Source organism: Lytechinus pictus, chromosome 2 (genome assembly GCF_037042905.1).
Source record: "Lytechinus pictus isolate F3 Inbred chromosome 2, Lp3.0, whole genome shotgun sequence".
Classification (NCBI taxonomy): Eukaryota; Metazoa; Echinodermata; class Echinoidea; order Temnopleuroida; family Toxopneustidae; genus Lytechinus; species Lytechinus pictus.
In genome coordinates this window covers 37,484,937-37,625,855 of record NC_087246.1, presented here as the reverse complement: position 1 = coordinate 37,625,855, position 140,919 = coordinate 37,484,937, and the positions used below count along the sequence as shown (strand labels likewise).

At 35.7% G+C, this 140,919-nt stretch overlaps 4 protein-coding genes across 7 annotated transcripts; 2 read left to right on the top strand and 2 right to left on the bottom strand.

Moving 5' to 3' along the window:
* Positions 1-15,516: 15,516 nt before the first annotated feature.
* On the top strand, positions 15,517-29,200 carry LOC129254274 (vesicle-associated membrane protein-associated protein A-like). The gene is made up of 6 exons (XM_054892726.2): positions 15,517-15,743; positions 20,029-20,181; positions 20,970-21,073; positions 23,205-23,303; positions 23,823-23,981; positions 24,643-29,200. Exons 1-6 carry the CDS (start codon positions 15,686-15,688, stop codon positions 24,793-24,795), a joined length of 726 nt encoding a protein of 241 aa, XP_054748701.1. The 5' UTR covers positions 15,517-15,685; the 3' UTR covers positions 24,796-29,200.
* Positions 29,201-44,243: 15,043 nt separating this feature from the next.
* On the bottom strand, positions 44,244-59,123 carry LOC129254275 (beta-catenin-like protein 1). The gene is made up of 12 exons (XM_064115704.1): positions 58,963-59,123; positions 53,307-53,501; positions 52,667-52,773; positions 51,851-52,088; positions 51,441-51,534; positions 50,795-50,959; positions 50,390-50,448; positions 49,890-50,038; positions 48,766-48,944; positions 47,821-47,999; positions 47,034-47,247; positions 44,244-46,558 (listed from the first exon to the last, which is right to left on the bottom strand). Exons 1-12 carry the CDS (start codon positions 58,990-58,992, stop codon positions 46,470-46,472), a joined length of 1,698 nt encoding a protein of 565 aa, XP_063971774.1. The 5' UTR covers positions 58,993-59,123; the 3' UTR covers positions 44,244-46,469.
* An 858-nt stretch (positions 59,124-59,981) lies between these two features.
* On the bottom strand, positions 59,982-104,736 carry LOC129280121 (protein fantom-like). Of its 3 annotated transcripts, XM_064115701.1 has the most exons (35): positions 104,622-104,736; positions 103,823-103,964; positions 103,033-103,213; positions 102,261-102,341; positions 100,643-100,707; positions 100,184-100,273; positions 99,258-99,330; positions 96,639-96,709; positions 95,352-95,363; positions 93,714-93,819; positions 92,926-93,072; positions 92,237-92,310; positions 91,450-91,589; positions 89,765-89,922; positions 89,270-89,336; positions 88,437-88,657; positions 86,341-86,409; positions 85,910-85,990; positions 85,307-85,422; positions 84,683-84,882; positions 83,231-83,325; positions 81,867-82,038; positions 80,633-80,787; positions 79,682-79,807; positions 78,706-78,792; positions 77,884-78,130; positions 75,909-75,997; positions 75,179-75,280; positions 71,695-71,985; positions 71,127-71,196; positions 69,987-70,159; positions 68,718-68,916; positions 68,215-68,293; positions 64,380-64,516; positions 59,982-63,479 (listed from the first exon to the last, which is right to left on the bottom strand). In XM_064115701.1, the coding sequence occupies exons 1-35, from the start codon at positions 104,683-104,685 to the stop codon at positions 63,325-63,327; spliced, it is 4,335 nt and encodes a 1,444-aa protein (XP_063971771.1). In that variant the 5' UTR covers positions 104,686-104,736; the 3' UTR covers positions 59,982-63,324. The 3 variants fall into 3 exon arrangements, with proteins under 3 accessions (XP_063971771.1, XP_063971772.1, XP_063971773.1); XM_064115702.1 differs by lacking the exon at positions 95,352-95,363; XM_064115703.1 differs by lacking the exons at positions 75,179-75,280; positions 95,352-95,363 and having other exon boundaries at positions 61,740-63,479; positions 96,621-96,709.
* Positions 104,737-118,171: 13,435 nt separating this feature from the next.
* Positions 118,172-134,480, top strand: LOC129254278 (lysosomal protective protein-like). 2 transcript variants are annotated; one of them, XM_064115700.1, is made up of 13 exons: positions 118,172-118,292; positions 118,641-118,890; positions 120,790-120,955; positions 121,643-121,805; positions 122,893-122,979; positions 124,006-124,164; positions 126,220-126,311; positions 126,793-126,877; positions 127,491-127,670; positions 129,372-129,514; positions 130,098-130,173; positions 130,523-130,711; positions 132,848-134,480. In XM_064115700.1, exons 2-13 carry the CDS (start codon positions 118,881-118,883, stop codon positions 132,929-132,931), a joined length of 1,434 nt encoding a protein of 477 aa, XP_063971770.1. In that variant the 5' UTR covers positions 118,172-118,292; positions 118,641-118,880; the 3' UTR covers positions 132,932-134,480. The 2 variants fall into 2 exon arrangements, with proteins under 2 accessions (XP_063971770.1, XP_063971769.1); XM_064115699.1 differs by having other exon boundaries at positions 118,173-118,288.
* Positions 134,481-140,919: the final 6,439 nt, after the last annotated feature.

Genomic DNA, 140,919 nt, shown 5'->3' with positions numbered 1-140,919 from the left:
AACGTTAATTGACAAACGAATGGTAGCACTTGCGTGGCTTTGTTCAAGGTACATAGAATTTTCTATATTTTTTGTTTAATTTGTCAACGTTTTTTAAGTTATTGCATTTATTGGGGTCTCTATTTTATCAAACAATTATTGGAATTGCGCATACAATGAATCATGAATCTAGTTTTAAAAAAACCACCAAGCTGAATTAAGGTTGTGAACTGTATTAGCGCCACCAACGACCTCCTTTTTATTTCCGTGGAAGTGTACAAAATTGTTCATGGATTTGAACGCATCCCAAGTGATGCCTTTTTTGAACTTTCAGCAGGCAATACAAGAGGTCACAGTCTGAAGCTTTCTAAACCCAGATGCTTGACCAAACTGAGGCAAGATTCATTCAGCCAGCGGGTTATAAATGACTGGAACTCACTCCCTGAAGAAGTAGTTACAGCTCAGACTGTGAATAGCTTTAAGATCAGACTGGACAAAGTGTGGGCAGACCAGCGGTTCTGCTCACCATATGAGTAGCAAACATCTTATAGAAGGTAGAGATCTGAGCCAAAACGACACTGAGCAGACACCACACCAATCATTGAGACGGATGAAAATGGCACAGAACTGGAAGCCTGACTGCTGGGATCCACAGCACTCTTCCAGAATCTCGGGTAAAGGTAAAGGTAAAGAGACATGCGAAGCCACTTTCCAGGCGGAGGTAAGCGATTTTGCTCTTTTTTGTGTCCTTTTAAATTAAAAAATATGTTAAAAATTGAAAATGGAACGCTTTATACCATAAAAAGCCCTGGTGAGTAGCGGAATGGGTTTCGGCTAACATCATTCACGTTATGAAGCGATGTTAACGACAACGGCCAAATTCGCTATTGTGCCCAAGCGCCATTAAAACTGCTCAGCCCAGTGAAAATTCTTATCGCTAGACGTGCGTAAGAGCATGTGCGACCGGTGTCACACATGACCGCACAATAACAAAGCTCAGTCAGCGGGATATCGGCGTTCAGTGAAGTGGCGTGTTAATGGGTATTTCAGCTGTGCGAGAGAGGGGCGGGGATTAGGGATTGGGGGGGGGTGAATGGGCACTAAAATATATGAAATCGGCGGGTTTTCAATAAAATACTATGTGCATCGTATTTTCGTTTTCTTTTTGTGTGATACATGGTGGGTGGATTTATTCCTCATTCATTCATTGCATCCAATTTATTCATCATACTGTACATTTCATTTCATATCATATTACATAACACTGTTTTACTAACCTTATTTTTTCTGTCCTTGATGGGAATCGAACTCGAACCTTTTGATCTGCAGTCCAGCATCGTAGTCAGCACGCCACATGAGATGAGCTGACAGCCGAAACTGGTTTAGCGCTCAAGTCGTACGGAGGTTTCCCCGGCGGCAGTTAGCAGGCCAGGGAATCAACGATCCGTGATTTAATTAATTAGAAAATATATATATTTAAGGATCCAGGGGCTATAGATAATGGTACCAATAATTCCAAACAGGATTTTGTTATTTTTTTCACTTCGTTTATATTATCGCTATGTATTTTAACACGATGTGCGTTTACTATTGAGTATATTGAGTCACCTGAAATAACACCCGGAACTTTTCTCTGTTTAGGCAACAGGGGGCCTAAACATGGAACAAAAAACTCACGCAACTAGTTTGCACTTGATGTTCGTAGTCGGCGTGTAGGCCTAAAACTTTATTTTAACATATATATAGCTTCCTTTTTTTCATTCTAAACTCCCAAGTTATCCCCTCTATAGCAAACATCATGTCGCTATCGGTCCGCCAATATACGATCTTCTCGGATATTTTCAAATAAATGTGGCATTTTGGTAGGCACGGCAAAATTGAAAAAAAAAGTATGCACAAGAAATTGTAAATAATTTCATATACTCACTTTTGCGTTATCCTTCTTGGTTATATATAAATGCCCCGTTATATTGAATTTTAACCTCCTTCACTCCTTCCGCCAAAATATTCCAAGTCAACAAATTTCCTCATTTTTTTTTCGCCCGGCAAGCTCATCAATCATCTCTCTCATTAAACCTTTCTTTCTTCACTCTAATCCTCTCAAACAATCCTCACTCTAATCCTCTGCGAAAAGTTGCGCCCTCCATGTCAATCGTGCCCCACTGACATCAAGATGTGTCTTGCCGCATCTCGCACATAATGCATAAACTTTTATGCATGATTTTATATATTCATGAACTTTCACTTTATGCTGTATTTTTATGTTGTTTCTCAATTTTCCTCCTTTGCGTTATTGCTTTATTCCGTAATTGTTAAATTCTATATAGGGCATTTTATTATGTCCAACATTTTTGCGTATCTTTTCTACTCTTCCATCGTCACCCTATCATAAATGGATTTTGTCAATGTTAGCTTATTTTTATTTTCCGCAAGAAAGAGCAAGACGGACTATTAATGATACAGATGTATATTCCAAAGGTGATTAGCTGCAAATACGGAATAAAGGAAAAACATATGTTAAAACGCAATTTGATTTTTTTGATGGGCAAATTGATTAAGGTGTTAGTATAGTGACAAACTTCACTAAATACGGGATAAAGCTTATAGAGAAAACTTGGTGAGCATAGCGACGAATCAACCGAGATTCTAATAATTACTATTGACCGGAGGGCGGGAAAAGTGGTGTTCTGGGTTTGAAATGTCTGTCTGGGCGGGGGGTAGAGCGAAGGAAAAGTATATAAGGCAACAAAAATGGGAGGCATATTCGGGTGAGAGTATAAAATCTTCAACAAAATACGTAAAAACCGATATAGTAAAGTTGAAACGCAATAATAGATTATTATTATTTTTTTTTTTTTTGGGGGGGCATAATTATTTAGGTGCTAATAAAGAGTGACAATTAAGCTTCACCAAAACACGGAATAAAGTAATAAAGAAAAGTTTGTGGGCATAAAGTACTAATGAATGATCGAGCCAAGATTCTTAATTCTCTATTGCTTTAGTCCGTATCAATTTGATGCAGTATAGAGTGACTGCATAACAAATATACAGAATAAAGCAATACAGAAATGTTGGCATATTAAGGTGCTGGTATAAAGTGACAAACTTATCAAAATACGGAATAAAGCGATATAGAAAATTTTGAACACAATTTAATTTTCTGTGGGTATATTAAGGTGCTAGTATAGAGTGACAAACTTCATAAATATACAGAATAAAGCAATATAGAAAAGTTGGTGGGCATATTAAGTTGCTAGTATACAGGCCCAAATCTCTTGAAATATGGAATAAAGCAAGAGAGAAATGTTCTCATTTAATTGATTCCTCAAAAATTGAATATGTTATTTTTATACAATTGTTTTACTAGTGATGATTCTGATTTTAATGTTATTGATATCGAATTTATTCACTATTTGTATATAGAACCTAAGTTACACTTTTATCTTTTTGTATATATTGTTATTTCATTTTAACAGGACCATGTTTAAAAACAGTGAATCTGAGCTTGTTATCCTGTATAAAGATATTTAAACAAATAAATAAATTTGTTATATTTGTTTATAGTCTTCATTCTTTATGGTGTATATTGCTTTATTACGTGTCTCTGTGTCTTTTTTTTTCTTTTTTTCATCTGTTCATGATTTTATTTATTCATGAACTTTCACTTTATGCTGTATTTTTATGTTGTTTCTCAATTTTCCTCCTTCGCAATATTGCTTTATTCCGTAATTGTTAAACTCTATATAGGGCACTTTATTATGTCCAACATTTTTGCGTATCTTTTCTACTCTTCCATCGTCACCCTATCATAAATGGATTTTGTCAATGTTAGCTTATTTTTATTTTCCTCAAGAAAGAGCAAGACGAACTTTTAATGGTACAGATGTATATTTCAAAGGTGATTAGCTGCAAATATACGGAATAAAGGAAAAACACATGTTAAAACGCAATTTGATTTTTTTGATGGGCAAATTGATTAAGGTGCTAGTATAGTGACAAACTTCACTAAATACGGGATAAAGCTTATAGAGAAAACTTGGTGAGCATAGCGACGAATCAACCGAGATTCTAATAATTACTATTGACCGGAGGGCGGGAAAAGTGGTGTTCTGGGTTTGAAATGTCTGGCTGGGCGGGGGGGGGGGGGGGGGGGGGGTAGAGCGAAGGAAAAGTATATAAGGCAACAAAAATGGGAGGCATATTCGGGTGTTAGTATAAAAACTTCAACAAAATACGTAAAAACCGATATAGTAAAGTTGAAACGCAATAATATATATATATATATTTTTTTTTTGGGGGGGGGCATAATTATTTAGGTGCTAATAAAGAGTGACAATTAAGCTTCACCAAAATACGGAATAAAGTAATAAAGAAAAGTTTGTGGGCATAAAGTACTAAGTGATGATCGAGCCAAGATTCTTAATTCTCTATTGCTTTAGTCCGTATCAATTTGATGCAGTATAGAGTGACTGCATAAAAAAAATAAAATAAAGCAATACAGAAATGTTGGCATATTAAGGTGCTGGTAAAAAGACAGTGACAAACTTATCAAAATACGGAATAAAGCGATATAGAAAATTTTGAAAACAATTTAATATTCTGTGGGTATATTAAGGTGCTAGTATAGAGTGACAAACTTCATAAATACACGGAATAAAGCAATATAGAAAAGTTGGGCATATTAAGTTGCTAGTATACATGCAGGCCCAAATTTCTTGAAATATGGAATAAAGCAAGAGAGAAATGTTCTCATTTCATTGATTCCTCAAAAATTGAATATGTTATTTTTATACAATTGTTTTACTAGTGATGATTCTGATTTTAATGTTATTGATATCGAATTCATTCACTATTTGTATAGAACCTAAGTTACACTTTTATCTTTTTGTATATATTGTTATTCCATTTTAACAGGACCATGTTTAAAAACAGTGAATCTGAGCTTGTTATCCTGTATAAAGATATTTAAATAAATAAATAAATTTGTTACGTTTGTTTATAGTCTTCATTCTTTATGGTGTATATTGCTTTATTACGTGTCTCTTTTTTTTTTTTTTCTTTTTTTCATCTGTTCATGATTTTATTTATTCATGAACTTTCACTTTATGCTGTATTTTTATGTTGTTTCTTAATTTTCCTCCTTCGCAATATTGCTTTATTCCGTAATTGTTAAACTCTATATAGGGCATCTTATTATGTCCAACATTTTTGCGTATCTTTTCTACTCTTCCATCGTCACCCTATCATAAATGGATTTTGTCAATGTTAGCTTATTTTTTTTTTTCCTCAAGAAAGAGCAAGACGAACTTTTAATGGTACAGATGTATATTCCAAAGGTGATTAGCTACAAATACGGAATAAAGGAAAAACATATGTTAAAACGCAATTTGAATTTTTTGATGGGCAAATTGATTAAGGTGCTAGTATAGTGACAAACTTCACTAAATACGGGATAAAGCTTATAGAGAAAACTTGGTGAGCATAAGGACGAATCAACCGAGATTCTAATAATTACTATTGACCGGAGGGCGGGAAAAGTCAGTGTTCTGGGTTTGAAATGTCTGGCTGGGCGGGGGGTAGAGCGAAGGAAAAGTAAGGCAACAAAAATGGGAGGCATATTAGGGTGTTAGTAAAAAAACTTCAACAAAATACGTAAAAACCGATATAGTAAAGTTGAAACGCAATAATATATATATATATTTTTTTTTGGGGGGGGGGGCATAATTATTAAGGTGCTAATAAAGAGTGACAAGCTTTACCAAAATACGGAATAAAGAAAAGTTTGTGGGCATAAAGTACTAAGTGATGATCGAGCCAAGATTCTTAATTCTCTATTGCTTTAGTCCGTATTAATTTGATGCAGTATAGAGTGACTGCATACAAAATATACAGAATAAAGCAATACAGAAATGTTGGCATATTAAGGTGCTGGTATAAAGTGACAAACTTATCAAAATACAGAATAAAGCGATATATAAAATTTTGAACACAATTTAATATTCTGTGGGTATATTAAGGTGCTAGTATAGAGTGACAAACTTCATAAATACACGGAATAAAGCAATATAGAAAAGTTGTTGGCCATATTAAGGTGATAGTATAGAGTGACAAGCTTCATGAAAATACGGAATAAAGCAATATTGAAGAGTTGTTGGGCATATTAAGGTGCTAGTATAGAGTGATGAACAAGCCAAGATTCTAATAATTCGTGTTGGCCCGGAGGGCGAGAAAAGGGTTTTTTTTGGGGGGGTATATAAGCAGCGGACAGGGGGATTGAAATGTCTGAGGGGGGATAGAGCGAAAATAGAAAAGTAGGAAAGCATATTTTAATCAAAATTCTTTTGGGCATATTAAGGTGCTAGTATAGAGTGACAAATTTCATGAAAATACGGAATAAAGCAATATATAAAAGTTGTTGGGCATATTAAGGTGCTAGTATAGAGTAACAAGCTTCATGAAAATACGGAATAAAGCAATATTGAAAAGTTGTTGGGCATATCAAGGTGCTAGTATAGAGTGATGAACAAGCCAAGATTCTAATAATTCGTGTTGGCCCAGAGGGCGAGAAAAGGGGTTTTCTTTTGGGGGTATATAAGCAGCGGACAGGGGGATTGAAATGTCTGAGGGGGGATAGAGCGAAAGAGAAAAGTAGGAAAAGCTAATTTTATTCAAAATTCTTTTGGGCATATTAAGGTGCTAGTATAGAGTGACAAGCTTCATGAAAATACGGAATAAAGCAATATTGAAAAGTTGTTGGGCATATTAAGGTGCTAGTATAGAGTGATGAACAAGCCAAGATTCTCATAATTCGTGTTGGCCCGGAGGGCGAGAAAAGGGTTTTCTTTTGGGGGTATATAAGCAGCGGACAGGGGGATTGAAATGTCTGAGGGGGGATAGAGCGAAAAGAGAAAAGTAGGAAAGGCATATTTTATTCAAAATTCTTTTGGGCATATTAAGGTGCTAGTATAGAGTGACAAATTTCATGAAAATACGGAATAAAGCAATATATAAAAGTTGTTTGGCATATTAAGGTGCTAGTATAGAGTGACAAGCTTCATAAAAATACGGAATAAAGCAATATTGAAAAATTGTTGGGCATATTAAGGTGCTAGTATAGAGTGATGAACAAGCCAAGATTCTAATAATTTGTGTTGGCCCGGAGGGCGAGAAAAGGGGTTTTCTTTTGGGGGTATATAAGCAGCGGACAGGGGGATTGAAATGTCTGAGGGGGGATAGAGCGAAAATAGAAAAGTAGGAAAAGCAAATTTTATTCAAAATTCTTTTGGGCATATTAAGGTGCTAGTATAGAGTGACAAGCTTCATGAAAATACGGAATAAAGCAATATTGAAGAGTTGTTGGGCATATTAAGGTGCTAGTATAGAGTGATGAACAAGCCAAGATTCTAATAATTCGTGTTGGCCCGGAGGGCGAGAAAAGGGGTTTTCTTTTGGGGGTATATAAGCAGCGGACAGGGGGATTGAAATGTCTGAGGGGGGATAGAGCGAAAGAGAAAAGTAGGAAAAGCAAATTTTATTCAAAATTCTTTTGGGCATATCAAGGTGCTAGTATAGAGTGACAAGCTTCATGAAAATACGGAATAAAGCAATATTGAAGAGTTGTTGGGCATATTAAGGTGCTAGTATAGAGTGATGAACAAGCCAAGATTCTAATAATTCGTGTTGGCCCGGAGGGCGAGAAAAGGGGTTTTCTTTGGGGGGTATATAAGCAGCGGACAGGGGGGTTGAAATGTCTGAGGGGGGATAGAGCGAAAAGAGAAAAGTAGGAAAAGCAAATTTTATTCAAAATTCTTTTGGGCATATTAAGGTGCTAGTGTAGAGTGACAAGCTTCATGAAAATACGGAATAAAGCAATATTGAAAAGTTGTTGGGCATATTAAGGTGCTAGTATAGAGTGATGAACAAGCCAAGATTCTCATAATTCGTGTTGGCCCGGAGGGCGAGAAAAGGGGTTTTCTTTTGGGGGTATATAAGCAGCGGACAGGGGGATTGAAATGTCTGAGGGGGGATAGAGCGAAAAGAGAAAAGTAGGAAAGGCATATTTTATTCAAAATTCTTTTGGGCATATTAAGGTGCTAGTATAGAGTGACAAATTTCATGAAAATACGGAATAAAGCAATATATAAAAGTTGTTTGGCATATTAAGGTGCTAGTATAGAGTGATGAACAAGTCAAGATTCTCATAATTCGTGTTGGCCCGGAGGGCGAGAAAAGGGGTTTTCTTTTGGGGGTATATAAGCAGCGGACAGGGGGATTGAAATGTCTGAGGGGGGATAGAGCGAAAAGAGAAAAGTAGGAAAGGCATATTTTATTCAAAATTCTTTTGGGCATATTAAGGTGCTAGTATAGAGTGACAAATTTCATGAAAATACGGAATAAAGCAATATATAAAAGTTGTTTGGCATATTAAGGTGCTAGTATAGAGTGATGAACAAGTCAAGATTCTCATAATTTGTGTTGGCCCGGAGGGCGAGAAAAGGGGTTTTCTTTTGGGGGTATATAAGCAGCGGACAGGGGGATTGAAATGTCTGAGGGGGGATAGAGCGAAAAGAGAAAAGTAGGAAAGGCATATTTTATTCAAAATTCTTTTGGGCATATTAAGGTGCTAGTATAGAGTGACAAATTTCCTGAAAATACGGATTTAAGCAATATAGAAAAGTTGTTGAAGTTCATGAAATACGCAATAAAAACGATCGAATGTCGACCTTTAGAAATAGCACCGAAATACTTCACATCCCCGATCCCCTAAAAAAAAAGAACCATGTTGAGGTTCGAACCACAAACGCGTAGATGCCTACGTATTATGCACTGCGCCACACTCACCTATTCACTAGTTATAGTGAAATTAAGATTCATATATACCGCGTAAAGCTTTACCAACAAAAAAAAATCCGGGACGGGCGCAAAACGCACACATATGAACACGCGGGTACAGTGCTTCGCGAAGCGAAGCACTGTACCCGCGTGTTCATATGTGTGCGTTTTGCGCCCGTCCCGGATTTTTTACTTAGATGAGCGGTATTAATGGCGGCTGGGCATATTAGCTAATATGGCCACGACAACTCTAAAATCCACTACAAAAACACGATGGTTGTGCGAGGTTCGTATAGAATAAACTAACCTCGCACTCGCAGTCGCAAATTTAGTGTGAGTGACCAGCACCAACCATTCAAATTAAATCATGATTTCATCATGTTCATCCACTTTAATCATTGCAAATTTGCTAGTACATGTAGTATAACAAGTCTTATGCATCCCAAACACTATATTAGTAAGAAATTGGCAAAAACAAGGCTCGCCACAGAGGCCAGGTAGAGCAGCGAACATTCAGACGACAGCTCGCCGCATCTCTCGGGCTAGATTCACTGAGCATTACCATTATCTGTGATGACAAAAACATCAGTCTTCTTGTCCATATTGAAGTCTCCAAATACTCCGATCAGTCCTTCTAGTGGTCCTCCAAAAATCTTCTGAGTAACACCAGTAAATGAAGCATCCACGTCCTGACATTGTCTTATTGATAGGATACAGCATACCCACAAAATATTGAAAATTTTGACTTCATCCCACCTGAACTCCATTATGTTTTCGCAACAGCCGGTCGAGCTGCGTTGGCGGCCGGTCTTTTATTCGGCCTCGGCCTCGGCAATTGGTTTAGGTAGTCTGCAGGCACAGACCCTGATTTGAATCTTTGATCAGCAAGAGTTTGTCTCCACACAAAGACTAGCACATACAAAACTTGCTGAGAGGGTTTTCAGTCATAGAGATATAACAAGTAATATATCTCTATGCTTTCAGTACACAAGGCATGATCCAGCCTTCGCCAATAGGGGGGGGGGGGCGGAATTTTTTTAGCCACATTTTCCCCGATCGGCCGCTCGAAGTTGATTTTGGTTTGTTTCTTTGAAGGGGGTAGTCCTATCAAAGCTTTATTCTTATAAATCAACATAAATCTCATTAGCCTTATTTAAATAGTGCGAGCGCGAGCTTTTTTTTATTTCATGTATTTTGTCCTTGTGATCCTAAACGAGATGTGTATCCAACTAAATACTGCGAGCGTGAAGCGCGAGCAGAAATTTTTATATATAAAAAAAGAAAAAGTCGAGATTTACACCTAAAAAATCGGACACTCTATTCATGTTTTGTAAATCATGAATCTTTCTACACAAATAATGCGAGCGCAAAGCGCGAGTAGAAATTTGTTTATTTTTAATATACGTTTTTATCTGATCAAGAAAGGATTTGTTAACGGCTGTTTGTTAGCCATGAAAACGTTTCATATTTTAACTATCAAATAATGCGAGCGCGAAACGAGAGCTGAAAATTTTGACATTTATACCTGAAGAATGGAAATTCTAAGCACGTTTTGTAATCATGAAAAGAATATATGTAAATAAACAATATTGATGCGAGCGTACGTGAAGCGCGAGCGGAAAAAATTGAGATTTTAACCTAAAAATGGGACACTCTATTCATGTTTTGTAAATCATGAAAATGATAAGTAATTGGAAATCTTCCTACATTAATAATGCGAGCGCAAAGCGCGAGCAGAAATTTTTTGATAGTTTGTGATCTGAAACTGGATAATGATTTAAATAGAGAACAAGCTGCGTATCTGATTTTGACCTAGAATTTGGGTATTCTAAATAGCTTTCTTATCATGAAAATCAATCAAGCGAGCGCGAAGCGCGAGCTTAAAACAGTTGATATTCTGATCTGAAAAAGAGTCGATTTAAGCTCTGTATTTCAAGTACTTTGTAGGAATATTGTGGGGTGGAGATGGATCACAGTTTAAAAAAGAGCTGATATATGTTTCATTATATATTACTTTGAGTTTTGACACAGGACCGGGACATTCGATAAGGACATTATGAAAAAGATGACTATCTTCTATTTCTCTTCTTAAGCGCGAGATTAAACTTGTCGATATTCCATTCTGAAAAAAGGGACAATTTGATTATTAAATTAATATCTTATTTATTAATCTAATAAGCCTAATGAGAGCGCGAAATTTGTTAATATTATGAACTGAAAACTGGACATTTAAAGCACTTTTTTTAATTACGAATAAGATATTCATTATATAGTTAACATTTCTTTTCAACAATCACTGATGCGAGCCGAAATTTTTGATAATCTGTCATGAAATGGGGATTTTTAGTAGTTAATTGTTTTAGTATTAATATTGAGATATACCATGCATAACTAACCAATCAAAATGCGAGCGTGTAGCGCTAGCTGATACGCTTTGACAATCTGACCTGAATAGGGATATTTTGAGAACTTTATGGAATACAGGAAAATAATAGGTATCTGACAAATCAAATTTTACGAGCGCGCAGTGCGAGCAGAAAATGTTAATATTCAGACCATAAAACTTAAATTTTTTTACAGAGCACTTTTTTAAAATCAATTTGTAAATCAAACAAAATAATGAAAGTTCGATTTCCGAGCTGAAATATGTTTAATACATGTATATAGACTTCAAAATTTGATATTTGAAGCTCCATATTGAGCAAGATATGTAAATCACCTAAAAGGCAATGCGAGTGCGAAAATTTTATATAGTGACATGAAAGATCTTTTATTATTATTTTCTTCCCCTCGTTTTATTTCATTCACTCGTCTTCCCCCTTTTATGTTTACCCTTCTTTTTTCTCCTCTCTTTTCCCTTCTCTTTCTTTTTTTTTCTTTCTTTCCTCCTTTTTTCTATTTTTGCTCCGCCAATAGGGGGGGGGGGGCGGGCCCATCGCCCCCCCTGGATCCGCCTATGCATGAGTAGGCTGCACACTCAGACCCTTAACTCGAGTGAAGGATTTGCACAGCAGGCTCGGGTCCCGTCTTACAAAGAGTTGCGATTGATCAAATCACTCTCAAGCAGGGGCCGCGGAAACGGGGGGGGGGGGGCTGGGGGGCTTTAGCCCCCCCCCCAACTTTTTTCAAAAACTGTGTACAAAATCGAAAAAATGACCAAAAGATTTTGATTTTTTGCATGGTCAGCCCCCCCCCCCCACTTTTAGCTCATTCCGCGGCCCCTGTCAAGTATATGGAAATCCTCCAACGTCATAATTTTTTCTTCAGGATTTGCTCAATGTCTTTTGAAAACAAAGAGAAGCATACCGCATTGTCAAGAAAAAACAGTGAATGTATGAATTTACATCATTTCTAGAAAATATTTTGAACAAAACTTGTATTTTAGATGTTGATCGTTGCTGGCTTTCCATAGTTACGATTGATCGGATCAATCGCAAGTCTGTGTAGGACAGCAGACTAGGGTTTAGGTACGGCGCGTACCCGGAAACTGTTCGACCGCAAATTATTGGGTGATGATGACAAAGCTAGGCCGCATCCCCACGAGGCCTCGATCGATCGAGGCCTCGTGGGGATGGTGGAATGGACACACTCCACCTGTTTTATTTTTTATCTTGCTTTTCTCTCATATCATTTCAGATTCTTATGAATTTCAATCTGTATTATATAGAGACAAGTTATATGTTCTTTATAATCACTATAGGCCTACATCATTATTAAATAATGGTCCAGTGGTTAGAGCATTGGAATCATAATCGCAAGGTTGTGAGTTCTAATCCCCACTTTGCCATCGTCTCCACTTTGATAAAAAAGCCCGAGAGTAATATGTGTCGTCTATAAGATCAGCCATTATGACTGATTAACCTTGACGTAAAGTGATTATATACCTACCACCTTGGCGTATATCAGCAAAATGCTGTCCTGCCGAGTTCCTACGGGAGTAAAACAAAAAATAATAATTTCTTCCTCGATGAACGTTGTACACATGTATAAATCTGTGACAATACTTCAGTTATTGTATAATTTGCTTATGAAACTTATACATATTTGATTTGATATACATGTATATATATATATATATTGATATATATATACATATGCCCATAAATATAATTACAATCCGCTTTTATATAACGCTTTACATCGGAACGAAGAGCTTTACATTACCCCTGTCCGTCGCGCATGCCATAGACCTATAACTTTCTCCACTCCCTGTGGAGCATTCTAACAAAAGGTCTTGCTAGGCATACTACATGATATAGGCTTTCGCATCCTATACCGGGTACCCAACACATGCGTATTAAATTATATAGGCCTATTATGTTATTTTCATCAATTTTCCTTCTTTTGGGGGGGACAAAAATAGTGCCCTTTTTAAAAGAGGAATTATGTGCCCTCACATTTTCAACCTGTTTGTTTTTCATTTTTTGCCTTTGTTTAATAAAAGGAATTGAGTGCACACATAATGACCAAAATGATTGATGTTATCCCATTTATTTAAATATTCCAGGTATACTGACCTAATAGAGACATTTTAAAGACTGTGGCATTAAACAGATATGTATCCCACTGATGAAATAACGCTAGCGCGAAGCGCGAGCTGAAAATTTTTGATATTCAGACCTAAACAAGGGGCATCAAAAGCAAAATTTTGTAATCATGATACGTAGGAGCCTACCTATCTCACTAAACAAACAATGCGAACGCGAAGCACGAGCTGAGATTTTTGTATTTATTGACCTCACACAAAAACATTTTTAAGACTATTTTTTAAAGGATTTCATGAAGTTCGTCATCTAATGCGAGCGCCAAGCGCTTGCTGATTTTTTTTAAAAAGAATTACACCTATACACATGAATCACTTTTTCGAGCGCGAAGCGCCAGCCGAAAATTTGAATTTCAGACCAGAATAGGGGCATTCTAAGGCTTTTTTGTAAGAATTCATTAAGACCTTATGTATTTAACTAAGAAAATAATGCGAGCGCGAAGCGCGAGCTGAAATTTTTTATATTCAGACCTAAAAAGGGCACTTTAAAGACTGTTTTTAGGAATTCATGAAGAGCAAATTTATATCACCAATCTACTAATGCGAACGTAAGTACGGACTGGAAATGTTTTATATTCAGACCTTAAAAGGGGCAATCACTTAAAGTAGGCCTACTCGTGAAAAGAAGCATATTTCACTATATAGAATAATAAAAATTCGAAGTGCGAGGAAATGAAATGTGTATATTGACTTGAAAACGGAAAGTTTAGTACCATATAATTCCCTTTAACATGATTTTATTTTTCAATCTCATTAAACAGACAAAGCGAGCACCAGGAGTGATTGACACATAGGGTCTAAGCAAATTCTTTTCATAAAGTAATGAAAAAAAATTAATAAGTAATATAATATATCATAGTAAATATACAATAATTTATTATTTCCACAATAGGTTTCTCTTTCTTTCTCCCTCTTTTTCTCCTTTTCCCTCGTTTTTTTTGTGTGTGTGTGGGGGGGGGGGGCGAGGGCAGCCGATTGGGGGCACGTGCCCCAATCCCCCGTAGTTACGTCACTGCTGAGTGATAGCTCATTGCACTTTGTTTAAGCCCGTCACTCCAATAATATTTAAACGTTTCAAACAACTTTTAAACATCTGTTTTTATCTTTTAAACAATTGTTTAAAAAGCTTAAACAATTACAAAAAAATTAAACAATTTGTTGTTAGAGTGACAGGCTTAAACAATGTGTTATCTTATTACTGTGAAAATAGAAATACACCCATGACCAATGTCCCTTTCCATCTCAAGTAGATATTAAAAAATTGAGACGATAAAATGATTTTGTGTTGATGAGCATGTGGCACTCTATCAAACTACAATGGGATTAAATATGCATTATTCATAACAAAATGAAGATTTTTGCAATATTTTTAAATATTTCAGATATGTTTTAACTATGGGCTACTGTTCTCAATCTTGTAGTTCAGTTAGTTTGGGATCATTGCTACATGAATCAATTAGAATTAAATTAAGTAATCTGCTCCAAACCAAATTCAATTCCAGTGACCCCGTCCCCCCGCTTCCGCCGCCTATGCCTCTTTCTCCAAACGGGGGCTACCCGGCCCCGGGGCTATAGGGGGCTATATAGTATAGGCTTTGATGTACCATGCAGCCACTCTCTACATGTAATGTGTAGAGTAGTGTCCCTTCTTATCTTTTCCACGAGAAAAATGCAAACTTAGGTTTTGCGATTCAGCAAAAATGCCATTTTGCTCAAAGGGATGCCAAAAAGACGACATCCAATTCTGAATACAAGTCAAGTACGAAAAGGGGTGAGGTAACTTTTAACAGGCTAGAGCTCCTGTGAAGATATAGACTTTAATATGCCAGAATAACATTTTCAACAAATATGTCTCCTCAATAATCATTTGCATATCAATAAAAATAAAAGCTGCTTTACTAAAATATGCATTAGATCCATTACATCTACTACATTTTGCATCATATAAGTGCATGCCCCTTCTCATACTTGCTTGCTAGTCTGTAAAGACCAAACACAACCCGTGACTATAGTGCCCACAATGCAATTTACGAATAAAGTAATTGTTCGCTGGTTCCGGGTTGTACTTTGAAAACGTGTACACACGAGTTCGTAAACTCTTGATCGGGTGTGTTATATACGTACGGTACGTATTATGCAGCGCAGCGAAATGTATATCAGTCAATTCTGTGTAGTGTTAGATCTATGGCCGACGTGTACTAACTTTGATCACCGGTGACGGGATAGGCGTTTTATCTTGCGAAGTTCTGCTTGGTCGTAATATTTTTCTTTATCTTCATCACCATAATCTTCTTGCCCTATCGCTCCAACAGTTAGACGAATATCACAGCAATGTCGAAGCCAGATCAACTCCTAACGATCAAACCACCCACGGAACTCCGTTTCCGAGGTAAGAAAATAATACTTTTTTTCATCCCTGTTCATTATCCATCAATCATACCGGTACCGTACTCATAGTCATACATTGGGTGATTTTAAGATTAGGTGATTTCAAGTTCGGTGTCCGATGTTGTTGGTGTTGTCTGTCATGTCTGTTGAGAGCATAAAAAGGCTGCTGAACCGAGCTCCAACACCGAGCTGGGTTCAGAGCACTCACACGTATTGCGAGGTTTTTAACCTCGCACTACCATGACTACGATTACGAACATGACGAACGTGTTTACGCAATGGATTTTAGAGTTGTCGGTTAACATCGCTTCATAACGGGAATAATGTTGTTAGTTAGCCGAAACTCATTCCGCTACTCACCAGGGCTTTTTCTGGTGAAAAACATTCCATTTTCATTTATTTTTACAAACATTTTTCTATATAAAACCACATGAAAAAGAGCAAAATTGCTTACCTCGGCCCGGCCTGAAAAGTTGCTTCGCATGTCTCTTCCACGGAAATAAAAAGAAGGTCGTCGTTGGCGCTAAGTAATAGTACAATTCACAACCTTAATTCAGCTTGTCTGTATTTTTCAAACGAGATTCTTGATTCATTGTATGCGCAATTCCCATGATTGTTTGATAAATCATAAAGACAACAATAAATGCAATAACTTAAAAAACATACTTTTTGTATTAATTTTGCTGACGATAATACATTTTGGAAAACATTCAAAGCGATGACAAATTAAGCAAAAATAGAAAATTCTACGTACCTTGAACTAAGCCTGCAGTGCTACCGTTCATTTGTCAATAAACGTTCCACCAAAGTCTAATTACAGTAAAAAGACTGGACACTTTGCCGACGTCCGACTTCGCGTAACGCTTTGCATCGAGTTACGTGTAAAATAGTTTTTGTGCCTAGTCTTTCCCTTGTAGTGTCTTTGATATGAAGATAAATCAGTCCCAACACCAGCCGGATTTCAAGTACGGTGTTGTAGCTGGTGTTGGTGTTAAGTCACAACACCATACTTGAAATCACCCACTGTAGGTCTATGACTGGACACTGACAATCTGACATTACTATTTTCAACATGTTCTCAAAATGGGAACCAGCGTGTCGTGTAGATATCTCTTCCGGGGGGGGGGGGGGGGGGGGCAGACAAATATATTGCTGTACACATGCATGACCAAAAAACGCATTTAAACTATTAAAGGTTTTTTTTGCAGTTTTGGACTGAATTAAACTGAATTCATTTTAACAACACAGTAGACAGAATAGACAGACTTGGTCCTGATTCAAAGCCACAAATTTTAAACTCAAATGCTAAGGAAACCAAATAGGGGAGAAACTTGTGAGCAAGCATCGACTCTGACCACATCGTCGCCTGAGAAGCATAGTGACGTTAACTCAAAAATTTCGTCCCCAGGTCGATTTTTTGTTTTACATATCATCTTTTAGAGTTTTTCTTACTCTTTCGTTTGGTCTAATCGAGAAATCACGAATTCAAATATTTATCAAGATATCTATCAAAAACATATTGACGTTAACTCTTTTTCGCACAATTCCTGAGAAGCATACTGACGTTAACTCGTATTATGTTTGTGCGCATCATGTCCTGCGCATATTTTACACTACGCGCACTGACGTCACAAACAGTGCTACGCTATGCACACTGACGTCACAATGGATGAACATGCGATTACTAGTAATCAGCTATAGGTATCAGCTGATTTTTCACATGTTTTGCAATCTAACTGCAGATCCGTTCTAGCTAATTAACTGAAAATAATCCACAAAACAATGCTTTTAAATGCAATTTCTGAATACTTTACTCTAATCTTAAGTGCTGTATAGCATGACAAATATGACATCGTATTCGAATAAATGGTGGAGTGGTTTGGAATATTTCCCACATTGATACAAATGCCAAATTCATTTGAATGCGCAGTAATTTTTTTGAGAAGTTTCAACTCGGTAGAAATAAAAGCTCAATAGCAAAATATCAAGCTCATAAACCCATATCAATTTTTGCATAATATATTAAATATTCCGCTGCTGAAGAAAAGTCTGCAAAATTTGGTGTAAATGACATAAATTTCATTCTAATTGTGGAATGCCCTTAATAGTTCCCGCACGCCCCCAATTGAAATGCACACATAGTTACTTACAAAAAACAACAACTATAAATTGGTATATTTTGTCGATTTTTCTATGATCATAATTGATCAGTCAAGAATTACCCAGTAAGAATTTGTGGTAGTTAATGCATACGACAATAATTTGAACAGATTTCAGCCAAGAATATGTCTAGATCTACGTTAGGATCTAGGTTGGTCTAACTTATAGTCTATATTCATTCTAAAGTCAAAGAGACGATATAATAAAGTTATATAGTATGTCTAGTCAATTAGATCATTGTTTAAATATTGAATTCATTGCCAAATACAGTTAGGCCTAAATTTCAAGGCCCAACTTAGGCTACTAATAAGCTCTCTGCACCCAACCTGTCTGGTGAGTTCATGTAACAGCCAACACACAATACAAATAAAAAAGATCTTTCAATTATCACTTTTATATAAAAAAAAAGTACTCAGTTCCATTCATTTATGCTTTGTTTTCATAATAAACATGGGGATCTTTTTTAAGTAAAAGTCCAAGTTATCTGTGGAAAGAAAATTTTATTAGAGTACTATAGCCCCAGGTTTTCACTCCTGACCTTGACTTGTAAGGCAACATTCACAAGAATAAATCATGATCATATACATAAACTTGATATTAAAACAACAACAAATGTATATTTATATGATCATTGTAAAATTGATAAGTATGAGAAAAAGAAAATATAGTGGGATTAAGAATAAGAATATGATCAAATTGCAAGAAAATTTTGGAAAATTTATATTTCAGGAATAAATAAGAAATTTTTATATACAATAGTTGATTGGTGCCCTTTCACATTTCTGTATACTTGACACTAGAGTTTACAGGTAGCCTTATATATTTCTTTCTTTTGGATAGCCTGGACTAAAAGTTTGCATTATTGAGAATAGAGATAGTGTTCAACAGAAAGAGGTAATGATTTTTGAAAATATTTCTTTAAAATAGCTGTAATGATGTATTTATTTCAGCTAGCTTATTTTCATTTATTGAATGTATTTTGTGGAAGAACACACACAAAAAAGTTACGAAATATGTGCATTATATTAAGAGATGTTATCAATTACAATGGAAATGATCTGAATTTCAGATTATTTTGAAGAAATATTTCAGAAAGAGGGGGAACGTAAGAGAAATGATATTGAAATCAAGAAAATAAAAGAACGTTATATCAATAGGAATGTGAAAAGAGAAAGAAATTGACTTGATAAGGAAAAAATATTAAGTATGAAAGAGAGCGAAATAATAGGAAGAAAATGGAACAGGGTTATAACAAGCATACAAATATAAAATAAGGTTATAAATCAGAGAATGAAAAACAAGCAAAAAAAAGTTGAGAGGGAAATAATATAAATGGGAATATGGCGAAGCCACAAAATGAAGAGAAGGTTCGCATACAACAAGTAAAAGTTTACCAGTAATGAGAAGAAAAGTAGACGAACATGTTAGAAATAAAATGAAGAATAAATACAAGAAATTCAGAAAGAAAGAAAGATAAAAAGAGAAAGATGAAGATTAGAAAGAAAGCAGAAAAATACGAATGACATGTTAAAAGGTTCTAAAAATTAAAAAGGGAGAGCGAAACAATCATAATCATTGTATACACCACTCGATTCAAAATCTCCCATGAAGCGAATAATAACTGAAAAGCATAAGGGCGTGAAGTAGTTTATGCCCCGACGCGCGCCCACCGATCCACAGAGATTCAAGAAGCATAAGGGCGCTAACTTTTCAATCGACTGTATAATCTGAAATTGCTTATATTTTCTTGTAATTCCTTGATATGAGTTTGAAGACATCTTTAAATTTTCTTGTGTGAAAAATTAAAGGAAATAATTAACGATAACATTGCAAAATCCATCTTCAAACATTGTACACAAACTTTAAATGCGATTTTCTCAAAATCGTTTTTGCGCGCGTGAAATGAGTTAACGTCACTATGCTTCTCAGGCGACGACATGTACATTGACATTATGTACCATGGAGATGCTAACCCTATGAATGTAGTGGGCAGTTAGAGGACTTGCAAATTGGCCACTGGGTGAAAATCTTGGATGATAATAATGACTTTTCTTTGAATAAATGAAGTTTGGTATATTCCTGACTTTGACAGTGTTTTTCTTTCTCTCTCTTTGTTTTTCATTCAGGTCCATTTACCGATGTTGTCACATCTGAGCTGACTCTCTCAAATCCTTCTGATAAAATCCTCTGTTTCAAAATCAAAACAACAGCTCCAAGGAGGTACTGTGTGAGGCCAAACAGTGGAGTAATGGTCCCCAATCAAAATGTCACTGTTTCAGGTAGGTGAGACTATAATATCTGTTTCAAGATGAAAGAATTACTTTAAGTTAGCATAAATTCCCCTTTGATGTCCTTAATAGTCCAGTTGAGCACATCTAATAATGGATGCTGTGTTACCATGTCGGTGGAGCAATTCAAATTTTGCCTTTTAGGAGTATGAATAATTTTTTGGAATTTGTAGCTCTTTTGTTATGCAGTTACTACCAACTTCTGTTAACCTGAATGTATATCTCCTACATCTGACTGTTAGCCCAAAGAGACCCTGTATTGATATGCACTTACTTTTGGATATTGCTATTTTATGATGATGACGACGATGATGATATTATCATTATCATCTTTGTATGTGTGAAGAAAAAATTGTCCGAAGTGGAGTTACATGTACAATGGAGAAATGGTTAAAAAATACAGTTGTTTATGTTCTAGTGCATATGTAACATGAAACTTAGCATAATGTTTTCATAAGTTGACTTCCAGGTTTAATTCTATAATCAACAGGAAGATTACTCTCACTTCTATGGAACTCTAGGTTTCATGATCCAAATAAGGATCAATTGACATTCAAATACAGTTTTGTGTAACATTGATTTACAATTATTTCATTGCAGGACACTTTGCGCTGCAGGATTAAAGTAATGTATGTGGTGAATACATTGGCAACAGACACTCTTAAATGTGTGAATAACTTTATATAAAGCTAGGTTGGTTTTATGATGCCAGCAGAGTATCAACCATAAATGTAGTCTGTTATGTTTATCTTATTGTTCTCTCTATCTAATTCCTCTAGTAATGTTACAACCATTTGATTTTGATCCAAATGAGAAGAACAAGCACAAATTCATGGTGCAATCCATCATCATACCAAAGGCAGATATCGACTTGGAAGCAGTGGTATGTATTTTACCTTCACCTCTTAGGCCCGAATTCACAAAGGTGGTTTTGAAAACCCACGGTTGAGTCCAAGGTATATGCATATTTCATGTATAAATTACGTTTATTTTACCGCGTATGTTAAAAATTTCCAATGCTGATGCGCTCTTGTCACAGTGCACCAAGTTGACACCTGTTGCCGTGGTTATCCACGCTATTTTATTCATGAGTCCACTATTTTGAATTAATGAGTCCACTCTTCAAACAGTGGACTCATGAATAAAATAGCGTATCTATCCATGGTAACAGGCGTCAATTAGGCGTACTTTGACAAAAGCGCGCATCAGCATTTGAATTTTTTATACACGCTCCCGATACGCGCTAAATTGACTTAAGCGTAATTTATACATGAAATCTGCATAAACCATGGATTCGACCGTGGATTTTCAAAACCACCTTTGTGAATTTGGACCTTAGTGTTTCTAGTTTTCTGCTGCAAATATAAGTCTGTTGATCAAATCTTGATTATATTATAAAAAAATGATTTTCTGGAAAGAAAAAAGAGAACATACATGTCCATGCACATGAAGATGCATTTTGTTCAAACTCTATATCAGTATGTACATGCTGCTCTGGAGTATTTTTATTCATTCACAGAACTCTGTGGTATTGATTACTTTTCAAAGAGCTTTAGAACAAGTTTTAAATAAACAATATATGAGACTCTCCAAACAAGAGTCCTTGGCCCTGTTGCATAAAAGCAACTATTATGGTAACTGCCATGGTAACAAACAGTGATCAACAAGCAATAAAACTCAAAGATTTCATGGAAATTACCATTGGATAAAATAGATAACATAGTAACTTTTCTGCATCAGCTCCTTGATGAACTCGGAAAATACAATTTGTGCTGGTTTTAATATTACCTTCCAAATGGACTCTTTATGAAAAGGCCAGAAACTGATATTCATGGACATTGGACGAGATATTCTCATTTAGATGTGATATGAAGTGAACAAAATCAAACATTCAAGAAGAAAAATCTATATATTTTTGTCTTGCCTGCATAGCAGAGCGAGACTATAGGCACCGCTTTTTCGACGGTGGCGGCGTCAACATCAAATCTTAACCTAAGGTTAAGGTTTTGAAATAACTTAGAAAGTATATGGACCTAGTTCATGAAACTTGGACATAAGGGTAATGAAGTAATACTGTGCATCCTGCACTAGTTTCAGGTCACATGACCAAGGGCAAAGGTCATTGAGGGTCAATAAACTTTGGGCATGTTAGGGGTATTTGTTGAATTTCCATCGTGACTTTAAATTTCTATGGAGCTAGTTAATAAAACTTGTATATAAGAGTAATCAAGTATATCTGAACATCCTGTGTGAGTTTCAGGTCACATGACCAAGGTCAAAGGTCATTTAGGGTCAATGAACTTTGGCCATGTTGGGGATATTTGTTGAATTACCATCGTAACTTTTAAAGTTTATGGATCTAGTTTATAAAACTTAGACATAAGAGTAATTAAGTACTGTATCACTGAACATCCTGTGGGAGTTTAAGGCCACATGACCAATGTCAAAGGTCATTTAGGGTCAATGAACTTTGGTCAACTCATGTTGGGAGTATTTGTTGAATTGGCATCATAACTTAGAAAGTTTATGGATCTAGTTCATGAAACGTAGACATCTGTATCTGTTTATTGTAACTCCAGTAGGAACTTGGCAGGACAGCGTTTTGCTGGTAAATGCCAAGCTGGTATATATCCAATTTACCTAGGAAATAAGGGTATTCAAGTATAAATGATTGTTTTGCACACATCTTAGATCACATGATCATGGTCAAAGGTCATGTTGGGTGAAAGGACATAGTACTTTATTATCATATGCATGTTTTCTTTTGTGAATAATTATTCAGTAGCTGTTTTCAAAGTCAGCACTGCTGCTACATTGAATCGCATAATGCAGGCGAGACTGCCAGAGGCATTCCTCTTGTTAGATATTTGCAGCCTTCGCATCATATTTGCATGTGTGTAAACCACATTTTCAGGTGAAGGCAGTAGCACTACAAAAGAATTGGGATCTTCCTGTGACTATTTCAATTACTTGTGACTATTTATTTGTGACTGACTTTTGTTAATTCTTTGCAGTGGAAAGCATCAGATATAGCAACAGTAATGGACACAAAACTCAAGTGTGTTTTTGAATGGCCAGCAAACCAAGCTCCTGCACCAGTGTCACAAGAAAAGGTAGGAGTTTTCTTTCTCTTTCCTCATTCTTATGTACCGAGTCATTCATCATTTACAATATACCTTACAAATGTACGCCCTGCAAAATTATTTCACGTTAAATTATTTGAGAAAGCATAGTAACAGCAGGAACAACAACAAAATTCAAACTGAATGAATTTCAAGTGAGCCTTGACATCACTTGCTGTGAGCTTGTCACTCATCGCATCCAGAATCATAAAGTTGATGTAGATGAGGATTTGGAGCCTGATTTGGATAGTTGATCGGTAGAAGTAATGCTCTGTTACATGCCGAATAATTAGTTATTTAAATGATATTCATTCTCACTGGAAAAGTTTCCCTGGTTATCAATTCATCTACTCTTTAAGGAGATAAAAGGACATCAAGTAGAATACTTATTGGTAACCTATGTGTAGAACAAAAAAAAGGTTGCGCTGTGCACCAAGGATTATTATTTGGTATGTTATGAATTTGTTGCAATCGTGATCGCAGTGTTTGTTAATGATCTGTTCCTCATAGGCTGAAGCAGCTGCACCAGAGAACAAACCCATCAAATCTACTGCTCCCCAAGCTGGAGAGGAGAAATTAGAGATGAGGGATTTAGATACAGTGGTACAAGAATGCAAGCAACTCAGGAGAGAAGTTGGCAGCTTACGGGCAGAAAACACACAACTAAGGGTAAGAAACTTCACCAAATACATCCCTTTCTCTGATTGCTTTTCAACTTGCTTTTTGTCGTTTACAGCTGGAATAGTCCAATAGACATGTTTCATCATTTTTTAGTCTCGTGACATCGTAGCCGCCTTTGATTAGGCATTTGATATTGACAACAATTACAGGGTAGCGTTTGATATGAATGCACAGGATGTGACTTGCATTGGAAATGCTCTTTTTGTATTAGAAACTTTTTTGAAGGATTTCTATTTTACTTATTATGTGACAGAAATAATCTTATTTTGAAGATTTGGCACTGATTCTTCTGTTTTGATTAATTGACTTGATTGATTGAATGTGTTAATTGTCATGCACAAACAAAAGTTCCGTAATAGTCATCTTGTGGCTCATATTTCATAATACAGAAAATACGATAATAATACAAATAATCACAAACAGAAGAATACAAAATGAAGAATATAACACCACACAGTTCATATTTCTGTTGAGGGCCAGGAGGGGAGAACAACTTAATAGGACATTTGGTGTCCCCCGGCCCCCACAGTAAAACTAAGACTTTAAACGATACATTGCATGTTTTGCATGTTTTTTTGTAATGTCATTACACATAGTTTAGTTTGAAGCAAAATAATATTTTAATTATCTTGATTTCTTTGATTGTTAGACGGACGGCGTGAGGCAACGGAGAGTTGAGGGCGGCCAACCAATGAAAACAGTATCACCCACAGTCACAGAGACGAAACCCATGCTGCCTTCCACAATGATCATCCTGGCAATTTTCATCTTGGGTTTTCTTATTGGTAAATATCTCTTCTGAGACAGGTCATAGGTCATCCATAGAGGTGGATGAAATAAGCTAGAGTGCTGACTCGTAATAGCGCACACGGAGCTGCGCTGTGCCGACCATGTAAACCGGCCGCCATCACCAGACCGGGCAACTGTACCTGCCTGGTCGCATCATGTAGTACACAGCTGGTAGTCATATTTTCAAGGATTCTGAACATTGTCTTTAGAATCTGATTTTTACTGCTATTTCCCCTATTTTTGAGGGTGCTGAACACGAATATGTATTTTACCAAATATATAAATGACGTCTTCGGTCGTTGCCATGGCAACAGATTAACTTATCAAAAATCACATATATTTCCCTATGATGGTAGATAAACATGGTATAAATGCCCCAATCTTTCAGTTTTTTTTCCAATTTAATAAAAAATAATACTTCTATATTTTATATTTGGTAACAAGCATATTCGTGTTCAGCACTCTCGAATAGGGGAAGTAGAACAAAAAATCAGATTTTTATATTTTTTAAGAATCCTTGAAAATTATGACTGGGAGCTGTGTACTATATGATGTGACCGGGCAGGTACAGTTGCCCGGTTTGGTAATGGCGGACGATCTCCAGGGTCGGCGCGCGATTTGTCAGCGCTCTAGCTTATTTTATCCACCTCTATGAGGTCATCTTGTACAAAGCTGTTTGGATGGTGATGGGAAAGAGAAAACAAAAGTGTAAAAAATTATATATTGCTTCAAATGAAAGAAAAACTGTCTCTCTTAATTTGATTTAAGAATTGGATAAATACTGATGTTTCCAGATGGTAGGTTAGTAGGTCTTTAATACATTTGGATCTCTGAAGTGTAACATGGGTGATGGTGCTGGTTCTAATATTATTTGTTCATATCATATAAAAAGAGAATTTTAATACAAGATTCTCGTATGAGATGAAGTCAAACTGAAAATGGGCTTTTAATTTGTGTTGCGACTTCTTGTCACATTTATGCATACAAGAGAATAGAAATATAAGTGGTGAGGATTTAATGTATCGATTTCCTATGACATCCTTATGTGAATTGGGATGTTTGGTACTTGCAGGTCAATTTTGATGAGATTTATCTGAAATTGCATAATGCTCCGGTGGTTATGAGAACTTCTATGGAGATTATTTGCTTCAGTTTACGTTTTGATTCAATTTCGAATGTGTTTTCCTTATTTCTATGCTTACAAATATAAAAAGCAATTACTTCTTCCCTTATATTTACACATTGCAACATGACATAGTCCCTACATGTACATCAGTATACTTCATTTATTTCTAACGTATATAGTATTCTCTTGTTTTGTAACCGATACACAATATAGCTTTGTTTGGTACGTCATCTGAATTCTTTAGAATGTCTTATTACAATATTGAAGGTAGCATATCTCAAATGCCTCATGGAACAGATTCCTATCGGTACTTGATTCAAACAGTTATCTCATCACATTTTGATGTGTTGTGCTCTTTTTTGTTTTAAGATGCCTTCTGTGACTTAGAGTGGGAATAAGGGCAGTTACTGCGGAATCATGTATTAAAGCATAAAAATAACCATCTGGGTCCCTTAACACAAAGGTTAGCAATTCTCGCTACCCCAAATAGGAACAAAAATCTCATAATGCGCGAGACAAGATAATTTTCACTTCGTCGGGTCGTCATCACCACTTCCGGATCAGAGTTATGCTCGCGCGAGGTTCGCGATACTGAGTTTTCCACCACGCTGAAATCGATGCCAATCAGCATAATATTTACAGATTATAATACTTTTTATCTAATTTGGTCAGTTTTGATTCCATTTGAATTATAAATAGAAATAAAAAATATATTTCACGTGAAAATGTGAAAGAGAGGGTTGTGATCACGAACTTTCCGAGCGAAAGCGACGTTGTGTTGTTGTGCATGACGGCACTGTTGATCTGAATGGCAAAACAGTGCATTGGACTTCCGATCAGGAAGTTGTAATACCGAAAAGCTATCCCATAATGCAATGCGCGTTACAGGGATTTTCCCGGATCTTGGCGAAATCGCTATTTGGGGTAGCGAGAATTAATTGTACACTTGATTTTCACGATTGTACATTGTAGTCAATGGAATCATTGCTAAGTTTTGTGTTACGGGCTCCCGATTGTGATTTTCTTTTGCATGGTCAGCCCCCCCCCCCCACTTTCAAAACTGTTCTGCGGCCCTGAAACGACCTCAGATTGTTGGTTTTGTTCGCAAACCCAGCAAATCTCAAAAACTTTATTTTGATGGGAATAAGTTTTATTGACTTCCATTAGTAAGATGTCGGTCTCACTTTGGTCAGGTGATAATTTTTCAGGTGTAATTTTTACTATCCCTTCAAAAAGGAACAACATTGCTTACTAAGCGAGCAGTGAAAGTACACCTTGATATATCACTGTCATTAAAGCTAAGATTGATTAACGTAGGTTGAAGGTTATAAAACAATATATATATCTGTCTTCATACTTGTATAGGAGACCATGCATGTACTAAAATTTATTCAATTTTTTTGGGGAGCATCCATGTACTGTTCATGCCTATGAAAAATTGAATAAGTTTGAATATAGCAGTATTTGAGATTTCTGAATCCTCTTAAAGGGCCATTCAGACATTTCATTAGAGAACTTCTTAGAAATTATAAGAAGTTAACTGTAAGTAATGGATGCACAAAGCAAAGCAATGTATAAAATGACGATGCAGCATATGTGATATATACAGATAGGATTTGTTTGTTTCATATGTTGAGATGTACAGATCATCAGATTATTTTCTGTCTGTCCTTTTATTTATTATTCTTTAATAGGAGCTATTCAATCTTGCTTCATTGTAAGGAATTATACATGCATATCAATATTTGATATTGGAACAATGCTAGTAGAAGACACACACATTATTTGGGTTTGGAATGTAACACAAATCTCTTGTTGAATACCGGTAGAAACTGTATCATAAAAAAATAATGAATAGAACATGAAAAAAGGTTTGTATATTATTGCTATGTACATATATCCATGTATTGCCATAACTGAAGATATGTGTAGGTTTGATTAGACCAATGATAATTGATGTTATCAAACATACCAAAATCCCCATGGTCTCAGACGCTTCTCAGAAAGATTAATGAGCACTTGACCATGGGGGCTGTACAAAGATAGTATTTTGTTATGTTGATTTCATTTCAATTTTTTATCGTTTATTTTTATCAAGTCTTGCGTCGGTCTTTTCTGTTTATTTTCTTCGTGTTATCTTGTGTTGTATGTCCAATCCTCTTTGTGGTAAATATTTTACCCAATGTAAACTTGTCAGAGCAGCATTTACATTTTCTTGAAATTTTATATTACGATCTTAGCTTCAATATCAATGCTTGCATATGTTAATATTAGACGTTCTTGCAATTTCATGATATTTTCTGATCAGGTTTAACTAATACATGGATAATTTCCTATATTCTGTGCTTCGTACAAGTTTGGGAAAGTGGCGGATATGTAGGTTTACATTATGTGCATTGTTTGATATTGAAAATACATAGAGGAATGTAGAGTACATCAAGGTTTCGTCTAGATATTAATGTAGAATGTTTAGTTAGAAGTTATGACCCAAAGACTATATTCAATATGAGTGGGTATTATTTAGCTATTATATGTGAAATAACAAGCCCTGTTCATTATTTTACCCTGTATAAAACTACATATGGGAATGCCACTATATATTAGCCCATTTTCATATTATTCAAAGTAATTGTTTAAAGTAACTATTATGGATATGATCCTTTAGTCAAATTACCCAGGTTGTATTTACCTATATTTGTGGTTTTTATGTTAAATACTATAGAAAGTCTGTATGGTTTCATTTTATTTTGCCTATAACATTATGTTTTCTCTATTTTATAATAAGCACGGATTGCTTTTGCTTCTTTTCATGTCTTTGTAATGTACATGTGATAACATTTGGTATTCCGTTACATTTAATGTTCATAGGCGGCATTGTGTAAAGACAAAAAGCCAGATGTCTAAATTTTCTTAAGAAACGGTATGTATGTAGTTAATGTAATATAAAAAATATTATAATTAATGAGAGTTGTGTTAATGCTCATCCAAATGTGTTGATAGCATATAACACAATGTGTACAATTAAATTAAAAAATGTTATTCTATTTAAGTTTATATATAGCATAATCCCAATGAAAAAAAGAAGATCCCAATAAGAATAGACTGAGATTGAACTTGTGTACATGTATGAAGTCTTTATGGTCTGAAGCAAGCGCATCACTGTTAACAATTTCCATAATATTCTTTTCTAATTTTTCCATTATCTCTCACCCTATGTAGCTGTAGTGTTGTAGTATTGCCCATGAATATCGTTTAGAATAAAGCAATCAATTCTCTTGTAAAATTCCAATAATACCCGAGGTGTTTTTTCTTCTTTTTATTTAAAGTGTCGATTTTGTGAAAATCCAAAATAGGCCCAAGTGTTTAGGGGAATGATGAAACATTTATTCAGAAAGCACCAGTGTTTTACTTGAATATTCACAGTAATAGCAAAATAGTACTCAGGATTTGAAAGACGCGTCCATACCACTGATCTGTATGATATAGGAAACATCAGTGGTCTAGACCCAGTGAAGATTGAGCAAGACAAATGAATGGGACAGGTATGAGAAACAAGAGTGTAGGAGAGAGAGAGAGGGGGGATGGAGAGTGAGGGGGGGGGGGGGGGAGAGAGGGGTGGAAGTAGTCTGCAGGCACAGACGCTGATTGAAACTTTGATCAACTAGTGGGTCTTCATGCAAAACTTGCTAGGGCCTTCAGTACACAAGGCATTAACAGGCTGCACATTCAGAGTTTGAACTAGGGTGGAAAGGAGGGTGAGAAGAGACGTAGAGAAGTAAGAAAAAAAATTGGGTCCGAAGAAGAGAAAGGGGAAAAAAAGGGGGGGGGGTCAGTGGCTCTTTCTAGCTGCTCAACATTTTACCAAAACAATAAAAAGAAAACAAAAACGAGCAAGCCAAACTCCGACAACGATTTAGACACGAAATCTCCGTCGTGATTCATATATTTTTTATTCTTTATTTTTAGTTATGAAGTCTTAAACTTATGTTCTTGTTAACTGTCCATTGATTCATATAAGGGCGTGACGGTTTACTAATATTTCAGAAGCTTCCCTCTTCTTAAATGTTGACGCTATTGATTACGCTTTCCTCTATCAAAAGATTATCATAATTATTTGACGTCGATCACGGGGTTCTGCTAGAGAACCATGCTTTGATACGCATGTCGCAATAAAAAAAGTATGACATTTCGAATAAGGGGTTTTAACTAAAACCCATTGTCCCTTCAAATTTACTTCTGCTTATTTTTATCTCTCATAATCGGTCATTTGAATAATTCTAACGACCTTGATTTATATATTTCAATGCATTTCTGGATAAACATTGGTGAGATCGACGCAATCGTCAGCAGGTTTGACGTAGATAGTAGAGAGACGTTGGCCGGGCTCCATCATGCTCCATATCGGTGGCACCATCTCATACTGGGGTTCTTGGTTCAATGCCGTTTCACATCGCTCCGGGCAATCATCACTGTCCGAAAGCTGGAAAGTAATGTCGTCGTCATCGGCGTTCATCATGACAGACTGCCTACCACATTCATCGTCATCGTCGTCGTCTGCTGGTGGGTCGAAGTTGCATGGAGAATCGTCAAGTTCGTCCATGTCGTTTGATGATACTCCGGAGGATGGTCGATATCGCATTGACCGCCTCGTACGTGATCGGTATGTTGATGGGTTCGTACCCAAGTCTGTGAGGTATACAGGACCTTGGTCGTAAAACTTCAGTTCCAAGGAGATCTCGTCACCTTGGACATTCTCATTGTAATCGTCGTCATCACCAAAATCGAATGTGCCTATTTTGCCTTCCGCTCTCTGACAGATTGATGAGAACATTTCATCTTTTGTTGATAATTCTGAATTCGGAGTACTAGCTTTGCTAAGGTCTTTTCGAGATGTTGTAGAGTTATTGTATCGACGGGATGCCTTGGCTAAATTACCTATAGATCCAAAAATACAAAAAAAAAAAAAAAAAAAAAAAAAAAACATGCGAGACATTATGGTAGAATATAAAATGCCGATTCTGTTGAAGACAATTAGTTGGGCAGTGGAGGAAATGTGAATATGATGCTAGACTTATAAAAAAAATGAATATGATAGCTCTAGTATTAGATGAAAAGATACGACAGCATTCGGCTTCTACGCGACCCATCCGCAAAAAACCTCATCTAAAACATAAACGTATATATTTTCTTCTTTTTTTACGTACGTATCGTTAGAAGCCGTCAACGAATTGTTCTGTGGAAGCCGTGGGGCAGAGTATTGTTAAAATGTTGAATATAAGTAAAGGCATATTAAGGGTGAATGTATGGCTTAATTTCTATACTTCGCTAACGAAGTTCTGTATCCTGTATGTACCAAAAAATGACGCAAATTTGGTAGACCAAATCACAAAGTATACAAAGCTCAAAACATTTCACATAGAAACGGCTCAAGAACTTTTTGATTGGGCTCGGTTAACTTAGAGTTCTAAATGTGGCGTCTTTTGATTGGGGTTAAAGAGTTGACCGACCTTATTAACGCTCTCGGTTTTGTACAGGCCTAATATCTTCTGTATACCCTTTCCTTTTATCATAAAGTTAGGCCCCTACTGGCAAAATGAAAGGCGGCGCGGCAAAATGCCTCTTTTATGATCTCACCGTTTTATCTCACACCGTTTTTATAGCTTATTTCTAGAATATTAGTATCTCACCATCATTTAGCAAGGGTAGAATAGCCCAATAAATCGGTCATTTAATTAAAATACACATTTTATAATATTCGCGACAATATTATCCCGCGCTCTTACCTTCGAAGTCATCGATAGATTCTATCTCCAGAGATTCGCCCAGCTTCGATATCTTGGACGTCCGCTTCATGACTGAGATCGAGATGAGAGGATCGTCTGAATTCAGCCATGCCATTTTGACATTAGTTGGTTGTTTAAACGGTTGATGAATCAATCTAGCCATATCGAAGAAATGCTTTTTAAGTCGGCTCTTTATTGATTTTGAAACTGGCACCGGTGATGACTGTTCATCATACATTTTGTTTTCCTTTTTTTATTTTTTTATTTTTCGGTATGAATATATATTGTCAATCCTTTTATATTTCCCTGATACCAGGGAGATCAGTAATTCCTCTCATGACATAAAATTTTGCACGAAGCCTTGATAACAGATTATTGCCTAGTAATAACAATTACGTCACGAATAAAACGCGCAGTCAGTGTGTGATGTCACAATACCAACCTTGCTTGTTTCATGGTGTGCGCAGGCGCACTGAGCTCATAAGTGGAATCGGGTTAAATAAAGTAAAATTAAGGACGTTCCACAGTTATGTTTGTGCGCATTATGATCTGCGCATAGTTTACACTCTGCGCGCTGACGTCACAATTGATGAACAGGTGACTAATTAGCTGCGGGTATGAGCTGATTTTTCTCATCTTCTGCACTTTAACTGCAGATCCGATGCGTTATTTCATGAAGCTTAAAAATGGAATTATTCCATGGACCATTAAAAAAAAATTCTCTACAATTTCAAAATACTTTACTCTGCAGTGCTGCCAAGAATCACGAATATTACCCCGAGTTTGAATAAATGGTAGAGTGGTTTTGATTTTTTCTTCACTTAGATACAAAGCATTCGGCGCATTTTTGGTGTTTTAAAAAGCACATTTGCTCTGATAAAAATGCTGATAGTTTAAAAACAAGCACATGAACCCCTAGTTTTTAATGTTTGTACCTCTTAGTTATACCTTCCTCTACAACTCTGCAAATTTTGGTGAAAATGACATGGATTTTGAATAAAGTGCAGCATTTATTGTACGTTTGAAGTTTGTGACTGAAATTTCAATTTTTTTAGATTGGGATTTTGTTATCTTTTACGCCATTTTTAAGAACTGACAGTGCTGTTAAACTAAATATTGCAAACAAATAGGACTATAAATAGATTCTCCATTCTAATTATACAATTATTAACTCTCTTGCGAAATTTGATGACTTTTTCATGTATTTTGACTGAATAATAGAGGTTTAAACTCATTGTAGTAATTTTGGGCGGTCTAAAAATGCCAAATTCTTTTGAATGCGCAATTCTTAAGAACATCAATTTGGGTGAACTTTGAAGCTCTATAGCAAAAAATCAAGCACATGGACCTATGTTAATTTTTGCATATTTCGAATATTAAGGTTCTAAAGTATCTATGTGCAAAGTTTGGTGAAAATGACATGGATTTCACTTTAACTGTGGAACGTCCTTAAATAAAGTACGCGCATAAAGCTTATTGGCGTGATGCAGTTTATTGTGTCTAGAAGGACACTAGTGTAATGAGCCAAACATGTGGAGGGGGCCATTTAATAGCGGACAGAGCAAAGAAAATTATAGAAGAAGAAGAGGAAGAATAATAATAAGAAGAAGATAACGAAGAGGAAGAAGAGGAAAAGGAAAAGAAGGAGGAGGAGAGGAGAGGAGAGGAGAAGAAAGAGAAGAAGGAGGAGAAGAAGAAGAAGGGTAAGGAGAAGAAGAGGAAGGAGGAGGATCGAGAAGAAGGAAAACGAGAAGGAGAAAGAGGAGGATGAGGAGGAGAAGAAGGAGCAGTACTAGTATCTTCTTAAAATCAAGGATCAATACAGATTATTATATGATATCTGTTATTTCACCACTTTTCAACATTGAATTTCCATTGAATCAGTCAACAAATTTGTTTTATTATAAGTTGTATTGAAATGAACGTTGTCCCCCTATCACTATTTGAACCATTTTAAAGAGGAAATTTTTCTACTAAAAATGGCACGATTGTTGTAAATTGATAAAAAAGAGAGATGGCAAAAAGAAGCTGCTGAAAACTGCTTATCTAATAAAAGAGAGCCAATGGAGTAAATTATAAAGTCAAAAAGGGGCCTAAGCTTCGATCCTAGCAGAATCTTCGTCGGAGGCAAAATGACAAACATATAAAGTGGAACAACCATAATATAGACCACAAACAAGCTACAGCAACACTAGAAACAAGGAGACAAAAGGGGCATTAGTGAGTAGAGAAGACCAATCAGGTTAGTGAAGGGGATGAAAGAAAAGGAGTAGGCAGACACAAAGGGAAGTTAGTGTAAGTAAGGCCAAGAGGGATTAAGATAATGAGGCAGGCAACATCAAACAGGATCTGGAACAAAACAGTGATAGAGGGATGAATAACTAGAGAATTAGTGAGAGGTGGGTCAAACAGGTTACAAAGAAAGGCTTAATAAACTGGTGCATAAGAGTGGGGGGAAAAAAGAAGAAAAAGAATGGGGAACAACTGATAATGTGCAAAAGACATATAAGTATATATGATAAAGCATTAAACAAACTAAGAGAAGAAGGTAAGTGTAAATATGTATAAAGTGATATGTATATAAATATATCCAAAAAAGAAATGTATATGAAAAAATATATAAATATATACACATATGGTGTAACTGATATGGTAATCCGCTAGGTGTGACGGGAAAAAACATAAGACTATATAGTAGGAAAGAAAAAAATCTGTATATGTGAAAAAGAGGAAGCAAATTGCCTAAAAAGGTAAAAGCAAATATAGAAGAGAGGGGGTGTATTATGAAGAAACCATGTTATACATGTAAATAAGCAAATGTGGTAAATCTAAAAGAGGTGAGTGGAGAAAAAACAAATATATATATATATATATAATAATTATTATATCGCCTGAATAAGGAAGGAAAAATTGGAGCTGAGCTTGTATGAGATATGGGAGGAAAGTAGAGTAAGAAACTATAATGTAACTATTCAAAAGAGCTGAGGGGAAAAATTATATGTATATATAAATTGAAAGTGGATAGGAAAGAAAAATCAGTCGTTCCCCTCTTGGATGTTCAGGCCATGAGGTTGGGTGGTGCGAAGTCGTCTCATCCAGAGCTTCTCCCTGCTAGTACGGACTGAGTCAGGACGGGTACCTAAAGATTCGATGCCCTGTAGCATCATGTCAGTGATGGAGTGGTTGGGGAGGTTAAAATGGCGGCCAACTGGAGTGTCCAGCTTTGCTGTGTTGACGGTGGATCTGTGCCCGTAGAATCGTTTCTTGAGTGTGGTCTTGGTTTCCCCTATGTATTGTACCCTACAAACTCTGCAAGTGATGAGATATACAACATTAGTGGTAGTGCATGTGATGTTGCCCTTGATTTGGTGAGACAGGCTGGTAGAGTTGCTGGTGAAAGTATCGCCCTCGTGAAGGTGTATTTCACATATGATGCACCTGTTGCTGGTGCATTTGAAGGTGCCATGCTGTATGGGAGAAGAATGGTTAGTGAGGGAGGGCACTTCAGCACGAACAATGAGGTCCCTGAGATTCGGTGGGCGTCGGTATGCTAGAAGGGGAGTATCGGGAACGGCCTGTTGGAGACGATCAGAAGTGTGTAAAATGTGGTGGTTATCAAACAGGATTTTGCGGAGAGGGGGTAGATTGGGATGGAAGGTGGTCACAAGCGGTATTCTGTCGGTGGTCTCCTTGTCACTTTTTGGTTTGAGAACTTCAGATCTGGGGAGAGAACGAACTTTGTTAATTGCCAGTTGGACTGCCCTGGCCCCGTGGCCCCTAGCACAGAGATGTTTCTGCAGATTCCTGGCATGGAAGGAAAAATCAGGGTCCTCGGAGCAGATACGGCGAAGTCCCCTCTCTCCCAAGCAGAAACCTCTCTTCTCTCTAAAGGTCTCAAGTTTTGCCCCACGCCACCAGAAGTTGAACAGATAGCTCTCAGCCAAGACCTCTCTACATTCTATCGCAGGATACGTCTCAAAGAGTTCTTTTTAGATACACCCCCTTCTGATCCCGAGCCCTTCTACAAGAAAAGTACATGGATTCCACCTAAGAATAGAGTTCCTTCCCTTGAAACTTACATCCAAGCTGTCTCATCCCAAGTTCGCTCCACAGATACCCTCGACACCAGAGCACATGACAACCTTCCTCGAGAAGAACGCCAGGCTCTCTCATCACTCAAAAACAGGTCCGACATCATCATCAAGCCTGCAGACAAAGGATCAGCCGTCGTTGTTATGGACCGCCAGCAGTACATCGATGAAGCCATGAAACATCTCAATAATCGATCTCACTATGCACTCCTCGATTCTGACCCTACTTGTAATTTCTCCCTACAGATCCAATCGACACTGAATGACATGAAAGAACGCGAGTATCTCTCTGAGAAGGCCCACAAATTTCTCTCCCCTACTAATGCTAAACCTGCCCGCTTCTATCTCCTCCCGAAGATCCACAAACCTGGCAACCCCGGTCGACCCATCCTCTCAGGAAATGGTTCCTCAACAGAGAACATCTCCCTTTTTGTTGATTACCACATTAAGCCCCTTGTCTCACGTGCACCCTCTTACATCCACGACACTCCAGACTTTCTCAGGAAACTAAATGACATCAAGGACCAGATACCCGAGACTGCGATCATCGGCACTTTCGATGTTTCTTCACTGTACACCAGCATTCCCCACGACGAAGGTATCCAAGCATCATGTGAAGCCTTGGCCGCCAGTGGCCATTCCAGTCCCCCCATATCCGATATCAAATCTCTGATGTCTCATGTACTAACAAAAAACAACTTCACATTCATGGGCAAGCACTACCTACAGATATTCGGTACAGCAATGGGCACCCGGATGGCTCCTTCATTCGCCTGTCTCTTCATGACGAAGCTGGAACAGCAGATGTTAGATTCAGCCCCCTGTCGCCCATGGATTTGGTGGCGTTACATAGACGACATTTTCTTCATCTGGACCAGGGATGAAGACAGCCTCCATACATTCATTGACCACATCAATTCCTTCCACAGGACCATCCAATTCACTTCTGATTTCTCCCAACAGGAAACCCACTTCCTTGATGTTACAGTCCAGAAAAAGTCTAATGGTATCACCACTACCCTATACTCTAAACCCACAGATACCCACCAGTACCTCCACTCATCCAGCTGCCACCCCCGTCACTGCAAAACCGGCATCGCTTACAGTCAAGCCCTCAGACTTCGCCGTATCTGCTCCGAGGACCCTGATTTTTCCTTCCATGCCAGGAATCTGCAGAAACATCTCTGTGCTAGGGGCCACGGGGCCAGGGCAGTCCAACTGGCAATTAACAAAGTTCGTTCTCTCCCCAGATCTGAAGTTCTCAAACCAAAAAGTGACAAGGAGACCACCGACAGAATACCGCTTGTGACCACCTTCCATCCCAATCTACCCCCTCTCCGCAAAATCCTGTTTGATAACCACCACATTTTACACACTTCTGATCGTCTCCAACAGGCCGTTCCCGATACTCCCCTTCTAGCATACCGACGCCCACCGAATCTCAGGGACCTCATTGTTCGTGCTGAAGTGCCCTCCCTCACTAACCATTCTTCTCCCATACAGCATGGCACCTTCAAATGCACCAGCAACAGGTGCATCATATGTGAAATACACCTTCACGAGGGCGATACTTTCACCAGCAACTCTACCAGCCTGTCTCACCAAATCAAGGGCAACATCACATGCACTACCACTAATGTTGTATATCTCATCACTTGCAGAGTTTGTAGGGTACAATACATAGGGGAAACCAAGACCACACTCAAGAAACGATTCTACGGGCACAGATCCACCGTCAACACAGCAAAGCTGGACACTCCAGTTGGCCGCCATTTTAACCTCCCCAACCACTCCATCACTGACATGATGCTACAGGGCATCGAATCTTTAGGTACCCGTCCTGACTCAGTCCGTACTAGCAGGGAGAAGCTCTGGATGAGACGACTTCGCACCACCCAACCTCATGGCCTGAACATCCAAGAGGGGAACGACTGATTTTTCTTTCCTATCCACTTTCAATTTATATATACATATAATTTTTCCCCTCAGCTCTTTTGAATAGTTACATTATAGTTTCTTACTCTACTTTCCTCCCATATCTCATACAAGCTCAGCTCCAATTTTTCCTTCCTTATTCAGGCGATATAATAATTATTATATATATATATATATATTTGTTTTTTCTCCACTCACCTCTTTTAGATTTACCACATTTGCTTATTTACATGTATAACATGGTTTCTTCATAATACACCCCCTCTCTTCTATATTTGCTTTTACCTTTTTAGGCAATTTGCTTCCTCTTTTTCACATATACAGATTTTTTTCTTTCCTACTATATAGTCTTATGTTTTTTCCCGTCACACCTAGCGGATTACCATATCAGTTACACCATATGTGTATATATTTATATATTTGTTCATATACATTTCTTTTTTGGATATATTTATATACATATCACTTTATACATATTTACACTTACCTTCTTCTCTTAGTTTGTTTAATGCTTTATCATATATACTTATATGTCTTTTGCACATTATCAGTTGTTCCCCATTCTTTTTCTTCTTTTTTCCCCCCACTCTTATGCACCAGTTTATTAAGCCTTTCTTTGTAACCTGTTTGACCCACCTCTCACTAATTCTCTAGTTATTCATCCCTCTATCACTGTTTTGTTCCAGATCCTGTTTGATGTTGCCTGCCTCATTATCTTAATCCCTCTTGGCCTTACTTACACTAACTTCCCTTTGTGTCTGCCTACTCCTTTTCTTTCATCCCCTTCACTAACCTGATTGGTCTTCTCTACTCACTAATGCCCCTTTTGTCTCCTTGTTTCTAGTGTTGCTGTAGCTTGTTTGTGGTCTATATTATGGTTGTTCCACTTTATATGTTTGTCATTTTGCCTCCGACGAAGATTCTGCTAGGATCGAAAGCTTAGGCCCCTTTTTGACTTTATAAAAAAGAGAGATATTAACAAGCATTCAGCCTTCTCTTCACCTTAACCATTCCTAAATGGACTGACATCACCCCTATTGCCTGCTGTAGAAATAATTGCATTTAATGAAAGTCCGAAAAGCACGCTTATATGGGGAGAAAATCAATTTGTTTGAATTTTAGTTGCATTTGATTGACCTTTCATAAGCCAAATAGTCAGGCAGCATATGGTATGATTTACCGGCTACTTCGACAAATTGGCTAAGTCTGATTTTTCACTTTTATGTGATTGGTGACATCACAAGGAACAAGTTTCAACTTGGTGACAAATTTCTAATGGTCATCTTGACCATGTTAGGGGTAAAAATGCTGTCAATATTTTGAAATTGCCCCAATTCTTTCGAGTGACACATCAAATTATTTGTCTTATACTAAACAAGAAAATATACACAACCATATACTCTTGACCGGAATTTTGTCAAAAGGTCAACTTTTGGTAAATGGCAAATTACACTGAAGGTGTTAAGAAAGCTCATTTTTGTGTTTTTTTTAATGCATGTTGTGTACCTTTTTACTTTCGATTTTTATAAGTTCATCGTCAGGAGTCCTTATCCAGAAGATATAAAGAATCAAGACAAGGTCAGGGAAAGGTCAACAAACTTTCATTGGTAGCCACTTTAAGCGGTATATATATATATATATATATATATATATATATATATATATATATATATATATATATATATAAAGGGGTCAAATGTGCTTATTTAGGAACAAAATAGATAAACAGAGATAGATGTCGAATAGTGTGACCTTGAAACGACTTGACAAACCCTTATGCCCTTAAAATCTTACCAGCTCTTTCCGAGTTTTTTATTTATTTAGGAATTCAATTCAAGTTCAATTTACTAGTCTTTGATATGTAAAGAAGCATTTCCTTCAAGTGCTTTGTACAGAATATTTTAATCAACAGAAATTATTGTAATGTATTGGGGTATAAGTGTAATAGTATGTTAACAGAATAAACACATCGATTGATCAGTGCTCCCAGCTCCTAAGATAGATGCCTAACATTTCATCTGGATTAACTTGCGAACAAGATAATGAGGATAGGATTGAGGATATGATAATTTGGGCTCCAATTAATTCTATTGTGTGACGGTTATATTATTTCTGACCGTCAAAGAGGCAACATCGTGCAGGCAAGCTCTTTGTAGTCATGGGTGTCCATTATGCTGTGATATATTCTGATCATTACTCGATCTCTGGAGCCAAGAAGGACTACATATTTCTTGTGCTGTGCTGTTCTGAGCTTATCATTGGGGCCCTTTTGCATTTTGTATTATGAAATTTAAGGATTTCGTGCATACTTTAAAAAAATATATGTAATTTTCCGTAGAAAAAAATGCAAGTTTTCGCTGCGGTATGGCCCCGTGGTTTACTTCAATGACCTATGTGATTATTCTTTCTGGCAACATCCAGGCAGTTCAGCAAGAACCAAGAACGACAAAAAACCAAGAACGACAACAGAACAAAAACTAAATCGGCATCTATGCACATCACTATCGTGAGAACTGGTATTAAGTTGTTTAGTTTCACGTTGTATGCTATGGAAAACACACTTGATAAAACAGTACAAAACTTGTCAAAGACAGCACATAATCAGAAACGTGTAGTCCTTATTGGCTCCAGAGATCGAGTAATGGTCAGATCATATATCACATCAGCATGATGGACACCCATTATATACTGACTACAAAGAGCATGCCTGCACGATGTTGCCTCTGTCAGAAATGATATAATCATTACACGTTAGAATTAATTAAGGAGCAATTGGAGCCCAACTTATTATCATCCTCAATCCTAACCTCATTCGTAAGTTAATCCAAATAAGATGTTAGGCATCTTTTTTAGGAGCTGGGAGCAAGCTGCCCCCCTAGCGGATTTCACCGGGAAAATATAAAAAAACGGGGAAAAGAAAAAAGGGAGGGAGAAAGAAAGGGAAAGTGGAAGGAAGGGGAAAATGAGTGAGGAAAAGGAAAGGGAAAAGTGAAAAGAAAACGAAGATTTTTTTTAATGGAAAAGGAAGGAAAGCGGGAAAAGGTACGAAAGAAGAACATTTGGGAAATTAAGAAAAAATCATTCCGAAATAGGCCTATATGTAATATGCAATAGCATGATGGGAAATAAATTAAAAGATGACAAAATGGCAAACAATAGCGGGAAACGAAGGTAGAATGGAATTAGTCAAAAGCTAAATTGGAAAACAAAGAAAAGGGACAAGAAACACGACCGGGCTGCCGATCGAGGAATGAAAATAAATAGCGGGAAAAAAGATGGACTGCAACATTGTGCTATAAGCTTGCCGCAATTATGCAAATAAGCTACCGGGGCTTTGCCTCAGACCCCACGCAGTTGGGGCTCTTCATCTATAACCTTCAAATGGCTCTATAACGCCCCCGTTCAATCACTGGCGTACAGAAAAGAAGTTCTTGCACCAGAGTCTCGAGAACACCTGTAATCTTCAGATTGCGTAATCTTACAGGAAATTGGTATTTAGTGTATGTATATCACCCTACAAATTTCCTTAAAGAAAACACCCTTTTCCCCTTTTTAAACAGACCTGTTCTGTTAAATTGCAGAAAAATTCCTGTTTTATGAATTTACAGAATGATTCTGTTTTTGCTTTCTGCAAAATCTTTTTTTTTTCTGTAAAATCAGTTTTTTTAACATTGTGGTTCCACACCCAAGAGGAAATAAAAGAAACTATAGGAGACAACGCCTCAGAATAATTTATTATATAGATGGCGCATAATAAATGCTGTGTTTATGGAAACAATGAAGTGTTATTTGCTGAATATAATGGAAAAAACTATCACATAATAAAATTTAATTTGAATAGGCAATAGGCAAAATGGCGACTTTTAACAAATTTGCCCACATTGCTATGTCTTGCCCCCTCAAAATATTTGGTTCATAACGCAACTGGGTTTAATAAATGTGTTGTGTAAAAGCTATATTCTGAATGTACCCGCGATTTGATTAAAATAGCGGCAATCTGCGAGGTTTAAATGGCTTTAATATCAAGAAGTTCTGGGGGCTCCGCCCTGGATCCCAACCGCACAGCACTGCCGTATATGAGTATGGAAGGGTTGGACCATATGGCCCCCAAAAGTTCTACAAACAAGAACAAAAAAAAAGGAGGAAAGAAAAGCAAAGGAAAAGTGTAGGATATGATTTTATTTATTGAATATAATGTAAAAAAATATCTCAAAGTTAGATTCTCATGAAAAGGTGATTTTTTCTCGCTCGCTTGGGACTTACATTAAGCAGCTTTTTAAAACATGTGCTATATGGGCCCCTCTTTTTTTTTTTACTCTCCACGCTACTGCCGCAAAGAATCCTGTTCACAGTGGCGTACAGACCACAAAAAAGGAATGGTAAAGGAGAAGAGTGAAATTATTTTCTGGATATGTCAAAATCTTTCACAAAATTAGATTTTTGTATTAAAAAGGTCAAAATGTTTGCTCGCTCGCAACTTTTTTTGTAAAGATAAATTCTGCCGATACGCAATATCTGGGGATCTGGCCCTCTCAAAATAGTTGCCTCATTACACCTGTTCATACCATGATATGACCGGGAAATTTTTGGCTCTTGCCCCCCCCCCCTGGCCACCGGCCCCTGTTACGCCGCTGGCTGGGAGCACTGATTAATCGATGTGTTTACTCTGTTAACATAGTAATACTTTAACTTTCCACTGTGTCCATGGCTCTTCTCCCCAGTACCTCATTTCACTGATCAAAAGTTATACCCCTTCAAGATCCTTACGTTCCTCCTCTTCCAATTCTCTCGTTACCCCCAAAGTTTCCAAAACCTGGGGGGGGGGGGAGATCATTTGTTCACTCATCCTCCAAGTTATGGAATAGCCTCACTGAAAACATCAAACAGTGCTTGTCCTCTGAAACTTTCAAACAATACCTTGAAACATTTCTCTTCAATTCTTAATTTCTTTTATAATTTCCTAAAAAGCGCCTTGAGCACTCTACAGAGTGGATTTGGCACGATATAAGTCTAATTATTATTATTATTATTACACATACCCCAATACCTTACAATAATTTCTGTTGATTCAAATATTCTGTACAAAGCAAATGGAAGAAATGTTTCTTTACATATCAAAGACTAGTAAAATTGAAAATGAATTGAACATGAATTCCTAAATCAAGAAACTCGGAAAGAGCTGTTGCACTTATAACATCATAAAGATGATACGATTTTAAGGGCATTGGGGTTTGCCAAGTCGTTGCAAGGCATTCCTACAATACCATGATGCCACACTGAATGTATTTGACGTCTATCTCCGTTTATCTATTTTATTCCTAAATGAGCACATTTGACCCCCTTTTTATCTAATGTCTTCTTAGATATTTCAAAATAAAGAACCAACTTCTATTAAGGTTCTAACCGCTTTTAGTGTATTTTGGCTACCAATGAAAGTTTGTTGACCTTTTGACCTTTCCCTGACTTTGTGTTGACCCTTTATACCTTCTGGATAGGGAGTTCTGACGATGAACTTATCAAAATCGAATACACACATGCATAAAAAACACGAACAAATAGCTTTCTCAACACCTTCAGTGTAATTTGCCATTTAACAAAAGTTCGTAGACCTTTTGACATTTCCGGTCATATCTTTTTAACGGGAGGTCAAGAGTATATGGTTGTGAACACTTTTTTGTTCAGTACAACAAAACAAATAATTTGAAGCATGATTTGATACAATCGGGGCAATTCCAAAAATTGACCCCTCACATGGTCAAGATGGCCATTAGAAATTTGTCATCAAGTTGAAAGTTGTTCCTTGTGATGTCACCAATCACATAAAAGTGAAAAATCAAACTTCGCCAATTTTGTCGAAGTAGATGATATATGCTGCCCGACTAAAACAATCGCCTATTAAAGTCAAAGCAATATTTTTAAGACCAGATTATTCAAAATATGTGTTATATACCTCTTCTAAGTAGAATTTCTCTGAACTTTTTGAAAAGTAACATATTTCTGTGGTAAAAAAATTGAATTAGGCAGAGTTACTTATACAGTTACAGTATTTATACAACAGGCCCCTAGACACGGTATTCAATTTTAAGTATTAATTTTGTATTTTACTTAGAATTTCATTTGGCTATACAGCAAAATGCTTAATCTCGTATTCAGATCACATCTAAGAATTTTACTTATCAAGCCAAATTTAGGCAAAATACTAACTAATAACCATTGTGACGTCATAAAGTTTGAGCTAAATAACGCACAATGTATGAATCCATCTGTGCGCAAAATGTATGACTGCACGTATAACTCTTGTAAACTACATGCAAGCCAGACTTACGTCTGACATACTGTTGACTTAGATTTAAGCAAAATACTTAGCCAAAAAATGCAATCGGATATCAATGATGGCTGAGTATTTTACTTATGCAAAACACTGAGTAAAATGCTTAAAATTCTGGCTTAAGTATCTAATTGAATACCGGTCCTGATACACGTGGATCGTACAATCATACACTAAATACAAACAAATGTCACAAAATTTCTTTGCATATTATGTACATATTTATTCACAAACAATTAAATTGTAACTTCAAGAATCCAGTACATTTTATAGAGGATTGAACATTTCTGTTCATTACATCTTGATTTCCTTCAGAAGATTTGGCACGAGTGCCTGCTTATTAGGAGTATGCAGGGGACTAAAAATGTATCGATAGAAATGCAATCTATCGAATACACATATCCACGATTCAGAGTGCTAAATGCGTGTATTCTTATTATTCCCTTGGTTTGATATTAGCAGTTTACCTGGTAGGTGTTTCATAAAGCTGTTCGTAAGTTAAAGGACAAGTCCACCCCAACAAAAAGTTGATTTGAAAAAAAGGAGAAAAATCCAACAAGCAAAACATTGAAAATTTCATCAAAATCGGATGTGAAATAAGAAAGTTACGACATTTTAAAGTTTCGCTTAATTTCACAAAACAGTTATATGCACATCCTGGTCGGTCTGCAAATTGGCAGACTGATGACGTCACCCACTCACTGTTTCTTTTGTATTTTATTAAATGAAATATGAAATATTCTAATTTTCTCCTCCTTGTCAAGTGAAACAAATTTTTATTTCTCCCTGAACATGTGGAATTTCCATTATTATAACAGTTTATGCTTAAGTTAAGTTAGTCCTTATTGTCAAATCTGTAAAAATTGAAATATTGTGTTATTCAAACAATAACAAACAAAAGAAATAGTGAGCGATGGACATCATTGACTCTCTCATTTGCATATCGCTGAGTTGTGCATTTAACTGTTTTGTGAAAAATAAGCGAAACTTTGAAATGTCATAACTTTCTTATTTTACATCCGATTTCGATGAAATTTGCAGCGTTATGTTTGTTTGATTTTTCTCTATCGATTCAAATCAACAATTTTCTGGGGTGGACTTGACCTTTAAGAGCGACTTTAAGAACGACTGGTGATCCTTTCTTGAGGTAAATGGTAGATTCATTGGCGATGGTTTAGAGCGTAAAAATGATCACCAGTCGTTCTTAAAGTCACTCTTAACTTACGAAACGGACCCCAGAACCATAAAGCCTGTTGGGGACTTAAAATTCAGGTAATTTACTGGTTCGATTGATCAATTGATGGAGATTGAGGTCGCTGGAAAGGGCCTTGTTTTTTTAGCAATTTACACTGAGTAACTTTAGAACCAAACCCTCTGACCGGTACATCGATGTGACCCAAAACAACATTCAAACTTCCCCTCAACTTTCTCTTTTCATGCCATCTTGACAAAAATCATGACAAAATCATACAGTGATTTGATTGCGATGCTAGAATCTAGTCTCTTCACATTGTAGAAAGTGTTGAAAACTCGTCATTGGATAATGAATGAATCCATATCTGTCACTCTCCACCCATGTGTACATCGATACCAGCAAGAAAAACAATTCACTAAATACCAGTACTTTGAAGCACTGAATAAAACATATCATTTATAAAGTGTTGCATAATGTGATTTAACATTATTACATCTGGATATAAGACTACACCTCACCAGATACGAGACTGGGTTGTGTGGTAATAAAATGGTTTCACGTATAACGATCCTCACCGTGTCTTCTGTTGGCTAACCAAGTTTACAGTGAAAGAAAGGACGTTTACCCAATTCTATATAAAGTGCTGTTGATTTTAGGTTCCTATTCAAAGGTACACTATATATTACCCTGGCTTTAGCTCTATCTGTCGTTTCCAGCGCTTCGTGCATTCAAGGAAGTACTCCTGCCAGGTACCCATTCACCTCACCTGGGTGGAGTGCAGCACAATGTGGACAAATTCAATAAATTGCCCATCTAAGCTGGCATGATACTGCACCACCTACCTGGTGGATACATGCACCATATCAATAGCTAATATTATCAAGATTATAAAGATTTTTGGGTGGGCACAGAATCAAACTTAATTTACTCAAAGTTCACTCAATTCTCCAAGGCCTGTAGGGTACTTTGTTTGAAGAACACCTGTCTCCATCAGCAAATGTTCGAGCATTCAGAAACTAGTTGAATTCGTGCATGACATGTTGGAATCTTTCATGACTAAAAACCTTGTGTGAGCAGCTGTATGTATGAATGCATTCCAGATTTCCAGGATGAGATGCCAATGTCCTTCTTATCACATTCCTCATCAAACCGTAGCTCGCAAAAGTCTTTGGAAGTTTATTTCAAAGCAACAAGAAACTTTCCATTCATCCGGTTGAATGAGATTGTTTTTAGAATCTATTGATGAGTGTTAGTAATCTCTGTTTCTCAGCTTCTCCCTTCTCCTCACTATCTGCATCACCAATGTTCCCTGCATACTCTGAAAAACAACACATAAAAACAAATTACCAATACCCATGAGTAAGACACCATAGATTTACAAGGACTATACTAGCATATGGGATAACTTTCATTTTTCCAGCAGCATTTTCACAATGAAAAATATCTACACAACAAAGGTTACTATTAAACTGATGATGAAATTAATTTAGAGAGATTTTCCCTTCTATCTCAAAAGTTTTTAAAAATCACCCATTGATTATCACAGCAGTCTTATCTAAGCTCGAAAAACCCTAGAATACATTTCTCTCAAAGCTGGAAAAGGCAATATTTTAAGCCTAAAATAAAGGAAAAAATACATTCCACAAACCACATTAGATACATCACCATCCTCAACTAAAGGAACAAAACATAACAGATGTTCTTAAAAATCTTGTGCTCCAAAGACTGTTAACTTAGGATTTCAAGAGATGTCCAAGGCTAAGTCTAGGAATGTTTCAAGAAATTCTTCTTACCTCTGACAACATTCCTGATATCAGTGATAGTACCCCCTCTCATGTTGAGAAGCTGTAGAACTCTGTTCTTGATGGAACTAATCCCCGAGTTACAGCATAATTCAAGGATTATGTAATCTAGTAGCTGAAGGGTAAAGAGACCAGCATCAAGTCTCTGGATGTAATACTCGTCCTCCTGGTCATCGTCGATGATGTCACCTTCTCGTATTCTCCTCTGAGGAAATGATATGATCAAGGTCCAATTATTACTTCAGAACTTGGGATATTAATTCAATGATTGTTTGATTCTAGAAAACTATTAACTACAGAGGACGAATTTCGAGATGCAATGATAAAATAGAGCGATAACAAACTAAAATAGGGTAAATGACGAGATACACTAAAAATATAAAATACAAAATACAACTGGAATTAAGTGGCCACTGTTACTAAGATGGTTAACTTTGTGTGAGTTACTATTTGAACAAACATTTCCTAATATGTGGCTATTTGGTAAATTTCAGTATATTTCCCCCTAATGAAACCTACCTCCTGAACACTGAACTTCAGGTGATACCCACATACATGCCTTAATTTGAAGATTATGATTATCATAAGTGTACCAGAATCATTTAATACAAAATCATAATGCAACTCCTACAATTTATGAATTTTACCACACATGAAGGTAATGGAAAATTCTTCACTACATTGTTCCAATAACATGACCAAGCTTCCAATGACACACAAATAAATTCCAAAAGGCTCAATTTGTATGGCTGGGTTATAGGATGGTAAGAGATCATACCTGTTTCTCTCGTTCAATCTTGTCGTCGCAAGCCTGTACTCTAGTAAGGTAATTGAAGTGGAGCTCCATCAGACGATCTACTTTAGCATGATCACTCTCCGTAAACTTTCCTACCAATCTCTGGTGGTGGGAGCCGGAAACATTCCGAAACAGTGCAGCAATGATAGAACATACATGCTCTGAAAGAATAAAGAGGATTAATTTATCTTTGGAGGTTGACAGTAAAATAGTATGGGATCCGGAAACATTCTGACACAATGCAGCAATGACAGAACATACACATGCTCTGAAATAATGAAAGAATATTAATGACGTCTTTATTGCTTGAGAGTAAAAGGCAATTTTCTCATTGAATGGGCATAATGTAACCCATATGGGCAGGAGAGTATCTCTTCCATCTTGCACGCAAAGAGTCAAATATTCGTTGGTCACGAGTCGATTCTGTGTACGTTGGAATCTAACTTATGACCCCCCCTTTTAGGCTGTCTTGGAGTTATTTGTTCATGTACTTTATATTTTGTCAAAGTCAAACCCATTCCTTCGGTCCAAGTTTCACAGTTGACTGTGTATAGAAGTTCCTTTAAGTGTATCTGACCACTAAAATAGCATGCTAGTATCATCACTTCACTCCTGTATGATTATATGAACACTGATTAAAATGGAATTAAATTGTGTTACAATGATCATGAAAAGAACTTAAGTTCTCTGCATAACATATCAGGTTCCAATGATAGCACGGAAGTACGGTTCATAGAAAAGTGGAAATGCAATTTTTCGTCTATTACTTGAAAGATATTGTTCACATCAATCATTAACAATGTCTAGTTTGCAAAAGAATTACTTGAACAATTATGATGTACTGGGACAAGGTACCTGGACTGTACTCAGTGTGCAGGGGCCTTAAGAGCTCATTATAATTTTGAAAACTAAGTCCGTTCCACGTACCTTCATGTTCACTGTCTCCAGGTCCTTTCTTTGTGACCTTAGGTGTCTTCATGAAGAGAGGAAACAAACTACGTAGTCCCAAGATATCGATGAATTTAGTACAATTATCTCCCGCTTCCTGACCAGTCATGGCATGGTTTAATACCTTCAAGGCACTGTGTCTCGACTGCTTCTTTTCCCTATCAAAGAAAAAAAAAATTAAAAATTAAAATGAAAGTCCAGGATTCATTCCCTGGCCATGGCACTCATGCCCATGAGTAAGGCATTTGATCAACTCCTTAATCTTACATTCAAATAAATGGAAATGCTATGTGCATTCTTGGTAACTATGCGAACACAAATATGCAATGCAATAAACAAATTTTATCTCATTGTAGAGAAAAATATATAGGCACACAAATACCAGGATCAAAATTATTACCTACTATGCATATTTAATCTAGCATTTGTATAAAAAAGGATTGAAAACATTAATTTACAAACACTTATTCAAGATACAGTTCTACCATTTGAATCATGACCACCACTGCATTGAAATAACTTCCGTCTAACAAACATCATAATCATCATCATCATCATCATCAGTGTCATCGTATCATCATCACCACTGCCATCATCACCACTATCACCAGTATCATCATCATCATCATCATCAACATCATCATCATCATCATCACCAACATCATCATCATCATCATCATCATCGCCGCCATCATCATCACCATCATCAACATCATCATCATCACCAACATCATCATCATCATCATCATCATCATCATCGCCGCCATCATCATCACCATCATCAACATCACCATCATCATTGCCATCATCATCATCATCATCACCATCATTGACATCATCATCATCATCATCATCATCATCATCATCATCATCATCATCATCATCATCATCATCATCATCATCATCATTGCCATCATCATCATTGCCATCATCATCATCATCATCACCATCATTGCCATCATCATCATCATCATCATCATCACCACCAGTATATCCAGAATTTCTTCACCAACTCAAATTCTCAACCATCACCATCAAAACCTTAAATAATGACAATATCCCTTCTTTAAAAAAAAATGATATAACCAAACTTGACCACTTACCTGAGCATGAGATTCATGAGCTGTAATCCTTCTCCTTTGAGAAATGCTGTCTTGTTGCTAGGCAACATCAGGGACGAACAGAGGCAGTTGAACAGATTTTCCATCATTTCAAGTTCCTCACTATTATTAGGATCATGCTTTTTGAAGTACTACAGAACGGATGAAGAAAATTGAGAAAGCATCCAGAATTATACATCTACTCCTTTCAATACAACAAGTCAAGAAATGAAAGCACAAAATGTGTTTACAAAGTCAGTGACAGCATTTGGGTTAGATAAATTATTTTCTCAACCCTCTAGTCAAATTGAGCTCTAGCACTGAAATGTAAGCAGTGTTATGGTGTACTGTTGAAATGTTATTACTAATTGACATACTGCTATGGTACACGTTGGTTTACCATTGACAATCTGCAATGCATTGTATTTCCTTTAACTTTCATATAAAGATGAAATGTCAATTAATAAAAAAATTAATAAAAAACAGGTCAAAGAAAAACTTACAGCAAGTTGTTGCAAAAGGGCATCAATACCATCATGCTCTCCAAGCAATACTCTGTTTTCTGTCAGTATGAAAAAAAATGATGAGGAAATGACAAGTTAAATGCTTATTAAAATACCTCTATTGAAATAAACACTGTATGTGATTAATCTCCATGACCTACATAACTGAGTGTGCAAGTCCTTACAGTGATTGTTTTTTATTATTTTTATTAAATAGCCCTGTTGAAATAGAAACTGTACACAGTTCATCTCAATGACCCACATTTTCATTCCCCCCCATCCCATTCCTTACACATTATTCACATATCTTCCATTTCCTTTTTCATTCTCTTCTTTCACCCCTTACCCCCCCCCTCCCCTTTACTCTCCCATGAAATCAAAACTGAGGTGGGTATGTTGTCTTACTTTCTGTGTCTTGTAATATGATGGCTAAGATCTCACTGCAATAAAGCTTGTTGGCATCGAATGTAACCTTGGGTTTGAGTTTCTTCAGGAGCCATTGCATCAATCCTTGTTGGGCAGCATCAGCACACATCTCAGGTCTAAACTCGGCCATGTTCTCTATGATACCTACAAAAAGTAAGGTGCAATTAAACAAAGAATTTTGATTTACTGACTGATCACTTATCTTAATCCATCAGTCCCATCACGAATTTCAAAATTTTCTGCCATAGCAAAGACACTGTGATCTACATGTAAGAAGGAGGTTACAGGAAAGGGTCTTTGATTAGATTAATCGATCTTCCTTTTCACCTCTATCTTTTTCACATATACCACATGATCTAGCATTTTATATTGATATTTCCTTCTCAAATAAAAAAACAACAAGAAATATATATTAATGGGTTGGTAATGGTGTGAAATGTAATTTTTATTCTCAATGCATTGTATTTTGTTTAAATGAGATGTGAAATAAATGAATATGAATTTGAAACTTTGAGTAAAAGGGCCCCCGGAAGGGATTACGATGAACGATGTATGTATAGCAAGCTGCAGAGTAAGTAGTGAAGATTGCCCAGTGAAATGACCCCTGTATAAAGTTTGAACATACCTAGTGTGTTATGGATCCCTTCAGCCTCCTCCTTGACACTGTCGTCTAATCTATCAAGATTCTGCACCAATGTAGCACATACCTGCTCCTCCAACTATCAATAAAAATAGAAATAAAACATTAAACATACAAGTAGTGATCATAAAATTGCCCATTTTCATCAATTCACATTTAAACCATCCATGAGGTTTTTTTCCCCTACTTTATGATGAATGAATTTAAAAGCATTTGTGAATCAATTAATTTTAACAATTAATAGTGACCATCTTAAATGATAGTTTAATTAAAAGACAGAATGGAAGAAGATGGTTAAGAATGAAGAAGGAAACGGGACAGCGAAAATCAGTTAACAATTATAATTAAATGGAAGTTCAGGACTTGACAATGAATTAGAAGAAAACAGAGCTTACTAATGCATCTATGAGAACCGTTGCCCCATCTTCACTTTCCGTCAGTGTGTCTACATCCGTCATCTCTTGAAGGAGATTGATGATAGCGATTGAGATATCGGTGTTTTCATGTCCTATCAATTGAAGTACAGACTTGACAGCATTGAGTTCTTTCAAATGATGATACATATCGGGCACTGTAGCAATCACATGGAGCTCCTGGATTGTGTCATTTAATTCAATCTCTGAGTCCATAAACCTGAAACAAATGTCAATTTAAAAGATAACAAATCGTACAACTTTTAGTTGGAAGTTTTAATATAATGGTTGGTGTCTAGAAATCCGGGTTCGTTAGAAGTCAAAATATCCTGTTGACTACAGCAGCTAAAATACTTTGTTGCACTATTTGCACGAAACAGTGGCATATTTTTTTATTTTCGCAGGGGCTTCTTTTCACAAATTACTCCCTAAATCTGCAACATTGGATAAACTTTAGTATTTCCAGGGCTCCCTTTCTTTTTAGTTTCCAGTGCTCATTTGAGCATTTCTGGGGCCAAATTGCCCCCAACTCATTTAAATTTTATCCCAGTGCACAAATTCTACACTTTAGATTTTTACATGTGGACCGAGAGTCGAAAAGGAAGCAGCCAGAGGAAACTGTGCACAGTAGAATAAGGACTTACTACATTTTCTCCTGAAGACGACAAGAACACAATTGTTGAAACGTCAAGTTTGGGTGGTCCTTTTCAGGACCAACAATTGCCCAAGAAAGATACATGGTGTACAACAGTGAAACCTACTACACTAGATTAAGGACTTATTTTAAGAGAGACTCACTTTTCAGGCACATCAGGGAACTTAATACGAAGTTCTTGGTTTCTGTACACCTTCTTCTCGAACCCCAAAATGAGTTTCCTCAAACTTGTGTCATCAAGAGATGGACCCTGAAAGAAAGAATGAGGTAACAATTCATTGAATGTTCAAACAGCCTATAAAGTGTGTACAATACAATGCGCAGAAGACTTTATTCACATATATATTCAAGCTATGAACATTGGAATTCCAATATCAAGACTAGACAAAACGATTACTTCATATAGGAGCTCAAGTACTGTGGTAACCACTTTAAAGTCTGTTCTTTAGAATTATAATGACATGTATCTTTGTACCTAAAATATTGAAATCTTATGAATATATACAAAATTAACTAAACTTTCTAAACATGGTTAAAATGATATGCCTTCTGGTCATTTGATTTATCTTTGGAAAGAATTATGTAAGACTATGGCAGATCATGTACAAAAACTTACTACCATTTGTAGAAATTAATCATATCTATTTATTTTACACATCTTTATCATTAAAAATTGTTTATACCGATTATTTGCATCTTGCTACTTTGGCTTTGTCAGAGTTTGCTGCCATGTGTATGATTAAGAGATACATAAGTGATAGTAGACAAGAGGGGATCAGTTACCTCTGGTTCCTCATCAACCATCTTTAGAATACGCTCCCTCTCCTCTTCACTCAAGGAGCTAGACATCCCAACTATTCCTTCTAACATATCATCTCCTCCTCCTCCTCCTCTTCCTCTTCTTCCAATCTTGGCTGGATCCACTCCCTCATCCTGTGTTCTACCGTCTCTAGAACGCTTTAAATTGGGTTTCTCTGGCTACAAGGTAATTCAAAAGAACATTAATTTATTATCAACTCAATTAAAAGCATAATGACTGCAATGAAATATATTTTTCTATACCGAAGTGACGGCAGGAAATCAAAATGCAGAGACAATAAAGAAGTACTGGTATGCAATCTCATTCAGATCCCAATATTGAAGGCCAGCTGTCAAGTCAGTCTTATCATGTCTCTTAGATCATCAAAACCAAGTCGGTGCAAACTTTGAAGCTAAATCCAATGATGCAAAAAAAAAGAAGAAAATTATTAGGCTGTCCTCCTGTGGATAGTTTTTTAAAAAGGGTTCTGTCGGTCAGATTAAAAAAAGAAATTAAAAAAACATAAAATAAATAAGAAAACAAGGCAAAAACAGTGACCTGAATCTTGCACAGGATGTTCAGTGATACTTGATTACTCTTATATGTCTAGATCCATATAGTTATGATGGTAATTCAACAAATACCCCAAATATGACCAAAGTTCATTGACCCTAAATGACCTTTGACCTTGGTCATGTGACCTGAAACTCGCACAGGATGTTCAGCGATACTTGATTACTCTTATGTCCAAGTTTTATGAACTAGATTCATAAACATTAACTGTTATGATGGATAATGATGGAAACTCAACTAATACCCCCAACATGCCCAAAGTTCATTGACCCTAAAATGTTTCATGAACTAGGTCCATATACTTTCTAAGTTATGATGACATTTCAAAAACTTAACCTTGGGTTAAGATTTCGATATCGATTCCCCCAACATGGTCTATTTATTATTGACCCTAAATGACCCTTGATCATGTGACCTGAAACCAAGGCAGGATGTTCAGTAATATTGATTACCCTTATGTCAAAGTTTCATGAACTAGGTCCATATACTTTCTAAGTTATGATGTCATTTCAAAAACTTAACCTTCAGTGAAGATTTGATGTTGACAACGCCGCTGTCGTAAAAGCGGCGCTTTTAGTCTCGCTCTGACATGATATTTATGCAGGCGAGACAAATGACTTGAGGACCGAAGACAAAAGATGCAGCTCCTCTTCATTCCAACGGAAACCGCATACGCAGTCTCCATGTCTGCTGTATCAAACATCATCCCTGGCCTGAGCACTCCTAGTACCAATGAGGTCCAAACATTACATGTATGGACCTCATAGGCGACATCAGTAGTATTTTGTGTTAGAAATCTTTTTGTGAAGATGATTATTTTTGTATTTTATCAAAACTACGAGCTATCGTACTGTCTAATCATTACATTTCGATTTCACTAATTGAATACATTGTTAGCAATAAAAAAAATTGAAAGAAATGAAGGGGAACTTACATTTTGACAAGTTTTTCCAGATTTTATTGCCAGTTGCTCTTCACTTCTGACTCGCGATCGAAGCTGATATGCAGATCACGTGATACGCGTTCTCGTCAGCTGATCGGTTGGTTATTCTTTTCGCCAGACGTTGATAATTATATATTTCATAATGCTAGCATTCATCGCAAATTTAGGTGAAAGAGATTGAATTTAAACAGCGCAAGCTTTAATTTTCTCAAAAATAACATTCAATTGATTGCACAAGTTTCGCCTTGGACAAGTAGGATAATTTGGTCCCATGTTTGCGTAACTACGGGGGGGGGGGGGGGGGGGCCGGGGTGTCCCTACCACGACACCCACTAGCCAGCAATTATTGTTTTTTTCTCATTTTTTAAACCAAAATACCCCCCCCCCAAAAAAAAAAATAAATAAATAAATAAAAATAAAATAGGGTTAAAGAGAAAGAGAATTGAGGAACACAATATGCTTTATTTTTTTCCTCTTTTACTGTTTAACGAGACTTATAATCAAATATTAAATGGGGCTTAATTAGAACAGCCTTTTTTTAATTAAGTCAATTAATAAAAAATATTCCTCCTCGGAATTTGAGCTTTCATGAAATATCAATCTTTTTCATGACTACCGAAAACGCTAAAAATGTCCAATTTTTTTATTGGTATATAAAGCTTTAGCTCATGCGTTGCGCCCATCTTATTTTAATGTTATACAATTTTATGCTTTTAATGAATTTCTAATTCTCAGATCTTGTCGCAATCCGATTGGTAGCTATAATGAATTATTATTATGTTTCATGAATTGTTCAAAATGTGTCTCTCTATCAGTTTTGAATATTTAAAAAAATGTCAGCTCATGCTTTTTGCTCGCAATATTTTGATTAGTAAGAATTTCTTCTCAATGTATATGCGAGTTTGATAGATAGATAAATTACTATAGAGAGAGGGGGGTCCCTCAGCTAATTGTCCTCGCTTATTCCCATTTTTTTTATTATGCTCGTGTTCAGAGTGTTTCAAAGTCTTTTCTGTTTTTTTTTACACTTGTTATTGTCTCGGAGCTTCCCTCTATTTCTTTTAACTATGATGTAGCCCTTTTTACTGGTTTCAATTCTTTTATGTCTCATTTCATTGAAAACACAATTATTAAACTGACTGACTTTATTACGAAATTTTGATATTATTTTGTCTTGTTTGTTTGGCTTTCTTTTTTTCTTCTTACCCTTCTTCTTACTTTTTCCCTTTCCTTATTTTCTCTTTTATTTCATTTCATGAGGCATCCGCCAACTTAATAACAAACATATTTATTTGGTGGTGTCCCCCTCTAAAAAGGGAGGGAAATAGGAAGGAAAAAAAAGAAGAAGGGAAGGGGAAAAAATAAAAAAAGAAAGATGATGATGATGAAAATTGTCTTGGTGATGATGATGGTGGTGGTGATGGTGGCGGTGATGATGATGATGATGATAATGATGGTGGTATAGTGGTGATGATGATGAGAATGAAGTTGGTGATGATGGTGATGATGTAATTTTGTTATTTTGTCTTTGAAAAAATTAAGTAGTGCATAGGTGAATTTATTTAAAGCTAATTATGAAAATATCAGAAAAAACAATTTGAAAAATTTGTATGCGTTCAAGAAAAATCCATCCCCCACAAAAAAAAATTAAAGGTGAGATTTTTTAAATAATTATTTGTGACGGCGTAGGCCTTTGCAAGCAGCTATATCCGATATAATTATGTTAAAAAGTAAATGGAATGTCAAGAAATACGTGATAATGACTTTTATTGTACATTCAGTATATCAATAGATAACTTCATACTCTCTCCAAAAAGAAAATAGTGGGTCATTACGGACCATTAAAAAATGGAAAATTTTGGCATTTTATATTACATAGAATATAGAGCAACTGCTCGTTTATGACGTCACAAATCAAGCATTCGAAATTCTATTAACTCCATTTTTTTTAAATAACACCTTTACCGATATTTTGAAATTATTTTTCTTTGGCCTATATTTTCAAAATTTTTAATCAAGGTGAAATTCCCCTTTACAAAACAGTATCCGCATGATCAGTGTGTAGCGGTAAATTATTCACCTGATAACTATAGACCTATCTATAGGCCCCTAATTCATGCGGCGCGCAGCGCGTGCGGCAATGTTTAATAATACTAATATATTGCTGTGAATAGAATGAATGTCATTAAAAACATAATCTCACTGATCACTAATGCCAGCTCGACGCGCGAACTGAACAAATATATTTTCTGCCCTGATAATTTGATAACCCTAACCTAACCCAATTTCTAAGTATTTTTATCATAAACATGATAACTATAATAGACAATTAATTGAAAACTTGATATTCTTTTGCGAAAATGAATATGAAGGACAACTTTTTAATAAAGAACACAGTTTTAGAGCGTTAGAGCGTGATTTATACCTACAACCGCTTAATCCTGTCACTGTCGGTATGACATTAAGCAGTTGGAACTTTCTGATTACATCAGCTTAATAATTTTTGCAACAGGCGCCAGTCCAACAAACAGACAGACATTTGCCCAAACAGACAACATCTCAACCTCTGCTCATTTCTTTTTGCACGGACACATAAAATCTCGACCTTCCCATCACTTTTCTCACTATTTTCTCCTCCCTTTTATTTTCCATTAATTTTTCTTTCGTTCACTTTTTTCTGTCCTCTTTTTCCTTCTATTTTTTTTTCTCGTCCCACCGCTTTTCCTCAGCCCCCGACGCCCACGCAGATTCGCAAACAATATCAAGTGCACTGTTAGGCAAGGGCGGAAATCTCTCCCCAAGGTAGCCGGGACCAGGGGCTGGAAAATTTGACAAGCAAAAAACAAACAAACAAAAACAATAAAGAAGGTTTATCACCCCAAAAAGAAGGTCATCTTGACCAAAAGAAATTTGATAAGCAAACAAGCAAAAAAAAGGGCACCCCAAAAGTAAGATCGTCTCTTCCAAAATACATATTTTATTTCGATTTTGAATGAAAAGACCAAAAATAGTAGGGGGACATTTCATAATGTGCCCCCCTACTATTTTAGGTGAGGGGGACATGTCCCCCTGGAATTTGCGCCCATGTGGGTGGGGGGTGTTGCGCCTCCCTTTCGGAATCATTATGGAAGAGTGTAAATACTCGCTGTGATTTCGATCTCATACCTATAAAAAAAAAGAACAGCTACGCCTTGAACACAGGCCAAAATGGCTAACGATTTCTCCGCGGCATTAACAACTATCGTAAAGGGCGCTCCATTTATAAATAAAGATGGATCTGTAGCTGTCTATGGCGACAGGGTTTGTCGCGAATATTTCCCAAGAATTGTGAGAATTGGGCTGAAAATGCAACAAAAGAACCGGTGAGTACCGATTAAACAGTATCAAGCTATTTAATGAAACATATGATATATGCAAAGTTTAACAATTTCTAGATAATAAACTTTAGTTCTAAGCTAGGGCGGCCCAAATGCGCGTGAGTGGAGTCCCAGTTTATTAACAAGGGTAAGTATTGCGGTGTCGCCTAGAGTGGGCCCGAGTACTGGATTTCAGTGAGGTGAGCACATCGTATACAGACTTACAGTACTCAACTCTGTCTGCTCAGTCAAATGTCGAACGTGCAGAGATCTGCATGCTGCTAAACATTTAGATTAGAGCGCTAGTCTAATATGCTAACTATGACAGCCTATGATCTCAGCGCATCCACTTATAATTAATTATAAGATCTAATAAGTAATGTTAGAGTTAGACCATTGCAGTTTTCATAACAAAGGAATTTATGTGTGGGACTGAGTCTGAGATTAATTTTTGTCTGAGCAGCTAGCAGCATGCAGCAATCCCCATTAGATTTTCTATTTAAAAAGAACTAGTACAAAAAAGGTATTCCCCAGGTGAATAAAATGCAATATGAGCACAATGTACTAAGCTTTTACAAATGTTTCCCTCCTGCAATAACTTTTTTTAAGTCGCACAAAAATTAATTGAATTCAGAGTCAGACATTCTCTACCCACAAATCAATGCGTGGGACCAAAGTGAAAATAACACGTCTTTTTCAGTCTTCGAAATGAAAGTATTAGGCCTAGTACAAGCCATTGTATCACATCAAATGAATTCAAAGGAATACCTGAAATGAGAGGATATCACCGATGTCCATTATTTATAATAAAACGTCTCACAAAGTCCAAACACGATGAAATTTGTAACTCCAGTTCACTTCGACTTTTCGAGTTCTTCTGTCTCAGATCTTGAGTTAGTCTAGTCTATGATCACAGACTCTAGTACAGTACAGTCAGCGCAGCGCGCATGTACGTACCGGTACGGTACGCACCCTTACCAGGGTTGTTGTTGTACCCCGCCCCCCCCCCCCCTCCTCCTGATAAATGTGTGCCCCAAAAATGTGTTTTATTTTCAAACACAATTTCCATTGACTTGGACCTTCATATCATACTTACAAGTTAAAAATGAAATAAACACCCAGGATGAAATTAATTACACGTCCCCCCCCCCAAAAAAAAAAGAGATATGTGTGCACAAGCACAAGTAGACCTTTGATCCAGTAATCCCCAAACTCAAAGTTGTTTAAGACCAAAATATGCAAATCATGTCTTTTTTACATCTTTGATTTCTGCGGTTCAAAGTAATACCTTGGTCACATTTGTTCTACGGCGGCCGTACGGCGAGTCGAAAACAGCCGTTAACATTTGTTTGTACCAGCTACATATAAGTGGTTTTAGTAAAAATGAATAAAACGGCTGTTTTCGACTCGCCGTATGGCCGCCGTAGAGCAAATGTGACCATGGTATTAGAGACTGGACTTAAAAGCAAAGTCATCTGTACATAAGATATGAATACTTTTGTTTTAAATTTAGATTTTAAGTTTTTAACATAAACACTTTATCCATTGCCCCCCCCCTTATACCTCACATTTCGTCTATTAACTTCTCTCTCTTTTTACCTCTCTAGACTTTCTATATTTCCATTACTTATAATATCCACCGAACTCTCACACTCCCCTTCTATCTATCTCCTCCTCGATCCTCAAGCCCCTCTCTCTCTACTTCTCTCCCTTCTCTTTTTTCCAATCACTTTCTTTATTTCATTTATTTGAGTAGACACACAAAAAGAAGTCAATAAATATTTGTAATATACTGACAGTTTAATAAAAAATGGGTTACTTAATAAATATATATGGACACGTACCTGTGCAAGTCAGCATTAATTAAGCTGCACTGTTACACATTTTTGTGGGTAGCACAAATCAAGAAGCACGAGAGAGATAGAGAGAAGGGAGCGGGGCTGGTCTACATGAAATAAGTAGAACCGATATAATGCTGATTAGTTCTCAGAAGAATATACATACATAATGTCACAAAGATATATTTAATCATGGAACATTAGGGCAGTTTATTCTATGGATATACAGATAAAGAGAATGAATATCGTTGTTGACTCAGTATACTAGAATATAGAATACAAAGCTTGAAAATTTCAATCAGTAAGGATCATATTAACCATATAAACGGCATGCATTCATTTGAGAGAAAAAAAGTGATAACTCACAGTTACGAGGTCTAACTTGAATACATTATTTATTAATTAAGATACAAAGAACATTAATCCTTGTTTACTCAATTAAGAAGCATTCATATATACATGTATATATTCAGAATTTAACATGCATAAATTTAGAAGAATTATAAACTTGAGCTTGAGGCATTCAGTTGATCTTATATTCAGCTTCTTAAACAATAACTTGGAAAGTATTATCAAACATTTCCCAACTCCTTTTGGACAAAATATTGCATGGCCAGGTAAAAATTCATAATATTAAAGGAGAATGAAACTCTTGGAGCAAGTTAGCTTTTGTGAAAGCAGAAAAATAAAAGAATAAGATCAACAAAAGTTTGAGTAAAATAGGACTAGCAATAGAAGAGTTATGAGCATTTGAATGTCGAGATCACTAATGCTATGGAGATCCTCCCATTGGCAATGCGACCAAGATCGATGATGTCACAGATGAACAACTCTCCCCTTTTGGACACTGAAAATATACCCCAAAACATCTCTTTTTGCTAACTCTAATCATATGACAAACGATTCATCAATGATATAATATTGTGAAACCTCTGTACTTGTGAAAACTCTGTACTCTCTCATATAGAGAACACCTCACCTTGTGATAGACTCTGTAAAAGTGAGAATATAAGTGAAATAAGTACTAAAGTAATGAGGGAGTTGTACGTGTGTGACATCACAGATCTTGGTCGCATTGCCAATGGGAGGATCTACATGGCATTAGTGATCTCAATATTCAAATGCTCATATCTTTCTTATTATTCATTCAATCTTCCTCAAACTTTCAACAATATGTTTCTTTGATTTTTCTCTTTGATATGGATTCAGCTGGTTTCAAGGGTTTCATTCTCCTTTAATGTTAGGACATATTTCAAAGTGGCAAAAACCAGTACAGCAAAGACTGCACTGATAATTTAAGAAAATTCACTCAAAACTCAAGACTTTTCGAGGTGAGGGGAAAAATACAAGCATGAACTTGTGAAGGTAATACATTCCTTACAACTCAAATACAGTTTGAATGATGCCATTCAGGTTAAACCACAATCATCTTCAACATTTCTGATATGTAATATACATAATATCAATGAAACTATAACAATTTAAATTTTACAAGAACGTAAATAGTACTCATGAACAAAATATACAGTAAATTGCACGGATTGAAAAAAAAAGAGGGTATTCAAAAATCAAAATCAACAATTTTTACAAATACATGCCCATGCTAGCTATCAACAATACTGCACAGTTAAGACAACAATCAAATACGGTAGCCTTTGGAAAATCACAATACATCAAAGCAATTTACGCATATGCTAATTTTTTTTTACCACAAACTCGTAGTATATTGCAGGAGGTGCATTTTAAATTCAAATGCATCTGATATGCAATTCTCAAGGTTATGTTATCAAGGTTTCAGATGAATACTTTTATTTACAGAACTCTTTCTTACAGAATTCAAAGATAATTAAGACGACTTCAGCGTGGTCAAAGACACAGCCATTGAATGAGAGGATACTGAAGGCCACCAAAAGGACATTAAATATCTGGGCCCCATTTCATAAAACATTTTGTCAATTACAAGTGTTAAAAATCATGATAATGACCAATCAAATGACAGGATTTCAAAATCTTACACTAGTTGCATTTGTTTCTTTGATAGCAAGCTTTGATGAAATAGAGCCCAGGAAGAAATGATGGAGCTCAATACAGAAACCTGCTGCATAATAGGACAATTATTGTAACTTTGCCATCTAATGACTACCACAGTCACTGTGAATGGACTATTAGGAGTCCCTGTCACAAGTATCAATACTGGAACAACAAGAAAACGTTTCCACATGATTCATAACATGATATTCTGAATGTACAAGTCCACTCCAACAAAAAATTTATTTGAGTAAAAGGAGAAAAATCCAACAAGCAGGACACTGAAAATTTCATCCAAACAAGGACCTATCCACGGAGGATTATCTATTGTTACTGGGGGTGCTGTGACAATGCTCAGCACCCCCAGTAACAATAGAATAATCCTCCGTGGATAGGTCCATGCATCCAAAGGGTGTAAAATAAGAAAATCATGACATTTGATAATTTCGCTTCATTTCACAAAACAATTATATGCATATCCTGGTCAGTATGCAAATGAGGAGACTGATGATGCCATCCACTCACTATTTCTTTTGTATTTTATTATATGAAATGTGAAAAATTCTAAATTTCTCTTCATTGTAAAGTGAAATGATGATTAATTCCTCCCTGAACATGTGGAATTAGTATTGTTTATGCATTATGTATATGTATGTATATGGTTCAGACAAGTTTGTTCTTATTGTCAAATCTGTAAAGCATGATATTGTATAACTAAAACAATAAAAAACAAAAGAAATACCAGTAGTGAGTGAGGGACATCATCGACTGTCTCATTTGCATGTCACCGAGTTGTGCATATCACTGTTTTGTGAAAAACAAGTGAAACTTTAAAATGTCATAACTGTACTATTTTACTTCGGATTTTGATGAAATTTTCAGTGTTATGCTAGTTTGATTTTTCTCCATTTATTCAAATCAACATTTTTCTGGGGTGAACTTGAACTTCAAATCTCATTATTCTGAATATAACAGGGTGTCAGGCATTGGATTCATGGAACAATGAAGGATTGAAACCGGAACAACAGGACAACATTCACCATGATTCATAACTATCCTATTCTGTATTGTTTGAACCCATTCTCGTTGTGCTTAGTACATCTGTAAATCAAATACCACAGAAACAATGCTCAACAGCTCTATAATCAAGGATTTCATGGAAGTTTACCAGTAGAACGCAAAGATATCATCACAGTAATTTTATGTAACAGGGCCCCCCAAAAGGTGATTTGATTTCTTCGAAGATGGCAGTGATACTGAGCTTTCAAGCTTCCTCATCGGTGTCGATATCGTCACCCTCCTCATCTTCCTCAGCTCGGAGTGCTTCTACTTCACGTTGTATGGCCCCGAGTGCTGCAACACAATATACAGTCACAGTCACTGAACCTATGGGCTCAGACTCATCATGCACATTCACCACTGGAAGAAAGAGAGAAAAGAAGAATCGTTATGAATCCCATTGTGGTACATTTATCCACATTTGCCGCTCTCCGCCTAGGGGTAGGTGGGTACCATCATGCAGGAAGAAACAATAATATGTAAGCACTGTAATTCCTTGTTCAGATATGATGAGGCAAGTTGCGTCACTTACACCAATCAACGGACGTTACGTGCTTCATATTATAGGACATCACCAATGAGTTCATTATGATGTCAAATGAGTATGTTAAATGATTTGTCCACATAACCTGCACAACTTTTGACAAAGTTTACTTTACTCTAACTACATGTATTATTCATAATCTGATTGAATAATAAGAAAATGATAAGATGAATATGTTTAGCAAAGCCACTATATAATCATACTCTACTGTATTTGATACTACAATTGCTTATACCACAAAAGTAAATGATCTTCTTAAATGCTTCCTACACAAAGGCAATAAAAAGTGGCTGTGTAGGGAGAAGATAGTTTTAACGCCTTAGATGCCATTGACTGTTTACACAAAATGTTGCTTTGCTTTTTTGCACCTTGTCTGAAGAGGCTTTATATGCTACCAAGCTAGGTCAGAGGAAAATCAAATAGTCATGAGTACCACTCTTTGGTGGATACTTTGGTAATATTAAAATCCCAAGCTTCAACACACCATGGTAGATTAGAATCATACATGTATTCTGAAAGTAGCCATATGAGGTTAAAAGATCTTAGGATATCCTTCAATTACCACATTTTTAGTTATAACATTAGATAAAGGATAAAAAAACATTAGATAAAGGATAAAAAAGGGACAATGCAATAAACTACTCTAGCCATGACATAATACACATAAGGTTGGATTTCATACTTTATAAAATTGCAAGTTATTAACTACTGCTTACCTTCGATGTCACTGTCTGTGAGGTCACGACCTTCCTCTAGTAAGGCACGAAGGTCAACATAAGCATAACCCACTTCAATGCATTCAGCATCCTCTTGGAACTCATCTGGTGGTTCACTCACAACAGTGAAACGAAGCCTGGCCAAAAGACACAAACAGACAATGTGAGGTCAAACACTATCATCCATAGAGGGGAATAGATTACAAGGGGGGAGGATTATAAATAAACTAGCACATCAATGATGTGGAGCTCACCTGGAATCGTGCAACAAAATTTAACACAATTTTTAATTTCAGCCCAATTGACACTGTAGTTAATTATATTGGTGACATAAATTGAGGAAACAGAATAGAAATTGATGAAAAAATGACAGAGAAGCAGTTTTTGTGATTTATGAATAAATTTCGTATTAATAGCATAAATAATTTTCTAGTCAAAATGTCTAAATTCTGTGTAGAAGTTTGGTGAACTTCATGAAGCTCTACCAGATGGAAGCAAAAAATAAATCAAAATTGGTCAACAAATAAAGGAGAAGCATTTTTTTTTGAATTTTGAAAAATGTACATAAATTAGCATATTTAATGAGTTTCTAAAGTCTGTGTAGAAGTTTTGAATCCCCTATCACCTTCATGGACACATATGTGGTATTACACAGGATCATATGTACCAAGTGTCAACATAATTCATGCAGAAGCAGAAGTAAAGAAATGAGAGCAAGATGAACAAAAACTTTAATATTTTTCTAACAGACATGACCTCATATCATTTGACCTTTTGACCCCTAGATGACCTATGACCCCATCACCCTCATGGTGACAAATGTGGTATTACCTAAGGATCATATGTATCTAGCATGAACATAATTGATGCGTAAATAAATAAAATGAGAGCAAGATGAACAAAAACTTGAACATTTTTTTAAAACAGACTAACCAAATGACAGACCAACAGGAAAAGTAATTACCGGTACTACATGTAGGTCTAGGTCTCTGCCGAACTTTGTTCAGGCAAGACAAAAACTAAGGCGAAAAATTGGAGGTGGCGACAGCAAAATAATACTAGACAGGAAGAAATAAATAGGGTTCCCCCAGCCTCAACACAAATACACATTTTGGACACTAAGATATAGTGTACTACATTGCAAATGAATATAATTTCCTCTTCTTTAAATGCTCAGCCACATCGTGAAATAGGTTTTGATAGCTGCTCCAGTCCAGGAAAACAATTATTCAATTTTCAAAGAGATACAATATCTTATATAATGTGAGCTTTATACTGCACATTTAATCTGTGAAAATTGTCATTCAATCACAGTTGCAATTAACAGGGAGAACGAGAGTGAAGGAAAGAAAAAGAAAAATTAGGTCAATCAACTTTTGAGGGGTCATTGATTGGCAGGTTGTATATTACACAGGAAATTCTTGTGGGTAATTTACATCAAATCCATCTATGAAACTTACAATACAGGTGTGCAACCATAGAAATCTTATAAGTTACAGGAGATAAGAAATATACAAGAAATAACTGGGAGGACATTTTGTGGCTGAATCTGTAAACAAGGAGGAATGTAATTTACAAATACTCTTGAGCCCTTTAAAGTGCGAAGGTCATTTTCAGACTTTCAGCAAATTGTATATAAAAGGTTTCTGGTGCCTCTTTGCTAGCTCTAATATTCATTGATCATATTGTTCTTCTGTTTCCCTTGTTCTTCTCTCTCCTTCTCCTCCCTCTTTGTCCACCCTCCCCCTCTTTTCCTACCTCCTCTTTCTTCTCCTCTTCCTTCTCCCTTCCTCCTTCCTTCCTTCTTTCTTCTTCTTGCTTAATATTCCTTCTCCTCTTCTTCTATTTCACAATTTTTTTCTTCATATCCTCCTCTTTCTTCCCTTCCTTAACTTTTCCTCCTACTTTTCTTCTTATTCTCCTATTCTTTTTAATTTTCATTTTATCCTCTCCTATTATTCCCCCTCCTTTCCCCTCTCCCCTATTTTGAGGGGGGGGGGGGAGCTATACACTCAAAGCAAATAACAATACCAACAAGAAAACAAGGCATTAGCAATATTGTGTCCTGCCCACTTGTGAAAATAACTAGAAATATTGCGATCTTCTTTGCCATGCAACAGAATTGTATCAAAACCTCAATGAAATATCTGGATTAGAATGTAATACAAAATGAAATTTGAGAAGGGCCATTTCATGAAATGCTATTCCCTTTCACCTTCCTCTGTACCTAATCCAACCCCATTGATATGAATGACATTATTGCACTGATATATTACATACATGTGTGAAGGTTAAATGTGTTTGCGGGTGTAGTAGAAGATGCAGACTTGCCAACATTTGAATTGCAGAAAACTGAACCAACTATTGCAAGGGAGCGAAGCGACCAAACCAGAGGGATCGGAGCAACAGAGGGCAGGTGGGGGAGTGTCCTCCCTCCCTCCGTAGGGAGCTTTTGCATTTTTGGACTTACAATTGTGCAATCTGGTGCATACCTTGAGAGAAATTCAGCCTCAAGAATTACTGTATCTGGGTGTGTTATGATTTGCAAATCCAGGATACAGAAATGTATAATTGGATATATTATTGAAAATAATATTTATAATTGACACACTAATATATGTATCAAATCCATACCCACAAATCCCCAAATCTGAATGTTCAGTTGTTTAGGGAAATAAAAACTAGACAATTCAGTTAAAAACTGAACAGTTGGCAACACTGATGATTTAAAGCCATAATGAGCTATTATTTAGAGAGAAAAAAATATAAGAGAACAGAGCATTTGAAGTTTGGTTGTAAAGTGAGACATGGTTCCAGAGATATGTGTCATAAGAGAGTCTTGGACCTAGTAAACTTCGATGTTTGACCTGAAATGACCTTTGACCTTACCATGTGACCTCCGACTGTACCATAACATGCAGGTCCCCTAAGTACTTCTACAACCCAAATTTGGTTCAAAAGTGACTTATGGTTGCAGAGTTATGTGTCATAGAGAGTCTTTCACCTAAACTTTAACATTGAACTCAAAATGCCCTTTGAACTTACCATGTGACCTCTGACTGTAACATAACATGCAGGTCCCCTAAGTACATCTACCATCTAAGTTTGGTTGAAAAGCGACTTACGGTTGCACATTATGTGTCATAAGAGAGTTTTGCACCTAAACTTTAATGTTGACCTAGTATGACCTTTAACTTTACCAAGTGACCTCCGACTACACCATTACATGTAGGTCCCCTATGTACATCTTCAACCCAAGTTTGGTTGAAAAGTGACTAACGGTTGCAAAGTTATCTGTCATGATGTTTGTGACGGACGGACAACACTTGGATCCCTTAATCTCGCCTTCACCTCTGGTGGGCGAGACAAAAAAAGGATTAAGCAAAATGAAGAGGGGCTTGACCATGTAACATTATATGACCCTTGTTATTCAATAGAATAGTTCGTCGTGCAAGTGCAGCTCCTCATAAAAACATTGCATAACTTCACCAGTTGTGAAAACACTGAGAAAGCAATGAGCAAGTCACTTTATAATCGAAAGTCATTATAATAGGCTATACTGCATGATAATTCTAAAATAAAAAGCTTTATCATTGTATATTGTCAAGCTTTAGGCTTTCATCCAAAGAAACATTAGTTATTCATTATTGACATACATGTATCTTCTTGCACACCCCTTCAAATAATTATAGCAGATTAATCTCTATACAATGCCCATCAATTTTACTGGGCCATGGCACAGCTGAGAAACAAGACCACAAGACCCATTATGTGTCTAGTTCCAAACTAGAATGCAACTGCTACTTGGTAAAATCCTGCAAACCGAAAGACCTACCTTCCCTTCTCACTGTGGTCTGGTCTAAGGAAGTCCGCCAAGTAATTCCGTTTAGTCATGTCACCATCAATATGGATCACTGTATATAAAATTATGAATGAGCAAAATCTTCATACATGCACACATTAATAAATATCTGCCAATTTATCAACATATCAAAATTGCAATTCATTAATCAAACCTAAGGAATACGAAGAGTGCCTCAAATTATTGCCACTTTATTCATGCTTATTCCATTAAAGTCACTCTTGATTCCATTTTTAGACAAATTTGAATGTGTTTTTTTTTTTTTACATAAGAATAAGTAAATTATGTAATTAAAAAAATCAATAGAAAGATATAGAAAATAAGGGGGGGGGGGGCAGGAAAGAAAACCGGAGCATAAAAAATAATTAAAAAAACTTTTAATGGGGTATTGGTGATTGATTGGGTGGGGGTGGGGGGTGGGGAGGAAGATTCTTTCAAACTGCTTCTCAAAGATGGAGCCCTATGATTGAACCTACCTTTGTGAAAGTTATATGACAATTCAAAAGGTCCATTAGGGCCAGGCTTGGGCAATGAGAAGGGCGTTTCAAGCTCCTCTTGAGCAATCCCAAGAAACTGATATTCTACAAACAGCCTGTGGATAGTATCATCGGTGATCAGCGAAGCATCTTGGTCAATAGTCAACTGGCCAATGTTGATTATTATGGTGTCTTCATTCTAAAAATATCAAAGGAAAATGAGATCAGTCATATGCCTACTATGTGCAATATGTTTATTCAACAAATGGAAAAGTATTATTGCCATACTTGTCAAGACAAAGCAAGTAACAAAAGTGCCCTGAAAAGTAACAAATATGTAAAACAGCAAAATGTGTCATTTACTGAGGCAATGCATAAGCTTGGTGGTTGACCAACCATATCTCATAGTAGCATAGTGTTTTTCTTTGAAATTTGGACTGGAAGAAGGTATCAATTTGTAAAATGTAACATATTGAAAACTAAATTTTGGTCAACATGTCCCTTGCTCACTTTTGTTGAAGTAGAGCAGATTAGATCTTCGTCATTTTAATAATTTTGCTTTCCACCTCCAATGAATACCATGCAAATGATATCATCATGCAAATTAATAATTGCTGATAAATTCAATTTGCCGATATTGGTCTGGTGAAGATCCCCTCCACAGTAGGTGGGTGTTTCCTAAAGCTGCTCGCAAGTTAAGAGCGACTTTAAGAACGACTGGTGATCCTCTGTCATGCGCCAAATAATCACTAATGAACATTTAATGGTGAATATCAATTAGCACAAAAAAGGATCACCGGTCGTTCTTAAAGTCACTCTTAACTTATGAACAGCTTTATGAAATGCCCCCCCGGAGTCTTCTGAAGGTGATCACTAAAACAATACAAAATAAGTAGAAACTTGACATAAAAAATATATAGAATAGAAACTATCGATACTCTAAAAATTAATAACTACTCAATGGCCCATATTCTGAAGTCCAGTTTAAGCTTGGATCATGGTCTAAAATTATGGGAAGCCATAGATGTCACATTTTTTTGCATTGCATGTTTCTTTTTAATGTTTATTATTATTTATCATTCCCAGACAATTACAAATGATTTTGGTGTCAAATGAGCTGAAAGATTGAATCTCTACTGTTAGAGATTTGTCTCACAATTTGCAATCCATAGTTAACCACAACTTTAGACCAGAGTTTGAGTTAAACCCTAGTTCAGAATATGGACCCATGTATCTTATATACCGGTACATGTTGCTGAGTGTACTTACAGCCATGGCTGAGACTGGCCTGGTTGGTGTTGCTGGTATAATGACACTCTCACTATCACTTGATATGACATTATCATTCTTAGCTGCTTTTGATTCAGCTTCCTCCTCATCCTCATCATCATCATCATCAGGCTCTGGTATCTCAACATCTTCTTCTATAGAAGATTCATCAACTAGAGCGAGAAATGAGATTGAAAATAGTCTTGGGTATATGAGTTTGGTTCTTGACATTCTTTTACTATTTCATTGATGTCTGCATAAAAAAGTGATATTGTTCATTTCTTTGTCTTCTTCATTATGAATTAATAACAAGCAAATAAGGAACTCTTGAAAGGAAATCTGGCTCAAACTATTCACATCGAAGGAACATCAAAAGTACCAATGGTACCAATGATGTTCCTGAGAGTGAATAGCTTGAGGCTGATCCTCGAGCATCGTAGTATATTTGGTCTATATTCCTTCCATCTGTACCATTCCTCATCACATCAAATAAGAAAGAATAAAGGAAAAAGGTAATAAAAAAATGTAATCAAACTTGTCAGATATTCTGATCGCCTGGCAAGTGATCACCAGTCCCCCCTCCCTCCCGGTGCTAGGCGGACGAAGTGAGATGCGCACTATGGCTTGAGCCTCAGCTTGAGCTGCCATGCGCGGAAGAATATGCGTCGTGAGCGCAGTGCACGTATGGTGGGAGGGGATGGAAAAACATATAATTTATTTTTTCCCTAAGGAAAAAATGGACTATGAATGATGTCAGAAATAAAAATAAACTATTCCCTGGCAAACTTTTTCCTTGTAAATCTATTCATTTTCTTCTTGTGTACACACTCAATGCAACAATCTTAAGCAAGATATATAAAAGAAAATACACTTTTGTTGGATCTTCACAGCACTCTATGGACTATTATTATGAATGATTATTCTAATAACTGCATTCAACCATACTTTATATTTCAATTTGTTGCCTTCTCTCTACTTTCACGTTAATCAATATGCTCGAAAGAGGTTAACATTATCAGAATCATGAGATTTTTCCTTCATCAATAACACCTCTTTTTTAATCTACTTGATATCTCATCATCTCTTATCAGTGTCTATAAACAATGTTTTTAATATCATATTTACAGTAATGTAACTTACAGTCGTTCTCTTCAGTGGGGGCAGCTGGATCTCCAAACATTGTATCTTCATATACCTCTGTCTTTCCAATCTGAAAAAGAAAAATACATCAAAACATCAAACCCATCTTCCAAGAGGCTCCATGAAGAAATCTAGCAGCACATTCTCCTATATTTCTCATGCAACTATTTTCATTAAGTTTGAAATTCACCTCTAACCCATAAATCAATTGATTTTTTTAAAAATAAGGCATTGATTTTTAGTAACCTGTTTTGATGTTTACATACTGACATTGTCCACACCTGACATATTGATATTTAGTTTTTCATATCATCCTCACTCTAGTTCTTACAAATAAATTCCGCACATGAACTCGAATAAATACATATTATATCAGCTTCTGTTACCTGGTGAATTTAATTCTAAAGAAATTGTATCATTCTGAAAAGTTTCGTGAATCTTTGCTACATTCTCTACCTAACCTAAGAAGTATCCTCAGCAAATTCTTTCTTCTAATTGAATTCTAAATAAGTTTTATCACTCTACAAGGTTTCGTGAATCTTTGCTACATGTACATTCTCAACCATACCTGAGTAGTATCCTCAGCAAATTCTTTCTGAAGTTCTTGAGCCACCAGATCATTGTCATCATCTTCCACTGCCGGTGTTTCCGCTCCAAACCTCTCTTCCTCTTGCTCTTCCTTCTCTTGCCGTTCCATCTCTCCTGCAATCTCCCTCTCAAGATCATCCACTGAGTTACTTTCTTCAACCTCTGGCTCTTCTGCTGCTTTCTCATCCTCCTTCTGCTCTGGTTCCTGCGGCTTGGGGATTGAAGGTCGTCTTCTTCGGTTCGGAGTTGCCTGCTTGGTGTCTTTCTCACCCTATGAAGCAATCACCACGGATAAATGATCATATTTTTAAATTCTGTTCCTCAAAATATGCAATTGTAGTTCACAAGGGGAATTCAGTCAAAAGAATTTCTCCTTAAGGAAAGGATGCATTATCTAAGATGCAGAATATCAATACTGCCAACTTTGAAATCAAGACCAAGATCTTTCAAGTTTTTTAAGCATAAACATTACAATGTATGCTTGTCGTGTGAAACTGTGGGAAATATTGAATTCCGTTATTTAAAAAAAAAAAGTTAAATCATAAATTTTACAAGAAGTCTCTCTGACAATTAAGGAGACTTGGTAACTTTTTACCAAAATATCACTCATAGTATTCAGATTTTACTTTTACAAAGTGCATCAAATTAATTGCAACAATGCATTTTTATGTTTTTTTAAATAAAATAAGAAAGAGTCATAATTCCATTGCATCTTCACTCAAAGACTCATATATTTATCACTGACTAAATGGGAAAGATCATACACTTGTACTGCATTTTTCATAGGCAATAACTCTTAATAATGTATACTTAATTACAGGAATAATCAGAATCATATAGCTCTTAAATTTGCAAAGCAAGTCACAGGAGAAACACATGCAAATAAGAAAGCACACAGAAAATAATGAAAATTAAATAATTTCTAAAAGAATGCTAAACACGGACAAACCTGCATAAATGTAATCTCAAAGCACTGCAAATATATTTAACTCATGCAAGATAAAGTAGGCATTAGTAATGAATTTAACTCTAAAAAAAAAAGAAAAAAGGCACACCAAGCTATATTTATACACAAAACATGCTCAACGCATTTCTATCAATGATTTCATTCATCTGCTGTAATCTGCAAGCCTATCACAAAGTTTTATTAACATGAAAGAAGAAACTGAATCAACAAAATGATGCAATGATTTATACTCGATTCTTCTCTTAAAAAATAATGATTAAAATTGAAGTAGTGAAATCATTAATCAACAAATGACAATGGAACTGGAAGCCAAAAGGAGAAAATGGAACATGACAATTCTGGAGCTCTGATTGGGTCAGTGTCCAAGGATAATAGGAAACCTAGTCCATAGTAGCAACTGCTTAATTGTAAAAAAAATATACTTCGATTTTTCTTCTATGACACACAGTTGTTTTCATGCAGATCAAACTCTAAAACGAGGCAAACTATGCCCCCAAAAATGATTCATATGATACTGGTAGGATATTAATCTCATGTTTTTCATACTTACTAGTAAGTTCACAGCAACCAAGTGTTAAAAAGACATGAATATATATAAGAAGTCATATCCATTTGCAAAATTACCAGTTTACATTTCTTTCTTGTACATATTGACACTTACATCTCCCCTCCTTGATATGTGGCCCAAGATTTCACAAAACTGATTAACATTTGAATGAAATCAAGCATATTTCAATTCCAAGCTAATCTTCTGTCAAGAAAAACTTTAATTCATGTTAATTTTGGTTGTAATGGAAAGTGAAATCCTTATTTCAAATCCAAATATGGAATGGGATTCAAAATGGATCAGCATTGACCAAACGTTCACTTATAAAGCTTTATCAAAAATCACTACATGAAATGGTGATTTTTCTCTCTTTGATTTTCATGCATGTTGGAAATGAATACGTCTATAATGAGGTGAAACCTAAAGTCCATCAACCAGTAGGAATTTTTTTATTTTTTTTTATTTTCAGGAGTTGTTTTTTGATTGCCCAAATCTGCAACATTGGATAAGTTTTAATACTAAAGTGAATGGGGATTACTGCTTAGGCTCTCTTTTCTACTTTTCAGGGCTCATTTGAGCATTTTGGGAGCAAAAATTGCCCCAAGCCTCCGAGTAATTCCTTCCCTGCGGGCATCAACCTCCAAAATATTCAAATATTTGCAAATAGATATGACCGCCTACCGCTGGTACCAGATCGGGGTACTTGATATCTACCTCTGAGATTAAAGGGGTAACGGTGACGATGGGAGGGGTGGGGTTTTCTTGGAGATTAGTAGGTTCATCATCGGTTTCTTCTTCAGTTTCCTTATCAAAGACAAATATCCACAGAACCATATACATTCAAACACCGATTCAATCAGAATAGTATGACATGTTCAAAGTTGTGCTAGAGAAAAGCATCTGAAAAAGCATTGCTACTCTCCTCTGACGTCACATAAATGCAAATAAACACACAGCAACAGGAATTGAAGTAAATATCGCACAAAAAGAGAGTTCCCCTAAATCAAAATGACATAACTTTAATATGAAAGTCTTTGATAATAATAACTCTTTAGGAGTGTTACTACATTTAGTGATTAACTGCTGTATAAACATACAATAAATTCATTATTTTAAGCATGAGTGAACACACATTCATTTTAATCTAAGTTTGAAAAGTAAGAAGAGTCAGTTTCAGAATTTATTTGAATTATTTTTTCTGGTAAATGTTCAAAAGCTGTGGTTGCTGCCAAAGACTCAATTGCACCTATTCACACATGTTTTTGCATGGGTCAATGAACTCACATTTAGGGGAATTTCTACTAATCTGCCCTCCTAAATCTGAAATGGCTAAATCCATTCAGGCTATTAAAACACAGATTTTATTACATTTTTTAAGGTCAAATATTGCATAAACACTAGATATTACTTTAGTATCAAGGCTGAGTAAGCACATATTGAAGTAAATGGCAAGAAATTTTACAATTCACCTTTTTTCTAATATGGAATAACAGAATCTCCTGTGAACTTTGAAAAGCATCAATTTAGCATCTGTGTTCACTTGGGCATGACTTGATGGATCAATTTCATTTTCATGCAGAAGTTAATAGGTAAAAAAAAAATACTTCTGCAAAGTCAGTTTGCATAAATTCAAAGTGCTTTCTATCAAACATAAATTAGTCAAAGGTGCATTGGAAACAAAATTTGACTGTATGAAAACAGAATACGAGTAACTGTGTTGTCATAAAACAAACAAAAAAAGTTTATTTCTCTTGCCTCTTGTGCAACCTTGTTAATTCACAGTGCTTTCTATCAAACATAAATTAGTCAAATGTGCTCAGTAAACAAAATTTGACTCTATGAAAACAGAATAATTGTGTTTTGTCATACAACGGCAAACAAAAGTTGTGCAAGGTATGAGTGGGTGGGGAGTGTTAGGGCGCATCCAAGGGATCAGGGTGAATCATCTACCTTTTGGGGTGTAGGGGGTGTAACAGAGATTACAGGAGGGGTGGGGATAAGTTCTTTCTTCTCTTCCGTCACACGAACTGATTTGGATGCTTTCTTCTTTGCCTATGGCGAGGGGGCAGCATGCAAATGGGTACAGAGTTTATAAGGTCAACTTTCAACAGATAAATAAATACATGGGCCATATATCATCAATGCAAATAGTTTTTGCTTCATCCGTTTTCTAATGCGGAAAGAAAAGTTTAGATAGACAAACATACTGGAACAAAATTTATAAAATAAAGAAAACACACATGTACAGGTAAACCCAATCCTCCATAAACACATGCACAGTTGAAGTGTGATGGGATCAGCTAATTAACAATTAAAAACCAACATCAACACCCTCGAGGATGCTTATCTTCATCTAACATGCATAGAAAAAGACCCCAAAGCTTATGCAAGAAAGATATTTTTTTCTCAGATGAAATTGTCAAAAATCACAATTTTGAAGCCCAGTCAGGGTAAATTCTCATAAAGCTTCCGCGCTTACATTCAAGCTGGTAATATAATTTTCACAATATTTTAAACATGCATATGCAATCATTTCAATAATGTTGCACATCAACAATTTATTGACATTCAGTACAGCTTTTTTCATGCACAACAAATCCAGCAAGCAATATGACGATGCCATGCACATGACAGGCAATGGTTTGATGACATGAATGATATTGAGCAGGGGTGTCCTTACCTCTCGGACCTGTGGCATAAACGGCCCTGTGTCTCTCAATCTATCCCGTGAGTTACGCCGTTCTGGCGTTGAACCAGGTGTCGATGATGCTGTGGATTGATATTGAAGCATGGATGTTTTTCATGGCTAAAGCAGGAAGCACTCAATACCAATGATTTTCATTTCATTCTATATTTTCACACTCAACAACATATTCCATTCAACACTCCTTCCATCCTGGTCCCTAAGTAATTTTATATTTACTTCCAAATCATATAACTAGCACATTAATGATGTGGAGCTCATCCAGCATCTCGCAACGAAATTTAACACAATTTTAATTTCAGCCCAGTTGACACTGTAGTGAATTATATTGGTGACATAAATTGAGGATATAGAATTGAAATTGATGAAGAAATAACATAGATGCATTTTTTGTGATCTATGAATAAATTTCATATAAATTAAGCATAAATAATTTTCTAGTAAAAATTTCTAAACTCTGTGTAGAACCTTGGTGAACCTCATTTAGCTCTTAGATGGAACAAAAATAATCAAATCAATCAACAAATAAATATTTTTTGTGAGTTTTAAAATATATGAATAAATTAGCATATTTAATGAGTTTCAAAATTCTGTGTTCAAATTTTGTATCACCACCTAGAGCTATCATATAAAGCAAACAAAATTGAAATTGATCAACAAATGAAGGAGAAAAAACCTTAATTTCGCATAAATTAGCATAAAAATTGTTCTAGTCAAAATTTCAATCTGTGTAGAAGATTGGTGAAAAAAATTCAAAATCGGTCAACAAATAAAAGAAGCATTTTTTGTGAATTTTGAAAAATGCGCATAAATTAGCATATTTAATGAGTTTCAAAATTCTGTGTAGAAGTTTTGAATCCTCCACCTAGTGCTATCATATAAAGCAAACAGAATTGAAATCGGACTTGAAATGGCGAAGAAGAAGCATTTTGAAATTGTGGATGGACGACAGACAACAGACGACGGACGCCACGCCACGGCATAAGCTCATCTGGCCCTTCGGGCCGGATGAGCTAAAAATTGATACAAACTTAAGACCTTGTCAATCATGAAAATTTCCAAATATTGAAAACATTTTTCCCCCTGACTGCTATGAGAGCATGAATTTTTACAAGAAATAAGAGGGTCAAGGATTTTGAGTCCTCTCTGACATACATGTAGCTGGTACAGGCGAGTAACACCTAACTAAAGGATACAACTGCATCAGCTTCTTTATGAAACCCAGCCACTAGGTTACAATGCCAGGGGCCCGTTTCATAAAACTTGTTATAATAATAACAAATTTGCAATAAAAGTTTAAAGCTACTGAAATCCTTCAATCTGATTGGCTGATAGTAAATTTGTTATAGAAATTTTGTATCTGTCATTATAACAAGTCTTTGTGAAACGGGACCCAAGGACACTTTCACTGATTTACCCTGATTTTGATCAAAATACAAATATTGCATTGGATGAAAATAATTATTTCTTGATGGTGCATCAAACATATGATTAAAGGCGACCGCACACCTTACGATTGGTCTGCGACCCGATTTCAGAATAAAATGTAGTAGAATTTGATGCTAATAATGAGACTTGGAATATCTTACTGTGTAATCATCTGACGAATACCTATGTTCAAATCTGTGACTATGCTATCATCCTTCTTAGAATAAAAGCAAAATTAATATCTAGTCGTAATGACGTCATAGCAGTTGTACGATTGGCTACGATTTGAAACTAATTTGGCCTTTACTTCAAAATAAAGGCTTGCAATTTTTCAAAATGGTTATATTAGTATTCTTTCAATTAATTTTAAACTCAAATAAAATTATATGTCCCATTCACATTTTCAGAAAATGAGCAAAATGCGATTTGTTCCAAAATCGGAAAGAACAGTCGTAAGGTGTGCGGTGGCCTTAACAATGGAATACTGCCTGTCTTAATGAGTATGAATGCTATCCTCCCTTACCAATCGGTTTGAGGGGTGGCTTGTCTCTGGTTGGTGTCATGTCCAAGCCTCTGGGCGCTGGCGATGGTCTGGCATCAGGTTCCTTCGGCTGCGGTGGAGCTGACGGGGGTTCAGCTGGTGGTGCGGAACGGGGCGCAGTAGGGGGTGCCGATGGGGGCTTGGGTGACCTACCCATAGGCACGGGGGCTTTGCCCGAGGTGGGCCTTGAGGTAGGGGGCTTGGGGGTGCTACTCGACGGAACGGGTGGCTGGAAAAAGCAAATTGCACATGAACCTTACATGATGAAATAAATGGAAAAGCCAGTTTTCTTTGATGGGCATGGATGTATTTGCTGCACGATCATAACGTATCGACAGGACATGTGATGTCAGATGCAGTCATGGAAATATCTAACCAACTTTAAAAAGATCATAGAGCCGGCTTAAGGTCTTTCCAATTATATGATGATGATAATTACAGGGATGCCAGTCAATTTTACTCACTGGGCCTGAAAAGAAGCCATTATATACAAAAACCCAATACGTGATGTACAATATAAAGCCTGATAAAAGCCTGAAATGGGAAGTGTCCGGGCCTGAAGTCTAGCATCTTTGGAATTATAAGAAGTAAAATCTCAAGACAATCAGTAATTCATTAGTGAAAATGGACTTCTCGGCAGCATGGTTCCTTTTATGTTAAATCAGTGTCATGGCCCGTACTGATTTTTAATGATTTTTTTTTTAAATGAAGTGAGTATGGACATTTATCACATGAAAATATGGTTGCAGTATACAGAATCAGAGTTGTTTTAGAGAAAAAATAGATTTGAGTATGAACAAATACCTTCTGGGTAGTATGAACAACCTTGGGTGCTATGTATGTACCCTGCCAGTTGATCATCACATCGATAGTTCCATTGGCAGTCTCAGTCTAGAAATATCACAACAACACAATAAATGTCATGAAGTATAATTACATGTATAAGGCGATTCGTTAATGTCAATACCTACAATATCAGCTTGAAATTTAAGAAAAGAATAAGGGGGAGAGCATCTCACACAGGTACATATTGGCCAGTATTCTCAAAAGAGGTTTCAATTCTACCATGGTACAAAACCATGGTTTATGCAGATTTCACATATTATCGTGCTTCGATTAGGCACCCTTTGCTAAAAGCGTGCATTTATAATCAGACTTTTCTTGGCGTAAAAGATAAAATAAGAATAAGTTTGTACAAAAATCTGCGTAGTCTGTGGTTTTGTACGATGGTACACTTGAAACCTCTTTCAAGAATAAGGGCTAACATGTTAATAATATGTTTTTTGAAACACATTCACCAAACCTTCCATCATTTCAAAGGGCATGTAGGTAATAATGTGAATTCCCTATATATACATGTACAGGTATATGACATTTTCTTGATATCATTCAAAAATAAAATTAAAGCACTGCCTGTATTTTCTTAAACATTATAAAGGAGAATTTGGAATGATATCCTTAAATTTTACTTCAGCAACTATGAACCACATAATGTGACCATTTTATTTCATGGAAATGGGGGTGAATTCCCAATTCTCAATTGATCCAAGACAATGCATGCCTCAGGAACAAGGAGGATCTACAATTTTTCCTGTAAGAATGCATCGCATCATGCAGCTCCCTAAACTTGTCGTTTTCAAAAGAAACTTCATCACTTGCTAAAAAGTGAACAAATGTTTAATAAGTAGTAGACATACTTAAGACTACATTCAAGAAAATAGAGAACAATTTAAGTGACATCCCCATGAATACAGTTTACAGATGACAGTAGTTTATTTACATTTCTTAGTTCAAATGTTCCTTTGATGGGTTTGTTGTTGACAAGGCTGATGAGAGGAACCTGGGCCATTCCTAAGTATGCTGTATCTTCAGGATCAGTATCGTCAAAGACATAGAAATCAAGAGTCTGCACAAGAAATGTGGGGGAAACAGGTTAAGAAAACAATCAGTTTATCAACTCCATACCAGTTACTTATCATTCAATAGAGTAATTCAAGCATAATTGTGATTATTACTTTGAAAGTCACATGGATTTCAGACATTCAAAGGGGTTTCCCCTCATTGAAAACACATATTATAAACAGAGAGCAATGTTACAATTTGTATTCCTCTACAAGACTGGTTGGCACTGTACTTTTTTTCAATTCAAATTAGTTTATTGCACTAAAGACATTGTAAAAGAGTCTGGAGACTGACACATACAACTTTTCAGAATATAGAAAAATACATGAAATGAATAGATACTTGCAAATTAAAACAAATATAATCAAATGATAATTATCAAAATTATGAAGGTAATATAAGAGTACAATAAAATATTACACTTCAGGTGGGTGTTTCATAAAGCTATTCGTAAGATACGAATGACTTTACGCACGACTGGTGACCCCTTCTTGTGCTAAATGATACATCCCTCTGTCATTCATTTAGGACATAAGAACATGTTCCAGTCGTTCGTAAAGTTGTGCGTAACTTTATGAGCAGCTTTATGAAACACCCACCAGGTTTATACATTACATCATGAAAGGGAAAAATCAAATTTGGGCTATCAAAAATAAAAAGTGAAAACAGAATGACCGGAAAACATTCCTTCTTCACTTGGCAATGACATTCATTTTAAAGGCAGCATACAAAATGCAGATCATGGTAATTACTAAACTAATAGTGCTTCCAACGCAGTAGGTGGAGGAATAAATATAATGATCATTAAAATCAAAGAATCAATACTCACCTCTGTTCTTAGATACCGGTCTAGATCAGGTGTGACAGGTACAGGGTATGTTTGCATATCGTTTATCTCTGGTGTATTACTACTCTGAACAGTCGTCGTATCATGATCATTGAAATCAAAGAACCGATAGATAATATAAGGGTTGGGTTGGATACCTAAAAAATGAAATCAATTAAATTTTTGTTTGTTTAGAATGTCTTTATAAAACATTAAATGAAAGATAATTGGAAATCAAATGTGAAATAGGGAAGAGATATGTCTCTCCTAGATAAAAAAAAGTAACCAGCAGAATGTTAACACGATGTTACTTTTCTACAAAATATCGTATAAACTATAATTATATAGGAATGTTGCTAGCACACTAATTAATATCATTATTTCAAACATGTAGGAAAACTAGTTGAATCAAGGTATTAAACCTGGGAATGTATATGTATAATACACTGATATCTCCAAATGAGAAAATGAAACCATTACCACTGAGTCAGAATTCTACACTCATTTGTTAATTTTCCTTCAGCCTTATACTACTGAAATAAAGGATTGTATATGACATGAAACTGAGAGGCTTGTGGGTCAGGATAAAGCCAGGGTAGTAAGGACAATCAACACCCTTAGCAGGCCTCTACAATTTGTTTTTTCATCACTTGCCCGACAGTAACTTTGGAGCTATAAAACTAAGTCACTGCTGATCGTGATGACAAACATTGCCAATATTATTCTGATGACTGATACTCGTTTGACAACGATCACAAATTCCGAAGTTTGCAGCAAGCTCGAGAATCAGCTGGCTCGCTCATGATGTAGCGCTGATGTATGGAGCATGCGTACACAGCGAAATAATGGGTTTCCCCAGCCTACTGATTTTACACGTTTCCACTGTTTTTTACTGGTTAGTCATTGTATGAGAGATAATTGCCAAATAATTCTGATTTATTCAAGTCATTGAGATTTACTGTCGTTTATTCTTTTTCATTTTCAAAATAACCACTTGCCCGATCGGGCAATTGACTTTGAGAAGTGCTTGCCCGCATGTCATTTTCGCTTGCCCCGGGCAAGCAGGTTTGTCGCGCCCTGCCCTTAGGCCATTTGCATCATGAATATGAGTGCTTTATAATCATCATTATCAGTTTTCTTCTTCCTATTATCATTATCATTATTACATATTCACTCGTTTCACTTGGTCTACGGTGATGGAAACACAACAAATATTCAGCTCTATACTTCTACTCACCCTCTCTCCTTGCCCTGACATTATCACATCTAATGACCTTGATCGTAAGTTCATTGATATTCTCATCTGTATCACGTGTTGGTTCCTCTCCTGTAGCCTTGGCTAGGTTGGCTAAGGCTTGTTGGGTGTTCTTCTGATTAGATGACATGTAACCGAGCGCTTTCACACGTTCCTGTTCAAAAGAAAAAACATATATCTTTAGCTGTTGTTGATGGGCTCCCAGTTAAACCTGGATTTTTTTTCTACATACTAATAATAACAACAATAATCATAATATGCAACATTTATACAGTTTAGCGCTTTATACAAATGTTTCTAAGCGCTGCATACTATTACCCCGGCTTTAGCATGGTTATCCTGATAAGACGCTCGAGCATTCAAGGAATTCCTTCCTACCGGGTACCGATTTACTACACCTGGGTGGAGAGTGGCAAATGGAGATAAACGTCTTGCCAAAGGACACGAGTGCTGCGATGGGATTTGAACCCTCGACCTTATGGTTCAAAGTCCGGAGACTTACCCACTGAGCTACAACACCTCTACAATTTTAAGGTGCACAATCAGTTCGAAAATAAAACCGAAATCCATCACCAAATATCAGATCAGTAAGGCACTTGTAATATCTACATAAAAGGATCTGTTTATCCACTATAGCATCTTTTCATTAAGCATATGATGGGTTATTTTTTTGTCCATTCTCTGAAATTATACATCCATTGAGGAACTAAACACATTGGGTATGTTAACTTCAACATTATCCACACGGTCACCATTTAAAATTGCAAATATCACCATATTTACATCTACATGTATTTTCAATATGAACATATTCAGAAAAGAATATAATTCATCCACAAAACATGATTGAATGAAGCAAACAAGAAACGATGAAAAAAATAGTAATAAGTACTGTACCTGCCCTTGATAAAACTTACACCTTTATTATGAATCATTTTGCACTGGGAACATAAAGGTGGTTTTGAAAACCATCAGTTGAGCCCATGGTTTATGCAGATTTCATGTATAAATTACGCTTAATTTACCGCATACATTAAAAATTCCAACGGTGATGCACGCTTTTGTCAATTGCGCCAAATTGATGTCTGTTTCCACGACTAAGCACGCTATCTTATTCATGAGTCCACTGTTTGAAGAGTGGACTCATTAATTCAAAACAGTGGATTCATGAATAAAATAGCGAACTTAACGACGGCAACAGGCGTCAATTTGGCGCAATGTGACAAAAGCGTGCATCAGCATTGGAATTTTTTAATATGGGGATAAGAGAAATCAATCACAAATTAACTTATAAAGAAAGAGGCTAAATGTACTCTGTCTAAGAAAGGAATCAATTTTTTTCTTACCCTGAATAATCTCAAAGCTTGGTCCATTGGTACCCTCAATCTTACCCAGAATTCCACAGTACCATAGATCACATCAGTGCGACCGGATTCAACACCTTGATGCAGAATGGGAGGTGGGGGGGGGGGACGGACGAAATGAAAATGTTTGAGAAAGGATATTGGCCAAGGATGCTGGAAATGGATTTAAATGCTTGGTTCATACACACAGTAATAGTTTCTTTGCATGTACACAGACCTGCCAACCTCTGGGAATGGAAAAATTGTATTCTGTGATAAAAAAGTGTATTTCATAATAAAATGCGTGGCGCACTCGCTCATCGCGGCGCTCAAGCTGCATGCAAGCTAAATTGCGCACTGCTCTTGCAGATGAAAAAAAAAAAACATTCAAACATGTGTACATCTCACCCTGGTTTTAACAAAATGATTGAAAAAAAAAACAAGTTACCTGAAATTACATTGATCTAATATCCATATTTGTGTAAGTTTTATGAAATAGAGACATATAAAGATGATTTTTCTCAATAAATTACGATTTGCAAAAACGTACTACATGTAAATACGCCAAAAACGTACTGGTTGGCAGGTCTGTGTACACCTTCAGCTTGTTGTAATTCACTACAAGTTTCAATAAGGAACCAAGATGATATGAATAACTTCAAGACTTCTTAAATGCAAAGTGCTTCGGATTGTATTTCACTTGGTAATTCCATTTTCAATTAAGAGCACATGGTCAACCTATCCAGGAATGTTCATGAAAATTATTATAAATGCAAGTACAAACCTTTCAATCACAATCAATAAACAAGTAGAACGCCTCTGGCAGTCTCGCCTGCTTTACGAGATTCAATATAGCAGCAGTGCTGACTTTGAAAACAACTATTGAATGATTATTCACAAAAAACATCATTCATATGATGATAAAAAACAATAAAATTCATTTACCCTAAATGACCTTTGACCTTGATCATGTGACCTAAGTCTCATGCAAAACAATAAGTGATACTTTTGTTTCATGAACTAGATCCATAAACTTTCAAACCTCTTTTATAATGAAAGCGGAGCCTATAGTCTTGCTCTGCTATGCAGGCGAGATGAAAACATCATCCACACCAGTGCCACCGCCATCACCACCACCACTATTGCTACTTCCACCACCACCACCATCACCTCATCATCATCATCACTATCACCATCATCATCATCATCATCATCACCATCATCATCACCATCACTATCACCATCATCATAACCATCATCATAACCATCATCATCACCACCATCATCATCATCATCATCATCATCAGCAGCAGCAGCAGCATTATCATCATCATTTTTTATCACCATCATTATCATATATGCACAAGATAGAAATTGGCAATTCCAGATTTTTCTCTCTTTTTTTTTATAGGAAGGGTGCTGATGGGGGTAGGAATTTTACAGTTCATGACTAACCAACTAATTGTGCTGTGCCATGGACCCTTCCCTGTGGTTTATCCAATAGATCCCTGAACTTGAGTTGACATGCTGCTATGGTACGATACTCCGTACCGATGGCTTGATGAACCTCTAGGGTGGTGGCGCCCTTCATCAGATGATGGAGGAAGAAATCATCCACGGTCACACGATACTGGGAGGTGAACTTGAACATAGGTCTGGTGGAAGAAAATCGGTATTTCAAGTATTTCATGATTAGAAAGAAAAGTAACATTTTTAAAATTCATTATCTGATAATCATCATTGCTACACATAAAAACAACATCTAAGTTGTGAAAATATCCCCAAAATATCTGTATCCCACAATATTGGCACAAGGAGGAGATGCTTACTGATGCCTTGCTCAAATACAGAAATTGTTGCATGGATGCAAATCCAAGATTTCTGGCCCAGTTGTACATATAGAGAGTACAAAATCCCCCTCAATTTATACATATTCAAAGTATAAGCACTATTTGAACACATTTGACAGTGAATGTCCATTAAGAACCACTTTGACCACTATCCTAGCCAATGCTTGTAAAAAAAGAGGTTTTGTTTTATATACATAGCACAATGGGAAGGGTAAAGAATCATACTTACTTGTTTCCTTTAACGACAGGTGTTGATTGAAGCTCAAACTCAAAGAATTCATATGTTGCAAACGTTGAGGGTTCATTATCTCCAAGCTCTCGAAGACCATCCTGGGTGAATGTTATCTGACAGAAAATAAAAATACATATTGAAAGACATTTTTAAAATGGCATTTGAAATTACATAAATGTGCAATAAATAATGATAATAATAAAAAAGATAATTCAATGTACATGTACTTCATCAGTTTCTGAACAGCAAGAACAAAAAATATCTAACATCTCCTTTCACAGGTCTTGAGACAGAATCTGGTGGACAGAATGTGATGTTTGCAAGATATTTACATCAAACCTGAGACTGTAGCTCATTACAACCATATTGTTAGTTTTATATGCTACCATAATAGACACAAATCATAGCATGCTCACACTTAAAAATTATGTTCAGCACATATGTAAAAATTGATGCAGTTGGATTCCAATACACCTAAGTATCAAAATATGAATAAAAGAAGAACTTTCTCATAAACTTTTTTCCCGTTTTGATTTGGGACTGATAAAGAGTGGCCGAGATGCAGACTATGAGCTAGGTACAAGTAACAAGTAAACTTACCTTTTCTATATGTATCTCCAATAGATTCTGACCTCTCTCTAGCTTGACACTCTCATCAATCTCTTCATAATCATCTTCATCCTATTAAATGGGGGAAAATATGATAAATACCATTGTTAGAATAAATAAAAATAAAGTGCCATTATGTGTATCCATGGATCAACAAGCCATTGTAATGAAGAAGCTCCTTATATTATCACAGGTCAGACAACTGTGATTGAAAGACAGGAGGGTGGCTGTGATAGTCAAATAAAGATTAACATCATCCACACCTACTCCTACTCCTACTCCCCACTCCACCACCACCACCACCACCACCACCACCACCACCACCACCACCACCACCACCACCACCACCACTACCACTACTACTACTACTACTACTACTACAACAACAATAAAGATTCAAAATTATAAAACAGTTTACTTACTGGAGCAATATCAGCCATCTTGAATTGTTTAGTTCCATAAGCAATGTCCTTCATCTGCCTCTCCAATTTCTATATGAAAAATGGAATTAAACATTTTTTAATTTCATGATAAAATAGACTATGACTCATAATCAGGTATGATGACAGGGCCAATGATAGAGCAAATTTTGCTAAATAGATTACCTGGGAGAAATGTATGTAAAACCAAATAAAATGAAGTTATAATATAAACAAGTGGAACGCCTCTGGCAGTCTCGCCTGCATTACGCAATTCGATTTTGATGTAGCAGCAGTGCTGCCTTTGAAAACAGCTAATGAATAATTATTCACAGAAGAAAACACTACTATGATAATGAAATATTATGTCCATTCACCCAAAATGACCTTTGACCGTGATCATGTGACGTATAAGACATGTGCAAAACAATCATTCATTCTTGATTACCCTTTATGTCAATGTTTCATGAGCTAGATCCATAAACTTTCTATGTTATGATGCCAATTCTAAACATACTCCCAATACTGCCAGAGGTCATTAACCTTTAAATGACGTTTGATCTTGGCCATGTTCCTGAAATGCGCACAGGGTATTCAGGGATACATTGCTGCTCTTATGTCCAAGTTTCATGAACTAGATCCACAAACTTGTAAAGTTATGATGACAATTCCACAAATACACATGTATCCCCAACATTACCAGTTTGTTGACCCTAAATGACCTTTGACCTTGGTCATATGACCTGAAACTCGCACAGGATGTTCAAGGACTCTTGATTGCTCTTATGTCCAAGTTTCATAAACTAGATCTATAGAATTTCAAAGTTATGACAATTCCTCAAATACCCCCAACATGGCTTAAGTTTGTTGACCCTAAGTGACCTTTGACCTTGGTCATGTGACCTGAAACTCGCACATGATATTCAGGGATACATGGTTGCTCTTATGTCTAAGTTTCATGAACTAGATCCATAAACTTATAAAGTTATGATGATGATTCCTCAAAAACCCCAACATGGAAAAAGTTTGTTGACCCTAAGTGACCTTTGACCTTAATCATGTGACCTGAAACTCAGGCAGGATCTTCAGTGATACACTATTACCCTAATGTCTAAGTATTATGAACTAGGTCCATATACTTTTGAAGTTATAACAACATTTCAAAAACTTAACCTTCGTTAAGATTTCGATATTGATTCCCCCAACATGGTCTAAGTTCATTGACCCTAAATGACCTTTGACCTTGGTCATGTGACCTGAAACTCAGGCAAGATGTTCAGTAATACTTGATTACCCTTATGTCCAAGTTTTATGAACTAGGTCCATATACTTTCTAAGTTATGATGACATTTCAAAAACTTAACCTTACGTTAAGATTTCAATAGACTGAAGTTATCATCGTGTTTACAAGGACTTCAGAAGGGTAGGATGAAAACATGTCACTGTAACCTTGACCTTTTGACCTAAAAATCATTAGGCTTCCTGGGGATCCATGCTAGTATCATACACACCAAATTATACAAGCCTAGGTTAAGTTAAACTGAAGTTATCGCGTTTACAAGGACTTCAGAAGGGCAAGATAAAAACATGTCACTGTGACCTTGACCTTTGGACCTCAAAATCAATAGACTTCCTGGGATCCATGCTAGTATCATACACACCAAATTGTACGAGCCTAGGTTAAGTTAATCTGAAGTTATCACGTTTACAAGGACTGCAGAAGGTAAGATGATAACATGTCACTGTGACCTTGACCTTTTGACCTCAAAATCAATATGGTTCCTGGGATCCGTGCTAGTATCATACACATCAAAGTATATGAGCCTAGGTTAATTTTTTAATTTAAGTTATCGCATTTACAAGGAAAAGTTAACAGACGGATGGACACCCAGCGTGATACCATAATACGCCCTGTCTAGAACGGGCGTATAAAAATTAAGTGGCGCGGAAGAGTTTCTGTCAGGCCTAGATTTTTACCGGTCATAACCCTTCATATTTCATGTTTGTGATATATATGCCTGAAAACAGCTTTCACTTTTTTTCTGGGATGCACTGTTTAATTAAAAAAAAATATATATAAAGCACTATGAGTGTCTGACCTTGATTCTAGCTGCCCTTATATCAAGAAGCTGAGCGTACTCATCCAGTTTGGTTTCATACTCCTGCTTATATTCCTCCAGTCTCCTGGTGGAGCTGTCTACCTCCTGCTTGTAATCTCTATTGATCTTATTCTGTAGAAGGAGCATATTACGAGTCTTCTCCAGCTCGTTGACCGTCTCTGCATGCTCCGCCTGGAGGGCACCCATCTGGATCTTCATGTCTGAAATAAGGTAGGGAAGGATAGACAAATCAGGGAAGGGTGTAAGTTGTTGAAGATAAAACCAGAAATTAACAATCTACAACGGCAAAATGATGGGAGGTCAGCTTATTACATTCAATAATTAAAAGACTTTAAATTCAAAGATTCAATCAATCATCTCTTCATCCATCCATCTATCTATTCCTTCCCTCCTTCCTTCATTGACATGTATTTCTATATTTTTCTTTATTTCCTATTCTCAACAGTAATATAAAACTTAAAAAAGAGTGCTAAGACTAATAAAAGTAATGTTCAATTGTAAAAAAAAAAAAAAAAAGTTTGCACGAGCTGTACTTTTGAGAAAACACATGACAATAAGGCAACATGCAGATAGGATTCATCCACTCATATTGTATTCTGTTATAACACACAACTGTGATAAGTTGAATCATCACGTATTTGAAGAATAACATTTTTGTAGGGAACATGTTTTTCATTAATCTAAAGATCCCCTCTGCTACACAACAGTTATAGAACTAATTCTTGTACTAATCCTTTCAAGATTTCATGACAAATTGACACCATCCACCCATAAGTAATAAGTCACTTCGTATGATGATTCTTCATACTTACCACGATTGATTTCATCATCCACTTTCTCTAAAAAGTCCAGATCCTGTGTACCTCTCTCTTTTCTTTTCTACAAAAGAGAATAAGCTGGATAGGTAACTCTCTAGGCAATTTCTCAATACTTAGTAAATGCAATTTTTTTATGGCAAGTAATTGTATTCTATATTTTGTATAAGTATAATCTTTTCTATTATATATTGTCATATTGTGTAAGTAGGTGAATGGGTATCTGACAGAATTTTTTCCTTGAATGAAATCAGAGCTGGAAATAGCAGCTATAGCTGAATATGAGTAATATTTAGAACACCTCTGAATAGACGATGCCATATAAATGCTAATTCATTATCGATTTTACTTCATGTAATGCCTACAAACTGAATCGGGGCCCATTAAATCAATCTGAATGTGGACATAAGTTGTTAATCAGAGGTGATACATCAAGGAACAACAAGATTAAATATATATGATTTAGATTTGATTCGATTTGAATTTGATTACCTTGACGAGTATAAGTGCTTCTTCCATCTCATTCCAATCCACAGCACTCTCTTTGGTAAAGAACTTCATCTTCTCTTGGAGCTCTTCAAGCTGTTTCCTGACAGCGTAATACTTGACCTGCATATCACGATTCTCCTTCTGAAGCTTCTCATACTCCTCTACATCAACAAAATAACAACAAACAAAAATATATTAATATTAATGACCGTGTAGAGGGCAATTTCATACGATATTTGGTCAGTTTCAAAGTATCACAATATACAGTATTTATCAGTTCCTGCTGATTTTAATAATAATAATCATGTTTAAAAAATATTCACATTTGTATCATAGCCCTTTACAAAAGGTTGCATCGAATACAACAGATAACATTAACATGAATCATAAAAACAAAAACAAAAAAATAATAATAAATGATTTTAATTACATACATAATGAAACCTCATTGAACAGTTGTATCCAAAATGCACCGGAAGTAAATTTGACATGCATAGTAAATTCCAGGAAACATAGATTTTGATTGACTTTTGATTATTGTTACCATAGTAGCAATAATTGATGGCAAAGTTTCACTTATGACTTTATGCAACAGACTTGTTTTCCTAAAGAAATTGTACATTGACTGTGAACTTTGATCGATATGCATATTTCATGGCAATCTGAAGACATTCTTTATATACATGTATAAATATGACTTTTGATATGTCAAAGCTCTTTCAGAGTGAGCATAAGCACGTTAAAATATGGAGTCCGACATTGCAGACATCACATAATGTCCTGGGGCGGTATTCTGAGGTCATTTTATCTTTAAAATATTTTATTTTATCTCTTAAAATGAAATTGGTATTCTGAGATGACATTTTATCTCTCAGATAAAATTTAAAATTTAATCTGCTGTATAAATTTTATCTTGCGTATCTATGATGATACGCAACAGAGCAGTGGCTGCGTAGACATACCCATCGCTTATCTGGCCATTGCAACGCGGATGATGTGCGTGTGCCCAAGTTACTTTGAAGAAAAAATAAAATAAACTTAAAAGAGGCTATTTTATATCCGCGATGTTGATTTCGTCAATATTTCTAGGTGAATTAACTCCAAATGTTGGCATCAAAATTAAGAAAAATCATATATTCACTGACAACACCTTAAAGTTATTCCTGTACCATCAGAAAGCATTTCATAAGACTTTTCTTGACTAATATTGTCTTTGAAATGATGCTTGAAAAGATGCGATATAGACTTCGAAAAAAAGATGAGAGTATTGACATTTTTGTTTAAAAGAAATCTCTATAAAGACGCGCAAGCGTATAGTGCAAGCGTATTGAAGCCAATAACTTGACGCAATCTCACTCCTTCGCCACACCTCCTAGCGGAATGGATTTCCATTGGTTGAGTGATATGAGAGAGCTATAAAAGTGCGTTTCTAATTGGATATTGATTAAAAAATAGGTGTGTCTTACAGAGATAAAATGTATATAAAATTGTTCTCAGAATACCAATTCGGAGAGATTTTAAGGGTATTTTATCTCACTGATTTTAACGGAGATAAAATATTTTATTTTATCTAAAATAAAATGGATCTCAGAATACCACCCCTGATGCACTCTCCGTCAACACATAGAGATGAACTGCTAACCGAGTCAAATTTACCATCAACAGCTTTTCAGTATTTGGATATGTACCTCTTTCTTCATTGAGTTTATCAAGAAGTGTGTTTTTATCATTCAGATCTCCTTTGAGAGTTGCCTCAAGTTGAGCAATCTGGAGTTTGAGTTGCTTCTCATTGGCACGATACTGACGCTCCCTTTCTGCATCAAAGGCACTGCAAAAGAAAAACACAATGTAGTTACAGAATTTATATTGCAGTTTGAGCGACATTTGAATAGCTAACACTTTCTTACCTTATTTGTATCAATTACAGGTGGTACAAGTAGGTAAGTACAGAATATTTGAGAATAAAACCCCCCCAATAATGACTTGTAAAGTACCAAGTCTACTCTGAAGTGTTCTCAAGGAGCATAGAGATTAAGAAAATTTATAAAACTTTGTAAAAAGAATAATAGTATATTTCCATGACCAAATGATGAAGACTAAATTTAGAAATCCATACACAGGTTTTGAAAACAAAAACTATAAAATGTTAATTGTTAATTATTATTATTATTATTATTATTTTTTTTTTTTTTTTGGGGGGGGGGGCATTTATTGGTGAATGTGGATTCAATACATATAGGCAGTTGAAGCCTGTTTCTGCTACATTGCTGCATCTTGTAATTAATTGAATAATGGAACAAATCATTATTATCTACGCAGCTCGCTTTTCCAAAAATGACCCAATGCACTTACAACAACAAAAAAGAAAAAAAGAGAGAAATCACTTCTTTAAAAAAAATCTAGGGTTTTTGCTAATAAAATTTCATCCATCTCCCAGTCTTATCATGCGAATATCACATGAGAAAGTCAACTAACCTGTTCAGTAATTTTTCATTAGCCTCTCTCAGAATATCTTTCTCTCTCTCTGTATCTGATATTCTCTCCTGAAGCTGTATCAAGAAAACGTACATACAAAAGGAATCATATCTAAAATTATTCCCTTAGGCTTATATCAGGCTTACAGGAGGGCAAATCCATACGTCCGCCCCCCCTGTATGGGACATTTCTGAAATAATCCGTCTCTGTTTTCTAATTTATATGAAAAGGTGTATTGCTCTCAAATTATAATTGCTTGCAGTTTGTGAAGAATGGAAAAACTGGTATTTGGGTGTAGTATTTTAAGGAATTTCAACCAAAGTAATTTTCATATGCATATAAACTGACAGAAAAAAAAGCTTGTAGAAAGAAATAAAGCATATCTCTATGAGACAATGATTCATAAATCTGCTAAGAGATTTGAGATTAATGGGTATTTTGAGCTCTCCAGTTACAACTGTGAATTAAACAGCAATAAAGGAAGACCCAATGATAATGATTGATTAATAATATGATAAAACTCCTTTCTTGTTTTCCTGCGCATCTTCTGATTATCGTCATATAAGATCAATCTTTCATATCATACTTCTACATGTTTCACAAAATATAACAGTATTTCATAATCAGTTTTCATCACATAAATATAATGAAGGAATGATATAAAGTAATATATCCACACAAGTGCTTACCTCTGATATATTTCTCTGTAGTGTTGAGCCTTGTTTGAGTTCAGTCTGGAGTGAAAGTGACTTAGCTTGCTCCTGATGTAGTTTTCTATTCAAATCCTCCATCTCGGCAATAACAGCATCATGACTGGTCTTCACTGTGGCAAGATTCTAAGATACACAAAAACAAACCACACAGAGATAAACTTTTTAGTTTAATTCCTCTATCACTGGATTCTAATAAACACAAACCACACAGAGATAAAATTGAATTTAATTCCTCACAAAGATTCAATCAAATGTAGTTTTCTATTCAAATTCTTCATTGCAGTAATCGTTTTAGTTCTTGATTTCCTTATTTCATATAATAAAATACAGAAGAACAAGTGGGGATATGACATCATCAGCCCACCTAATGAATATTCATAAATACATGCATAGAACTGTTTCACAGGAATAATGCAAATCTCTAAAATTCAATAACTTTGTTATTTGTTATCCGATTTTGATCAAATTTTCAGCATTTTGCTTTGTGAATTTTACTCCATTTATTGAGATATAAATATCTCCAGCCTGAACCATCCCTTAAGCATACACACATCTCCTCACAATACACAGTATGTCCAAAGTTGGGTAGACAAATGAATCTAATTTCTACATTTTTCGTAATAAACAGTAACTGCTCCACAGTTTTTGAACCATATGGGAAAAGTCCCTTGCCAATGAGTTGACCCTTATCCCATTGAATTCTACACAAAATATTCTCATAGACACGATGTGTGATCGAGACTTCATAGTAAGTATTATTTCACCTCTTGTAGCGTGGCGTACTGGGCCTCGAGGGCAGCAAGCTTCTGAGATTTTTCTTTCACCTCCCGCTGCAGTTTGATCATATCAACATTCTCTTGTATATTACTCCTGTACAACAAAAACAACAACGTACCAACATGAATAAGGATGAAAACAAATGTTGCAAAAGATAAGACAAAGCTGTTTTAAGCTCGTCCTCTATGTTTTAAGCTCATCCTTTATGTCATTGTATCATTCTTATCTTCCTGATTATTCATATTTTGTTTATCTGGCCTAAAAATAATTCTATCAATGTTATCAGAGATATGCTTCTGGTTAAATTGACTATTCCTTTTCAATATGGTAATAAGTTTTTATTTTAATAACTAATCTTGAAATACATTGTTATTTTCAGGAATGCAGCAAATTAGTAAATATAATTTGACCTCATAATCAAAGAGCTAAAATCATATCTACGATTCCATCCTGATTGACCTTGATTTGACCAAAATCTATGATGTTGTTCAACACCTTAAAAACTATATCAAAGAAAAACTGAATTCCAATGAATTTGAATTACACATGATAAAGGCTGCAAGCATCCTACCATATCTATACTAAGTAAATGTCTAAAGACAGAGTACATGCAATTTTTCTGTGTATTTCACAAAAAACTAAGCAGCTTCCATCCAAACATATCAATATTCATATTTTGAACAAACATAAACTTTGGTAGAGCCATGCTCATCGACCATGCTGTATCATGCTGAATAAATACCATGCTCCAGAAAAACAAGCATGCAGTAGGAATATATTTGAAGAAGTTAAAAGAAATGCATATTTGCATAAAAAATAATACTTTCTTGTAAGAATATTAATTGCATGTGCAGATTAGCCTATTTTCCGTTTATGATTTGATATAAAATTTCGCTACAGAAATAAAAGGTCATTAAAATATATGTATCTTTTTTTAAAATCAGCCTATCTATGTACACACATACTCAAAGAGGCTTAAAATACCACAAGTTCTGAAAGTTTTAAATGTACATGTAGAACTTGTTCAATTATCCATATTTTGTTGCAAAATGGTCCCTTCACATTTTAAATTTAACACTATCTGAACTTTGCTTCAAATCACTTTAAATACAGAGATTCTTTAATTTTATTATTTTTTAAAAAAGTACCATGGTTATGCTAAGAGATAAATATGCATCATTTAATTGGCCGTGCTATTGGTTATATGCAGCAAACCCAACATGTGCAAGCATCCAATAAAATCTGCAAATTAAAGTGACAATTTCAATACAATCAAAGAACATGTAAAAAAAGCAAGAAAAAACTTTTTCTGGAAAACGCAAGACAGTCAAAGATTGAGGAAAGAAAACTAAGGAAGATGGACAAATGGAAAAAACCCTAATTGTCTATTTTGATGTATTGCGATTGTTTAGAATAAGTCTGATATCTATTGTGATCCTGTGCACAATTAAAAGACAATTCTCACTGTACAATTACTAAAATGTTAGATAGCCAATTACATTCAGTGCATGTGTATATTTGGATTACTGTGTTAATAACATACATACTATAATGTAACAGAAAAATGTTATGACGTGCAGTGTAGATTAAAAAACCGAAACATGGAAGACAGAAGTAATACTCACTTTGCTGTATGCCTGCGGTAACATCCAATCAGAAAAAATTAAGACAGAATGCGAAAGAAGAGTTGAAGTTAGGAATGACATGTAAAGAAGTAATGAAAAGAGAATATATCTAGGCTATACTAGAATCTACAGAAGGAATATCTATTAGACGAGATATAAGAACTGCATATATAAATGGGTATGACACAGATGAAAAGAAAAAGGTATTTATGCAATTTGCTAAAAGAAAATAAAAAAAAGCAGCCAACTCAAAAATATTGAATTAAAATGAAGTCATTATACAATTTTTTTCAATTGTGTGATGAAATTCAGAAATACTCCCGAGAATCAAAGCATGATAATCATGACAATATAGGACCATCATTTATTGGTGAAGAAGAACCCTTTCCAAAATTCAATCAAAACATATCACATAGTTTTAACAAAGAATGAAATAATGACTTTTTGTAATAGATTATTGGGTTGAAATAATGACCAGCTGTTAACAAACTCCTCATTTTGATTTAATATAAAATTCTTGTATGAGCATGAAACAACATACAAAAGTCATCCGACAACTATAAAAGAAAGGAGAATATAATTTCCAAGAAATGTAATGTTAGATGTGTTTAATACATGTCCATGGCTTTTCCAATCATGTATGATGAAGATATATTTTCTTCCACCCCTCAAACTTGAGTTTGAATGGTAGCTTCAGCATGCAATGATAGTTCTAACATTATGGTTTTGACTACATCCTACATACTTGTACATACATCTATTCACAAGTTATGACAAAGTAAACTTTAGAAGAAGAATGCTCAAGCTTGATGGCATATATATTTTGAAAATGTTACATTTCAATGCACAATATACTTCAATAAATCAATGTTTGCACAATCACCATTTCGGCGGAGTAGAGCATCTAGAGCAACGCTGGCAGAATAAAACTGATACCATCACTGACAAAAACTATACAAAAACAGGCCCAAGAAATTCAATAGCGAAACAAACTCCTGCTCAAAACATGTTATGCTATTGTTTTACAAATCAGGGGCCCATTTTATAGAGAGTTACAACTGTCATAACTTTGCCATTATGGCAACTACCATAGCAACCTTGATTTTGATTGGCTGCTGAGCCCTGTTGCCATGGTAGTTGCCATTATTGCAAAGTTACAACAGTTGTAACTCTTTATGAAACAGGCCCCAGATATGCAGTGATAATTCAAATAAGATGCCATAATCACACAATAAATTATTTAATTAACAAGTATAGTCCCCCTAACACTGGATAAATCTATCTGACCTTTGACCTGCTGACATCTGTTCTTTCAGTCGAAGGAGAACCTCTTCATGGTCTAGCTCTTTGATTCGGATCTATAAAAACATAAAATTCAAAGGAATCATATATGCTTTTCACACTGCAATTATTTTCCTTAACCCCGGGAAATAGGCGGGGCTAAGGGGGGCCTTAGCCCCGCCAATTTCCCCAGGTTAAGCTTAGCCCACTTCGTTTTCACACTACGTTTTAGCAAAGTGGGCTAGCACGGTAAATAGTACGGTCCTATCTGGCCCTGCAAAAAACCAGGTATGGCTGGCTTATTGCGGTGCTAGCACCACAATTGCAGTGCTAAGAGATGCAGTGTGAACCAAACCGAGCTAAGGAAAGTGGGGCTAAGCATTAGCCAATCACAGAAGTCAAAGTGCACGTTAATCAAGCTCTGTGTGGCAAAATCATCAATATTCATGGGCTGTGCGAGAGTCCAGGTTTAAGGCGTTAACCCCGGCTGGCTAAGCAAATAGTATGGGGTTAAAAAAGACAGTATGAAACCGAAAAAAAGATAGTATGGGGTTAAGGGTAGTCCAGGGTTAAGGATAGTATGGGGTTAAGCAAATGCAGTGTGAAAAGCATAATAGTTATCCCAGTAATACTAATGTAATGGTGGAATTCATACAACCTAGCTGCAAATTGAAATGTCTACATAAAAAAAAAAATCAATCTAAACACGTATCTCATGTTGGTAAAAGTTCAAAAATGGTACGTGGGCACTTTTGATATTTAACATAAATATATAAATCATATTAAAACAACTGAAAGAAACATTCAATGTCTGAAATTATTACCAGTATTATTTTTACATCATTGAATGAAAATATGCTTGATGAAGTAAAATTATCATGGTTATGCTTTGATATTATGAACAACTGATTTTCAAGTAAAGACATAATATTGAATAATATTCATTTATTACTATTATAATCAGCACATTCAAATCAATATGTATATCACATTCAGATTAAAATTCAAACCGTCTTCTGACGATGATAAGGAAACATTGTGACATTGGAATCATGATATTGTAAACAATTGAGGTATTTATGTGTTTCAGACAAGAAATCTACCTTGAAATGATAATAAAAAAACAAGTGGAACGCCTCTGGCAGTCTCGCCTGCGTTACGCGATTTGAAATACCAGCAGTGCTGACTTTGAAAAAGACTATTAAATGATTATTCATAAAAGAAAACACTCAAATGATAATAAAATACTATGTCCATTTACCCAACATAACCTTTGACCATGATCATGTGACCTCAGACATGTGCAAAACAACCCGATTACCCTTATGTCTATGTTTCATGAACTACATGTGTAGATCCATAAACTTTTTATTAAAGTTATGATGCCAATTCAACAAATACCCCCAACATTATCAAAGTTCGTTGACCCTAAATGACCTTTGATTTTGGTCATGTGACCTGAAACACACACAAAATATTCAGGGATACATGGTTACTCTATGTCCCAAGTTTCTATGAACTAGATCTATAAACTTTTAAAGTTATGATGACAATTCCACAAATACCCCCAACATTATCAAAGTTCGTTGACCCTACATGACCTTTGACCTTGGTCATGTGACCTGAACATCGCACAGGATGTTCAGGGATACATAATTGCTCTTATGTCTAAGTTTCATCAACTAGATCCATATAATTTCTAAGTTATGATGACATTTCAAAAACTTAACCTTGGTTAAGATTTCAATGTTGACGACGCCGCCGTCGTCGGAAAAGAGGACCCTATAGTCTCGCTCTGCTATGCAAGCAAGACAAAAACCCAGACATTATCCACATTACTCCAATCCACCTTACAAGGTCATAAAAATGTCATCCCTAACCAATATTTTATCCCTCCATCTCTATTCGTCTCAGATGAAACAAAAAGTACATATTTTTTTGACAGTGTGTGACATTTACTCATTTGAAATCATAAGGCCAAACCGTCATAGAAGCCAAACCCCGATTACGAACCATGGAAAACCTCAATCACCCCGGGCCAGTTATTTAAGTATCTAAACACGTGTTTCTTGGCCTCGATGGATCCGGCAATAAAACTAAACTGCAATTACATGGGCAGCGCGCCGATTCAAGCAAACTCGCTCGCCAACGCATGCAGTCGTTTTTATTTCTCTTTAACAGTTTCCTTATCTCAAGGCCGATTTTCTTCGTTCAAAACTGAAAACAGAATAACATTAGATTTCAAAATACAATATGCCTTTGAAAACTTGATTCAATATCAAATAAAATAATTTAATTCCGAAAGGCCTACTACAGGCAGAGCTGCTCTTACGTAATATCACAGCTGTTGTGGTTTAACCCTGGGCTTAATTGCGCCTGCGGAGGTGAAACGTTACATAAGAGGAATTATCAGGCGACTCAGGGTTGATATCTTGGTTTCTCCGAGGATTTTGTTATCGGGATATAGGACCGTAGCAAAACAATTAGCTGGTGCGGCGAATTCTGCAACGAGGGTTTGACGTAATGGATACTTGTTGCTGTATCATAGTTTTTATAGCTAGTGACAATCGAATACTTAAAAATTTGCAATATATATTGCATCCTTTGTTTATGCATCCACCTCACCTGTTCCATAAGTATTTCTTTCTCCTGATCCAAAAATTGACAGTTTTCATGCAAGTTATCAATCTCCTCATTCCTGAAAAAAATACCAATCATCATATTTATAGATTAATAGAGATTTCTGGAAATATCAGGGATTTGCAATTCATCTTTTCAAGATTTTTACACCAGGATACCCAACTTAAACAAAATGGTAAAGTACTGTGAATCACTTTAGAATCTTCAAGATTATTAAAACCAGACTATTGTTTATAGACTTTGAGGATAGGAACTCTATCAAAGTATAGACTGACAAACATGAAAATGCAATATTTTTAGATGTCTAAATCTAATCCGTGTTCCATTTAACAAAACCATCATTGTTTGTGGACCTCTTGTAGAAATGAGTGTTGACTTACTGTATATCACACATTCTGTTTCTATGAGTTTTCCAAGAAGAAAGACTTAAGATGGTTTGTATAAGTGGGCCAATACATTATCATACAAATAATGCATGTAAGCGCGTGCATGCAGGGCCAAATAATGAACGATGTGCGAGAAGAGCCAATGGATATATCCATTTGGCGAATCGATCACAGAGTTCATTATTTAGGTCCTCTATGCACAAGAATGCGTGCATTGTTTGTTTTATACAACCCCCGCCCCCTTTCCCACGTTACTGAGTTGCCCCGAATGCTATTGATCTAAATTCTATATAATTCTAGATAATTCCAGACCTCGCACTATCATGCACTCTGACGTCAGAGTGCAGGATAGTACATTTGGTATGACATCAGAGTGCAGGATAGTGCATTTTGGATGCAATAGTGCAATTCGCTGAATATCATGTGATCCGATTTGGACCAATCAGATTACAGAACATTCTTGGGAGTTGTATAACATGTGAAATGGAATAACCATAATATGTTATGGTCTAGAATGTAACTTACAGCCGTTGGTTTTCAGCTCTTGCTTCCTCTAGAAGACTGTGACCATATCTTGGTAGAACATCATTACGTATCGATCTTGGAGTCGCTGATCTAAAATGGTATAGTATACCAATGAGAGTACAGGAATAAGAGGGAAAAGGGAAGGATAAAGATTTTTAGAGAAATCATACATGCGGGGGGGGGGGGGGGGGGGAAGGAAAAAGAGATAGGGAGGGAGAAAGAAAGATAGAAAAAAGGGGAAAAATAAATGTATGTTAAGGGCTAATTTTCTCTGTATATTCATTTTGCACAAAAATCTATAGAATCTATCAGAGTCAAGACTATCCCGGAAATGTACAAATATATATATATTTCAAATTCATATCAAGATTTTAATACAACAAACGGACCGCACCGTGGATTTATTATAAAGAGAATATTAAGAGTCTGTTAAAATGAAATGAAAATTGAAATACATACCCTGTTCTATTTCCCTGCACTCTTAGATTTCTCTGTACACTGTCTGTAGGAGGCTTGGGCATGCCCTGTAAACAGAAACATCATAATGATAAACCTTAAAAAAACAAAATAAATGGGGCTGTTATCGATAACCTCTTTATCGCTAGTCTTGTCGATAATCGCTTGTTTTTTGTCACTTAGCGATATCGATAACCTTTCACTCATTGTTGATAATACCCGCTATTATGTAGGAACATGATAGTGATTTTCCGCCATTTCACAGAATTCACGGGAATGGCCTTTTGAAAGTGGCTTTTCAAACGGAAAAATCATGGAAAACATGTTTTTTCCTCAAAATGCACAGAACAGCAACAGAAATTACTCCAAAATCTTAACAAAATACAAATATTTACTAGCCAGAAAACACGATCTCACTTCACTACATGTATAATCATGACAATCCAAACATCGTGACTGCACTCGACTCCATTTGATCGTAGATCGAAAACATTCACAAGCGCAAGCTTAATTTTAGCGAAGTACCAATCTAGAAGGCAGCACACGGCCGTGTGTTGCTGCCCTCAATGTTCGAAGATGTACCAAAATGGCAATGTCCAAAAAGCCCCAAATAATTGATAAAACTTCATCCACCCCTAAACTAATGCTAATAATGTGAAAGGTGAGGATTCATTTATAAATGCTAAATATGTTTGTTGAAAGATGTTATGTAATCGTTTACATCCGATGAGCGCAAATTTCAAAGCGTTCTTGGTACAGCTAGTGAGATACAAATTTTGACCAACTGAGTATTGTGTCATTGCTATAATGCATAAAAAATGAGTAATGATTATGTTCTTTTGTGGATAATTATTGATATCGGTAAGATATCTTTAGCAATGTATCGACAGAAAATTTTCTTAACAATAAGAGCCCTACAAACAAATGACAATTTATGAAGCTGGCTATCTCGATCCAAGCATAAATATAAGGCAATTAGTGCTCAAAATTGGCATCTGGCTGTAGTTGAAGAAAATTCAACATCAATGCTAACTACTGTTAAACATTGTACTTAATCTTTTAATTTACAAGCAAACACAATGTAAATGCCACTGGTAGGGACAGTGGTTTTCCATTAAAAAAAAAATTGTTTCCATGTCTGAAACCTGCAATTCCTTTTCAGACCTGATCTAAAATGGAAATTCCATTTTGTTATAAACACAGTAACAAACATAAATTCCATCTTGCATAGGTAAATTTCATGAGTTTTCTCATGAAAAGTAAAGAACCAAAACAGATTTTCTGTTTTGATTGACCAGTAAATGGAAAATCATTGTCCCTACACTGGAATACTGCCATGGAATTGAAGAATCAATCCAATGACCAAAGTAATAGCAATCTGAGTGTAAACAGCATGATATCACCATTATCATACTTATTACACCGGATTTAAAAACATATAATTCAAAGCGTACCCTATATGAGAAAATTGAAAACAAAAAAAAGTTAACAATTACCTCAGATTTTTTTAAATCACCTCTTTATTGATCAATCATATAAATCTTATATACGCAAAGAAAATAAACACAAAAACCCAGGTCATCCGTTCTTACCGAACAAGATTAAATGAAGGATAACTTACTGTATTTATCCTGGATTGGACATGATTATATGGAGTCCTTCTTTGGCTTTGTGTTGCAATCTGTTGCTTAGCAACCATGAGCTGTAATATTCAAAGAAAATTGGATTATCATACATATGAATGACCTCGATGCTTAAAACTGCTAAGAGAAGGAAATTAATCATGAGAGAAATTTGACACATACCATCAATTATCAGTTTTATTCTTTCAGAGCACTATGACATTATAAGTGATAGATTTGGTTATGCATGCTGAAGACAGTGTCCAGAGTGCTGCAGGGAATAGGTTTCAGAGTGATTCAAGTATTCAAATACAGGTCTGCAAACCTCAAAAAGGTATTTTTATTGATATTGAATCAAACTTATTGAAAGATGAACTGTTCTCTCAGAAGGTTACTTACATACTAGGCAGCATTACTAGGTGGCCTGTAATAGACCCCTGGACTCAAGAACTAGTTTGATACACAAACATTTTGATGAAACAATTGAAAAATAGCTATCACAACGGCAATTTGATCGCTGATTTGGAAATATCTATGTACACTGTACATAATAGGAAATGTATCTGTTGTCCTTTGACAACATGTGGAACATATTCTAATTGGAATATATCAAATGACAACTTTAAACTGATGCATTCTGAGTAAAGAATCAGGACAGCGTTAAAGTACTTAAGGTCCTAGGAGCTGATTCTATTCACTGTGGTCACTGCTTCGGGTAAAAAGAAATATCACTTAAAAATGTATTTTCATGAATGAGATGTATGGACTCACTTTCTTCTTATACGCTTCACAGTTCTTTTCAAGGTCTCTAATCCTCTGTTGTTGTTCTTCTATCATCTCTTCTGTCTCGATATCTCGTCCTCCTTTCCTTCTTGCTCCTGTTCCCCCTGCTCCCGTATCACCATCTTTCTTCTTATTATCTTGGACCAAGCGCAGTAGCTTGGTAGCCATCCTAGGTAAAAAGGAACATTTATCATATTGGATATATATGGCTCAGAAAGGGATATCAGAAATGCTCAACAAGTTCAGAAATATTGTACAAATAAAATAAAAGAGCAGCATTAGACCTTACAAGTTTTAGTAGCCATTTTTCTGGGTGGGAAGGAACATTAAGGAATACATGTATCTCAAAGAAATTAAATATTCGATGTATAAACCTAAGCCATCTTTTCCTGTTTTTACATACACTTATCTTGGAAAGGCAAACATCAAAATATATGTTGATTCTACATCCAACATTGTTCCTTGATAAACATATCCCAGCTGTTCAGGAACCACAAAACTTACTTCAATCACATTTTCAATCAAATGAATAATAAGTTTTGGACTAAAGAATAGAAGAAATAGAAAAGAAGAAATAATAAATCAAGATTGACTTCTTGAAAACAATATGACTGAATTGAATTGCACAGAACAGAACTAAACATATTAAATTGAATTTAATTGTATCAATTGACTGAACTGATGTGAATTGCATTAAATGTAACTGCATTGAAATTCATTGAAATCTATTTTGCACTGATGTGAATGAAAATCTTCTGAATACACCTTTATAACTCACTTCTTAATCTTCTCCTCCTGTTTCCGAGCATGTCTCTTAAGGATAAGGTTTTCATCATGAAGTCTGAGATACTGATCTTCTAGCTCCTCACGGCTTATCTTAGCAACCGCTCTCCGCTGCTGGGACCTTTTCTGCTCACTCACTGAAATATAAATGACAATACTCATCAGAATGTGAGGTGAGTACCATACAAACATGCAAATTTATTATCACAAGTGGACAAGCTGAATTAAGCATTGAAAGTATATAGAAATCATGAATCCCCCCAAAAAAAATACAGTCAATTGAAAATATTTTATTAATTTTTACAGAGCCCTGCACATAAAATTTCATCACCTTCCAGAGGTACACCGCTGCAGGGGTAGTGTTGTATTGTATTCATGCAATATGTTGTGAAAAATATAACCAATCATTGATGGACAAATTCATATCAACAAGTCTATGTAAATTTGGAAAATAAAGGAAAATGTACTTCATGTATTTTTGTATCAAAGTGGGCAAATGGCATTTACAAAATCCTTTTAAATGATAATGATGTATTTACAAGAGTTACAGTTATGATAACGGTATGGTGACGGATGTAATGGGGCTTCTACAATGCGATTTATTGAAATGTGCATCTCATTTGCAACAATTCTGTAGAAGGTCCAGCTTACTTGAACTAATGTTTTTTTTTTCTTTTCAAATATCAACTTTCAAAGAGACATTGTGCTACTTTCCTAAAACTATAAAATTAAATGAATAAATGTGAATTGATACAATTACACAATTGCAGCAAAGTTGTAAAAAAGTGATGTACCTTTATCACTCCTGGATCCACCTGTATCTCTGACGGGTAAATCATCCACACTGTCTGAATCCATTGTGTATATATGATTAATGTACCATCTTCTTACATTAATCTACAAATTCCTAAAAAATGAATAAGAATAAAATGAATCCTTTGTTATTAGGTGCATTTCAATCCAATTCAATCTTTTTTATTTATTTTCGGATGTTGCAATATAAAATGTATAAAGGAGAAAAGACGGGGGCGCTAATGCAGTTTCGAGAAAATTTCCCCACCAGAAATTGTTCGCAAATGTCATGGCAATTTTTTCAGGACACATTTCGAGGTTAATAAACAATATGCCCAATATGGTGAAATACAAAGGAACTCTGTCCAATTGGTGCAGGCAGCAGGCATACCCCAGGGCACAAAATTAGGCCCAGTTGTGTTTCTGGCCATGGTTAACGAAACAGCAGCTAATGAACTCTGTTTATTAAGGGGCAATGACATATGTGTAAATCATTTCAAATACGTTGACATAAGTATTGTAGAAATGTGCCAAACCCGACGGTGCTCTCACTGCACGATGCGTCTCTGCATCGTAGCAATACCTTGAAATTACTTGGCGTCTATATCCAGTCGGATTTGAAATGGTCTACACATGTCGTCTAGTATATATGGTAAAGCATGCAAATAGTCGTAAATATGTTCTTCGCACTTTGAAATATCATAGTCTGTCATTTCAGGACCTTACAGTTGTATATACCAGTTTCGTGAGACCAGTTGTTGGATATGCTGTACCTGTATGGTCAGGAGCTCTAACAAAACAAGTAAAAGTCATTGAACACATTCAGAAACACGCCCTTAGGCTTAAGAATCATTCTTGGGGCAGCATATTCTTCATACAAGCATGCTTTACTCCAGTCAAAACCGATGTCTCTCGAAGATAGACGGGTCAAACTCTGTCTTGCGTTTGCCAAGTCTATGCAAATACCACATCTAAACTGTATCATCTTATAACTCAAAATAGGACCTGTCAGTATCAGACTAGAAGCTCGCCTGCAATAGTAGAGATGCGATGTCGAACTTCACGATATACCCTTGCCCTTGTTGATTATATAGGCATCTTAACTCTACAAGCATTGATTACACTGAGTAGTTTGCTTTTGGTTTTTTTAAATAATTTTTATTTTTATATCTTCCCCTATCGTTACATCTATGATAATATCAACATCATAAAGGATGGTTGAGAATTCATGAACTTATTATTCATTGGACTCTTTAGAAGTATTATCATTAAAAGATTCCTTTTTGTGTAAAATGCAGATTACATAATGATTCTGATGTTGAGATTTATTTATGTAGGCGAATTCAAATTTTATTCAAATTTACTTTGTTCATCAAAATATTTTTCTTCCATATGAGCAATTATTCACTGATATCTAGCCCTAGACCTGTACTTACAATTTCCATTGAAATAACAAAATTTGCCAAAATATGTATTATTGCAGTATGTATGATATAGATGTGTATAAAATGTGACCCAATTGCATCTTCGCCCTTTTCTCTCTGTTTCTATCCACCATCAATTTCTTTATTATCTCCCTGTCTCTCTTCTCGCTTCCAAATTTTCTATTCCTATCTGTGGAAAGAGTTCCATATATGCACCCCCCACCTAAAATAACAAAAGATTGTTGAGACTCCCGGTTCATTCACTTCAGATTTTCCTATCATTTTTTTTTACTCTTGCTTACCATAGTTGGGACTCGAACTCACCTCGTTTTATCTGCAGTCAAGACCTCTTCCCGCTATGCTAGCGAGAAGCGCTGACACTAGAATGGGTATTTTAACAATTATCAGCCGATAGTTTGACTAGTCTAGACTCACAGATCCTTTACTGACTAAATAAACCAATGTCTATGGACAATTACACGCCCTAGATCCTGCTCAAAATTTGACGGAATAAAGCCATATTTTGTTATGTATTTCCACTCCCCCAGGGCATAAATTGATTGACGGCCATCGATGGCCAGGCCGTCAATGCCCCTATAACTGGCCGTGATGCCCTTACAAAAAATGATCAATTGTACGGGCCTTTTTTTTCTAAATGGCTGGGCGACATGCCCTTTCTCAGTGTAAGATTAAAGTTTACCAAGTTCTCCCATATTTCACAAACAAAAATACAGAAGGAAGATCGAGAGAAAAACAAAGTTAACAACTTCCCTCAATTCAAACTGTAAGCCATTTTCCGCTATTTTCTTTGATCTACACACAAACACACACACACACAAAGTCAGCATACATGGTCGCATTTCATGAGTTGGGTATGCAAAAAGGGTGGCGGAAGAACAAATTTCCACGCAGTGCTGTGGATAAATTGTAACTACATCACAGCCCCATGGCCAAATTTGTTGTGTAAGGTCTCATTTTGAAGCTAGAACTATAGGCTAAATATATTACTATAAATTAGATCAATACAATATCAGCAACAAAAACTACAGCAAATTAAGTTTGAAGTTACAGGGGTGGCAGAGCCAGTGGATGTGGAAAATGATAAAATGTTGAAATGTGATGCTTAACTCATGATTTTTGTTCATTTAAAGTATTTATTGAACGTTAAATGTCACTACTTAAACAAAATAAGGTTCATTTATTGTCAAAAACAAACTTTTTGATATATTTCAATGTCCCTATACAGTTAAATGATTAATGATCTGCCTAATAAATATACTCGATTAAGTAGGAAAAAGTAAGCCAATACATACATTCAACAACCTTTTTTTCCTAATTTCTTTAAATTTCAATATAGAATGGGCCTAATTTCATTTTAGAATTATTTAAAGACTCTAGGCATCACTTTTTTCAAGTTGATGTACATTCATAAAAAAAGATATAGGCATGCAGGTGAATTATGTTAAGTTAATTAACTTAAATAAGAACTAAAACAATTATGCCATGATATATTCTATTACGTCATAATATGTACATGTATACTGACTGTCAGTCTCATATTTCTAGTCAGTTTAAATGCAAAGAACAACTAAGTTTTATTCAAATTTGACAACTTTGAAAATATTCAAGAATTAGCAACATGTGCATGTTAGCTCCAATCTGCAACCTATCTAATTAGCAAATTTTAGCAAAATAATGTTAATTATTTAATTTGTAAATTTCATTTACACTATTTTAAAGTCTGGTGGTATCATTGCAAAAAAAAACACCTTTTTTTTCTATTTATGGTGTAGTGAATTTGCAAGGCATTTAAGGGTGAGAGTCACTTTTTTAAAAATATAATTGCAAAATTAAACATTGCAGGCAATAACAGATTACCATATTTTTGTAATGGATGTAAGCATTGATGCTCAAATAATACAACTGCAAAATACTAGGGTGATCCAATGTAGCATTAATTTTTCACACCATTTTATGTGCAGAAGGTCCAATTTAAGAAAAACGCATTTGAAAATCCAAATTTACATTGACGTCAATGTATTGATTAGATCTATATACCGTAAGTAATGGTCTATTAACCGCACCTTTTTCTCGGCGGGATAGAAGCAAAAGTCGGGGGTGCGGTTTATCCACGGTGACGGGTCTGAGCCAGCCCGTCATAACCCCTCTGCCAGTTCACAACACATCGAGTGGCCGGGCGTAGCCGCCCAGGGCAATGTCGTTTAGAGGGGTATGAGCTGCGGGTAATGAGAAGCGATTATAACAAACAGCGTGGCCAGTGAAAAAAATCCAATTATGCCAAACCATTTTGTACCCTAGGATTTTCCACAGGGGGGGGGGGGGGGGGCAAAACCGTCCGCCAAAACAATTTGACAAGCAAAAAAAGAAAGAAAGAAAAAAAAAGTCTTCAATCACGAATAAAGGATTTCGTACTTGAAAAAAAATTGACAAACAAGCAACAACAACAAAAAAAAAAAAAAAAAAAAGGTCTTCAATCTTCAAATAGATCAAAATTATGCTAAATATGGTATTATTATGCCAGATTCTTTGCTTAAAAAAGTCTAATTATGCCCAAAATTATGCTGAAAGGGTCGAAATTATGCCAGAAAAAAAGTACAATTATGCAAGAATTATGCCGGCATAATGAATTATGCTGAAAGGGTCGAAATTATGCCAGAAAGCATAATTATGCCAGTTCTGGCAACGTTGAAACGCACCCACCTTCATGACACTAATTTTGACTTTATTCTCGGTTCAAAGCAGCGAAGTTCCCTGGCTAAGTTCAAAGAGAAGCCAAGCATACTCGGTAATATTTTGTCACAGCTGAGCGAGCGCGAGAGTTGAGTTAGCTGAGCTAGCTTGCGTTGTATATATTGTGGTTATAGTGCGACTTAAAGTATACACACACAAAAAATTCACGAAAGTGATGATTATAGACAAATTATATATGAATGGAAAGGTCTTGTCTTTTTATACACAAATATGTCACTAAAAAGTCTTATTGATGTCATGGAAATGCAAGAAATGAAATTATTAGAGACCCTTCTCAGCCCCCCAGCCGCCCCCAGACAGACAATCACGCGATCGAAAACAGTCGAGAATAATGACGTCACATGATCGACTCACTCAGCTCTCTGTGCAAGCCAGCAGTACACTGATAGCTGATTCACCTTCCTGGTCTCTATTTTTCTTCGAATTTACCGTTTTCTTCATGTATTGTGATATCCGAATTCTGTTTTCGACAACTTCAGACTATAAGGGAACCAGAACTGTGTTACTTTGCCCATTTTTTATTGAATTGTGAACTGGAAAGGTCGATTTTGTCCACTCGACAGTCTTCGTTGTTTTGCTCTACTAACTATTGAAAAACTCCAAGCTGCACGGTCCCATTCACTTGCTGCCGATGCATGTTCCAGGTTACGCTGTTTGATCCAGTCAAAAGTCAAGGTAAGCATGTTTGGAAACTGTACTTGTTCTGACGATCATGACGATGCATTCAGGTCAGATGACAGATACAGATCTGATATAAGTTTAGAATCATGCATTTTGGCATAACTACTATTAAAATTAAAAAGTCTTTATTTTAGAAATAATGTTTTTGCACAATTCCAGCAGATTTTTTCTTCAGATTTCTAAAACTGGTCAGGACTCAGGCAGGCGATTAAATTATTTAGGAGCACTGGTATGGACCATGGCTGAAAATCTGCTGTTTCAGAGGAATGTTTAAGTTTTTATTATACACAGAATTATATCACCATGATGCCGATGTCATGAAGCCAGACAAATTTTCAGCAGTGATTACCCTGATTCCTGGCCAAAATTAGAGTCTGGTGTTTCTTTCTGATTAGAGTGTTGCTGCATATATGTATGCGTAATGCCTTCAACAATGAAGATAAATGCAATCTTTGTAATGACACAGAGAGCACCGTACCTCAAGTGATGTTCGTGTAGTCTCCACTTCACTACTAATACAGCCTACACTACGCTACACACCTACCTGGGTAGGTGTGGCGTACATGTACAGTAGTGTAGCGGTAGTGAAGTGGAGTGGGGCCTACACAAACATCACTTGAGGTAGAGCACCAGTGTTCTGAGTGGAACTTTTCAGGTGTCGAAACCTACTATCATTTGTTGTTGACCGGGAATTACATGCCACCGCACGTCATCAATCATCACGATAATTAAATTCATACTTTGATTTGATTATTTAAACTATTTCTTTTTTTCTCTCTTCTACACACAGATCTGCACACTTGCTGACTCTGGTGACTTCTGGTCTCTGCTTGCTACGTCAATCTGGGAGATTCCATCATTACCTTTTACTATGATTTGGATATAGCCATTTTTTTCTTTACTCTTTCCAGGACCTACGGTTTGCAAGTTGTGGACTGATAATGATACAAAAGAAAAATTTTCTTTATCAATCTTGGAAACAATTTTGAGCACAGTTTTGGAGAGAACTAAGAAATTTGACTTGGACAGGAATACAGCTTGTCAAAAATAATAACACACAATTTAAAACGAAAGAACAATTTTAATGTTACTAGGGCATTTTGCGAGAAATTTTATACTCAATCACACGCGCACACGTCCCAAATCAAGGGTAAGTCCTTTGATTAAACACAAACATGTAGTTGAATTGCGATTGCAACTCGACCTTATTACGCTTGAATTTGAATTTAAGACTTACGCGTGATTTGCAATTGAACATAAGTTTCTTGCAGTGCCCCATAATTATGTTTTGTTATCAGATATTTAACGTGCTGATTTTTCTCGAAAGGTATAATATATTTGTCCTTTTAAACGGTATTTGAATATGGGTACGCCTTTTATTTGTTTTCCACAATATTTATTGCATGTATGAACAGAAGTGAAATATTTGTGAAGCACTGTGAATGTTGTGTGCTGTTGTGTGATGGTTCATCATTTTTGTTATAAGACTGAAAGCCTGGTGGATGTGAGGAAGTGGCCTGGATGAAAGAAAAGTGAACATGTGTCCAATTACTGATTTGCATATTCTAAGACAATTTTGTTTCTGGATAAATTTTGCTATGCATTCCCTACATTAAGAGTAAAGGAGAAGTCCACGCAATCAAAAATTCATTTGAATTTAAAGAAAAATAACAAGATATTGCAGGAAATTTCATAAAAACTTTGATTCAAATTTATATAATTACTATTTTAACAGTTCTGTAAATGTAACCTATTGTGATCAGATGAAGAGTTTCCTATCGTCAAATCTGCAAAGAATAAAAAACAAAATGCCACAAAAAATAGAAACGAATGTGATGTGAGTGACAACTCTAATTTGCATATCATTTAAATCTGATTTCTTAAATGTTTGAATTTAAGCCTATTACTTAGCATGCTATTCATGTACTAATTAAAAAATTGCAGGAGCTGCGCTTACTATTAACAAATTTGCAGTGTGGTTCACCGTTATATTCTTTTTTTTTTTTTAAATTGCCCCCAGTTCCTGTAAAAAGCCTGTGAGCCGGGGGCAATTTTTTTTGAAAAATTGCCCCTGGTCTGCAGCTGCTTATTTCAAGGCTTGATTACAAGAAGGCGGTTTCAAGCAAAGAAGAATTAATACCTTAATATTAGGTCCTTTCATCCCACTACGGTAAGTTAAACTCTGTGTTGTTCAATTCCGATATTTGCCGAATGTGTATGAAGCAACCACAATAATTTTTTACCAATCAAAATCGCGGAACTCAAGGAAGAAACCGACTGTTTTAACTTTTATCGAGCAATTCCGAATGCAACTCCAGCACTCGGCCGAAGTGCCGAGCGGAGCGAGCTGTGTGTGTTAGACATGCGCTTGCCATTCGCTGCAATGCAAAAATCTACGTCCAGCTGATCTGTCCGCATGATCGCTCACAGTCACACGAGTGAAGACTGAAGTGCCTACTTGAGTTGAACTTCTAAGTTGAACTTTGAAGTCGCTAGTCGGCCAGTGCGAAACTGCCATTTAGCGCAAATTAAGAGTCAAGTCAAGATGGGCTGGGTGGCACCTCAAGACCCACTCATGGCATCAATGCATCTCGCGTGCGAAGGATTCATATGCACATGGTGCACGCGAATTTTTCACACCCTTTTTACTAAAATAACTATGCCATTCCTTTTAAAATAATGTTTCTAATTGTGCTATGACACTTACCGAACCATATGGATCGTTTCTTGTCTTCTCTTTGGTGTGTTTTTAAGAAAAAAAAAGCATTTTCTCGTGATCTTCACGTAGATACCGCAGGGTCATCGTGGTTGTAAACTTTTGCTTAAAGAGGGCGCGCAATATTATTCACAAGATGTTTGTTTACGGTTCTGCAGCTTGTACTGCTAGCTGCATTTTAGACGCTCAGCATTATTTACCTCTTTCTGTTTTTTTTTTTGCTGTCAAGCGGTATTTTCTATTGTAGCGCCATCAGCGATGATGAAATGTAAAGAGTCGCCTTGAAATGAAGAAAAATTATGTCACATTAATTCGTTAGTTTGTTTCCTATTTTTTTTGCACTTTTTTCTTCTTCCTCATCTATGATCAAAGGTGAATACCTTTTTTTGATATCTGTTCTAAAAGCTGGACATTTTAAATATTTTGTTCAAGTAAATAAATCAACAGGATAGTAATCAAAATGCGATAGAGCTGCCCGAGCTGAAAATTCTGATACAAGGACTTGAAAATAAAACATTCTGAGCACTTTTTATAACCATGATGAGGAGACCTATATATATATATATATATATATATATACATATGAAATAAGCTAACACGAAAAAAAGACGTTTTGGGGACTGTTAAATAAGAATTCATGAGTGGGATAGGTAACTATCTATTCTATTCTTGTTCGTTTTCTATTATTATTTGTGTGTTGTGTTTATTTTTCTTGAAGCACCAAAAGGTGGACATGTCCGCTAAGATATATTAACGAAGTCACCATTATTATCACAAGCTAACGGATCAAAATGCGAGCGTGAAACGTGAGCTTCTTTTTTCTTAATTCAGTCTTAACGATACTTTTTCATCATATTTTAAAGGTGAATCTCATGATTCAAAATGATAAATGCTTGTCGCACGGGCAGAAATAGCGGGACCAATAGTTATTTTCAATATTCCGAACTGCATTCTGGACGTTGTATAAGCGCCTTTGTATAACAATTAAAAGGGTAGGCCTATTTACCTTACAAATTATGCGAGCGCTGAACTTTTGGACTTTTAAACCTCAACAAATGGACATTTTTAAAATATGAACAACATCATAAATGTCACTTACAAAAATGATGCCAGCGCGAAGCTCGCGCTTAGAGTTTTTGATATTGATGACAGGACTGTATCTAAATGAAAAATAATGCGAGGGCATTTGAACCTTTATAATCATGAAAAAGATGGTATTTTTATAAATAAAACATGGGAGTCTAATTTTGTTTTAGTGTTAATATTCAGATCTTCAAACTTGACATTTTCCTATCCCCTTCATCATCCCCTCTCCTTCTCCCTTTCCCCATTTTCGTTCTCCCTTCTTTTCTTCTCTCCCTTTCCCTTCCCTTTTTCGCTTTTCCTTTCCCTTCTTTTCTTTCCTTTCTCCCTCCCCTACTCTTTTCTCGCTCTTTCCATTTTTCTTTCTCTCTCCCTTCCCCTCTTCCTTTCCTTTGTTTTCTTTCTATTTTATGGTCTCCTTTTCCCTCTCTCTCCTCTACCTTTCCCCCTCCCCTTTTCCTTTCCCTCTCCTTTTTTGTGCAAACATTAACACGAATATCTTGCTTCCTACACACACACACAAACGCCCACAATCTAACACACGTAATGCGAAACAATCGGGACATTATCATTTTGTTCATATATATATATATGTATATTTTCTCAATGAACATTTTCATCTATTTAAAGCTTTGAAAATTATTAAACAATGATTCCATAGGCGAAATCTCAATGATCATTAGGAAGGTATTTTCATTTTATGTCATTGTGATTATTCCATACTAAGGCAACATATTTTGGATATAAAAATACGTGAAGGATATGTTCCTCTTCTGTTTTATACTTTAACAGAAAACATTTTGTTCAACCAAATTATGATTTGTATTTCCAAGTTCCATGTAATATTTTCATTGGAAAATCTCTTAAAAGGTCAAGTGCACCCCAGAAAAAATTGTTTGAATAAATAGAGAACTATGTTGATTTTTGGTACAATTTCCTATTATGCGCCGACGACTTGAATCGAGAATGTTCGATAGGAAAATTTCGCATTTCGATTGTTGTTTGCGTAATTTCCACCGCAGTACGAAGGATGACTAAGGACGGACCGAGCGAAGTATCCTGGTTGAGATTTGGAGGTAAGCGATAAAAACACTTTAATAAATAATTTATAATTTCTTTTTCAAATAAACTAAAACCATACGATCAAGATTAACATAGTGGACAAATATTGAAAGGTTTGGCGTAGTTTAGTCCCTCACATTCGTGTGATGAATGAAAACGTCAAAATGCACTATATGAAATCACATGTGTTGTGCGAGGTTAGTATACTAACCTCGCATGTTGTGTGAGTGCTCAAGACCATGGTGCATTATATCTAACGGTCCTGCACTGTATCACATCCAGACCAACAAAGCTTAAAAGTTAAACGCTTGTTGAGCGCCCGCGCGCGCTCTAGTCTGATCCCCTGGCCTTGGCCTTTCATCAACTTGAAATTGTATGTGTGGGACTAGGCCCCAAGTTCCAACTCAGCAACTGCGGCCAGCCAGTTTATCTTGTTACTGTTGGTCCATTCCTACTTTTCTCCCAGTTTCATTGCAAGGTAATATATCTAACAGAAAAATTCCACGTTATAGAATACACGTTAATAATATACAAAAACACAAAATCATCCACTTACATACTGTTAGAATCTAATAAATGGGCGTCCCTCACAACAGAATGTTATGTTATGGCTTGCCCCGGGAACCTCGACACGACGTCTTTAGACAGTGTCGAGGTCCTGAACGCTCCCACTCGTTCTCACCGGAGTGCACTGATGCACTAGATTAATCGCTAAATTACAAAAACATGGATGATAAAACGAAACCAAAAATACGACAGATAGGACTGACCTTACCTAAACAAACTGAGTTCAAGATACGTTTTCCTTAAAATTACGAAAATTCGATGGAATCGTACAATAGAGGATCAATTTTCGGATTTCGTACGAATCGCCATGTTGAATTAAATGAAAAACATGTATGCGCATGCGCAACATGAATATTTATAAGATGTCGTCACTGTTAAGGTTAATGAATATGCATTACAAGAAGAGATAAGAAAACTTCGGTCGAATCACGAACTTGCTTTTCAAATAAATCGCGATTTAGGTATTTCAGTAATGGATATCAATCTTGCTTGCATTTAACATAGAAAAAAAAACATTATTTAAAGAAGAATTCATTTCATTAAAATTATATTTATCTCAATCTGTATATTATGAACAAACATGACTGCGTTTACAAAATACATTTTTTTTTAAATTAGAGATGTAATAAGTTAGAATCAAGGTCAATATTGAGTCGACATTGACGTCAGAAACGTAGTTCGCGTTGCAAATATGGAGGAACTTGAAGAAGAATTTGCAATAAAATTAAAGGTGCCTCATCAAAAACAGGCCCTGGAAGAGGCCCAGAGAGGAAATGACAGTCTCGTGATTCTCCCAACGGGTTACGGAAAGAGCACGTGCTTTGCCCTCCATCACAAACTAATGGAGAAAGTAATAAATCACAAAGAACCAGTTTAAACTGGACCAGTCTGACCAGTAGAATTTCAACTGGTAACTCGATCTGGAAATTGCAACATTGGTTACTTGTCTTACTGGTTCAGTGCTGCGCGTATATTCGTCCATATGAAATTAGACTGGATCAACTAAGCTAGACCAGTCAATTTAAAAAGTTACAAGTTGAAATTCCACTTGTCAAACTGATCTTGAATTACTAACTCGAAATTAAAGTGGTCTTAATATAATATTAGTCTACTGGAGTTTGTTACTGCATGGTCACAATATTATTACTTGTGTCCTAATCTATAGTAGTACTCAACTGGATTCCATACTGATCTTTCTTGGTCAAAATGCAACACGTCTTTTTTTATTATTTTTTAAAGAGATTGGGTGGTCCTTTTCAGGACCAACACTTGCCCAAGTAAAGAAAAATACGTCATGGCCAGTGGCGTACCTAGGATTTTCCACAGGGGGGGCAAAAAATTTGACAAGCAAAAAAAAAAAAAAAGGATTTCGTACCAGAAAAAAATTGACAAGCAAAAAAAAAAAAAAAAAAAAAAAAAAAAAAAAAAAAAAAAAAAAGTCTTCGATCACAAATAAAGGATTTCGTACCAGAAAAAAATTGACAAGCAAAGAAAAAGAAGAAAAAAGAAGGTATTCAACTTCAAAGGAGGGGGCCACTATGGTGGCTTGTCAGGGATCAGTTGTGACTCATCGGGGGTGGGGGGGGGGATGGCATAGCTAGGGACACGTCCCTTGCATGGGTTGTGAGTGTGACTCGTAAGGGGGGGGGGGGCAGTATAGGTACGCTAGTGGGAAGATGTTGCCTGAGAAAGACGTATCCAGCCGGTTGTGGTAAAAAAAAAAAATGTATATATATATAGGGGAAGGCGGGGTAAGTTGAGCCACCACCCCCGGGCTAATAATAGAGTTTTATTTTTTTTTTTTTGTGACGTCATATATGCGAGCATTTCTCTTTCTTTTTAAAGCAGGTATTTCTGCATTTATTCAAAATTGCAAATATATAACAATTATTTAAAATCAAGCATACATAATGATCAAATTACAACGGTGACAATGTAGTTGGCGGTGGAAGCCAACAATTTTAGGGGGCACCACATTTTTTGAAAAGCAAAAAAAAATGACAAGCAAAAAAAATTGAAGCAAAAAAAAAAGGTTATCAACAAAAAATTTAGGGGGGTTCGTAACCCCACCTAAAATTTAGGGGGGATACTCCCCCCGCCCCCACTTCCGCCGCCTATGGTTATAAGAAGATATAGACATAATTCATGTAAACAATAACAAATGAATTCAAATGCAGAGACCAGCTACCGTAAGCTGAATGCTTGAAAAAATAGCAGCCATATATATGGCTAAAATCAATTCAATAATGGTTTGTTAAAAACATGCCTCGCAGCCAAAGGCTGAATAATTATTTTGTACAACAATTTACAACAATAGAATAATACTCAAATACAAACATGAAATGATATCAAATTACTAGTACTTCTTAATATAATACAAGGAAATAAATTATTTGCAAAGAATAGGCTTCATCATTTCAAGCGTCAATACAAACCACATAAAATAGGCTATCAAATTATCTTTTTACTCACAAGGTGTATCAATTGTTTTCAATTATGCATATTTAAAAAAATGTGCGACACCACGTGCATAATCTCTCTCGAAAAAAAAAAGATGATAAAGAAACTAATTTAAATATAGAGACAATAGGTACAAAAGTAAAGAAAAAAAGAATAAAAAAGAAAACGAAAGGGAAAAGAAAAGACAAGAAACGAAGAAAAAAGAGCAAAAGTCAAAAAGAAAAGAATGAAACAGTAAAGAAAGGAAAAGAAAATCAACTACGAAACGAAAAGTAGATGAACAAAATATGAAAATAATAAAAACAAAACGGAAAAGGGGATAAAAAATAAAGAAAGTGAAAAGAAATCACGAGGGAGAACTAAGAAATAATATTAGAACACGAGAAAAAAATGAAGAAAAAAATTACATGAAAAGAAGCTAATCGAATAAAAACAAAAGGCCGTTAAAATAGTGATTTATTCACTGGCTGCCACGCAGCCAAACCATCGAAAAAGAAATTACGCCACTAAGTTAGACTTATGAATATTCATATTACCCTTTCTCGCATGCCTCATACGATAGCCTTTTGTCAAAGACTTCTAGTATATTTCTATAGGATCCTCAGTGAATAAACAGGGTGAAATTAATAGGAAGAGCGTATTATAAACGTATTATAATCGATTATTATTTTATTTTTTGTTTTTATAAGGATTAGGCTATTATTTTTCTTTTGTTTTTGTTTTCTGCTAGCACGAAGATAAAAATCAATTTATCTCGTTGCCTCGTCAAAAGGCTATATCGATCCTCCATTGCTTCCTGTACAAACGACTTTTAATGCACACCGGCAAAATTTTCCGACGTTTTTGCTTCGTTTTGGGGAATTATTTCGAAGTTTTGAGGGCCGCCCATATTGCGGCTTAAGTTGTAAGTATGTATTGATTCCTTTGTAACAGTTTTGTGCAATTTTATGTATTTTTGATTGATTCCCGATGCTCATCTGGTTTGATCTGGTGAGCCGGGGTGAATCACAACGCAACCGTGTTCGGGCTGCCGCAGTAATGTTATGGCTTGCTTTTGAAATATGCCAACAGTGCGCAAGCGCGAACTTAGGGCTTCGTACTGTCAAAACGTCACCTGACAAATTTTTTAGTCACGTGAAAACCTACCTAACTTAGCTAAGCTTCCGACACAGCTCGCCTTGCTGAGATCTTTATAACGTAAGAAAGTTGGATGTGCTTTCACGATTGTAGGAACTGTTTGTGTACGTATTATCTAGCAAGAGAAGACGCCCATTGTCACACCAAAAGAGGAGACAAAACTAAACTTAGACACTGTATGCTGCAAGCAATTTTGCAAACAGCCGGGTACTGGTGCGTGTGGACTTGATCTTGAAGAGTTGAAGTTGCTATTTGGTCTGGATCTGGAGACACAGAACTCAGAAGAAAGCAGAAAGTCAACGGCGCGGCCCCGATGCAAGAAGTTAAACAAGTCTGATCTGAAGTCAAAAGTCAACACCATGATGAAAGGTTGTTAGTGTTATGACAAGATTCATATAAAGATCACTTAAGCCAGGGAGCCGGGAGACAAGAAAAGTAAAAAATAATCTATGACTATGAGCAGGTGGTCTTGAGGGGGGGGGGGGGGGGGGGGGGCGGGGCTCGGGTGTCCGGACACCTTAAGTTATTGAGGCTTCCTCTTGTCTTTGGATTAAACGAAAACTATGAATTGAAAAATTGTTGTCATTGATTTGTTCTCTAGTATAATATTGCCAAACACGTACTACTAAAATTGTAGAAACTTTCAAATGGCTGTTTGAAATCAATTGTCCAGACACACAATTAACAGCTAATCCTGTATCCTAGGGCATAAAGAGGTTCCTGTAGGCTTTTACAAATTCAGATGGTTAATCATCACAAATTTGTCTTATTTCACTTTCTAGCAATCTTTAACGCAAAGTTACCTGAAATTCAGTCACATTAGACAACAATTTATTTAGTTGTAATTAATGATGTCAATCATGTTTACTGACTGTTGATAATTGCTCCCAGTCTTTGTGTAACCTTTGTTCTTCCATTTGATTCTCAATATATATTTGAGTAGGTTACAATAACAAAAGCCTAGAATATTCAATGTCTCTCTCTCTCTGTTCTCATCCTTCCGCTTGGTTCGGAGATCGTCGGGTCCAACCCACATGTGAAGTATCATGAAGACTAAATGTTAGTGACTCGTCAGACCAGGAGAGCACTGGAGCGGCTATTATATCAAAGTCACTTTTAATAGCTTAGCATTGATATCCAGGGGGAGCTTTGAGTCATAGGCAATAAGAACAGCTTGGGTTAAATTAGTTAACAGCTGCTTTATTAGAAAAATGCTCCAGATACCATCGATGATCTTTTAGTATCTCCTTGATTTTTAAGAACTGCATAGTTATACTTTTTTCTTTTAACTACTTTAGGGCTGCAAACTATCATGCTTCGTGTGGGCAAGAGTTCCACCCAATTTTGCTCTTTCTCAACCAAGCTTTTTTTTTAGAGAACATCTTGTGCATTTGTAACCGTCCTCGGCTTCTCATTCACCAATTGGAGTCGGGCACATTATTATTGATTCACTATGATCAGCAACTCGATTAATTCTAATGGTACCATTGTAAACCTGGTATTATTAGAAGAATATATGGGAAGAGGATAGATAGTTCAAAATCCAAAGCAGTGGCGTACGGAGGGCAGGGTGGTTACATGGGGTCAACCCCCCCCTTAAAATTGTTTGATACCCAAACCCCCCCCCCCAAGAATTCACCCCCCCTAAAAATGTTTTTGCTTGTCAAATCCTTTTGAGGTACGCAACAATGTAAAAAAAATTTTTTTTGCTTGTCGACTTTTTTGGGATAGGGAACGACCTAAATTTGGTGACCTTTTTTTCTTGTTGTTGTCAACATTTCATTCAGCTTGAACCCCCCCCTTTAAAAAATCCTGCGTACGCTACCAACATACCTTCAACCTGTAGATCACCATTGACAAAATTATACTGCCATTGTGTGCTCGGCTAATAATCAGAAATAAAGGGTTTTACATGAAAATGGTTAAGTAAGAAGTACAGCAAACGTTGACTGTTAATTTCAGCCAAAGTGTGAATTATTCAAACTTTGTTTTACATATATACACAGAGAAATTGTAAACTCGTTTCTATAGCTTCACATGCTACTGCTATCATACATGTACATGTAACTCTATGGTAGCCTACATGTACATGATGTTGAATGTTACAAATGGAACTTAAAATTACATTATTTTGTCTACACCTGTTCTTTAAAATGAATCTAGCAGTAATAATAAATTAATGAAAAGTTAGTATAAAGGCCCCTTGCTTTCAGTACCACTATCTAAAGTCTGAATATATATTTTTTTGTCATCTATAATTCCATGAAGGTAATATAGTTTGCATGTTGGTGGTTCTGCTGTCTCTGTGGTATACTGCTGAAGGGGCTCAGAAATCGGATTTGATCACCTTCCTACCAGGTCTAGCCAAACAACCCAGCTTTAATCAATATTCAGGATACCTCAATGGCACTGCTAATCACAGGCTACACTACTGGTAAGAGGTTCATTTTGTTAATTTCCTGTTACCTCTACCATCATATTTAATCCTAAATTATGAACGATTCTGGATGAATTTACTGCATCAATGTTTCTTCCTTATTTCATATTTAGGCATAAAATTCTATAAATTATGTTCTATTTTACCTTTGCAAGGTAAACAAGTCAAATTTAGTATACGGCAGCTATTACAAATACAATGTAGGTTATGTTCATTTTCAAGAGTTTTGTCTAGAGTACATATGTAAGATTTTTGCAAACACAAAGATTAAATACAATTTTCAATACTTCAATTAATTTTCAAACAAATTTTCAAATGATATTCCATACTGCTAGCATTGAGCTTGAGTGAACAAAAGGAAATGAAGTTCCTTTTGGTGTATTATTTTTTGTAAAATGGGGTGAAGTTGGAAGTAGGTAATCATTGAAGCACCTGGAGCAAGTTGAAAATGGCTCATTAAAATCTTACATTAATCTTATATCGATGGGCTTCATTAATTTGCTATCTAACAGCTTAGCTGTAGATATTACTTGTCTTGTATTGCTTCTGCAGGATAATTTGATAATGGCTGAATGTATAAGTATTGCTTGATTATATTTACAATCAATATGAGCCATATCTCAAATCTGCATGGATTGTGCGGTTTGAAGGTTGACCTACATATTCACATTTTCTGTTCATTAGGTACGTAGAGTCTGAAGCTGATCCTACCAAGAATCCTCTCATTGTTTGGTTAGGTGATGGCCCAGGTTGTAGCGCCCTCTATAGCATATTATCAGGCAATGGCCCGTACCTCATCAAAGAGAATGGATATGACCTTGAATACAATGACAATAGCTGGAATAAGGTAATTATATCAACTTTACAACTGTTTTGGACCTAAGATTGTTGTTCATGGTGGAAGAAAGAGCCAAGCCAGCTCTTTTTAAAATCACCTCAGAAGTGAGTTATTCAATAACCTCATAATAATCACTTGATAATATCACAAAGTCAATTAATTTCATATATACTTAAGAGGGGTTAAACCCAACACCACCGGACCACGATGGTAAAGGTAAAATTATTTTTATGGTATAATGTAATGCATGATGGTTAATTCGATCATGAAAACATATTTAGTAAAACTGTCATTTCTGTGTGAAACTAATTAAACAACATGCCGAAAGTATAATTTGGCTTCTGTCAGAATGGGAGGCTTTGTATGATGGTGTGCTATTTTGAAGTGTATTATCTATTGTAAATTCTTAATGGTTAATTGTATGATAGGATTCTTATGGGGCATTGCAAGAAAATTGCGACCAATTGCAAGTCTAATTTCGGTCCCTAAATCAATCATAAGTTTTGAAATTAATTGCAAATTTTCAATTGATTGCTAATCTGCTTTTTGAAACAAGGAGTGTAATCTGATTTGGTATGTACAGTTGAAATTGTTCTATCAGTTGTAAAATTACAACAGAGTATTTGCAATTGATTGCAAATATTTTCTTGCAACACCCCCTTAGTCTGTAAAGCTCAGGTGATATCTGTCTGGTTTCAAGGATGGTAATTACCATTAATAATAATGATAATAATATGCAACATTTATATAGCGTTTGATACAAATGTTTTTAAGCACTGCATACTATTACCCCAGCTTTAGCATGGCTACCCTCATGAGACACTCAAGCATTCAAAGAATTCCTTCCTACCGGGTACCCATTTACTACACCTGGGTGAAGGGTGGCAAATGTAGATAAACGCCTTGCCAAAGGATGCGAGTGCCACGGTGGGATTTGAACCCCGGACCTTGTGTTTCAAACTCCGGAGACTTATCCACTGAGTCACAACACCTCTACAATTAAAATTGTTTGAAAGATTGATTGAATCTTGGACAGAGTTACGTACTAACTGCTTTGAATGGTTTCTTTGAATTTATTTTTTTTATTGTCGCATAGTTTGCAAGTGTCTTATACATAGAATCACCTTCAGGCGTAGGATTCTCATATTCTACAGATGGACAAACTCAGTCAGATGATAACCAGGTAAAATGAATTACTCAATTTATCTAGCATCCTCAGGTCTTATGCCAGAATTATAAATTAGGTTACATTGAAAAAAGTGATCTTCTTGACATCTAAGATCCTGTTCTTGAAAAAGGTCAATAAATGATACTAGCTGAACGTCTGCCATAACAGCCAACAATATTGGGATGATGATAAATGATGATGCTGATGATGGTGATAATGAAAGTTTTTTTGATGCATGGATCCACTAGTTTGATAGCCAAAGTAATGACACAACGTCCATTGGTTACATAGTATTGCCACTTGCCAGTGGGTTATTGCGTATACAAACTCCATGCATATCACATTGCATTGTATGTGAATCCGTACATTCTCACCCATAGCAACCAGGGTGTAGAACACTTTTTATTTCTGTTATTAGTATATTACAGTTATGGAAAAAGGATTTGGAATAATCATAGTGATAACTCTAATAGCAGTAATACTAATAATAATAAGAAATGATAAAACTTACCTCTATAACTCATTTTATCAATGCTGTTTTTTTTTCTGTTATTTTGTTTGTTCTCCCTTCACTTGTGTGCCTTGAGCATCTCTTATGAGATGGAAATGGTGCCTAATAAATTGAATTGTTATTATTATTATTATTAATGATAATAACAATGATTATAATGAATAATGATGATGATGATGATGATGATGATGATGATGATGATGATGATGATGATGATGATGATGATGATGATGATGATGATGATGATGATGATGATGATGATGATAATAATGATAACGATAATAATAAAAATTGTAATAAATTCTTACATTAACATTCCTTTTTGTATGGTACATTATTCATATAAACACACAATTCTCCAAGTTGATTGAACAGGGGGAAAAAATGTGATTAGTGTCTTATGTAGATTAAATTTGAATCAGAGTAAGAAATAATGAGGATGATTGATTTCCGAAAGACGTAAGCTACATGCTGATAGCTGTAATCAAGAACTAACTTATCAAGGATGTTTTCTCTTTGATTCTTCCAAGGTAACCAGTGATCATGTAGCTGCTTTGCAGCACTTCTTATCAGAGTTTACTGAAGTACTGAGTCTTCCCATGTACATCACGGGAGAAGGGTATGGAGGTGTGTACGCTGCTCTCTTGGCTCTCAAGATACAACAGACGACTAACATTACTACCCTACAGGTAAACTGCTCAACTATTATATGTTAAAGCTATGTGAGTTATTGAGAAGTGTTCTTTGTGGTGTACATGTATGTTGGTGTTATTGATGAAGATTGTGTTTCTAATGGTTGATCTCGGTCCAATAATATAAAGTAATAATATGTGCCTAATGTGACAGCCATTGTAGCCTTGGGGACTCCGTGATATTCAAAAATATATTTACATATAATTTTACATCATGGAGCCTTTAAATGCTCCCCATACTGTACATGCCTAAGCAAGACATGTAAACACGGATGGATTTCCCTAGAAAATCCATCTTTAGAGCTAGAAATCACATAAATTTGTTGGATTTTATATATCTATACACCTTCATACGCCTAATGCGTATGAAGGTATGAAAAATCTGTTAGTATAAATATGGAAAGTGAGAGGTTTATTTACCAGACCGATCTCGTGTAGACCCCTCGATCCATTCGTAAACACCACAAATACAATAGGCTTGACCTTTGAACCCGCTTCCTTATGACGTAGCTTCGATGAGCGATGTTACAAAATGCCGTTTTGAAGAACAATTTATTGATAAAATTATTTGATAAATAATAAAATTTTAAACTTGATTATGAATAATTATTATTATAATAATAATAATTTGTAGTCAAAATTCAAATTTTATCATTTGTTAAATAATAATTTTTATCTATAAATTGTTTTTCAAAACGTCATTTTGAGTTTAGTCTATTTTGTGTGTCAGCATCGTCTTTTCATTGTTGACTTTCAGGCATACATGTACATGAAAATACATCCTTAATAACGGCTATTTAGCGTGTAAATCAATCAAAGTTGACACAGTCATCGAAACACAAAATAGAACAATTAGTCAGGAGAACACCTCTTGTCTATATGTTGACAAAATGAATCAAGTAATAAAAATGTAACTTCCTGTAAAAAGCCAAGCATGTCTGTGATTACAGTCATTTAACACATAGACATCAATGCAAGTTAGCATGATGACAATGTGCCGGTATCCATCCTGAGAAGATGTTCATGGTGCAGTAAAGAAAGGAAATAGAAGCATAAGCTAATAAAAGAGGAGTGAGAGTTACATTCACCAAAAAGCTTTACTGAAAATCCAAATTTTTTGTGAGATTTTGAAGGTGCTTAGATAGGAAATATTGATGTTTTTTGGAAGTTTATTGCATGGAAATGGTCAAGCACATTGAAATGATCGATGACCCCATGAATTATGAGATCAAGTGATGATGAGTAGCCAGTCATATCTCATAGCATGATGAATGTCGGTCTGTGAAAGTTTTGTCAGGAAGAATTATCAAAAATGTCAATACAAAGACTCCTGGGAGTGTTTCATCAACATTTTTCATCTGATAAGTTGTCAGATCTGACAACTTTCCTCGATTGTCATTGGCTGAGACACTCGGTTCCTATGGTAACTGTCGAATAAAACAAGACTTGATGGATAAAATGTCTGACAAGTGCTTTCATGAAACCCTCCCCAGTTTGCAGAGCTGCCAAGTAGTAGGAATTTTTAAGGAGGAAGTGGCACTAAATAGGATTTCTCCTCTAAAAATAGGATTTTTGAAACTTTTAATCATAATTTTTAGTATGTTTTGCAAAATTTTATAGAAAAAGAGGAATGTAGTCTTGAAATAGGATGAAAAAATAAAGAATATAATTTTTTTTACAATTTGGGTTGGTTCATGTGTCACCTGCTTTCTGTTGCAAAGCAGGGCTGTAATCGAGACCATCTCCTTTGTCTTTTAATTCCTCAATACTGCATCATGAATACAAGTAACTCATAAGACAACTTCCTTTTGATAATATTAGGATCTTTTCATTTGTCCATTGAGTGATTTTACACACAGCTTTACTGTATTGAATTATATTTGTCCACATTGTGCTGCACTCAACCCAGGGGCATGGGATAATTCCATGAATGCACTGGGCGCTGCATAAAGTCAGCAGTTCAAGCTATAGCCGTGTAATAATAGTAATGGTTTGTTTCCACTTGAGAAGGTGCTATTATAAATCCAGTTATTATTATATTATATTTCACAGGGCTTTGCTGTTGGTAATGGCATGACCAGTGAAGAGCAGTTAGCTAACTCTCTCATCTACTTCACATATTACAGAGGGATCATCGGAGACCAGTAAGTTTAATAGTTTAATTTCAATCGAAAATGAGCATGTAACTCATATTTTGCCAAACAGGATTGTTCAGTATTTTTGTTGTTGGTAATGTTTATTTTCAAGTGCTCACATACCTCTGAGTAATAGTGAGAAATTCTACTTTGGTGAACTCTCTCTAAAGGACATTTCTGTTTACACTCTTCTCTGTGATTTGAGCCTTTTCTGCATCTATTGGTCCAAAATTTTCAAGTAACATATTACTTCCTACTTTTTATGGCCAAAATAATGATAATGATGATAATATGATATACATGTACAAAGGTTTCCTCAACTCACCTCCAGAAAGTACTGTGGATTCTTAACAAAATGCTGCTCCATATAGGATATCCCTTCAAACTCTATCAGATATCCATGGTATATATAGGCAGGTAATGTATTTTGTCTTGTATTGGTTCCGGGGGATGGTAGTTGTATTTTCGTTTTTTCTTATTCTGTTTGTAGATTGTGGGATACCTTACAACTTACCTGTTGCTCTGGTGGAAAGTGTAATTTCTACAATTCACAAGTGGCAGCCTGCAATGATGCTGTGAGTAAATATTCATGATTTCAATACACTGTAAACGCTGTTATTTTCGCGGGATTAATTTTTCGAGCTTGGCGGCTTCAAAACATATTCGCGGGTTCTAGAATTTGTTTTGTTGATATTGTTCTCAAACTTTCATTGATCTAATTCTTTGATTTTTCTGTCTTTACACAAACTAAGTTGTTCAAACGGTTTCATTCTCATTTAATGTAGTAATGATTTGTCAATATTTAGGGGTGTTACTATGCATGATTTTTTTCTTGTAATAAATTACTTTTATAACAGGTAAATCTACCTTCAATCCTAGGATAAAATGGGAAAAAAAGAACTCTTCCTTTTGAAATTGATTAATATACAATGATTCATTTGTAAAGGAAAAGTTTTTCATGATTACAATTTATTTGTAGAAAGTATAGAGAGAGTTGCAAATAAAAAGAGGTTAAAACTATTTTGGCATTAATTTGAACCATATTATGTTCATTAGAAAAAAATAAATCACAATAAAGGATGACTAGGTGCATCATTCATGCTAAATATTCAGTTCAACTTTGAATGTGATGCTGTGTGTAAATGTTTGTATTAAACTTAATTGATTTCTTTAATTGTCCTTTTACAGGTCAACAAAGCACTGATGAATATTGACACGATTGGCCTGAATCCTTACAATATTCTTGCGGACTGCATTGGAGAAACCTCCCCACCCGGGGGCGCCCTTCAGAAAGACGGCTACGTTCACTATGGAAGCAGTTCATCTGATATCTTTAGATACAGTGAATATGCTCAGACAAGGCAAATGGTGTGTTGGATTCATTCTTGTAAAATGGGTTTACAAATGTCTTTAGTTTAGGAAGAAGGGGTCTTGTCTAATTGATGTTTCTAAGAAATGAACCAGTTCTAGAAATGAAAAATTGTGTCATGAAATAAAATTGTTTTGGCCATTCTACCAACCAGCTATCTTAACCCTAATTCTCCCGGGGGGGGGGGGGGCCATTATGGCCCCCCCCCTCGACAATTTTCGCGATATATCTGCTGCGCAAAATTTTTTGACCTCGCCGCTCACTGACTTTTTACTTTCAAGTCTCGCGCAAATTTTGAGCCCAAATTTGTGACGCCCGAGTACACGGTTACGACATTACGCAACATTATGTAAGTGCATGTCAGACCCAAAATTGCTCATAAACGTGATTTCATTTACAAATCCAATGCAAATTGTGTATTTAGCCAAAATTCATAAATGTATCATTATTTCTACTTTTACTGATTAAACTTAATTAATTTTGCCTTGTTTATGATCAGAATTAAGTCTGGAACAATTTCCATTGAAAAAACAATAAAAAACAAAAAGTAAAAAAACAAAGAAATACATAAGAAATTCATAAAACAATAAAATACATAAGAAATTAATTTCCAAACTGAAGTTTTTTTTAATTGCGATTGTTAAGAATGCTACAAAGAATATTTTTACCAAAAATTAGCATTCTAGAAGCTTTATTTAGTGAATTAGAGCAAAAAGTATGATTTATGCATAAATTTGCATAATTAATTCATATAAAATAAAATCTCATTATTTTGGAAAATTTTACCATACAGCCTTGTAGATTACATCGCACACTACCAGCGTGCAAATTTTTTGCGTCGCTCGCGCGATCGGCGGCCGAGATCTTAAGGGGGGGCAAGAATCAAAATACCCCGGGAGAGTTAGGGTTAAAAGGAGCTTTTACATTTACAGATACATGTATGATCAGTCTTTGAGACTCTTAAGGTTAATGATTATGGTGTTTTGATGGATTTGATTGTATCCATCAATTCAAGCAACCTGACATACAGCCAGCACTGATCACGATGTCTTGGTAACCCCATGTCACTTCGAGGGAACACAGAAAAGGCCCTATCAAACATCTGTGATGAATGCTAGGGTAATTCGTAGTCTGCCGGTAGAATAGCATATGACAAAAATGAATAAAACAAAAAAATATATATTTATCCCACCATATTTACATTCAATTTTCCATATGGGCCATACGTGGAGCGTTGTGGCCCAGTGGATTAGTCTTCGGACTTTGAAACAGAGGGTCGTGGGTTCGAATCCCAGCCATGGCGTAATTTCCTTCAGCAAGAAACTGATCCACAGTGTGCTGCACTCAACCCAGGTGAGGTAAATGGGTACCGGTAGGAAGTAATTCCTTAAAAAGCTGTGTGCGCTATGAACGCCTAGCTTAGCCGGGTAATATAGGAGCGCCTTGAGCACCTAACAAGGTGGATATGTGCGCAATATAAATATCCTATATTATTATTATTATTATTATATTGTTCCTTATACATGTATGAGAATAGAGACGATATGAGCAACTTCATGCTGTGCATTATGAAAAAATATAGAAAATGCAAAATATTGCTTTGCTTTGTTTCTAAGCTTTTTCTGAACTACATGTACATGTAGCTATTGTAATGGCACTAATATGATTTTTATTGCCTTGGTATTGTTATTTTCTTGTAGTTCCTTCATAAGAGACCAAGTCATAAATTGAGGCTGGATATACAATGTGTTAATACAAGTCTAGTGACCGGATACTTGGAAAATCCCTATGTAAGGGAAGCCCTTCATATTAATGAGAGCAGACCGGCCTGGCAAGTCTGCAAGTAAGTATAATTTATTAGTTCATATCAATCGCTTGGAAGTATGATCATAAGTGTGTCTAAATCGGGGTTGAGTCATTACAGGCTTTTTTTTTTAATGTGACTGCCGACAATATTTAGCTGGAGACTGATAAAGAAATACCTGAGTAATTCTGTTTAACCAAAGACTTTAAGGCCTATATTTCCGTACCTGAATCTTTATATCACAATTTTCACACGATACTATATTTCAAACCTGTAATCAACTGAGTAGAGCTATGAAAATAATAGCACCAAGCCTGATTTCTCCACTTTATTGTTTGAATTTATCGGCCTGTAATGTTGTTCTCCCAGTGCATGAGTTTTGTCTGTGATTCCTAATTACTCGCAAGCAGAGTCGCAAATAGTCATAAACGAAACAAAATGGCTGCCCCGTAAGGTTGAAATACACACAAGTGTTAATTTTCCAAAATGGCAAATGCAGATTTCAAATTTTCTCTAATATGTTGGCTTTCTTTAACTTGGTAGTGTGTATGCTAATCCATGCAATGCCATATGCCATTCCTCATAATCATGTTGATATGTATATATTTTTTTCATTTTACAGTGCTGAAGTTGCCCAGAACTATAGCAAGCTATACCCAGATATGACATCTACCTATCAAGCACTCCAACAGACCTATGTATGTATGAATTTGAAAGAAAAACAATTTAATTATTTTCTGACAAAAATGATTACATGCCTCAATTGAAGGCACATTTTTAACTCTATCTAGGCCAGGGTGTTTTGGGAGATCATATGGCCATGGGGGGGGGGGGGGGGCTCGCAGGCACAGAATAATAATATAGAAGTGCACGGGTGATTCAATGCAGTGTGTAACTATATTGGAGATAATAATAATAATATAAACAGTTCTTGTATAGCGCATATCACAATTATGAATAATGTCTCTATGCGCTTCCAAAGGACTTAAAGGAGATAAATGGCTTATAATAGCAATGCTTTATTCTCTTCCCTTTCTCATTGCACAGAAATATCGGATCCTGGTATACAATGGTGATTTAGATGCAGTGTGTAACTGTATTGGAGATGAATGGTTTGTGGATGCGTTGGGTTTAGAAGAAGAGGTTCAGTGGAGAACATGGCTCTATGATGATGGCTCTCTTCAGATTGCAGGATTCGTCAAGGAATATGACAATGTTGCCTTCGCTACAGTCAAGGTATGTAAAGAAGAAGTAACACATTAATACTTGGCTCGGTGGGTGGTATAACCTAGGTTTGACACTAGTATACAAATATACCAAGCTTTGAGTAAGTATAGCAGGAAATATTCATCTGATGTTTGACTGGCATTAGTATTTTTCCCGAGGGGCAAATAGTAATTTTCTCAGTACAACCGAGGATGAATAATCCCCTCTATACTTTCGAAATAAATGCCTGGTATATTTGTTTTATATCCTACTTAAATAGGTTAGAGCATTAGATCTTGATAATCTAGTAATCTAGTACTCTTTCATTGTTGTCTCGCCCACCAGAGGTGAAGGCGAGACTCGGGGATCCAAATGTCGTCCGTCCGTCACAAACATTATGAAACATAACTCCGCAACCTTAAGTCACTTTTTAACCAATCTTGGATGGTAGATGTACTTAGGGGACCTGCATGTTTTGCTGCAGTCGAATGTCACATGGTAAGGTCAAGAAGGCCATTTTCAGGTCAACGTTAAAGTTTACATACAAGACTCTCTTATGACACAGAACTGCAGTTCCGTAAGTCAATTTTCAACCAAACTTGGATGGTATACTTAGGGGACCTGCATGTTATGCTGCAGTCGAATGTCACATGGTAAGGTCAAAGGTCATTTTCAGGTCAAGGTTAAAGTTTACATGTACATGCAAGACTCTCTTATGACACATAACTCTGCAATCGTAAGTCACTTTTCAACCAAACTTGGATGGTAGATGTACTTAGGGGACCTGCATGTTATGCTGCATTCGGAGGTCACATGGTAAGGTCATTTTCAGGTCAAGGTTAAAGTTTACATGCAAGACTCTCTTGTGACACATAACTCCATAACAATAAGTCACCTTTCATCCAAACTTAGATGGTAGATGTACTTCGGGGACCTGCATGTTATGCACTTACAAATACTGCGTAATTTCAGAACTGCATACCGGGGGGGTCGCAATTTGGTCCCAAAAGTTGCGCACGATGTAAAAGTAAAAAGTCGACAAGCGACGCAGTCAAAGAAATTTGCGTGGCGAATTTATCACAAAAAATTTCGAGGGGGGGGGGGCTGATTTGTCTTATTAGGGTTAAAGATTTGTTAGTTTATGATTTGATGACTTTATGTTTCAGATGGGGTCTTTGATATTATAGTCTAGATCTTGGATTACTACAATTTTCTAAAAGATGAATTTATATTCTTCTTCCACTCTCATGAATTTGAATAGGACAACCTGGGATTGATGCACTGATTCAATAGAATGCATGTTTTCATGGAAATGGGGTTTTGTACTCATTGAAATGATGTCTTATTGAAGGATATTGTACTTGACAATTTCTATTGGAATGACATGAAATATCCTTGGTGCTAAATCAGATTATCAATCACTTCTTTTGTGTTTTATCCAATCTCTTTAGATTGAAAGTTTCATTCTTAAAATGCATCTAAACTTATTTGTTACAAACAAATTGACCAGTTTTGTTAGAAATATGATCCTATTCTCTTAAAAAAGGGTATGGCGCATGAAAGGGTCACCAGGCATAACTTTCAACTAGTTTTATGAACAGTCCCAGGATGCTTTAGCTTTTCATGAATTTCCGTTACCCTCAAATCAAACAAAGGAACATCTGGGATGAGACTCGACTTTGCTTTGTGTTTGTTTGCTTTGATGAATCAAAATTTTCATAGGTTTATTGGATTTGCCTAAATAATTTTGTTTGAATAGAATTGTATAACAGTAATTTTGAGTAATATCTAGATACTCAAAGCAGTTCAGTGCAGAGGATGATCAAGGAACGGCCTTCGGACTTGCTAGCCAAGACGCACTCAAACTTGTGACTTTATGACTCAAACTTTGTAATCATTGTAAATCTCAAACCCTCCTCAGATTCAATGGTTATTTGGGGTAGTCTAGTTCATTTTTATATCATGTTTACAAATAGGCTTATTGGAATAATGAAATAGTTTTCTTGGAATGTTGACATATTCGCAGTCATATGCCTTTACTATATTGATGTAAACCTGTATTGTGCATTTCTGATGCAGGTACGTATCATCTTTGTTAATTTCACGTTTTCTCGTTTTCTTTGTTCATTTTCATGTTTTTCTCATTCTCTCTCTCTCTCTTTACAGGGAGCAGGTCACATGGCAGCAGCTGATAAACCAATCGCAACTTCTCAACTTATTAGTAACTTTGTGAATAGAAGACCATTCTAAGTAATTTGACTCGAGTTTATAAAACTCTACTTGTCTATGTATTTCTATCTATAATCTCACATTTAAATATCCATTCAGTACCTAATATGATGATTATTTCTTTTGTTGTCTTAGACTGCCTATTCTTTAATTCATGGATTGAGATTTTAAAAGAACAGGCCTTTTCTTTAAAAATTAGGTTCCTATTATACCAATTATCATTTTTATGTTTGGTTATGCATTGCATAATTTGTCATGAAAATGTATTTGAAACATCAGAATTTCTATTTCCTTATAATATGGATTCGATTTAGTCAGGAATATCTTTTGACTTTTTACTCAGTTCATTAGAGTGAAAATGCAGCATCATAATTTGTATATATGAGAGATGAGCTACATTGTTAAAAGGACTTTGAGTGGGAAAAAAAGTACAATTAGCCGTTATGAATTTGAAAATTAATCAATGCCATGGATCAGTAACCAACCTCTGGGGATTTTTCATGAACAGTTTTCTCCGTGAACTTCCAGGACAGTTGTTACAAACTACTAAAAATCCTTGCATCTGATTGGCCGAGTGAAAAGCACTGACAAAACTTTTCATGAAAAGCTCCCCTGTTCTGTCCAAACTATGAACCACCAAAATATATTATCAATGTTGTTACTCTAATATTCACTAATTGAGCAAATAAATACATTTTTGAAAATCAGGTTTGATGGTGAAGAGTAGGAATGATGTATTTAGTGCCTTGCTGTGGCCATGTAATTACAGGGCAGATTTTTATGATTCATTGACCTTAATTACAATGTAAATATAAATCAAACACAAGTATGTGTTCACATGAGTATTAATAAAATATTGTATTCTAGGTTATTTAGTGCCATGTAGTGCGATAGTTGCTGCGAATGGAAATGCTGTATGTGTATCCTTCAAAAGTCAGTGTTTCATAATTTGATTGGTTTAAAAAAAATAAACTTCAAAACCCACCTTCAAGATTGCATACAAAATATTTAATATGCATGGAGATAATTCATGGCAAGCTTCTGTGAAGTCTGAAGGAATCTTTGAGACCAAATATGAGACACAGGCCTACATGTATATGATACCATGTGGCCTTTCCTAAAATAATGTCATTTTTTTAGATTTAAGAAATTGTGGCATCTGTTTTGAAAAGAAAAAAAAAAAATATTTTTTATTGGAATTACACTGCATAATCAAGATTGCATTGATTTTGGTTGTTATGTGGTTTGTAATGCAAATGTGTGAATTTCATTGGAAGGGAATAAAAAAAAAAGCAGAAGTAAGTACATGCATAATAATAAAATTGATAAGGAAAAAATACAATTGGAAAATGTGAAATGTCATAATATTCATGGAAACTTGTCAAGAATATAAACCTTAATGAAGTTATGTCTGAATGAAATAATGTCGATTTTTTTTTTTGGGTAGAATTAGTTGTTGCAGATGTAAATGTATGAAACAGTCAGGTTTTTAATAGCCTGGATCAGAAGGATTCAATATTGATACTTGTGATTAAATCATGCACAGATTCCTGTGTTTATCCAGTCTTCATGCTTCAGGTCTTTAGTCTGTTACACAGTACTATACTTAGAAACATTGTCAAGGGCATCAAAATATATGTATTACATGTATGTATGTTTTAGTTTTTCATTATCTTCATGTATTAAATCAGAGGTAAATGTTTACTGTTGCACTTTTTCATATTTACCAGTTTACATGTATACTACACAAACTATTTAGATTTTGCCTCATCTTGTACTATGTACACAAACAAAATGTAATTAATCTTATGACTGATAAGGCATTGATCTGGATGTGTACTAAATGCGCAGCAGAGATCTTAAGGGGGTGGGAACTAACTACTTAAGGGTTCATTTATTTTCATTGTACAATAAAACGTACCAAAACAGAAAAATATATTGGCCTTTCTGCCTTTTATAGTCCATTCTGTACTTGGGTATTCAGTGTTGCCAACCATTCAGTTTTTAACCAATTTGTCCAGTTTTTGAAGTTTTTATTTCCCTAAGAACTGAACGTTCAGATTTTGTGGGTATGGTTTTGGGTGCATATATTAGTGTGTCACATTGAATAATAATATATGTATTTAAAAAGTATATCCAATTATCCATTTCTGTATTCTGGTTGAGCAAAACATAACACACCCAGATACAGTAATTCTTGAGGCTGAATTTTCTCTCATGGTATGCTCCAGATTGCACAATTGTAAGTCTATAAATGCAAAAGCTCCCACCCCCCAGTTGCTCCGCTCCCCTCCCCTCCCTCACAATAATTGCTCCAGTTTTCTGCATTTCAAATGTTTGCAAGTCTGCTTATTGTATAGCATTGTACGTACTATTTTGCTCATAGGTTTGGACATGAGAGAGCTAGTATACAGAATTTCAAGTTTCATGTCATTTGTATATTAGAGGACAAATGCAGTCATTATCCCAGTGTAAAGTATTTTTTGATTTATGTGCAATTTGTGATTTCTAGAATCATGAGGGTATGAAAGTTTTGATTGAAATAAAATTCAATGTTTCTAAATAAAAATGTCTGAATATTGTACCGATTCACTTGATAGTGACAGGGAAAAGGGAAGTATTTTCCTTATACTGACCATATTATATGACACCTAGATAGATCCCTGTCATTTGATTGGTTGTTCGATATCGATCATTCAGCCCATTTTACAATGACGTCATCAACCGTGCAATTTTGGATCCATACGATTTTGTCCATTGCACATGCGCAATGAGCCACCGATGCATGTTGTTTGTATGCGATAATCAACAGACCGAGCTCGCACTGCATAAACATATTTTGCACATTTTGCATCGAAATTCATAAATTTCATATGAAAAAGAATCTATTTTAGGTGTCATATAAACCAAATAATGAATGTTCTTTTCATTCGTGCAATAGACAGAATACTTTATTCGGTGAAAGATGAAATGAATGATCCATTCAACTCGGCTACACCTCGTTTAATGATCATTTCATCTTTCACCTCATGAAGTATTCTGTCCATTGCACTCATAAACATTATTTGTATAACATCACACAAGATGAAGGCTAGCACCTACAGCTGAAATTTTTATGAATTTCCTTGAATTTTCTTTAATATTTAAATTAGGAAGATGACATTGTTTTACACCCTGCATGCAAGTGAATGAATAGATACAAAACAAAGTGACACCGAAAAACAGCTTCAAAAGTTATATTTGTTAGTATTTTTTTTATTCAAAACGTTAATACAAATGATACATTATGTGTTTGCATAATAATGAGATGAAATTAACTGATTTTTGCCTTAAGGCCAAATAACATGGTAATTATCAGAGGAATCTTAAAAATTGACATAGTTATATCATCAACAAAATTATATAACAGTTTTGGCCAGTAAAACCTCAAGAAATACTGAAAAAACAAGTTTTGGCCAATAATTAGGATTATCTCCACTAAAAATAAGCATGCATAGCGTTGTGGCCCAGTGGATTAGTCTCCGGACAGAGGGTCGTGGGTTCGAATCCCAGCCATGGCGTAATTTCTTTCGGCAAGAAATTTATCCACATTGTGCTGCACTCGACCCAGGTGAGGTGAATGGGTACCCGGTAGGATTTATTCCTTGAACGCTTGAGCGCCTATTAATATGGCGGCTCAGCTACATGTACGGCTGGGGTAATAATATGATACCAAGTATCAAAGCGCAGTTGAGTATATGCACATAGTAACTGCGCTATATAAATGGACATATTATTATTATTATGCATAGACATATTAAACGTTACTCCTTGAAGAACACAATGACATGATTGTCTTTCATATTACTGAACAATTAACTCGTCCTTTACAAACATCCTTTGGCATGGAATATCTATCTACAGCTGCTGCAAGGCATTTTAGTTAAATTTCAACCCATTAACAAAAGTACTATACATTCTCTAAAAGTTCTCAAGTAATGCATTGTTCACACACAGCCCAGTTGGCTGAACGAGTTCCTGCGAGCTTCGTTAGCGTTAACCCTAAACTTGGGGGGGGGGGGAATGGTACATTTTCAGGACTTTTTTAAAGATTAAACAAAGCGCAGTACTAGTCACGAAGAGTTATCAACGAGTAGTACCAAAGTACCAAGTACTGCTCGAGGGATTGTGATCTTTTCTCTTGTTTACTCTTGCAAACCTCGTGGTTAGCTCCCAAGCGACTCGACAAGCTCGTGCAGAACTCACAGCTGGTCGAATTAGAATCGCAAGAACTCGTGTATGGAAATATATAGTAATTTATGCAAATTTCCGATTTTTCACGAGTTGCAAAGAGTTTATGACGATTTGCTCACGAGTTTAGCGAGTCTACTTCGAGTTTGATCAAGTCCTTCGTCGAGCTGTGAGAAGTTGTTAAGAGCTGTGCCAAGTTATTGTGAGTAACGGAGAGTTACATGTATCACGAGTTGAATGAGGAGTTATCGGGAGTAGCCCAAAAAGTCAACTCGCGCACCCAACTAGGCTTTGTGTGAAGAATGCATCACAGAGCATTGAAATTAACACTAAAAATTCATTTAATTGATACATTTCCCTAGAATATTGACCCAAACTGTAGACTGACCAATACTTTAGATACAAGTTTCAACCAAACTACGAGATTGTGAAAACACTTTTTAGGACAGCTGTTGTTCATAAATGAGAATGGCAAGATATACATATAATATTGCTTTGTACCTTGTGCACATAGGCAGTTTAGTCAAACATGAATGAAGTTACAATGCTTTTCAACACTGAACAATACTTCAGCACTCAGCAGTCCTACACAATATAATAAAATTGTGGCAGCGATATGTTACTAAATCTAGAATACAACTAATAACTTTGCTCAAGTTCAACCTCTTGGAACTGCAGAAATCAATCCCATTACAAGAAAATATTGAAAGTAACAAGTAATAACATACACGTTTTACATAATCTGATCTACAGTAAGATACCGTTTCAGCTTGGGCTATGAAAAGTTGACATGCGTTAGGACAGGTGACTGTATTCAACAAAACATTCAATGTAGCTAATAAGCCATGCATAATGTCAACTAAAACTTGATGTCACCTCAAGTTGAGACACTCATATATCAATACAAATTATCTTTTTGTACTAGATCATTCCATAAAGAAAATCTTTTGATGCCTTTTGATATTTTCCCATGTAAATATGAATACAGTGAATTTGAGGAAATATTGAATTCATATAATTGATATAATTCATCTTGACAACCATCAGATGTATTGCATACACTCTGATGTGGAAGTCCATTGTAAACCGAAGACTAAATATTGTGGCCAAATAAAATTGGTATTTTATTTGGCATTTTTCAGAAATAAAAAACGACATTATGTCGGTGAAAGCAGAGAAATAAAACAATAAGCAATGAGGAATGTAACAATGGTAGTTGATATTGATGGCAAAGTTAAAAAATTGTTGAATTTTGTTCAAACAAGCCACAAACCATTTCCAAACCCTGTAATTCTACTCTTCAGCCTCACTTTCTTGAAACATAGCATAAAACAAATAATACACAATACAAAATATTAGTAATCGGAAAATGAATTTCATAATAGTAAGAGGGCTTTTTTTTTGCTTTCTCCGGATGTAATCATGTTGGTACCAAGAATCAATGATTCACATACACTTGCTCTGATTGAATTACAGGTCTAATTATTGTTTTTTCTCCTTAATCAGGAAATCATTTTTTTCTTCTGAATACACTGAGTGCTGAAAGCAACAGCTCACGATAAAGCTGGGGGTAATAATAGTAATGTGCCTTAGAATTGATTTATCAGATAGATGGCACTGTATAAATATATATACATATATATTTCTAATTCACATTTTAGAAATACATTTATCAAAAATGAATTATTTGTAAATGAATTGTTAGACGATTTCAATCAGTACCAAAACAAAAAGAAGTAATTACACTTAACATAGTCAATCCTACAGAAAAAAACATTCAGAATTCATGCTCATGAATATCATTAGTATTCCTGTATTCAAATATATAGATATATACTTTCCTTTTCCTTAATGCCATTAATTATTAAACCAACAAGGGTAACTGAAACTTCATCTACGCTCATAGATAACATTTTCTGTAATAAACAACCTTTTCCATCCTCAGGGATTATTGTATCAGATATTTCAGATCATTTCCCAATCTTCGCTCGTCTAAGCTTGGATAAAGTCTGTAAACAAGAATCCAAATCAATTCGGAAAAACACTTCCGCTAATATCGCAAAGCTGCGGGCAGCCTTGTTAGAAACTGACTGGAGTGAAGTTCTTAAAGAAAATGATGTGAACATATCGTTTAAAAGGTTCTTACAAAAATTCATGTCTCTGTATAATAAAAATGTACCAGTTGTAAAGCAAAGTAGAAGAAATCGTAAAAATTTTCCTATTATGCCATGGGTTAGTGCTTCTTTGTTGAGATCCATTAACAAGAAAAACAAGCTGTATTATTTGTATAAAGTGCGTGGTACCGAATCTTCACGTAAACGTTATGTAAATTATAAAAATACGCTTACTTCAGTCCTTCGTACTGCAAAGAAATCATATTATCGCACTCAATTTCAGGCAACAAGAAACGATATCAAGGGAACTTGGAAAGTGATTAAGAAAGTATTCAAGTCAAAGGAAAAGATATCTCATGTAAAGAGTATTGAAATTAACGGTCATGTGGTGGAAGAAAGGAATATTATAGCAGACAACTTTAACAATTACTTTTGCAGCATTGGTCCAAAACTTTCACGGGCAGTGCCACTTTCTCAGCAGACTTACAGAGATTTTATGAAAGAGCAAAATAGTAAAAGTTTATTTTTCTTACCAGTAGTTCGGGAAGAACTGCTTACCATTGTGAAATCTCTTAAAAACAGGAAAAGTCCTGGTTATGATGGGGTATCTAACAACTTAATTAAAGAAATTATCTTAGGAATTATTCAACCCCTACTTCATGTCTTTAATCTATCAATGTCATGTGGGAAAGTTCCTACTGACATGAAAATTGCGAAGGTCGTACCCATTTTTAAGAAAGGAGACCCTCAATGCCTGAATAATTACAGACCTATTTCTCTATTGACTGCATTCTCAAAGATTCTTGAGAAAGTGATCTATGTTAGAACTTTGAAATTTTTCAACAAGAGTAATATATTTTCTAAATTTCAGTTTGGCTTTCGCGAGAAACATACCACCACCCATGCCTTGCTACATTTTATTGATAAAGTATCACAATCCATAGACAAAAAGATGCATACAATTGGTATATTTCTTGATTATTCGAAAGCTTTTGACACAGTAGATCATGATATTTTGACTGGCAAGTTATCACATTATGGTGTCAGGGGTACAGCATTGGACTGGTTCAAGAGTTACTTAGCTGACAGGAAACAATTTGTCTCAATAAAGGATGCTGAGTCAGGTTTACAGAATGTCACTTGTGGTGTTCCCCAGGGATCCCTCCTTGGTCCGTTATTATTTATTGTGTATATTAATGATTTTCACTATTCCTCTGATATTTTATCGTTCATTTTATTTGCAGATGATTCAAGTTTGTATCATTCCCACAGAAATCCTGAGACCCTTTTAAAAACAGTTAATAGTGAACTGAGAAAAGTCACTTTGTGGATTCAAGCAAATAAATTATCTCTAAATATGCAGAAAACAAATTATATGCTCTTTAGCAACACGATAAGAGAAGTTCCAGGTGATGTTATATTTAATGATGTGTTAATAGATAGAGTAAAGACGACCAAATTTCTGGGGTTGCATATAGATGAAAAACTGATTTGGAAAACCCATATAAATCATCTATGTAAGACATTATCAAAAAATAGTGGTGTAATATACAAATTGAAATCCTTTTTCTCTACTGATATTCTTTGTATGATGTATTCAACACTAATTCTCCCGTATCTCAATTACGGTGTTCTTGCATGGGGTAATTCTCTTAAAACCAATCT

Bases quoted from the DNA above. Each gene is read 5' to 3' on its own strand.
- LOC129254274 (XM_054892726.2), top strand. From the start codon at position 15,686: ATGTCGAAGCCAGATCAACTCCTAACGATCAAACCACCCACGGAACTC. The intron at 20,182-20,969 runs GTAGGTGAGACT...TAATTCCTCTAG, and splicing joins TCAAAATGTCACTGTTTCAG to TAATGTTACAACCATTTGAT. The intron at 23,304-23,822 runs GTAGGAGTTTTC...TGTTCCTCATAG, and splicing joins CACCAGTGTCACAAGAAAAG to GCTGAAGCAGCTGCACCAGA.
- LOC129254275 (XM_064115704.1), bottom strand. From the start codon at position 58,992: ATGGACATCGGTGATATCCTCTCATTTCAG. The intron at 52,089-52,666 runs GTGAGTCTCTCT...CATTTGTTTCAG, and splicing joins TTCCCTGATGTGCCTGAAAA to GTTTATGGACTCAGAGATTG. The intron at 50,039-50,389 runs GTAAGTTTTTCT...TCCGTTCTGTAG, and splicing joins CCCTTTTGCAACAACTTGCT to TACTTCAAAAAGCATGATCC.
- LOC129280121 (XM_064115701.1), bottom strand. From the start codon at position 104,685: ATGGATTCAGACAGTGTGGATGATTTACCCGTCAGAGATACAGGTGGA. The intron at 88,658-89,269 runs GTAAGTATGAAG...ACCTTATTTCAG, and splicing joins GGATGATGAAATCAATCGTG to ACATGAAGATCCAGATGGGT. The intron at 68,917-69,986 runs GTAAGTACACTC...TGATATTTTTAG, and splicing joins GGCCAGTCTCAGCCATGGCT to AATGAAGACACCATAATAAT.
- LOC129254278 (XM_064115700.1), top strand. The intron at 130,174-130,522 runs GTATGTATGAAT...CTCATTGCACAG, and splicing joins AAGCACTCCAACAGACCTAT to AAATATCGGATCCTGGTATA. The intron at 130,712-132,847 runs GTATGTAAAGAA...CTCTCTTTACAG, and splicing joins TTGCCTTCGCTACAGTCAAG to GGAGCAGGTCACATGGCAGC.